Below are 130,398 nucleotides of genomic sequence, written 5' to 3'. Positions count from 1 at the left end.
CTGACCTTGATATACATTAAAGCCACCTGGGGGCACTCAAAACATGTTTATGCCTGGCTCTTACCCTCACAGGTGCTGATGCAATTGGCCTAGGTTGGGGTCTAGGGCTTGATAATTTTTTAAAACCTCCTTGGGCAATTTTAGTATGAGAACCATTGGTCTAAAAGCACCAGAGGACACAAGAGATGTATTTCAGGACTCTTTTTCCTTCTCAGTGCAGTCCTGCCTCCTCTCCCCCACCCCACCTCATGTTCTTAGCAGCTCCCAAATATAGGGTGACCGTACATCCTGATTTAGCTGGGACAGCCCCAATTTATCACTATTGCCATGGCATAATTATCAATAGCAAACCTCTTTATTCTCAAAAGTGTCCCAATTTGGAGGATTGGTTGCCCTAACTAAAAGCCCTCACAGTGGTGCTGGTTTCATGAAGACTCTGCCCACCACCACCCCTTTATTTCAGATCGATGCGTGCCTAGTCCAGGGTTGGTAGGAGGCTCAGGTGTGAAGAGAACCTATTCAGCTTTCTAGAGTTTTTTGTTTTGTTTTGTTTTGTTTTGAGACGGAGTTTCATTCTTGTTGCCCAGGCTGGAGTGCAGTGGCACGGTCTCAGCTCACTGCAATCTCCGCCTCCCAGGTTCAAGCAATTCTCCTGCCTCAGCCTCCCAAGTAGCTGGGATTACAGGCACCCGCCACCAGGCCCAGCTAATTTTTGTGTTTTTAGTAGAGACGGGGTTTCACCATGTTGGCCAGGCTGGTCTCAGACTCCTGACCTCAGGTGATCCGCCCATCTCGGCCTCCTAAAGTGCTGGGGTTACAGGCATGAGCCACCGCATCCAGCCTAGAGTTTTTAATAAGTGTTTCAGTCCCCGCCTTAGAGATTTGAGAATTAGGGTAGAAGAGGGGTAAATTGGGAATTAGGAGAGAATCCCAGATGTCTTATAGAAAGTTAAGTATTCCCTGAGCTATTTTTAGGTCCTAAATTCTTTGTTACCACTCTGGTGTGCACACAGTCCTGCCTGAAGTCAGGGGAACATTTTAAATGTTTCCCCCAGGTTCTCCCCATCCCCAGGATTCTCTGATAATGCACATCCTGCTGCAGCTTTTCAGAATTGGAAGAGGAAATTGCACCGTGGGAGCTGCTGAAGCAGAAGAGAGCTCTTGATTTAAGATGCTGGAGTGATACTCAAAGCAGATAGTCGAAGCATCCAGCAGAAGAAATTGAGAGGCCTGGAAAGCAAAAACCAAGAGAGAGATATTGAGTTGCTTTACAATGAGCTAATGAAGGTTTAGGAAGTTTGCTTGGGGTTAATAAGGCACTCTGGATATCATGCAAGTTGCTAACATATGGACATCAGAGGAAGCCAGCTTTGTCTACCAGGGCAGAGCAAGCAGAGTCTTACCTGAGAATCAGAGATCTGATGAATCTTTTGGGGGAAAGAAGACCTCCAGGAAGCTGTGATGAAGACTCCTAAACAAGAAGGGACCATCGAGGCCTCCCTCTTTCACTTTCTTGGGCAGTGCCTTAGGTGTTTGGAGAGGTTACTCTGTGGGAAGGCAAAGTCGAAGGCCCTAAGAACTCTCTAGAAACCCTGGTCAGTTGTTGAAAAATGGAAATTCTATAGAACAAAACATTTAAAAGTTGGAGAACTCAGGAGTTCTTTTATCCAACTCAGAAGAGATTAGAAACTGAAGAGCGTTTCCTGCTCTTGCCCTAGAGGCAAGAGAGCTCTCCCCTCCCTCTAGAAGAAAAGCAGGGTTAACTGCGGGAACTGTTTCAGTTATGTATTACTGTGTCACAAACTACTCCAAAACTTAATGGCTTAAAAAAAAACCACCATTTATTTGATCGCAGTTTTGCTGTTAGGTCAGGGTTAGCCTGGGACAATTCAGGTTTCTCCATGTAGCATCTCCTGGGACAACTTGACTTTCAAGTTGGCCTGCTCACATGGCTGGCCAGTTGGGGCTGGCTGTTAGCTGGGGTTGGTAGACCCAGGCCTTGACTCTCTTCCATGTTGGCCTCTCCAAGTGGCTGTTTGGTCTCGCTCATAGCATGGAAGCTGGATTCCAAGAGGGAAAAATAGGAAGCTGCTGGTCCCACTTAATGGCAAGGCTCAGAACCAGCATAGCATCACTTCCACTGTATTCTACTGACCAAAGCCCAGATCATAAGCAGAGGGGTGGAGAAAGAGACTCCATCTGTCAGTGACAAAAGTGACAAAGAATTTGCTGCCATCTCTAATACTCTACATGGGCAATGAAAAAAGTTAACCATTGAATGTCACGATAAATGGCTATGGAAGTATAACTTCAAGATTGTCAGTGAGACAATGTCTGGCTCTCCAAATGGGAGGGAAAGAGAAATTTGGAGGGTTCAGTGTTTCTGGCGATTCATTAGTAAGACAGCAGAAACAAAGGCCATTTTCATTATCACTGCTACCATAACTCATACTCCTGGTCTTACTATTAAATTTGTGTAGGGAGGGGAACACAAAATACATATCTATACCCCAAAACTTTAACATTTAAAAGATTGACATGACTTGAATTATTTCATTTGAAAGCATTAAGTTAAAATATTTACTATGTGCAAGATCATATAATAGGTCCTAAATCAAATATAAAGTGGCTCGAAATGTGGTTTCTGTCCTCTGGGAGCTTTTCCATTGACTTAGCAAGTAAGAGCCAACCATGTGCCAAACACTGTACTAGGTATTAATAGCAGGGGGAGGCAAAGCTGGAAACACCAGTGCCTCCACCTCTTTCTAGAGAAAAATATGAACATAAAGATTACAAGGCCATCAGGCCGGGCACAGTGGCTCACTCACACCTGTAATCCCAGCAATTTGGGAGGCCGAGGTGGGCAGATCACGAGGTCAAGAGATCAAGACCATCCTGGCCAACATGGTGAAACCCTGTCTCTACTAAAAATACAAAAATTAGCTGGGTATGGTGGCACGTGCCTGTAGTCCCAGCTACTTGAGAGGCTGAGGCAGGAGACTCATTTGAACCCTGGAGGTGGAGGTTGCAGTGAGCCAAGATCATGCCACTGCACTCCAGCCTGGCAACAGAGTTAGACTCTGTCTCAAAAAAAAAAAAAAAAAAAAAAAGATTATAAGGCCATGTAACAAGTATGACCCAAGCTCCGTACATGATAAGTTATGTATGTGTATAGTAGAAGAAAGAGTAAAGATAAACAACTCAAATCTTAATGATGGGATTATGAGTGGTCTTTTGCTTTCTTCTTTACACTTAGTACTTGACTATTTTCAAAAATGAACATTACTTTCAAGATAGAGCACATGTTTTAAAATGCAATATAATGTTTTAATAGAGAAATGGCCAGAATGCTCTGGGATCCCAAAGAGAGTCCCTGGCTCCTCCTGGAAGGAGAGGAGAGAAGTTCACATCAGCCTCTTACAGTGACATGAAAGTGACATCAAAGTCATGGCTTGAAGGGTGAATAGAAGTTGCAGTTGATATCTGTCTTTTTGGATAAACCTTTTGTTTGCAGGAACATTCTTCATTGTGCGTGGTACTGTTGACCCCCTCAAGGAAAGTCAGAGGCTAAGAGGCTCCATTTCCTTCCCTCTTTCTTAGAAGCCAGGGCATGTACAGAAAAACTAAATTCAGCCTGCCAGACCCCCTGCCCAGGATGTTGAATCTGGTGTGAAAGGCACAAAGAAGGGATGGGTAGAATTTATGTACAATAAAAGGGGGGCCAACAGCAACACTGCTGAGCAGAAGCAGTGGTGAAATCCTACTAAAAAATAGCTGTGGCCAGGCTATTTTAAAATTATATATATATAATTTATAAAACATTATAAGTATATGCTGTTTATTAGCAAAGATGCAGTAGAAAAAAGTGGCATCAGCTAGAGAGTTGGAGAAGAGAAAAGAATAGTTATTCTAGACAGAAGGAAAGGTCTGTGTGGGTTGAAGAGATCTGTGTGCATTTAGGAAGCTGGTGGTAAAGTATAGTTCAATGCAGCTGAACCATGGATGAGTAGCAAAGGAACTTGCAAGGTTGTTGGGCACTAAATTCTAACGATGCTGAAGCTAGGACGTAGAACTTGGACTTTATTTGGTAGTTAACAGGGGAACACAGAGGGTTGGTGAGCTGCGAGTGTCATCATGCAAATGACGCTTAACGATGTGAAGTCTGGTGGCCATGGACAGAATGGTCAGTTAGGAGCTACTGCAACAATGTAGGATGAGATGGTAACACCTTGAATTAGGCTGGTGGCCATGGGAATGGAAAGAACTAATGTGCAAAAAGCTTTATAAATAAGGATTTGTAAACTGGCACCTCCTCTGCTAAGAAACAAAACAAAACAAAATGATTTTAGCCCAGGTGCAGTGGCTCACACCTGTAATCACAGCACTTTGGGAGGCTGAGGTGGGTGGATCACCTGAGGTCAGGAGTTTGAGACTAGCCTGACCAATATGGTGAAACCTCATTTCTACCAAAAAATACAAAAATTACCAGGCGTGGTGGTGTGTGCTTGCGGTCCCGGCTACTCAGGAGGCTAAGACAGGAGAATCGCTTGAACCCAGGAGGCAGAGATTGCAGTGAGCCAAGATCACACCACTTCACTTCAGCCTGAGCAACAGAGTGGGACCCTGTCTCAAAACAAACAAAAAACCAAAAAACCCAAAATGATTTTAGACATATATGTGTATACAATCACTGTTTATAAATGAACTATGTTTTCTTTTATACACAGACTATAACATACCACATAAGCCAGTTATAATTATCTTCAAGTAATAGAGTGGTGAATTTATTCCATACATTATGCAAAATACACAGGATATATAGAGCCAGGCAGAAATACAATGCATCATTCCATGAAAGTGCTTGTTGTGTGTGCATGTGTGTGCGTGTGTGTGTGAACTTGGAATGTGCTATGCAGCAGAAAACTTAAACTGTAGATGGATGTCTCGAATTCCTCTGAGGAATCAGACTGTTTCTTGTAAGTCTGCTCTTACTGCAGTTGGAATTGCTAATGAATACAAGGGACCATTGCTGAGTAAGTGGGAGTTCATCGCGTTTGACTATGGAAAAAACTCTGATGGGTCCAAGGACAGTGACATTTAAACAGCTCCTTAGCAAACAGGATGAGCCAAGGCAATTATGTGATACATTGAAATTCCGTTTACAACCCTCCTTCTATCATGTAATCAAGTCTATTGATTCTACTTCCTAATTATATTTGAAATTCGCACCCTATTCTAGTCTAACCCCTCACTGTCACCTCAAAACTCAACTCAAAACCACCTTCTTAACTGCAACATCCCTAGTCAAAGTCAAGTCCCTTGCTCTCCCGTGAAGGAGACTGTCTGCTTTTGTGTTGCCCCTTCTCAGCAAGTCTGTGCTCATGGGCCTTGCTAAACAGGCAGCAGGCTTCATGACTCCTGCCCCCAACCACATTTGGGCCTGACTCAGGACTGACCTATCAGATTATCTTTGTCGGTAATTTGGAATTGGGACCCAGCAAGTCTAATTAGCTGTAAGTGGTGGATCTGAGCATAATGTAGAGGCTGGAGCTTGATGCCCTTTTGGGGGAAGCCAAGGTGAGCCTCATAAAAACAGAGCAATGGGACTAATCTGGAAAGAGAGAGAGGAATAGAGCTGCCAAAGGAAATGGATACAAAAGACTCCATTACCCCCAGAAGGAATGAGAAAGATGGCGAGATAGAGACAGACTACTAGCTACTCTGGTTTCTGATATTTCAGGTTCCAGCTCCTGGGTCTTGTGAGGCCAGAATGCACTTCCTGCCTTGAATTCCACGACATTTTCCTACATCCTTATGATAAGCCCTCCTTGATTCCAGCCAGTTTGAAGTAATTCTTATTCTTTGCACCAAACATGCCCTAATTAACATCCCACAGCACCTGCTCCATGCTCTGTCTTAGCACTGACCATATTACACTGTAGCTGATTATTTGCTGTCTCCTTTCCTTGTTGGGCTTTGAACTTCCTCGAGGGCAAGAACTTTGTACTACTCGTCTTTTGTATCCTTAGCCTTTAGAAGAGTGACTGGCATATAGCAGATATTCAGTAAATGTTTAGAAAGTACTTTTAGAGTTAGGGGTCAACACTTTCACAACTTATATTGATTCTGCTTTAGTGTGGCTCTTATTTTTCCATTGGGTTTTGACAGCATAGACGTTAAGCATAAGCAATTGCTTCTGCGCTGCTCTGGGAGTCTCAGAGCCCTGTACTAGAAGCTGGTAAATGCCAGACGCCTGGGCTGGAAGGGATCTTGGGAGGCCATTGCTCTGTAAAAACTAGACATAGCCCTGCAGTGAAAGATTGGCCACTCTCTTTTATTTAAAAATGTTACTTAACTTCCCCCACACAAATATAATAGCAACACTAATGGAAAGCTAAATTTAAAAAAAATTTATCCACAGTGTTATCACTGCAATAAAATAACCTATTTTCAAAGTCCACATCCCCTGCTTGTCTCTGCTTATATACATTCATGTAACTTTTACAGGGTTGTAGTCATTATTCAAATAAAAATCTTTCTCTCATTTTTCTTTAAGAATTTGTTGTAATTATTTCCCCCATGTTGCTACAGAAACTTTCTTAGTTTTAATGGCTCTGTAAAATCATCATTGATTAGATATGTATTAAATTACTTAAATTCTCCTGCTATGGGCATCTTTCTTAATTTGGTCTTTCTTTTACTCTTTTCTCTCTTTCTTTCTTTCTCTCTCCTTCCTTCCTTCCTTCTTTCCTTCCTTCCTTCTTTCCTTCCTTCCTTTCTTTCTCTCTTTCTTTTTATTTCTTCTTCTCTCCCTTTCTTTCTTCTATTACAAATATGGTTGCATTAGGCATGTTTGCATAAATTCTTCTTTTCTTTTAGCTTGGTTCTTTTAGAATAATTCTGTCCAAGCGCTGATACTGGCTTAAGGCTCCACTTTTATTCAACAACAATAACTGAGCATCTACTGCTTCAGCTGCTAAGTGCTGGAGATACAATGACAAAAATAGTGTCCTGGCCCTCAAAAAGCTCTCTTCTTGGTGAGGGAGAGAGATATAGTGACAAATAAATTAGAATATGCCATGGTAAACTATAAAATAGGTAAGAGAAAATTGCTATAAAGCCCAGACTAACTTGTCTGGGAGGGTGTTTGGTTTGCTATATTTCTTTTTAAAAGATGTGTATGTTCCCTGCCCCAGCAACATATGGGTATACCAGCTTCCTTGCAATCTCTCTGGCCCCAGTGTCATTACTAGAGACATGCAAAGAAGGAAATTTGAAGTTCCCCTAATTGTAATAATGATCACTTATTGAATTCTTATCATGTTCTAAGAGTTTATGTATCTAATACAATTCTCTTGATAACAATGTGAAGTACTTATTATTGTCTTGTTTTATAGAGTAAGAAATAGAAGCTCAAAGATGTAAAATAATGTACCAGAGTCACACAGCTCAAAAGTCATGCAACTGAGCTATAAATTCACCCAATTCAGCTACAGAACCAGACTCTCTTCTGTGGCTAATACGCCACAATTAAGAGACTCCTTTACAAACTGAAATCCCTTTCTCATGGAGGATGGGCACAGCTGGGCTCTGTCCTCTGTAAATGTAATGCCTTCTTTCTGGCAAGGGGCTTATTGGAAAGCATTGTCTTGTTCTTGAAGCCTTGAAGACCCGGTTTTAAGTTTATTAAAACGTATTCTTTCTTTTCTCTTCCCATGTAACAGGCCCCCTTCCTAACCCTCATCCCCACCTTCAAGGGTTAAAGCAGTGTTTGCTCAGCAGCCAGTATTTGGATAGCACCTGGAAGCCCATTGTGATATGGCTGTACTACTAGAGTACTCCAGTGGACACAGGGACGAGCACATTCTCCAGATCCTTATTATGGCTCAGTGTGATCTTCATAGACATCATATTTGTCCCTCCTTTGACATTTCTATTTCCAGTCACTACAGTAACTGTATACAAAAAAATAAGTATATATGAGCTTACATATATAAAAACACATAAACCTCACAAATGCTTCCAAGGTATGGAATAATAATAAGAATAGTTAGCAACCAATCTGCATCTAAATAGGAAAAAAAAATTGTCTTTGTTTGGGCTCCCAAGAAACAGTCCCTGAGACAGGGGCTCATGGGCAAGTGACTTACTAAGAAAATACGCCCAAGAGAAACCAGTAAGAAAGTGTGGGAAGCAGGACAGGGAAATGGGAAAAGCTGAGCATGGGTGTGATTTCAGGTGAAGCTTCTGCTTCAGCCTGATCCCCCCAGGGAAGCTCTGGAATGGTAATTATACCTCAGAGTTTGTCTCAGTCTAGGCGAGGGAGCTGAACTTCGGTACTCCTGTGCCAGCCAGTCACTGGCTTTGGAGAGAGATGTACACTCAGGGTACATTTGGCTCTCCAGACTTGGGCAAAGCAAATTCAGTAGCCCCTGGGGACTCCTCTGAAAAAGATCACAGCTCCTAGAAGAAAAGCATGGAGAAGTGGGCAGTGGGTGTGCAGAACCTTTAAAAGGCATCCTGCTCAGGACAGTGTCCACTCTGAAGCCCTACTGCCTGCTGGTCAAGAACACAGCTCTGGAAGGGAGTCTAAATTTGCATTCTAACTTCACTTTATGAGAGATACTAACTACTAACCTGTCCCCCTCAGACTTGCTTTCCTCCTTTGTAAAATGGGAATAATATCTTCTGGTGGGGAGGCGGTGGTGCAAACATTTGAGATCTTTTTTTGGAAGGATTATTTTGATGACTATCATAAGCAGGTGCTCAACAAATGGTAGCTATTAGTTCTGATTTGATGTAAGGATAATTTTTTAAATGTAGCCAGCCCAGCTGATCATATATATGAAGAAAACCCTTTCTATATCGTGAAATGCGCATAAACTATAGAGAGAGATGCTATATTCTTCCTATTGCTTTGCCTATGTGGAGAACTCCTTACCTTAGAAAGAGCCATCAGTCCGGAAGTGAAAAATAAGCTTCTTTTAAGCATTCAAGCAGGAAGGAATTTTAGTCTTGCTCTCCAGTGCTTTTTATTTTTAACTTTTTATAATGAAAATCTTTGAACATACACAAAAAGAGAGAAGAGAGCATAATGAGCCCCTGGAGAGGATAATGAGCCTGGTTTTAACAATTACCAACTCATGGCCAATCTGGTTTCGTCTGTACCCAACACTTTCCTTTCCCATATTATTTTGAAGCAAATGCTAGATACTGTATCATTTCATCCATGAATATTTCAATATGTATCTCTAAAAGATAAGGGCATTTTTTTATTTTAGTTAGTTAAATTAACATGCCATAAAACTGCCTTTTTGGTGTGTACACATGAATTTTAACACGTGTATAGGTTTGTGTACCATCATTATGATGAAGGTACAGATCAGTTCTATTACCCCAGAGGACTCTATTTTATCTGCAGCCACAAAACCATTATTACACTATTTAAAAATTGACAGCAACAAATAGAATTTTAAGAGTAAACATGATCCTATTTCTCTGCAATCATGGGCAGTCCCCCAACACACTCCAATTCACAGTATCCCTTTTACAAACGATGTGTTCATGTCTATGTGTAAATATATATATACATAGAACAAGTTCTAAACATGTTCTATGTGTACATTGTTCTAACATGTTCTAAGCATTCTTCACCCTTGCTTCTGACAAGAGGTCCAAATAAACATGACCCTTTTGCAACAATTTATTCATTTCTTCTGCATATAATAATCTTCCTGACCAATACAGATCTCTGTATTTAACAGACATTTCATAACACCCTCAGTTATCCTATTTAGTAGAATTGTACACCTTAAAAAATGACTCAGTGTTTATATTTTTAGAAGCATGGAGTGGTCTTAAGTTTTTGCTGAATGATACAGTGTTTTATCTGAAATAACTCAAATACTGCTTTTATTTCTTTAAAAACAGCTTAGAATCCAAGAGATGGAAGGGAGCTTAAAAATTATTTATTAGGATCTTTTCATTTCATGGATGAGGAAAATCAACTAAGAGAAGTTAAAAAATTTACAAAGGGCAAACAGGGGCCAGACGTGGTTGCTCACGCCTGTAATTTGAATGCTTGGGAGGCTGAGGCAGGTGGATTGCTTGAGCTCAGGAGTTGGAGACCAGCCTGGGCAACATGGTGAGACTCCATCTCTACACAACACACGCGCACACACACACACACACACACACACACACACAATTAGCCAAGCATAGTGTCACATGCCTGTAGTCCCAGCTACTCTGGAGGCCGAGGTGGGAGGATTGCTTAAGCTCAGGAGTTCAAGGCTACAGTGAACCATGTTCATACCACTGCACTCCAGCCTGGGCAACAGAGCAAGTCCCCGTCTCTAAAAAAAACAAAAGGTAAACAGCTGGTTAGGACAATAGTTGAGACCAAAACTGGTTCTCCCGGACTGGAGGCTCTTTCCACTATAACATATTGTTGGCCATGATTTTTTCCTCACTCTTGCTGTTGCCTGAATGTGGATTCCATCAGCAGTTACATATCCATATGCCATGAATAACAGTTAGGAATACTTAAAGCTACCAAAAAAAAAAAAAAAAGATGCTTTATGAAATGTCCAGAAAAGGCAAATCTATAGAGACAGAAAGCAGACTAGTGTTGCCTGAGGCTGTGAGTGAGAACAGGGACTTGCAGCAAACCAGCATGAGAGATCTCTTTGGGGTGATAGAAAACGTTCTAAAACTGGATTGTTGTGATGGTTGCACAAGTCAGTGAATCTACTAAAACTGTACACTTAACAAGTGAATTTTATGGTGCCTAAGTATAATTATACCTCAGTAAAGCTCTTTATAAAAAACAGTTGCAGAGATATTTCATGATTTCTTATAATGAGATGTCTAAAAGTAGCAATTCCCAGACTCACATTCCTCCTGTTTCTGGTCTGCTATCCCAAGTGTGTTGGCCTGTTCTCCTCACACACCTCCTCTCATGGTCCCAAGATGGCTGTTACAGCCCCAGGATCACGTCCACATACCTGCCTAGAGGAAATACGGTATCAATGAGTTCTTAGCTCCTGCTGTCTTTGTAAGTCTCCCAGCTCACTTCTTCTGACCTTTTATTGGGTAGAACCAGGGCACATGGCACCCACCCCTAAATGCAAGAAAGCCCGAGAAAGTGCGTAAATAGCAAATGAGAGCGGAGTTACCAAGATTGTTTTAATGCTGGAGCTGGTCACGTTGCCTCTCTGAACTAAAGTGAGGCTCTGTTGGCAAGAAAAAACATGGAGGAGCTGAGATGGTTATTGAATGGGCAGCTAAAAGTGGCTGCCACACTGGGAAACTCATAATGTGCTAAATATGTTCTGATTTGTTCAGAGTTTTTATAGCATAATGGTTAAATGCACAAACTCTGGAGAGAGGCTACCAAGGATTCAATCCCAGTCCCACTATTATGGGCTGAATTGTGTCCTCACCAAATTCATATGCTGAAGCTGTAACCCCCAGTATCTCAGACTCTGTTTGGAGATAAGGCCTTTAAGCAGGTGATTAAGTGAAAATAAGCCATTAGACTGGGTCCTAATCTAATCTGACTGGTGTCCTTATAAGAAGAGGAAATAGGACACACAGAGACACCAGGGGTGTGCATGCTCAGAGGGATGGCCATGAGGAAAGGCAGCAAGAGGGCGGCCATCTGCATGAGTGAGCATGCACGGAGGGATGCCATGAGGAGAGGCAGCAAGAGGGCGGCCATCTGCATGACAAGGAGAGGCCTCAGAGGAAACCATTCCTGTTGGCACCTTGATCTTGGACATTCAGCCTCCAGAACTGTGAGAAAACAAATTTCTGTTTAAGCTGCCACTTAAAATAAATTTCTGTTTAAGCCATCTATGGTATCATGTTATGGAAGGCCTGGCAAACAAATACATCCACCCAGCTCACAGTCTGACCTTAGATGAGTTAATTAACCACTCTGTGCCTCTGCCTCTTTCCCTGTAAAGTGGGGATGATTAGTACCCTGCTTCATAGAGTCGTGTGAGAACTAAATGAGTTAACCTGTAGAAAGTACTTGGAACAGCGGCAGGCACACAGTAAGCATGACAGGAATGATGGTATGATGTACACATGTGACTACATTTAAATGTATTATCTTGGCACATCTTTTATTCATCATCATTCTTTTATTGAACACATATTTATTGAATATTGAATATGTGCCAGGCTTGAGCTAGACACTTGGAGACAACTATCAGCAAGGTAGACTGCGTCCTGATATTGCTGAGCTTGTACTCTGATGGGAGAAACCATAATAAATAAGTCAACAAATATATAGACAGTGTAATGACAGATTATAAGAAATGCTGTGAAGAAAATAAACATAGTGATGAGACAGAAAAGAGAAGGAGCAACTGTCTTAGGTTGTGCAGGCAGGAACAATTAACCTGAGATCTGACTGGTGAAAGGCAGTCTGCCATATAAACAGCCGAGGGAAGAACTTCCCAGTCAGTGAGGGCAGTTTGGGCAAAGACCTTAAGGAAGAGAGTTTGGCCTGTTCTAGACTGGTCTAGAAGGCTCACATTGCTGCAACATGGTGAGCCAGGGTAGTAGGGCCCCAACCAGGCTGAAGAGGTGTTCAGGCCCCAGAGCACTCAGCACCCTGTAGGTGGTGCGAAGGCACTTGGGCTGTATTCTTATGCAATAGAGCCCACTAAAGAGAGACATGGTCTGCATAATGCACTTATTTTTAATCAGGGAGACCAGCTGTAAATACTAATAGGTTGAAAAAGAGGTGGTGGCAAGGAAAACGGAGAGGAGTCCAGGCAGCCATTTGCATGTGTGTTTGTGTATTTAATAAGGACCACGTGTTCCACCATTACGCTGGCTTAGTGGAGGATTTCAGACTGTTCTATGTCTCCTCACTTGGGGCTTGGGCTGCCCTTTCATTCCACCGCCATTCCTAGAGGTGTCAAGATACCTGCCTTCACCTTTATGTGGTGCTTCTAGATAGTCTACAAGGTCCATGGCTGTTTACAGGGAGTCGTCCACATGAAGAGGTCAGAGGAAAGGCAAGCTCAGGTGACTGAAGGATGCCGGCACTGTCTGTTGATAGACTTCAATGAAGAAATAGGAATATGAGTAGAGCTGTTTTTATAGAACCAAAAATTGGTTTCATTATTTCAGTATGCAAACTTCAGGGTTGCAGAGAAAGCAGGAGTGTCCCTACAGTCCTGTGAAGATGGTTTGATTAGAGCTCCACAGGAAGGCAATGGTCAGGAAAAGGGCCACTGAGTGGTTCCATAAACTGCCGCTAAAGGAGACCTGAGCCAGCTTCACCCCTCTGCCAACAAGAATGGAGGCTGGTTGCCTGGCAACCATGATGCCCCCCCCCCCCCGTTTAGTATTAGAAGTTTTAATTAGTCAAGCAAGGCTGCTCTTGATGTTATTCTCATCTGGTTTCATCTGTCCAAACTTATTAATGCAGAAGGACAGGGGCTCCCACAGTGGCTCGCCTCAGTCCCGTACTGCGTGGGTGACCCTATCTCTAAAATCATAGTCTGTGAGCACTGTTAGAGTATCTAAGGTCTGCGGCTTTAATTTTACAGCTGAGACCCAGAGAATTTAGCTGGCTCAAGGTGACACAATCAGTTAACAGCACAAGAACCCTCTTGGAACTAACGCAGTTCCCTGACAGGAGGTTGCTGGTTGGAATTTAACTGAACTGGCTTGACTTGACTTCCCACAGGGACCTTCTTCTTGCTAGGTACTTGAAGGCCTGTCATGCCTGTTTGCAATGCAAAATGGCCCCTTGCAAAGTTGTGCTTGTGGAATTAGTCTCACTAACTCACAATTAGGGGGAGAACAGATGGAACCAGTGGAAAGACTTTAGAACAAGGGCAGTTCTGTTACGTTCGAGTACTGTAACTATAGCGAAAAAAACTTTTAATAAAGGGCAGCCAAGGAAAGGTCCAGCCAGAACTCTCAGGGAAAAGTTGGAGTCAGCTTGCCTTTCCAAGGCTCAGGGCTCTGTGGGCTTGAAAGGGCTGTCTGAGCGGGGATTGGAGGGCTGGCACCCTGGAGTTTGAATCTGTGGAGATCAGGGACCGGGACTGCAGAAGGTAGTACTGGATGCCTACCTTTCAATTAGTGCATTCAAAAGGGCAAAAGGTGAGGGAGGCAATTTGGTATGGATATGCAGTTCTGAGTGACATAGAAAAATCTGACAGGTCCACATAGTCATGGCTATGATCTGAGACTGCAGGGCCTGGTTCTCAGGGACCTGTTTTTCAGAAATGAACAGCCTAAGGTTTATTCATTTTGTCCTAGGAGACAGGCCCCAGGTTTGGAATTTAGCATGCATCAGACCCCGTGCTTATCTGCCCTGCCTAATTTCTTTTACAGGTTACCAAGTTTCAAATGAAGGCACAGGCAGCCTTGAAGAAGAAAGGGGCAGGAATAGGAAGCAAATAGTTTAGGCAGTTGGGGAGATAAGATAGGGCTTTGTTAACCAGGAGGCTGACCCAGCTTTCTGAAGCGGGAAGAGGGGAGTACTTTGCAACTCAGTAATCACTGAGTGCCAACCTTAAGTGTCAGGAAGGGCACGAACATAACAGGCTACTAAGAGGGGCAGAGCAGAGGCCCTCCTCTTCACAGCCCACATTCTTCACTCAGTGTAACTCTGAGGACCACTTTCTTCTTAGCACCAATTGGTTCTACTCATCTCACTTCAATCTTCAGCAGCCTGGGGCCTGTGGCAGTCCCAAAGTGAGTGAGTGTGTGTGTGTGTGTGTGTGTGTGTGTGTGTGTGTGGTGTTGGCAGAGGTGGTGGAGGGGAGGGGGTTGTGCTGGCAAATTATGGAGTATTATAAAGTTGTTAAAAATGACTTAGTTCAATTCCTTTTTCAAGACCAGTATTACCCATGATACCAAAACCAAACAAAGACATCACAAGAAAAGAGCTATAAATCACTCTATTCTATTTTAAAAGGTCTTGTTTATTTCATGTTTGTAACCGTAATAAGTTCTCTGCCTGATGCACACAGCAAGTCAATAGGCTGAGACACTGGGTTGCAGCAGAGAATGAAGTTTAATTGTAGGGCAGCCAAACAAGGAGACAGAAGGAAACCTCAAATCTGTCTCCCTGTGGAGTTTGAGGGTAGACTGTTTAAGGGTTTTGGGATGACCATAGTGTGGAGATTATTGATTGGTCAAAGAGTGCAGAGTGAAGTCAGGGGGCAGGAAGATACAGAAACTGTATTCTCATGCTGATTCCAGTCCTCTGTGGGGGTCTTCAAACTTGTTGGCATCAGCTGTTTCACTGCAATTTGGGAGCTGAGAATCATCTTAAGCAATTCTTAAACAAAGGTCTTATGAGTCTAGTGTCAGAGAGCCTGTCTATTTTAAACAAAAGCCTTAAGTAATTCTAATGTCGGAAATCCCATCTGTAGGAACAACAGGGATACAAATGGTATCTGGTGCTACACGACTTTTGTTTACAAAGAAATGGGCCAAAGTGCAACCTGATTAATGCTTAATTATGACTCTATTTTTGTCCAGAATTCCTGTTAACCCTGTACAGATGGCTTCGTGTTTACTTAATTCTTTCTCTTTGTAGTTTATCTTTGTATAACTTTAAAGATCTAGAATTCATGTTTATGTTAACATGACCTTAAATCCCATTTTGTTTAACAAATACTCATTCATTGTTTACTATATGCAAGGCATTGTGCATGTCTCAGTGCATTAATCACCTCACACTGGAATGATACGATTGTGCATCTGACTCCTCTACTTAAAGGTAGTTCCTTTAAGGCAGTGTTCATCCCTCACTCATGTTTGCATCCCCACCACCTTTCATAGGCCATTCCCATAATAGTAGGTATTTAACATATGTTTGAGGAATTTAGATCCAAATGTGTGTACAACTTTAATATAAGGCTGAACTTTTCAAGAGAGAAAATAGAGGAGAGGAAACTGGGAGATGATTTTGAGGTGAATTTAGGTATGTGTGTATGTGGGAGGAACAATATTAATGAGGAAGGAGGCTAGGAAGTGGAATAGAATCAGGCCATGTCAAAGAGCTGGAGTAGCATTTTATTGCTAATGAGGAGAATGAAGAGTTTGAGGACAATGAGAGATCATTTCATATTAGTTTTTAGAAAGAAAATTTTTGTACAACCCAATAAGTATCAGTTACACATACGGCTTTCATTGTGAATAACAGATAACCTGGCTGCCTAGATTAAAACAAAGAAGGAAATGTACTGGTTTGTAAAACTAAAAAGTCCAGAAGTAGGGTGGACTTCAGGCACAATTTGATCAAGATCCCATCTTCAGTTTTTTGTGATTAGCTTGGCTTTTCGCTCCTCCACGTGTAGACATCATCTCTAGACTAGTTTCTCTCATGGTTACAAGATTGCTACCAGCAGAAACCAGAGCTATTTGATTCTTCCCCCACAAATCATTAATGAAAAGTCCTAAGTTTCACTCTGATCAGACCAATTTAGGTCTCACCCCCCATGAACAAATTAATGTAGGCAGAAAATTTGGATTAAACTGATTGGCTTTGGCTGATTGAGGCCACCTCCACAGCCAAGATCAATCTGCCCAAATGACATGACTACTGCACAGTAGAAGAAAGCCCAAGAGGCAGATGAGAATGTTTACTACGATGTGGCAGAATAAATGTCTTAGGATATGGAATAAATTCATGAAAAAGAAGAACAGCAAAGGAGAATTTATCTTACTTTATTAAAATTATCAAATAAAATGGTATTGGCATAGAGAACCCAGACATAGATATGTTGATATTAAAATTAATTCATGACAAAGGTGGCAATTTGATAGTAAAGCACTTTTAATTAAAAGTGCTGGCATAATAATTAATCAAACTGGATAAAAACTAAGTTAGTTAGATCCCTACCTTGTAACAGAAATTTAAAAATTCTAAATAAGGCCGGGTGTGGTGGCTTACGCCTGTAATCCTAGCGCTTTGGGAGGCCAAGGCGGGTGGGTCACCTGAGGTCAGGAGTTTGAGACCAGCCTGGCCAACATGGTGAAAACCCATCTCTACTAAAAATACGAAAGTTAGCCAGGCGTGGTGGCAGCTACTTGGTAGGCTGAGGCAGGCAAATTGCTTGAACCCAGGAGGTGGAGGTTGCAGTGAGCCGAGATTGCGCTGTTGTACTCCAGCCTCATCAACAAGAGCAAAACTCCGTCTCAAAAATAAATAAATAAATAATAAAATAAAATAAAATAATAAAAGAAATTCTGAATGTATCAGAGAATTAAAAGAAATAAAACAAAACCACACACACACACACACACTAAAAACATTAGAAGAAAATTGAAAGTATTTGAATAATATTGGGTTGGAAGAGACCTTTCCAAGTAAGCCTGGAAACCCAGAAGCTGAGAGAGAGAGAGAGAGAGACAGAGAGAGAGAGAGAGAGAGAGAGAGAAATATTTGACCTTAAAAAATTAAAAATGCTTTTATGTCAAAAACATCAAAACCAAAGTCAAAAGGAAAGTAATAAACTGAAAAAAATTTTGCAAAATACATAGCAGAAAAGAGATTCTTGTCCCTAATATATAAAGACCTAAAATGTTTCCAATAGAAAAATAGTAGTCAGGGAAATGAAAAGAAAATATCAACTGGGCAATGTAAAAACCTTTAAAAATAATGATAACAGTCTTGGTGGGGTGTAGAGAAACTAATAATTTCATATATTGCTGATAGTGGTATAAATTGTTACCACCTTTTAAGAAAGATATCTGAAAATACATGTGAACACTAAAAATATCTACTTTTGGCTGGGCGTGGTGGCTCACGCCTGTAACTCCAGCACTTTGGGAGGCCAAGGCAGGCAGATCACTTGAGGTCAGGAGTTCGAGACCAGCCTGGCCAACATGGTGAAACCCCATCTCTACTAAAAATACAAAAATTAGCTGGGTGTGGTGGCTATAATCCCAGCACGTGTAACCCCAGCTACTCGGGAGGCTGAGGCATGGCACGAGAATCGCTTGAGCCTGGGAGGTAAAGATTGCAGTGAGCCGAGATTACGCCACTGCACTCCAGCCTGGGCGACAGAGCAAGACTCCGTCCCCCTAAAAAGGAAAAATATCTACTTTTGAATCAGAAGTCTCACATTTAGGAATTTTTTCAGAAATAAATGATTTCTGAATAAATGATTCGTTGTCAGGAATTGAAATACAACGTTGGTGGAGGAGAACGGTTTGATTCTTTGACGGATCTTGTGGAGCATTAGAAGAAGAATCTAATGGTGGAAACACTGGGTACAGTACTACAACTCAAGCAGCCCCTTAACATGACTCGTATAAATGCTGCTGAAATAGAAAGCAGAGTTCAAGAACTAAGCAAATTAGCTGAGACCACAGATAAAGTCAAACAAGGCTTTTGGAAAGAATTTGAGACACTGCAACAAGAGTGCAAACTTCTCTACAGCTGAAAAGAGGGTCAAAGGCAAGAAAATAAAAACAAAAATAGATATTAAAAACATCCTGCCCTTTGATCATACCAAGGTTGTTCTACATGACGGGATCCCAATGAGCCTGTTTCAGATTACATCAATGCAAATATCATCATGCCTGAATTTGAAACCAAGTGCAACAATTCAAAGCCCAAAAAGAGTTACATTGCCACACAAGGCTGCCTACAAAACACAGTGAACGACTTTTGGCGGATGGTGTTCCAAGAAAACTCCAGACTGATTGTCATGACAATGAAAGAAGTGGAGAGAAGAAAGAGTAAATGTGTCAAATACTGGCCTGATGAGTATGCTCTAAAAGAATATGGCGTCATGCGTGTTAGGAATGTGAAAGAAAGCACCGCTCATGACTATACGCTAAGAAAACTTAAACTTTCAAAGGTTAGAGAAGGGAATACGGAGAGAACAGTCTGGCAATACCACTTTCGGACCTGGCCGGACCACGGAGTGCTCAGCAACCCCGGGGGTGTGCTGGACCTCCTGGAGAAGGTGCACCATAAGCAGGAGAGCATCATGGATGCAGGGCCGGTCGTGGTGCACTGCAGTGCTGGAATTGGTCGGATAGGGACGTTCATCGTTATTGATATTCTTATTGACATCATCAGAGAGAAGGTGTTGACTGCGACATTGATGTTCCCCAAACCATCCAGATGGTGTGGTCTACGAGGTCAGGGATGGCCCAGACAGAAGCACGGTACAGATTTATCTATATGGCAGTCCAGCATTATATTGAAACACTACAGCACAGGATTGAACAAAAGCAGAAAAGCAAGAGGAAAGGGCACGAATATATAAATATTAAGTATCCTCTAGCGGACCAGACGAGTGGAAATCAGAGCCCCCTCCCGCCTTGTACTCTAAAGCCACCCTGTGCAGAAATGAGAGAAGACAGTGCTAGAGTCTATGAAAACGTGGGCCTGATGCAACAGCAGAAAACTTTCAGATGAGAAAACCTGCCAAAACTTCAGCACAGAAATAGATGTGGACTTTCACCCTCTCCCTAAAAAGATCAAGAACAGACGCAAGAAAGTTTATGTGAAGACAGAATTTGGATTTGGAAGGCTTACATTGTGGTTGACTACTTTTTGATAAGCAAAATTTGAAACCATTTAAAGACCACTGTATTTTAACTCAACAATACCTGCTTCCCAATTACTCATTGCCTCAGATAAGAAGAAATCATCTCCACAATGTAGACATTATATTTTATAGAATTTTGTTTTAAATTAAGGAAACAGTTAAATTGTGTGCTATAGTTTGCAGATTATGGGGATTCAGATTCTAGTTATAGGCTTTTTTTTTTCTTTTTACAACCTTAACCAGTTTAATTTTTTTTTTCCTCATTGTGGGGGATGATAAGAAGAAATGATTTGGGAAAATTAAGTAAGAACATCCTAGAAAAGTGAGAACAATCTCATTTACCATCATGTATCCAATAGTGAATAATTCATTTTGATGGCTTCTATTTTTGGCCAAATGAGAATTAGGCCAGTGCCTGAGACTGTCAGAAGCTGACTGGTCTACGTTTGCATTGGCATTAAAGAGTCATAGAAAAAGAATCATGGATATTTATGAATTAAGATAAGAGATGTGCCTTTTTTTTTTTTCCCAGTCCATGACCAATTATAGTTTGGCTGCTGACTGAGAAGATTGTGGTGGGAAAACGTTTGCCATATTTTCTTTGCATTTGTGTAATTGTCTTGTACTTAGAAAAAAAGCATCTATGAATGACCAGTGTTTTTGGTTGTCAAATGTTGCTGACAAACTTACCCCAAAACTTCAGTGGCTTAAAAAATCCCCCACCCCCAACTGTTCTTCAATCTGAGCTGAGCTCAGCTGGGCTGTTCTTCTGCTAGCCTGCAGGTGGCCACTCATGTGGTCAGTAGGTTGGTGGAGAGACTGGGGTGGCTGGGCTTCTCTCTCTGCCTGCAGTCCTGAGTCTCTCCTTCTCCATGTAATCTCTTTAAGTGGCTTTGCTGGCAGCGTAGCTAGACCTCTCACATGAAGCTCAGAGCTCCCAAGAGCTTGAAAGAAGTGGCCAGGCCTTCTGAAGGCTTAAGTCCAGAGTTGTCGCAGTGTCCCTTCTACTGCCCTCTATTGATGATGATGATTATTATTATTTTTTCTAATCAGAAGACAGCTGGAGTATTACCTCTACTTACTAAACAAGTCACAAGCCCAGTCCAGGTTCAAGAAAAGGGTGTGAAGTGGAGGTGCAGTTAATCGGGGGGCCACTAGTCTAACAGACAGTCACAACCAGTGCCATGGAAAACCAAAGATATTAGCAAAAGTAGAAGTTGCTTGTGACCTTGGGAAGCCGAAGCTGCTTAGAGTAGCTGGGACAAGCTGAAAGTCAGACTGAGAAATAAAGAGAGGGCCTTCAAGAAGCTTCCTGAATGATTTCTGCCAGCCCTGAGCCTATTTTTGGAACCAGCATTTGGGGAAACCGATCTTGTCAGGATGGATATGTTTACGGACACAGGGCTTTTGAGAGCAGCACCACCCCACTGGGGCAACCCCAGACTTGGAAAATGTGACTCTTTTAATGCCACTGGCTTTTAGTCAGGCCACAGTGAGAAGGAACAGCCCTAACAGGCCTCCAGTCAGGTTGAATGAGCTCATTTTTGTTTTAGCCAACCAGTAAGATTTGCTAATGTTCTACCTTAAGTGCCTTCTCCAAAGACATCCCTGTTTGCCTCATATGTTGAAACATCATTCAGTGCGGATATTTCAATGAAAATATCATTGGTTGACTTTTGTAACAGTAATACAATGCTATGGCATCTTTGCCATGAAGTTAGGGTATCCTTGGATTCTTCTGACTTTGGCTCCTGAAAGGAAGGCCTAGATCCAGCCCTGGTAGTAGTTCCTTTCTGAGGTCTCTCAGTCCCTTGAGACCCTGAGGTAGTTTGGCTGCCATTCTCACAGAAAAAAATGTATATTAGACCCCACTCCTGCCTCCCAATATTCATTGAACTTTGAATTGCTTCAGAACACAGGTTGGCCTGAAGGTATTCCCTTATTAGGGAAATGTCATGACTGCTGTCTTCTAGTCAAACTTGTAAAGAAAAAGATTCCAGTTCAGTATTTGCAGGAAGAAGCTTGAATCCTGTTCTTTTTATTGCATTGTTACATTGACTCATTCTCCATTTTGCTTTGGTTTTGTCTTGACTTGACTTTGGGGGTAAAGTCTTTCACCAGCACACAAGAGTTTGATTGTACAAATATATCTCCTGCATTAACATCTCTGCATGTTGCTTAAGATCAGTTGTTTTTGTACTCAGAATGGAAATACCTGATCTTGGCTTGCTTTGTTTGTTATGTTTATTTCATTTAGATTTCCCTCCATGAGGTCAGCAAACTGTCATGTTCTTATGTAAACTTAAGCCAAGGCCAGAGTTATCATAGTCCCTAGGTTGCTAAGGCTTATCATGTGTTTGGTAAAAGGTGATTGCAGGTTCTCAGATGAGGTTACTTTACATGGGATAGAATCAGGCAGAATGGCTGGATGATGGAGAAAGCTTGGGGTGCAGGTTTAAAAAAAAGTTGTAGAAATGAAAAGTTCCAAAGAGGTGGTTTCTGAGGAAGTCAGAGAGCCCAGGGCCAAAGCAGTCCTTACTGGGTGAATCAGGTTATTTGGAAAGTCAGTGTGACAGACACATGGATGCCATCTACTTCTAGGTTGCTGGTAGGAGGTACTAAATATGCACAATATTCCACAGCTTACTGAGGATTTTAAAATTATAAGCATGGGATTTTATATTTTGGGGTGAAAGAATTATCTAGAATATGGTATTGGGGTTTTTGAAAAAGCCAAATTTCACAGTCTTAGTAACTTTAAAAAGAAAAACTAAAAGGCACTTCATGTCTAGTGTGTGGCCCTTCTGAAGCTGATGGTCATCTCTCCCACTGAAATCAAGGTCTTTTCAAATGTGGCTAAATGGGGATGAGAAAACACGGGTAGGACTTTCTTGGTGTGTGGTATGTGTGCATTCTTTGAAGAGCCCAGTTGTTTTGGGGAAACAGCCAAGAAAATGGTCAAGATTATGTTTAGAGTTTATTTTATTGGGGATTTTAAGAACTAATAACATCTTGAGTTATTTGTAGTTCAGGGGGATGTGGAAAGGCTTGCAATTATGAAATGTTTTGTTGTAGCCTAATATCCATAAGGGAAACTTAGACTGTAGACATAACTACAAAGCCAGTGCAGTTTTTGTTTTCTGTGTGTTGTTGGGGGAATCAAGTTTTTACATACAGCAAGCACATGGCCTCCCTGATGGCAGGATGCTTTGGTTAGGTCTGTATTTGCCCTCAATTTTGTTGAAATCTTTTTTCCCTCTTCCTCTTGAAAAGTTCCAAAATATAGTTTATTGGATCATTCATCACTAAAAATTTGTTCCTTTTTCACTACAGGCAGTTCACACAAGGCAAAAACTATTAAACAGTTGGTTTTAGTATGTCGTATAACTTTGCTGTATATCAAACTAATTTTGACAGGTTTTCATCTTAAGCCTCAAATCATGTAATTAATACTTTGCTGTTTATTTATGACCTAATTGTGATTCTTTTATTAATAAAAGCTAATGGGAAAAGGATCCCTGATTAATAAATAAATAGATAAATCACACATACATAAGTATATATATATGTGTATATATATATTATATATATATACACACTACACATTGTTACATTGTTAATAGTGGCAAAAAATGGAAACAGATATTTATCAGTAGGGCTATGGCTAAATTGTGACACAACCAAATTATGGAATATTATTCAGCAGTTAGAAATGACTGCTCAGCTCATTTTTTGAGGCCCTGATACCAAAACCAGACAAAAACATCAGAAGAAAAGAAAACTACAGACTGGTATGTCTTAGGAATATAGATAAAAAAACTTCGACAACATGTTAGCAATCCAAATTCAGCAGTGTGTTGAAAAGATTATACATCATGACCAACTGGAATTTATTCCAGGAATGCAAAATTGATTTAACATCTGAAAATCAATCCATGTAACACATGAAATTAACCCATTTATGCCTGAAGTTGCAATTTTTTAATTTTTGCAATCAGACCTTGGCAATGACCTTAAGCAGCAGGATATAAATAACTCCCACATACTTAGGGTTCCAATAACGGAACACTAGGCTTCAATAGGCTAATAGAATTAAGGACAAAAGTATGATCATCTCAATAAACACCGAAGAAAGAATTGACAAAATCCATCAGCCCTTCATGACAAAAGCACTCAACAACTAGACTAGAAGAGTATTTGTGAAACTTGATGAAGGCCACCTACAAAACACCCCACAGCTAACATCATATTCAATGATGAAAGGCTGAATGCTTTCCCCTAAGATCAGAAACAAAATAAAGATGTCCATTCTTGTCACTTCTATTTAACATTGTGCTAGAGGTTCTAGCCAGGGCAATTAGGCAAGAAAAAGAAGTAACAGCATCCAAATTGAAAAAGGAAGATGTAAAACCGTCTCTATTTGCAGATGACATAATCCTGAATATAGAAAATCTTGGGGAATGCACGTGCACACACACAATACCAGAACTAACGAATAAGTTTAGCAAAATTGCAGGTTACAAGATTAACATACAAAATCAGTTGTGTTTCTGGCCAGGCGCAGTGGCTCACGCCTGCAATCCCAGTACTTCGGAAGGCTGAGGCAGGCGGATCACTTGAGGTCAGGAGCTCGAGACCAGCCTGGCCAACATGGCGGAGCCCTGTCTCTACTAAAAATACAAAAATTAGCCAGGCATGGTGGTGCACACCTGTAGTCCTAGCTACTTGGGAGGCTGAGGCAGGAGAATCTCTTGAACCTGAGAGGTGGAGGTTGCAATGAGCCGAGATTGTGCCACTGCACTCTACCTTGGGCAATGGAGTGAATGAGACTCTGTCTCAAAAAAAAAAAAAAAATTGAATTGTGTTTCTATACACTAGCAACAAACAATCTGAAAACAAAATTATAAAAAACGATGTATTTATAATAGCATCAAAAAGAATAAAATACTTAGGAATAAATTTAACAAAACAAATGCAAAACTTATATCTGAAAACTTCAAAACATTGTTGAAAGAAATTAAAGAAAATTTAGATAAACGGACAAAAATTCCATGTTCATGAATTGGAAGACCAATATTGTTAAGATGGCAATATTCTCCCAACTGATCTACAAGTTCAATACAATTCCTAGCAAAGCAACAGCTAGCTTCTTTGCCAAAATTGACAAGTTGGTTTAAGAATTCATATGTAAATGGGAGGGACACAGAATAACCAAAATAATTTTGAAAGAGAATAAAGTCAGAGAATGTCTTAGTCTGTTTTGTGCTGCTATAACAGAATAGCACAGAGTGGGTATCCTGTGAACAGAAATTTATTGGCTCACTGTTCTGGAGGCTAGGAAGTCTAAGATCAAGGAGCCAGTATCTGACAAGGGCCTTCTTGTTGCATCATCCCATGGCAGAAGGGCAAAGAGAGGGCAAGAGGGGCAAAAAGATGGGAGACAAAAAGAGTGCAAAAGAAAGCAAGAGAGAAAAAGTGCATGTGGGCAGGAGAGCAAGAGGGGCAGAGCCCTTATAGCCTAATCACCTCCCATTAGGCCCCACCTCCAACATTGTTGGGTTGGGGAATTAGGTTTCTAATACAAGCTCTTTCAGAGACACATTCAAACCATAGTGAAGGACTCAGACCTCCTAATTTTAAAACTTACTACATTAATCAAGGCAGTGTGGTGCTGGCATAAGGTAGACAGATAAATCACAGAATAGAATTGAGAGTCCAGAAACAAACCTTCACATTTATGGTCAATTGATTTTCAACAAGGGTGCCAAGACAGTCCAATGGGGAAACGAAAATCTTTTCAACAAATGGTGCTAAGCCAACTGGATAAGTCCATGCAAAAGAATAAAGTTGGACCCTTTCCTCATGTCCTACACAGAAAATAACTCAAAATGGATCAAAGGCCTAAATGTAAGAGTTAAAACTGTAAAACTCTTGGAAGAAAGTATAGGAGTAAATCTGGCAGCCTTGGGTTAGGCAAAGTCTTCTTAGACATGACACCAAAGACATAAGCAACAGAAGAAAAAATGTAGCTAATTTGGACTTCATCAAAATAAAAAACTTTTGTGCTTCAAAGGATATCATTATAAAAGTGAAAAGACAACCAGAATAATAGGTTGTCACATATATATATATATATATATATATATATATATATATATATATATATATATTTTTTTTTTTTTTTTGAGTCAGCGTCTCGCTCTGTTGCCCAGGCTGGAGTGCGGTGGTGCGAGCTTCGCTCACTGCAACCTCTGCTTCCCGGGTTCAAGCAATTCTCCTGCCTCAGCCTCCCCAGTAGCTGGGACTATAGGCGACTGCCACATGCCCAGCTAATTTTTTGTATTTTTAGTAGAGACGGGGTTTCACCGTGTTAGCCAGGATGGTCTCGATCTCCTGACCTCATGATCCGCCTGCCTCTGCCTCCTAAAGTGCTGGGATTACAGGCATGGGCCACCTTGCCCGGCCAGGTTGTCATATATTTGATAAGAGACTTGTATGAAGAACCGTCACAACTCAATAGTCAAAAGATAACTAAATTAAAAATGGGCAAAAGATCTGAGTAAACATTTCTTCAAAGAAGACATATGAATGGCCAGTAAGCACATGAAAAGGTGTTCAATATCATAGCCCTCAGGAAAGTGGAAATCAAAACCACAATGAGATACCACTTCACTCATTAGGATGGCTATAATTTTAAAAAGACTTAATGGACAATAACAATTGTTGGCAACTATATGGAGAAATAGAAATTCTCATACACTGCTGATGTTAATGTAAAATGGAGCCTCCAGGACAGTGAGCCAATAAATTTCTGTTCACAGAATACCCAGTCTGTGCTGTTCTGTTATAGCAGCACAAAACGGACTAAGATATTCTCTGACTTTGTTCTTTGGCAGTTCTTCAAAAGGTTAAATATAGGGTTATTGAATGACCCAAAAATTTCACTACCATATATAACCAAAAGAAATGAAAACGTATATCCACATGAAAACATGTACATGAATGTTCACAGCAGCATTATTTCTAATAGTCAAATGATGGAAACAACCCACATGTCTACCAACAGATGAATGGATAAAAAAAATGTAGTACATTCTTTCAATAGACTCTACTATTTGGCAAAAAAGCAATTAAGTACTGATGCATGCTACAATGTGGATGAATAAGTTAAAGAATCCAGAAACAAAAGATCATATATCATACAATTCTATTTATATGAAATATTAAGGATGGGAAAATCCATGGAGACAAAAATTAGTTTAGTGGATGTCCCTTGCAACCATTAATCTACTTTGGAGGGAAGTGGGAAATAATAGGTATAGAATAATAGGACTGATAATAGGTATAGAATTTCTTTTTGAGGCAATGAAAATGTTCTAAAATTGATTGGGGTCATAACTGCCCAACTGTGCACATCTACTAAAAATCATTGAATACACCATTAAATGGATATATTGTATGGTATATGAATTATATCTTAATAAAGCTGTGATTTAAAAAAAAATGAGCTAAATTTCTATGTATTGACTTGGAGGGATGTCCATGGTATACTTTTAAGTCAGAAAAGAGAGTTCTATAGTAATATACATATCAAAATCCCACTTTTTGTTTTAAAATGTGAATATATGTACGTACATGAACAAATTTTCAAAGGATGCATACCAGACTGTTCATACTGGAGGTAGGAAAGAAGAGGCTGGAGACAAGGGGGAGATTATTAACTTTTTATTACACATATTTGAATTTTTTTCACTTTTTTTTTGAGACGGAGTCTGTCACCCAGGGCATCTCCGCTTCCTGCAAACTCCGCTTCCTGGGTGAAGTGATTCTCATGCCTCAGCCTCCTGAGTAGCTGGGATTACAGGCACGTGCCACCATGCCCGGCTTATTTTTGTAGTTTTTAGTAGAGACGGGGTTTCACCATGTTGGCCAGGCTGGTCTCGAACTCCTGATCTCAAGTGATCTACCTGCCTCGGCCTTCCAAAGTGCTGGGATTACAGGTGTTAAGCCACCACGCCTGGCCTTTTCACTTTTTTTAGAAGAAAACTTTAGGGAGTTGATTAATTTATAAAAGTTTTGGTATACTTGTTGAAAATAAATTCCTTTGACCAAAGATATTAAAAACCCAGGAAAGGATCCACCAGCATCCATATAAGATTGCAGCAACTGGATTTCTCCCTGTGAATGACATTCATACAAGCCAACTCTGTTGCTTCCTACAGTTGCAAACACTAATGGATCTCCTTTTTTACTGTGCCAGTTAAACTGAACTCCAAACAATGGTTGGTTATGATCTTCCTCGAGACTGTTTATACATTTGAAAGAATATTTGCACTTCTTTGACTTCCATTTTCCCTTTCCTCAACTTTTCCTTTCAGGTGTCTTTGGCGTGTTTGTAGGTATATCAGAGCATTCAGTGTTTGTAACACTTTCTTTTTTTTTTTTTGAGACGGAGTCTCGCTCTGTCCCCCAGGCTGGAGTGCAGTGGCGCGATCTTGGCTCACTACAAGCTCCGCCTCCCGGGTTCACGCCATTCTCCTGCCTCTGCCTCCCGAGTAGCTGGGACTACAGGCGCCCGCCACCACGCCTGGCTAATTTTTTGTATTTTTAGTAGAGACGGGGTTTCACCGTGTTAGCCAGGATGGTCTCGATCTCCTGACCTCGTGATCTGCCCGTCTCGGCCTCCCAAAGTGCTGGGATTACAGGCGTGAGCCACCGCGCCCGGCCTCAGTGTTTGTAACACTTTCTATACTGACAGCATCATCATTCTCAACTCCAGAGAGGTCTGGGTTGCTGTTCTCGTCACTGCTTAGCTTCTCAGTTTCACTTTTTAATTGGGCATGTAGGACATATATTTTTTAAAGGTGAAATAAAGAAAGAAAATCAAATCATTGAAAAAGAGAGTGGGGACAGTAAGAAAGGGAGACTGGAGCAGGGGAGAGAGTGGAGGCTGAGGGAAGAAGTAGGGCAATCAAGCATAATAAAGGTGACCAGGACTTGCCCTAAAAGAGTAGAAATAAAAAGAAGACAGATTCCCAAGATGTTGTAAAAGTAGAATTAAGAAATAGGACTTAATTCCTGAATGAAGATGAGATCTTTGGAAGAGAAAAAGAGTTCTTGCTAACTCCCAGATTTCAGGCTGATCTATGAATAAGGAGGCTTCCTAGAGTGTGGTTTTGAACTGGAGGTACTGGCTGGCTGATCACATGAAGACACAGGATGGGTGAGTGGTTTGCAAAGAGATACCATTAGACAGAGGGACAGACCACTGTTAGAAGAGATAGGACCAGGCGTAGAATGTTGAGGACCACGTCTGCACAAGAGGAGCTTCCTGTGAAGGAATATGTGAGGAGCAGTCAGAGAGGAAGAAGGAAATCCAGGAGATTGCAATGACATCCCAGGAACAAAAGGATGGGTGAGTTTTGAGGAGGACAACCAGGAGTCTCTGCAGCAGCTAGCGGAACTCAGTGACCAAAGAGTCATTCACTGTAAAGCTACAAGGAGCATTTTTGACAGAGGAGGTGTGGAATTGAAAGATTAGTGGGGGCTGAAAGTAAAGCAAGGACTGGAAGTAAAGGGGAGGTGACAACTTTTGAGAATTTTCTCATTGAAGGGAAGGGAAGTGGTGAAATTGGAGCTTGACTAAGAAGGCAGGATCTATGGAAGGTGTTTTTAGGATGGAGGAAATACGCATATGTTTGTAGGCTAAGAGGAATGACCACTTGAGAGGGAGGGATCAGGTACCAAAAGAGAGAGTATTAGGAGAGGACAGAATAAAGATAACAGCTGATAGAGTTTGGCTTGGAAACAAAGTTGGAGACCTTTAACTTCTAAGAGGGTGGAGAGAGAAAGAGAGATGATAAAAAGATACTTTTTGGAGAGAAGTTGAGAATATTTTCCAAGAGACCCCAATCAGGGATGACATTTAAAATATGTAACAATCAGTGCAGAAAGGACACCAGCCTGTCAGACACTGGCTACCCACCTCAGTAGATCTAGGAGGCCTCCTTCTCTGTTTACTGTTAACTCTTTAGTTGCTGGATCATAGCAAGGTCTCAGGGTAAAGACTGGGCAGTTGGGTGGCAGACAGCAGAGTGGGACAATAAAACAATCAGGCTGAAGAAACATCACTTGGTTAGAACTTTAAAAAACTGAATAAGAATTACTAAAAGTCCTCAAAAACAGCCGTTTGTGGCGAAAAGGATATGATACCATAAAATGATTAGTCATTAGCTCTCTAATTTAGAAGGTTTTTTTAAATCAATAGAGAATGGATGACTTCCATAAGCTTAATGCGTGTTGGCAAAAAGTCCAAAGAGGGGACTGATTAAAATCAAAATTGCCCACTCTTTTGGCTTATTCTCTTGTAGCAGACAAGAATCTCCTAGTTAAAATAGGGAAAATGGAGTAAAATAGGGAAAATTTCAGTGAATTTCAGAACATAGGATCTGGTTTTCATTTGTGGCTCTCCCTCTGAACACCAGTCGCAGATGGCTTTGCAACTCTGTTTCTCACTGGAGGAGGATGGCAGGAGTGATACAGGACTCCAGAGAATACAGGAAAATGCTCGGGAATTCCCAGATCACAATTCCCAAGTGCATAATATGGAAACTGTCACCAAGGTAACATGTCACCTTTAAAGGAAGGCACCACTGTGCTTGTCAGTACCTCATTTTGGAAATAGTTCTTCCTTATCACCCCAAACCATTGCAGCGATCTCATGCCAGATATGCTGGTCTGACGGCTGCTCACCTGTGGAGCAGTCTGAAAACTTGGTCCTTGATCTGTGGTGTACTGTAGCCTTTCCAAATAGAATTTTCTTGCTGAAAGAGGCCTTGGCAATCATCTTATGCAGGCCCTTTAAGAGGAGGAAACTACAGCTTATTTACAGTTATTTACAGAGAGTTATTTACAGACACTTATTTAATAGAAGGCTAAGCAACATTTAGATTCCTAGCTCTTTTAATCCAGTATCCTTATTTCTAACTTACTTGTTGGGAAGCTTAAACTATAATTTATATACATACAAAGGGAATTTCTTGACACATATGACATGCTAATAATTCAGGTAAGATGTCAGAATGAGACATCCTCAGAGATTTTAAGATATAATATGGAATGCATTGTATTTGAATGGATAGCTGATATGCTGACCCAGCTGGGCTCATGGGTACATTCAGAATGCAGCTTTATTTTCTTCCATTAAATCTGCTCTGTGGGGCCAGTTTTCCTGCCCCTCAGATGACTGAATACACAGGCCCTATGACATTTTAGGTTACTCTCAAATAATTAAAAGGCCTCTGATTACTTTTAGCCAAAAATACACTGTCATTTCAGTAATTAATATGCGTCATACAGGTCGGGCGTGGTGGCTCATGCCTGTAATCCCAACATTTTGGGAGGTCAAAGTGTGTGGATCACTTGAAGTCAGGAGTTTGAGACCAGCCTGGCCAACATGGTGAAACCCCGTCTCTACCAAAAATATTAAAAATTAACTGGGCATGGTGTCGCACACCTGTGATCCCAGCTATTTGGGGGGCTGAGGTGGGAGGATCACTTGAACTGGGAGGCAGAGGTTGCGGTGAACCGAGATTGCACCACTGCACTCCAGCCTGGGTGATAGAGCGAGACTCCGTCTCAAAAAAAAAAAAAAAAAAAAGTTGTTAGAAGAGATAAGATACAGGCATACCTTGGAGACATTATAGGTTCGATTCCAAACTACTATAATAAGGAGAATATTTCAATAAAGCAAGTCTCTCTCTCTCTCTCTCAAACACACCACACACACACACACACACAAATATATATACATAGTACAGTTTGACCCAGAAATCCATTTTTAGGTATATACCCAAAGGAATATAAATCATTCTACCATAAAAACACATGGACCTGTATGTTCGTTGCAGCACTATTCACAATAGCAAAGTCAGGGAATCAACCTAAATGCCCATCAACAGTAGACTGGAATGGGCGCGGTGGCTCATGCCTGTAATCCCAGCACTTTGGGAGGCTGAGGTGAGCAGATCACTTGAGCTCAGGAGTTCGAGACCAGCCTGACCAATGTGGCGAAACCCTGTCTCTACTAACAGCACAAAAAATTAGCTGGGTGTAGTGGCGAGCGCCTGTAATCCCAGCAACTCAGGAGGCTGAGGCAGGGGAATTGCTTGAACCCAGGAGGCGGAGGTAGTGGAGTGAGCTGCACTCCAGCCTGGGCGACAGAGTGAAACTATGTTTCAAAAAAAAAAATAGACTGGATAAAGAAAATACGGTACATATACACCATGGAATATTATGCAGCCATAAAAAAGAATGAGATCATATCCTTTGCAGCAACATAGCTGGAGCTGGAGGCCACAATCCTAAACAAATTAATGCAAGAACAGAAAACCAGACACCGCATATTCTCGCTTAGAAGTGTGAGCTAAACATTGAGTACACATAGACAGAAAGAAGTGAACAACAGACATGGAGCCTACTTGAGGCTGGCAGGTGGGAGGAGGGACAGGATTGAAAAAATCCCTATTGAATACTATGCATTTACCTGGGTGACAAAATAATCTGTACACCAAACCCCTGTGACATGCTGTTTACCTATATAACAAACCTGCACATGTACTCCTGAACCTAAAAGTTTTTTAAAAAATATGTGGTACAGTAAAATAATCTTAAAAATTCCACACTTCAGCAGGAAAATGTGGGTAATGGTAGGCTTCCTGTGTTTTCCTTCCAGCCTAGTGCTTCCACCTCTTTCTACTCTCACTGGCTACCCGGTTCCTCCAAGATGGAAAAGGGGAAGAGAGAGCTGAGGAGCCCGAAAGGTGTTGGATGGCTCTCACTACCATGGCTACCTCTGGCCATGGCAGATGTTTCCAGCTGATGCTTTCTCTTATGATCCCTGTGATGGGTTTGTTGGACATCGCTTACCACAGCCACCCTGCTGGGGAGCTTCTCACCACCCAATCATCCCCTTGGCATGAGCAGGTTCATTTTGCCTCTGCCTCATCGCTTTAGAGTCTTGCCCTGGACCCTGCACATTTGGAGGCAAACCTCTGGCCTCTTTCTGCAGAGACCCCTGCCTTTGCAAGCAATCCTCTTGGGTACAATCAAGGTCAATCCTGCTGTATGTCACTCTCTTAGACTTGTCTTCCGTGAGAGTAAATTACTTCCCCAGCCACAGTCCCTACCTGATATTCAGGCCACTTTTGCTAACTCTGGTCCTTTAGGTTTCTCAGGCATGAGCCAGGCACCAGTCCATGGTATTCCCTAAACTGCAGGGGACATCCACGGAGCTCTCCAAGAGGTCTTCCTGAAGTCTTTCTCACTAGACTTAAGGTGAGAGAAAAGCCCCTTCCCCTCCCTGTTAAGTGCAGAGAAAGGGCCTCTTAGAATACCTATGACATGACAGCGTAAACGAGAAATTCAGGAACACTCCTTTGCAAATTCTGCATAGTAGTACAGAACTTTGTTTGGCTTGTGAGTGTGGTTGACAACTATTATCTGAGGCCTCTCTAAAAATGGGAATAAAATAAAGGCTTCCATTTAACATCCTGTGACCAGATGTACTCTCACTATCGTTCCAATTGCCCTAACAAGGTTTTCTTTAATAGGCAGTTTTGATAACAATAAAATGCCATTCCAATGACTTTCTTTGATTTTTTTTTTTTTTTAGATGGAGTCTCTCTCTGTCCCCAGGCTGGAGTACAGTGGTGAGATCTCGGCTCACTGCAACCTCTGACTCCCTGGTTCAAGAATTCTCCTGCCTCAGCCTCCTGAGTAGCTGGGATTACAGGCATGCACCATCACACCCAGCTAATTTTTTGTATTTTTAGTAGAGACAGGGTTTCACCATGTTGGCCAGGATGGTCTCCATCTCCTGATCTCATGATCCGCCCGCCTCGGCCTCCCAAAGCGCTGGGATTACAGGTGTGAGCCACTGCGCCCAGCTGATTTTGTTGTTTATCAGAGACTACTTGGATTACCAGTTGTTGGATAAGGTTTGGCAATAACTTCGTTATACAGAGATGTTTATTATAATGAAAGTCATTGCAATTGGACCAGCAGCAGGGATTTCCAGAATCCCTGAGAGCGTTATTTATGAGCTGTGCTTCTCAATTCTGTTTCTTCAAATGAATTAGGGAAGTGATTTGAATCATAAAATAACAAAAACAAATTGACTGCCCAAGAGAAAGAAAATGAGCAAGAATATAAAATTTCTTTGTAATTCTAAATGTTCTGTAGTGGTTTCAGTTAGATAATAAATTCATTTATATCAGGAAACCGCCCCCCGCCCCCAACTCAGATAGATGGATGTTTGTGCTGTGCACGAGAGTTAGGACATCAGCCTTGTAGAACAACATGGTGTTGAAATTAGGATGCCTCGTTGTGGTTCTGTAGAATGTTGATGTCTCTGAGTATGGATCTCCATTTGACACAAAATTTTACAAAGTTTGTGGCTGGCATCTCTTTCTGGGCCTTACGCTCTATTTCTTCCATGCCCCAGTCTCTAACTCTGTGCTTGGTCTTTCCTCACAGACTGAATCATTTTGGAACATATCAACAGGTCATTTAAAGGTACAAAATGAATATTTGTACGCAATTTTTAAAAAGACAGCCAGTTGTGATCAAACTCCTTACCATCGGTAGGACACACATGAGAGTTCTGAGAATAAGAGGAAGAGAGTTCACATATGAGAGGGCAGAACCAAGCTCAGTGGTGTAGGAGTTCTTGGGAACAGGGGGAGTGCTGCAGATGTTAGACAGAGAACCTAAATCCTTCACTGCCAATGGCCATTCCAGAGATGGCCTTTGAATTGGAGGCAGAGGTGGGACAGAACCTTTATTCAATGTCACATTTTATAATGGACCAATGTGACAACCTCCCAAGTGATGCCAAGGCATAGCACATACTCCGAGAGCTAGCTTCCTATAAAAAGGAGTAAGAGGCTGGGTGCGGTGGCTCACGCCTGTAATTCCAGCACTTCGGGAGGCCAAGGCAGGCAGATCACGAGGTCAGGAGATCGAGACCATCCTGACTAACACAGTGAAACCCCGTCTCTACTAAAAATACAAAAAAAATTAGCCAGGCGTGGTGGCGGGCACCTGTAGTCCCAGTTACTCGGGAGGCTGAGGCAGGAGAATGGCATGGACCCGGGAGGCGGAGTTGGCAGTGAGCCGAAATCGCGCCACTGCACTGCAGCCTGGGCGACAGAGTGAGACTCCACCTCAAAAAAAAAAAAAAAAAGGAATAAGAAGAGGATGTAGGAAGATCCTCACAAATATGTGCTTGCCTCATCAACACAACAATTCCTCACTCTCACTCCCCAAATACTCAGGACCAAGCTGCCTTGAGGCCTTTACTGGTCTTTGTGAGGTAGAAGCAAGTGCTGGCTGGAAGCCTTCAGAGATTCATTTAAAATTCATCCCCCAAAAAATACTCAAAAGAAAAAAGGACAACCAGTTCTGGAAAAGTATTTCAGTCTTACACCCATATATGATTTAAAATATCTAAGGGCATATTGAGTACATGGTGGACAACAAATTTTAACAGATGGGATACCAAGAAAAAGGCACAGAGAAGCCCATGTTTTGCTTGTACTCTCAAAGCTTCACTCGAACTCTCATGACATTAACAGAATCTGCTTATAGCAACCAACTCTCCTTCATGGCCAGCATTTTAACACACAATTTCAGCTGGTAATACCACTGTCAGGAATGTAATTCATTTTGCTTTTTGGGTTTATTTGGAGGGACATTTTGGAGATGAAGGCGGCGGTGATTTAGTGGTGCTGAGGAATGGCACTGAGCCTGCGATCCTCACAAACTCAAGTTGGTTTTTTTTAGGAAACACAGCCCTGGCTCTAAATGAAAATGAAAATGTTGAAATAAATTAAACCTGGTGCATGGATTCTCAATCCTTCCACAAAAAAATGGGGGAGGGGAAAGTAAGGGCATTTTACAAATTGGGAGCCCTATTCCCAAGAAAGGGAGTGATATGGCATGGCCATGTCGGAATCACCTGCGGTTCTTTGTCAAAATACCTATGTTCTGGTTTCCCCCGCCACCTCCAATCAGGTTTTGACTCTGGGTCTGAGGTGAACCCAGGCATCATTTTCTAAAGCCCCCACTGGTGATTCTGATGTGAAAACAGAGTACCACTTCTGTGTTTGAGGGACAGCTAATTCTTTGGCTGGATCTACTTCTGAAACTGAATTGGAAGATCTAGCTAGAGGACTCTTTCCGTTATTGCAGAGAGAAATGAATGGCATGGGGACAGGGAGTAGAGGTATCATCAGAGGAGGGGTTCATGGATGGGCCTCAAGCAATCTTAACTTTGGGGGAGTCAGACCACTTTGAGGGTCTGATTAATGTGTAGTTACTCTCCTCAGAAAAATACACATAAGCTAATTCCCACAAAATTGAGCATATACTTTCAAGGGAGTCTAGACTAAGATTCGGTTTTTGCTTTTGCTATTTTAATTGAATGGATAACAGTCCCACTCATTAAAATAAGGAAAACAAGAGAAGGCAAGATCCCTGGTCTCAGGAAGCTTATAGTCTAGTAGCCAGGAGAAAACAGTAACAAGAAATCAACATACAGAAAAAAAAAAAGAATCAATATACACACAGTAGACAATAATCACAAGAATTGTGGGGAAGGGAGAGTTCTGGAACCGAACATTAATTGCAGAATTTGAATATGCCGAATTGGAGAAGATTCTTAGAAACACCTGGTTGGGCCGGGCGCGGTAGTTCACGCCTGTAATCCCAGCAGTTTGGAAGGCTGAGCCGGCGGGCGGATCACTTGAGGCCAGGAGTTTTGAGACCAGCCTGGCCAACGTGGTGAAACCCCGCCTCTACTGAAAATACAAAAATTAATCGGGCATGGTGGCGTGCGCCTGTAATCCCAGCTACTCAGGAGGCTGAGGCGAGAGAATCGCTTGAACCCGAGAGGCAGAGGTTACAGTGAGCCGACATTGCGCCACTGCACTCCAGCCTGAGCGACAGAGCAAGACTCCATCTCAAAAAAAAAAAAAAAAAAAAGAAAAGAAAAAGAAAAAAAGGGAATGCCTGCTTGTGTAGAGACAGCAGTTTAAAGGAGACAGGTGTGGTACGGAAGCCCCCAAAAGAATAGAGGGCGGACTGACAAAGGCCGGTTGATAAAGGAGAGCGGCCTGTGGGAGGCCAGAGAGGTTGTGTTTGGAACCCAGGCTCATGATGAGCCTAAGATAAAAATGGCATTGATCCATGCTGCTGCTAGAGGTCACTGACATGGTGCCATGGGGTCCCATGGTAGATTGGGGGTCCGGGGTGGGGGAAGCTGTCAAAACGCTGATGAACACAGTTTATGACAGACTCAGACGAGACCCAGGGAGGAAAGCTGCAAGCTGGCGCTGGGAGGTCGGCCTTGGTGTCTGCTGTTCATTGCCAGGGTCCGAAGTTGGCTCTGTGTTTGTTCAACAGGATGGAAAAAAAAACCAAAAACCGCGGGACAGCGCTGAGTGGAGGAGATGCATTCAGTCAATGGGCATGAAAATGAATTTTAGCTGCTTTGTGCAAAAACCCTAGGTGTGCGGACGAAAGAGAGCCAGGCAGAAGGTTACAACAGGTCAGGAATAAATAACCACCAGGCGGAGGATCCAAGATTCTGTCCTTCCTTTTGTTGGATGAGGAGCGCCAGGCAAACGCGTCCACAAAGGCTTCGGAAGGAAGCGGCTCGCCCGTCCACACCCGGCTCCTGCCCCGGGTGACTATTAGGGGCCCCGGGGGGGTGGCAGAAGCCCGAGACCCAGGGGATCAACTCTCCCCGAAGGCCTAGCAGCGGGGACCCCAGAATAAGTCGGGGGCGGGCCCCGGCGCGGCAGGAGGGGGCCGGGCGGGCGGGTGAGCAGATCCCACCCCTTCCTGAAGGAAGCGCCCTACCCGCCGCGACTGCTGCCGCCGCCGCCACCGCAGCAGGTCACAGCCCCTCGAGGCGACAGCGGCCCCGCCGCACCAGAGCAGGTAGGCGCGGCGCCCCCTCCCCTGCCTGGGCCCGTCGCGCAGCCAGGGGGCGTCCGGCCCGGCCCCGCGCGCAGCCCGCAGGCGGAGACCGGGGACCGCGGGGGCTGCAGCGCGGCTGGGGCGGCTGGGGCGGCTGGGTCCGCCCGGCTGCGGGGCCCTGCTCGGCTGCGGCCCCCTCCCATAGCGTCCGGCGCGGGGCCGCCCGCCGGAGCCCTCCGCGGGCGCACGCTCCCCGGCAAGTCCAGGAGTCGCTGCCGGCTCTGCCCCGCGAGCTGCGAACGCCCGAGCCGGCGCGCCTCGGTCCCCGCCGCCGCAGTGCCGCCAGCCAGCCAGCCCGCCCGCTGCGGCCCCGGCCCCGTCCTTTGACAGGTGTCCCCACCCGCCGCCCCATCATCTCGTTATCGGGTGGACTCGGGTGAGAAGCGACCCCAAGTTTGACCTCCCGGTCCCTGGGCCATTCTCCCTGCACTTTGCCGTTAGCCAGGTCAGGCTGGCTGGGGAAGCAGGGGATCTGGGAAGGAGGCACTAACTTGCTTTGCCCTGTGTACCACCCTCCACTCTAAATGCACAGTCTTCCTTCCTTTCCTGGGCGCACATTTGGGAAGAAATGGGATTTTTGGTTTTTCGGCGGGAGGCCGTGGTAAGTGGGTTACCTAGGCTCTTTGGTAATCTGCTGCAATAAAAAAGTGATTAGCTTTGGGTTCTGGAGAGAGTCCTTGAGTGGTTTTCCCCTCCTTAAATGAATCAAATGGAGAATGAAAGGGTTTTCCGATTTTAAAGTCATACTCCTTTTCTCTCTACTCAGTCCTTTCCTCCACCCCTACCCCCACAGCACTTTATGATGTCCCAAACATTTCACTGATCTTTTTGGTCAGGTTTATTCCGGCCAGACCGCCTTTCACGGTTGAGCCAGGATTCTGACTGCATGTGGGAACATAGCTCAGGTAGAATGGAAGTCCATCTTCCCGAGTGAACCCACTCCGATGTCCTACATGCGAGGTCCTATTGGGGAACCAGATATACTAATGCCATGTTGAAAAACAAAACCAAACAGTTATTGGATCTAAAACAATAACAAAGCCTAAATGGCAGGATCAGTTTCTGCATCTTTCTCTGCTTGAACCAAAGACATTTTAATAGTGCAGGGCTATAACTCCATTCTGGGCAGCAGTTCATCGAAAGGATAGTTGAGTGTGGATTTATAAACTCCATGGTAGCAGTCATTAAACTGACCTACTTAAAGTTTCCTATTTCAAGGAAAAATTGTTAGGCCCGTATATGTGACCGATCAAAGAATTTTAGTCTCAGCTCTCATGTATCAAATCCCAAACTTTTTCTTGTACGTGTTCTAGAGACTCCATGTTTCCAGGATTAACTATAGCTGTCATCTATTAATGAGCTAGAAATGTGAGTTTAATCTTCAAGGTATAAGCATAGGAATTTTAATGGTGTGTCCTTTATACATTATTTAATAAATGTTTTGCAAGTCCCCCAAGTTGGAAGCTCACAAACTGGACATGGTAAATAAAAGGGTAAAGAAGTTTTGCTAACAATAATGACTAGTTGATAGATGTTATGACATTCACAAATATATTAAAGTATTTGAAAAACACTTTAATGCATGTTTATTATAATCTGCCATTAGCTGAATGCAATCTGTTTGGATTATTTAAATTGGCATTTAAGTCTTCAGAGCAATTGCTTAGTTCATGCATTTCTACAAATACCTTTTCCATGTTGCTTTGTGGGGGGATAATTTGCTCTATGGAGTAATTTTTTTTTTTGCATGAACACAATAATGCGTTATATTTAGCCTTTGTTGTAGAACTACCACAATCATGTTCACAATGATCTTGCAGGGGTTTTTGGGCTCACTTTATCTGCTTTGCAGTTGTCAAGAGAGAAGGCCCTTTGCTTTACACTCTTGTCTGTCTTCCTGCTTTGTCTCCCCTGTGACCCACACCTCTTTAGTACAGTGGGTCAGATTAGCAGGGCAGCCTGGAGTCATGAGAGAGGAAAAGCTAGCTGGACCCCGCAATCTCAGCCATTTGGTTTCACTGTAATCTGGCCATTTGGGATCAGTTCAGTAACCAATGAAGCAAGACAAGCACTGACAAGATGATGTATTACTTCTCAGTCATCCGCTTTCACAGAAGAATCTGTAACACTTAGAATCAGCACTACGGTGTGATTAGGTTCTGGTAAGGGTCCAATGAGATGTGTGCTGAAGTTCCCAAAACATTATAGGGTCCAAGTGTTATTGAATCCAGGTCTAAGTTCATGAAAAGCGTAGGACTAGACACAGGTGTGTAATAAGTGTGTCCCTACTTTTTTTGTTTGTTTGTTTTTGAGGCGGAGTCTCACTCTCTCGCCCAGGCTGGAGTGCAGTGGCACAATCTCAGCTCACTGCAACCTCCGCCTCTTGGGTTCAAGCGATTCTCCTGCCTCAGTCTCCCAAGTAGCTGGGATTACAGGCGTCCACCAGCATGCCTGGCTAATTTTTTTTTTTTTTTTTTTTTGTATTTTTAGTAGAGACGGGGTTTTACCATGTTGATCAGGCTGGTCTTGAATTCTTGACCTCAATTGAGCCACCCGCCTCGGCCTCCCAAAGTGCTGGGAATACAGCCAGGAGCCACCGTGCCCAGCCCCTGTCACATGGGTCCGTGTGAAGAGAGTCCACCAACAGGCTTTGTGTGAGCAACAAGGCTGTTTATTTCACCTGGGTGCATGTGGGCTGAGTCCGAAAAAGGAGTCAGTAAAGGGTGGTGGGATTATCATTCGTTTTTGTAGGTTTTGGGATAGGCGGTGGAGTTATAAGTAATGTTTTGCGGGCAGGGGGTGGATCTCACAAAGTACATTCTCAAGGGTGGGGAGAATTAACAAAGAACCTTTTTAGGGGTGGGGAAATTACAAAGAACCTTCTTAAGTGTGGGGGAGATTACAAAGTACATTGATCAGTTAGGGTGGGGAAGAAACAAATCACAATGGTGGAATGTCATCAGTTAAGGCTATTTTCACTTCTTTTGTGGATCTTCAGTTGCTTCAGGCCATCTGGATGTATACGTGCAGGTCACAGGGGATATGATGGCTTAGCTTGGGCTCAGAAGCCTGACAGCCCCTACTTATGTTAACTATAAATTTTTACTCCTGGAGCTGATGGTGCCATGTATCTTTTTATTTTTTCATAGTTGTTCTAAGTATTTTAAAACTTGTTCATAAATTATTGGAACTTTAAGTTATTGTTATCACCAAATATCATTTCCTGGTATGTTTAGATTTTTTTTTTTTCTGGTATGTTTAGATTTTGAAAGATGACTTGTGGCAATGGAAAATCAATCATCATGCAAAGAGATTTTAGATCAGCCATTTAGAATATTTTGAGATAATCGTGAAATCTTTGGCAGTAGCCTTCAAATTCGGCCCCAAACTATTCTGAGTCAAACCAGCTTTGGTAGGTAGGGCTTGAAGCTCTTTTACTAAGTGAGAAATTGATATTTTCCTTTTTGGCATCTATAAACAGCCTTTTCTAGATCAGTGCTGTCCAAAAGAACTTTCTGCATTGATGGACATGTTCTGTAATCTGTCCAGTACGATAGCCATGAGCCACATGTGGCTATTGAACACTTGAAATGTGGGCTAGTGTAATTGAGGAACTGAATTGTAAATTTTATTTAGCCTTAATTAATTTAAATAGCCACATGAGGCTAGTGGCTACCATATTGGACAGTATAGTTCTGAATTTTCTCCCCATATTTCCTAGAGAGATAGCATTTAAAGGCAATTATCCTTTAATTAGAAAAAAAAAAAGTGGCAATTGGCATTGATAATACCAGAATTGAGATTTGACTTCATAATCCTATTGCTATGAAAAACCACTTGTGAGGCCACATGCAGTGTCTCACGCTTGTAATCCCAGCACTTCGGGAGGCTGAGGCGGGTGGATCATGAAGTCAGGAGTTTGAGACCAGCCCGGCCAATACAGTGAAACCCTGTCTCTACTAAAAATACAAAAAAAAATTAGCTGCGCATGGTGGCAGGTACCTGTAATCCCAGGGAGGGTGAGACAGGAGAATCGCTTGGTCCCGGGGGAGGCAGAGGTTGCAGTGAGCCAAGATCGTGCCACTGCACTCCAGCCTGGGCAACAGAGCTAGACTCCATATCAAAAAAAAGAAAAGAAAAGAAAAACCACTTGTACTTGCTCTGAAGAAGATATTTTGTGCTGAAGTTCAACCTTACTCTAAAAATTGTTTCTCTTTTTAATTTCTATGTGTCTGCTAGCTCAATAATAAGCATCACCCAGAGTTGTTTAGATGCCTGGCCCCTCGTGTCAGTGTTCATGAACTTGGGCTTATTTGCTCTTTTGCACATTATAGATCATGTATTCTTAGAGTCAGTTTCTGTACGTTTCAATTTTTCAAGGGAGAGGAGGTTCAGAGCAAGGTAGGAAGTAGGTAGTGATGCACAACTCTCACACTCTTCCCTTGATTCCAATCACAGAGACCCTGTGAAAAGTCTGACAAATGGGTACCCCTGGCTCCAGGAGCAGCTGAAGCCTCTGCCTCTGTTGGTTTCTGCCCTTCTTGTCTGGTTTCTTTCCCTTAGGTTTCAAACCCAGATCCTCTTGCTCAAGTCTAGCCTGTGGAGATTACCAAATCCACTTAAGGTGTAACCTACCATTATTTTTAGTAAAGCCATTAAAATGGGATTTGATTTAGCATCAAGCATGTTGTTTCCATTTTTAAACTAATTTGCTTTGATTAAAGCCATTATTTTGATCATGGAGAGGGACATGTCGTTAATTAGACTGTTTTACAAGACACTGCCTCTCATGTTTCTTGGGTGAGTGATGCTCCCGCACCCAGCATAGGTATCTAGGGTACTTCTCTCCAGGCCAGAGCTCAGGGTCCTGGGGGTTCCCCTCCTCTGGAAGGGACTCTTCCTCAATCAATTATTTAAAAATTTATTGACTATATTTGTGCCTACTAATTATAGGTTGAAATAACTCCCAAATTATCTCTGTGTTGAAGATATTAACACCCCCTGATAACATTTCCCAAATTAGTGTCCATCTCATAGGGTGATGGGGATGCTTGAATAAATGCTCCATATAATCTTTTTCATTATTTTTTTTGGAGATTTATAATGCACAATAGCATGGTAAAGCCTCTAAGATGAGATACATATACTTATTTAACTTTTTATTGTTATTGTTTTCTGTTCTTTTCTTTTCTCTTTTAATAGAGACAGAGTCTCACTCACTCTGTCACCAGAATGCTCAGTGCATTCTTGAACTCCTGGCCTCAAGGGATCCGCCCACCTCAGCCCCCCAAGTAGCTGGAACTACAGGCGTGTGCCACCATGCCTGGCTGTTAGTGTTTTCAAAACAATTTTTCTTACAACGCTTACTGTAGTATTTTTCAAATTACATGTCTTGGGTCATAAAATCAATTCAGCAGGTTAGGATCAGCATTTTTCTTGATGAAATAAAATGTGTAATAGAAGTGGTCACTGTGCATCCTTTTTATTGAGGGTTACTAGTGTTTGATGAAACTTTGGCTCCTCCATGTATAACAAGTACCAGGCCACAAGGCAGTGGAGAGTAGTGGTTCAGAGCATTAGAGAGTCTGGGCACGTTGGCTCACGCCTGTAATCCCAACACGTTGGGAGGCCAAGGCGGGTGGATCACTTGAGGTCAGGAGTTCAAGACCAGCCTGGCCAACATAGCAAAACCCCGTCTCTACTAAAAATACAAAATTAGCCGGGTGTGGTGATGTGTGCCTGTAATCCGCACCCCCCAAGAAAAAAAAAACACTAGAAAAACAGGACCCTGGACCCCTAGGTTCAAATCCTAACTCTGCACCACTCAGTCCATATGTAATAAGCAGCATATATGCATATTTATTATTTGCATTATTATTACATAAGTGCATATGTGTATACTGGTTCATGATGTAAAATATTGCCTATGAAACTAGGCTTGGGATCCACTTGAGGAAACACTGTCCTAAGACAAAAATAATAGCTAACAGTGAGTAACATTATTGAGTGCTTACCAAGTCCTCCAGGCTGAATGCTTTGCATCTTATCTTGTCTCACAACAGTCCTTTGGTGTAGGTATTGCCATTATCCCGCAGTACCTACATCCCAGTAAGTAGTGAAGGCAGAATAGGAACCCATGCAATCTGGTGACAGCCCAAGCGTTCAACCACCTCACCTCCCATCTTACAATGTGATAGCGATACATAGATGTACATCTACAAAACTGTGAGGCTCAAAAATTGTAGAGCATTGTACAAGTGCGGAAATAAGCTGATGCCAGTTATTTTCTGTGTAAGAGGAGGCCTGATGGGTGATAGGGGAATCATTGCACATTTAGGCAGGAAGAGACCTCACTGCTGCCAGCCTATGGTCTCTGAAGGTTAATGCCCTTGAAAAAACAGCTATATGCCCAAAGAAATATGCTTGTCCCAGAGACTGACTACAGATTTTGTCTCCAGAGCTGTCTTCCTTCCCTCCTAACCACTTCCTAACTTCTGCACACATTTGTTTGTAGCAGATAGTGACAAATGGTCTCAGTGGATACGTCCGTCTTATAAATCTACCACTATTTACTACATCCTAAGTTATTTGTCTTTTCAAAATCACCTCCTGCCCACAAGTGCCTCGTGACATAGTTTTAATAAAATAAATAGAAAACAATGTTGTTTTAAGAATTTCATATGAGAAAAGAAGTCTTGAAAGTGAGGCTGGAAATATTTTTTCTCCAGTGCAATCTAGAAAGTAAAACTAATTTCATTTTGGAAGTAGATTTCAGTTTTCCTTAAAGGTCAAACTTAATGTAATCGGATCACTTAAAGTCCATAGACTTTTTCAGGTAGACTAGAAGAGGCAACAGCTTGCCATCATGCTTACTTTCCTTTAAAAAGTACAGAAGCTGTGTCTAACATGTGAAAAATTCTAAAGCTATTCAGATTTTGTTCAAGGCTGTAGAATCTTCCATCTCTGAGGACAGAGATCCAGACTCTATCTGTGGAATACAAAGGGGCAAGATGAACTGCCTTTGAGAAAACATTGAAAGTGGGGTAATACTTTTAGACAAGTGTAGACAAAGCTTAAGAAGTAACTATGCTTAACTATGGTGGTATAGGAAATTAGCCCATACTTTAAATGATATTATTTAACTTTGAAGCAATTATAATGAATTATAATGACAATCAACTGAATATAAACATAAATGTCTCCAAAAATAGCATAGCTTTACTATTCATCAAACATTTCATTTATTAACAAAGTAGATTTCTTACTCTTTTTTTACACTTATGATGACTTGACTGCCAAAGAAATATTTAAATGGCAATAATTAGAAGTTTTACAGCATAAATTAAAACTGTATGTAGCTAAAATTAACATTATATATTTTTTAAACTGTGCTGGTTGATAAAATAGTATTTCAAGTTATTTTCATTCTGTTGATTCATGAGTGAATAGTGTTAATTAAGAAATGTTGATACCATTGTAATGCAATCCCAATAGAAATAGTATTTTTTTACTGAACTTGGAGTGTTTGCAAATTAAAATTAGAATTCTGTAATATAATCATCCTGGAATTTCTAATGGAAATATATCTCCTGGAATTTCTAAATTCTAGTTTGCACTGAAACTTAAAGTATATATAGAAACACTGATAACTAAAATATACCTACATGTAGTATCAGGAATATTAACTTGTGGGTGACATTTTTTCTGCCTTTGTGGTATTATGTTCCCACATACCATAGACTTCAAAAGTATGGCATTTTGAAACATTTTCCAGTCTTGTCATTGACAGCACAGTATTCACAAAAACCATATTTATCTCCTGTAATTTTAGCAGCTAATAGAATTGTTCTTGAGAAAGCTGATTATCTTTTCTGTGACATTTTGATTGGTGTTTCCCCATTTTAATTTCAGCTTACATGTGGCATAAAATTGATTTATATGAAAAGGAGTGGCTTGCCATTTTATAACAAAATTTTGATTGTATATGTATGCACATAAAAATAAAGATGAAAATTCTCCATTAACTGATTTGCAGAACGATACAGTTACGGTCAAATAGTGGCACATCGTGATCTTTTAAGATCAAGCCACTGACCCAAATCAGTGTTCACTTACAGCATCATAAATGTAGCAATTCAGAAATGTTGCTTTTTATTAGCTATTGGACAATATTTGTGAAGTCCCTAGCACAGTCCTTGGCTCAGAGTGGCTTTTTTTTCACTCTTCTTTCTTGTTCATAACACAAGTTCTAACTTATTTTATTGAAATGGGAAATTAAAGAGGATTTTCTGGATGATAACTGCTCCCCTGTTCGGTGTCTCAGAGCCAGAAAATGCCTTTGGAAGGCACGCAATTTATTTCTTAGAGTCTTGGCTTGACCATAGCCATCACAGAAGGATGAGACTCCATTCCGCTTTGGCCTATGAATATTTTATATTAGTTCTCAACATATTGTTTGTCCAAGCCAACTTAACATGACTCTGATGTTGTACCTTAAGGCTTACTTCGGTTTCATCCGGCTTCTAGTTTGTTTGCTTGTTGCATATTTACCTTGCCTTTCCAAATAAATCATTATCTCTTTGTGTTTAGAAATTATATTAAGTAAATGTTTTTGTCTTAGGGCATTTGATGTTTTTTCGATAGGAGTAAGCTATTTTGTAAATAAAGTCCAATTGGAACACAGCCATACCCATTGTTTACATGTTACCTGTGACTGCCTCTACATGAACACTGGAGTTGAGTAACTGGAACAGAGACCAGGTGGCCCATAAAGGTGACAATGCACTGGCTAGCCTGTTATTGACTGAATTTTTAATTTTGATTAATTCAAATTTTAATAGCCTCTGTGGCTACTGGACAGCAGTTTCAGATGGAACACAAAGGTGTTCTTTCCTCCAGACCAGTTAACTAATGTCATCTGGCTTCTTGTGCTGCCCTAAGATGCAGCACCCTTCCACTGGGTTCTTCAGACAGACCATTGACCTTTGCCCATGGCTGGCCTGGGCAGACCCTGGACTGAAGAAGTTCTTAATGAGTTGCTACTTTGGACAGCACCACAAGCCCAGAAGAGATGGCAAGCGAGGCAGGGGGCAGAGGTTCTCAACCATGGCTGCACAAAAAATCATCTGACGAACTCTACAATTCCAGCGGCACCCCAAATCTATTAAATCAGAATCTCTGGGTGGGTCGGGGAGCTCAGACACCAAACTTTTTTTTTAAAAGCTTCCCAGATGATTTCATTGTGCTCTACTGGCTAGGCAACATCACAGGTGAGCTAGGTAGCCTGTGTACTTCAGAATTCCACCAGGTCATCACAGGCATGCTTATGGGCCGATGGGCAGGGAAATGGACACATGAAGGCCAGTGGACACCTAGCTTAGCTTAACAGGAAGGCTCTGGTGGGGACTGAGCTGTTTTCCCACCTGGTTTCTCTAGCACCAGGGCCCATTTGCTCAGTAGGGCCAAAGTGTAGATTTGTGTGTGACAGAGGTGAGCTTCAAAGAAGGAAAAATGCAGGATCTTCCAACTCACACATCCAGTGCTTTCTACTTATATATTCAAAAACATTTATAGAGCACGTTTTAATACATTTTTGTGTTGCTATAAAGGAATACCCGAGGGTGGTGGGTAATTTATAAAGAAAAGAGGTTTATTTGGCTCCTAGTTTTGCAGGCTGTACGAGAAGCATGGTGCCAACATCTGGTTCTGGTGCGGGCTTCAGGCTGTTTCCACTCATGGTGGAAGGTGTGGGGGAGCCAGTGCGTGCAGAAATCACATGCCGAGAGAGGAGGCAACCAGAGAGAAGAGAGGGAGGGGACACCCTCTTTTTAACAACCAGCTTTCTTGGGAACTCATAGAGTGAAAACTTACTACTGTGAGGTTGCTACCAAGACATTTATGAAGGATCAGCCCCATTACCTAAACCCCTCCCATTAGTCCCCACCGCTAACATTGGGTATCAAATTTCAACATAAGGTTTGGAGGGATCAAATATCCAAACTATACCAGAGTGCCTACTGCATGTTTAAGATATGCCACACTTATTCAGTCTAGTGGGGTGACCACCATGTAAACAGTTACCATACAGTGGGGTAAGCATGCTAATTGAGAGGCATCCTAGGGTACCATGAGAACGTGAGGGGCAGCCGCCCTGGATAGATAAGGGGAGAGACATCAGGTGGTGCTTTCCAGAGATGGTGACACCCAAGCTGAGTCTTATAGGATCAAAAAGAGTAGTCACGTGAAAAGGGGAAAATGAAAAAAAGCAGATACACACTGGGATGAGGCCCTGGCTGACTTTTCTGTCCCTAAGTCTGAACACTATAAGATAGCTCCTTCCTGAGGAAGACTCTCCCTGCTATTTTAGCAAACCTCATGGAATGTCCTTATTTTAACTGGCCTTTACCATTTACTCATTCACTCATTCATTCAAATATGATTTATTGAAGCATTGCTATGTGTAGCCATAATCTAGGTATTGGTGATAGAGCACTGAACAAAATGGACATTTCTGTCCTCAGGGAGCTTTACATTATAGTGGGGAAGATAGACCGTAGATAAATAAATAGTATAGTATATGCTGTATGTGCTATGGAGAAAAAAAATCATGGTAAAGAATTTGGGGGTGCTGGAGAATGTTTTCTAAGAACTACAAGTCTCATTGCTGAATGAGGCAACCCCCTTCCACCCTTTGTCATCCCAACTCTTCATTCAACTCCCAGTCACTCCTGTTTATTTCTTAAAGAACTGACAGTCTGGCTCCATGTCTTCCTGTACCTCCCTTTCTCCCCCAACTCTTGCAGTAACTTATGGCAATGACATCATCCTAGAGGGTCTGACCGATGAATTCAGCCTCAAACTCCATGGGACCTTCTTAGCATCTTCACCTCCACTAAACCATACCTACTCACTCTCAAGCCTTCACCCAAACTCTTGTCTGGCTGCTATTTTTTAACCTCAGAAATCTTAACCCCACTATCCCATTCTCTGAACATAACTGTGCATCCTTTGAACATAACCGTGCATCCTGCCAGCTCTTCCTTCCTTTCTTTTTTTTTTTTTTTTTTGCAACGGAGTCTCGCTCTGTCGCCCAGGCTGGAGTGCAGTGGTGTGATCTCGGCTCACTGCAAGCTCCGCCTCCCGGGTTCATGCCATTCTCCTGGCTTAGCCTCTCTGAGTTGCTGGGACTACTGGCGCCCGCCACCACGCCTGGCTAATTTTTTGTACTTTTAGTAGAAACAGGGTTTCACCGTGGTCTTGATCTCCTGACCTCGTGATCCGCCCACCTCGGCCTCCCAAAGTGCTGGGATTACAAGCATGAGCCACCGTGCCTGGCTGCTTCCAGCTCTTTCATACCCTACTCCTCAATCTATTTTTTCATTGAGACCTCTAGTCTCTTGACTTCCCACAGCTGCCCAAACTCTTTCTGATATATCCATCTGTATCTCTGTTTTCACAGTGCTATAAAGAACGGCCCAAGAGTGGGTAATTTATCAAGGAAAGTTCTGCATGGCTAGGGAGGCCTCAGTAAACTTAAAATCATGGCAGAAGGGGAAGCAGGCACGTCTTACATGGCTGCAGGTGAGAGAGAGAGTTCATGAGAGTTCATGAGAGAGAGCATGTGAAGGTGGAACTGTTAAACACTTATAAAACCATCAGATCTTGTGAGAACTCACTCACTACCATGAGAACAGCATGGGGAAACTGCCCTCTTGATCTAGTCACCTCCCACCAGGCCCCTCCCTCAACACATGGGGATTATGGGGATTACAGTTCTAGGTGAGATTTGGGTGGGGACACAGAGCCAAACCATATCAACCTCCTTTCCTCAGAGGATATGATGTCCATTTTTCTTTGTGTTTAAGACCAGCATATCACCTGAACCCCTAATGCCATCTCCTCTCACCTCCTTTGGGTCCGGGGTTTTTGCTCTATTATTATATTCCTCTCTTCTGTGGTCCTGTACCTCTCTCTGCTCTTTGCTAGCTCCTTCCCATCAGACAAGCATTTGCAAATTTCTTCCATTCTAAAAAATAATTCTCCTGGGTTAAATAAATTAAGGTAGATGTCTACAATAGAATACTATACAGTCCTCTGAAATGTTGACGGAGTTGTATATATCTCCAATAAAGAGATGATTACAAAAAGAAGTGAAAAAGTTTAAAGAGCTTTGTTAAGTGATTTCCTTTTCAAATTTTAATTACTTACATGTTTAATCCTTACTTGTGGTAAAATCCACATAACAGAATTGACCACCTTCACTATTTTTAAGTGTACAGTTCCGTAGTCCCAAGTATATTAACGTTGCTGTACATCCAATCTCCAAAACTTCTTTCGTCTTACAGAACTGAAACTCTATACCCATTAAACAACTCCCCATATCCTCCTACCCCTAGCCCCTGGCAACCATTATTCTACTTTTCTCTATGAATTTAATTTCTCTAGATACCTCATATAAGTGGAATCATATGGTATAGTATTTGTCTTTTTGTGGCTGGCTTATTTCACCCAGCGTAATGTCCTCATGATTCATCCATGTTGTAGTATGTGTCATCATTTCCTTCCTTTTTAAGGCTGAATAATATTCCATAGTATATATACCACATTTCAAATCATTTTATTTTTGAAGAAAAATATTTTTGTTAGTATATGTAAGTGTATATATTCATATGAATATATTACATGCAAACATGCACACATATATATATTTGTGCAAAAGATTGCACATCAAATGTAACAGTGGTTATCTCTGAATTGGGGATTTTTTTTTAGTACTTCTCATCTTCTTCTTTATCACCATCTCTGCCTTCTGAAGTATTTCCAATGAACACATTTCCCTATAGCGAAAGCCAAATCATTGGCTGCAATGCCGTTACCCCCAGGATGGGGCACTTGCCCACCTCTCTGGCTCACCTATCACCACTCCCTGACTTACTCATGATTCCCTAAGCATCACAAACTCTGTTTCCTGCACACACAAGTGGTTGGGAGCCTTGCAGCCCTGCCCATGCCCTGGCATCTGCATGCAGTGCCTCCTCACCAGCTTAAAGCCTTCACATCCCTGAAGACCCAGCCCAGGGCCATTACCTCCTCGCTTGCCCACCACCTGCCCAGTGCTGGGTTAGTTTCCTCTCTTTGGAGCTCCCTGGTTTCCTGTACCAATTTCCAGCTGCTGCACTTATTTCCTAATTAATTATCTATGAGTTGCATGGGAGTGGGACTGTGTCTTCGTATTCACTTCATCTAGCACAGAGCCCAGCCAGCAAGCTCAGCAATTTAGGGAGCCACTTTTGGTTCAGAGGGACTGGACTGCAGCATGCTCAGAAAGGCAGTGGGAAAGGAGATGGTAGACTTGCCCTGGGGCCCTTCATTCCACAACACCCTGCTGCCCCTTGCATGAACAATGTAAAGATTTTTAAATCTATTACATTTTATTAAAAATAAATGAGGTGTTATTGAAAATAAATTTGATATTTAAGTGATTGAAAAACTATGTTTTAATTTTTTAAGTAATTTCAGCTGTTTAGGAGGTACATGTCCAAGTTTGTTACCTAAATATATTGCATGATACTGAAGTTTGGGATACAATTGTTCTCATCACCCAGGTACTGAGCATAGTACCCAATAGTTAGTTTTTCAGTCCTTGCTGTCCTCCCTCCCCTCTCTGGTAGTCCTCATCTTTATGTCCATGAGTACCCATTGTTTAGCTCCCACTTATGAGAACATACGGTATTTGTTTTTCTGTTTCTGCATTAATTCACTGAGGATAATGGCCTCCAGCTGCATCCATGTTGTTGCAAAGGACATGATTTCATTCTTTTTTATGGCTGTATAGTATTCCGTGGTGTATATGTACCACATTTTCTTTGACCAGTTCCCCATTGATGGGTACCTAGGTTGATTCCATGTCTTTGCTATTGTGAATAGAGCTGTGATAAACATATGAGTGCATGTGTCTTTTTGGTAGAATGATATATTTTCTTTTGGCTATATATCCAGTAAGAGGACTGCTGGGTTGAATGGTAGTTCTGTTTCAAGTTCTTTGAACTGCTCCAAACTGCTTTCCACTGTGACTGGACTAATTTATATTCCCACCAGCAGTTCGTAAGCATTCCCTTTTCTCTGCAGCCTTGCCAACATCTGTTGTTTTTTGACATTTTAATAATAGCCATTCTGACTGGTGGGAGATGGTATCACATTGTGGTTTTGATTTGCATTTCTCTGATGATTAAACCTTTTTTTTTATTTTTATTTTTTATTTTTGAGACAGTCTTGCTGCGATGCCCAGGTTGGAGTGCAATGGTGCAATCTCAGCTCCCTGCAACCTCCGCCTCCTGGGTTCAAGCTATTCTCCTGCCCCAGTCTCCCAAGTAGCTGGGACTACAGGCGTGTGCCACCATGCCCGGCTGTTTTTTGTATTTTTAGTAGAGATGGGGTTTCACCATATTGGCCAGACTGGTCTCGAACTCCTGACCTCAAATGATCCGCCCACCTTGTCCTCCCAAAGTGCTGGTATTACAGGCGTGAGCCACTGCGCCCAGCTGATTAAACCTTTTTTTTTTCTCATGTTTGTTGGCTGCTTGTATGTCTTTTTTTGAGACGTGTGTGTTCATGTCTTTTGCTCATTTTTTATTTGGGTTATTTGTTTTTTGCTTGTTTAATTGTTTCTTATAAATTCTGGATATTAGACCTTAGTTACGTGCATAGTTTACCAACATTTTCTTCTCCCGTTCTGTAGGTTGTCTGTTTACTCTGTTGATAGTTCCTTTTGCTGTGCAGAAACTCTTTAGCTTAATTAGGTCCCACTTCTCAATTTTTATTTTTGTTGCAATTGCTTTTGAGAACTAAGTCATAAATTCTTTTCCCAAGGTTGATGTCCTGAATGGTTTTCCTAGGTTTTCTTCTAGGATTCTTATAGTTTGAAACCTTACATTTAAATATTTAGTCCATCTTGAGTTAATTTTTGTATATGGTGAAAGGTAGAAGTCCAGTTTTATTTTATTTATTTTATTTTATTTATTTATTTTTGAGACAGAGTCTCACTCTGTTGCCCAGGCTAGAGTGCAGTGGCGCGATCTTGGCTCACTGCAACCTCCACCTCCCGGGTCACACCATTCTCCTGCCTCAGCCTCCCAAGTAGCTGGGACTACAGGCACTCACCACCATGCCTGGCTAATTTTTTGTATTTTTAGTAGAGACGGGGTTTCACTGTGTTAGCCAAGATGGTCTCGATCTCCTGGCCTTGTAATCTGCCCGCCTCGGCCTCCCAAAGTGCTGGGATTACAGACGTGAGTCACCGCGCCCGGCCCCACTTTTATTTTTCTGCATAAGGCTAGCCAGCTATCCCAGCAGCATTTACTGAGTAGGGAGTCCTTTCCCCATTGCCTATTTTTTGTCAATTTTGTCAAAGATCAGGTGGCTGCAGGTGTGTGGCATTAATTCTGTGTTTATTCTGTTCCACTAGTCTGTCTGTTTTTGTACCAGTACTATGCTGTTTTGGTTACTGTAACCTTATAATATAGTCTGAAGTTGGGTAATGTGATACCTCTGGTTTTGTTCTTTATGCTTAGGATGCTTTGGTTATTCCAGCTCTTGTTTGGTTCCATGTGAATTTTAGAATAGGTTTTTTCTAGCTCTGTGGGAAATGACATTGGTAGTTTGATAGGAATAGTGTTGAATTTGTAGATTGTTTTAGGAAGAACAGCCATTTTAATAATATTGATTCTTCCAATCTGTGAGCATAGAATGTTTTCCATTCGGTTGTGTCATCTGTAATTTCTTTCAGCAGTATTTTGCAGTTCTCCTTATAGAGATCGTTCACCTCCTTGGTTAGATATATTCCTAGATTTTTTGTTTTATTTTGTTTTTTTGCAGCTATTGTAAATGGGATTGTGTTCTTGATTTGGCTCTTGGCTTTTTTTTTGTTTTTTTGAGACAGAGTCTCCCTCTGTCATCCAGGCTGGAGTGCAATGCTGCAATCTCAGCTTACTGCAACCTCCGCCTCCTGGGTTCCAGCAATTATCATGCCTCAACCTCCCGAGTAGTTGGGAGGTGTGCACCACCATGTCCAGCTAATTTTTGTATTTTTAGTAGAGACAGGGTTTTGCCATGTTGGCCAGGCCGTTCTCAAACTCCTGGCCTTAAGTGATCTGCCAGCCTCAGCCTCCCAAAGTGCTGGGATTACAGGTGTCAGCCACTGTAACTGGCCAAGTTTATAGGATTTTCTAAGTGTAGATTCATACCACCCACAAAGAGAGATAGTTTGACTTTTTCTTTTCCTATTTATTATTTTCTTTCTCTTGCCTGATTACTGTGGCAAGGATTTCCAGTACTATGTCAAATAGGAGTGGTGAGAGTGGGCATCCTTGTCTTGCTCCAGTTCTCAAGGGGAACGCTTCCAGGTTTTGCCCATTCAGTATAATGTTGGCTGTGGGTTTGTCCTAGATGGCTCTTATTATTTTGAGGTATGTTCCTTCAATGCCTAGCTTCTTTATTTTTATCATGAAAGAATGTTGGATTGTATTGAAAGCTTTTTCCACGTCTATTGAGATGATCATATGGTTTTTGTTTTTAATTCTGTTTATGTTATGAATCACATTTACTGGTTTGCATATGTTGAACCAGCCTTGCATCCCAGAAGTGAAGCCTATGCAATCATGGGGAATTAACTTTTTGATGTGCTGCTGGATTCGATTTGCTAGTAGTTTGTTGAGGACTTTTGTGTCTATGTTCATCAGGGATATTGGCCTGTAGTTTTCTTTTTTTGTTACATCTTTACCAGATTTTGTTATCAAGGTGATGCTGGCTTCATAAAATGAGTTAGGGAGGAGTCCCTCCTCCTTGATTTTTTGACTAGTTCCAGTAGAATTGGTACCAGCTCTTCCTGTACATCTGGTAGAATTTGGCTGTGAATACATCTGGTCTGGGGCTTTTTTCATTGGTAGATTTTTTTAAATTACTGCTTAAATTTCAGAACTTGATATTGGTCTGTCCAGAGTTTCATTTTCTGATTCAATCTTGGAAGACTGAAAAACAAATGCTACATTTCAGTTTTTTTTTTGTTTTTTTTGTTTTTTTTTGTTTTTTGGCATAGTCTTACTCTGTCACCCAGGCTGGAATATAATGGTGCAAACATGGCTCACTGCAGCCTCGACCTGCCTGGCTCAAGCCATCCTCCTACCTCAGTCTCCCAAGTAGCTGGGACCACAGGTGTGCACCTCCACACTTGGCTAATTTTTGTATTTTTTGTGCAGACGAGGTTTTGCCATGTTGCCCAGGCTGGTCTCGAACCCCTGGGCTCAAGGAATCCACCTGCCTGGGCCTCCCAAAGTGCTGGGATTACAGGCATGAGCCACTGTGCTCGGCCATACATTTTGATCTTAATAATACTGGTCAACTCTGGCGCCTGTGCTGGGTCAGGTGGGCAGGGCCTTCTGTTGTGTTGGGCACATCAGGCACGTTCAATAAATACCTGTTAACTTCCTTAATAACCCTGCTAGTTCCCTGTTATCAAACTTCTCTTCCTTAAATTCATCCACTTTGACAGTCTGGGACAAGAGTTCTTTAACAGCAAAGGAGGCCTCTATTATCACCCTCCAAGTCATGCGATAGTGACTAGCTGCTCACACTACATGAATGATTGACCTTGAACAGGACCCTTATGGGAAATAAAAACAAATCAAAAGATCTGCTACCGACATGGCACCCTAGGGTGTTTAAGCACCTTAGTAGGTGAAAACTTAATGAATATTTACTGCACTTGATGTTGCCAGCTACACCTGGACGGTGAGGGGCAGTTAATATCCGATCGTTCGTAATAGTGGTTCACACTGACAAGCTCAGAAAGGCCATCAAAATTTGGTAAAACAAATCTTGCAAAATGATGTAGTTAGGTAGTTTGGGGAAATTTTCTTATGTATCAAAGGAGGATCTGTAGGCCTCCCTTAGGGGACATTGAAGGGACAGAAGGAAAAATGAAAGACAGTTTTAATTACTGTGGAAATGAACTGATTGGAGGTGGTCTTCAGCTTCTCAGCCCACAAGGGTTTCTCTTGATTTTTCCTTGAGAGAATTGGCCCTATGTGAATGGTTTACCCAGAGCATCTGAAATAATTTTAGGAAAAATATTGATTGATGACAGGACATTTCATGTTTGAAATGATACTAGCTCTTGAATGAGTATGTTGTATATTGGCATAGGTAACCTGTACTATTTGCATCAGAGTCACAGCCTCTTCATTCAATGTTGTCTTCATCCAAGATCAGGCCCTTTTGTAGAAATCTGGCTAGACTAGTTAGTTCTGGTTTTTATATTGTTGTTTTCTTTCATTTTTTTCTAGTAGGCTAGAAAAAGTAGTAACAGCGTTACTTGGAATAAGCATTAGACTTGTAGATGTAATATCAGCATTCAAGTCCTGGCCTAATCACCTGCTATATTGGCTGTGTGCTTGGACAAGTTATTTATTTTAGCTTAGGTTTCCATTTTTCAGCAGTAAAATGTGGATATACTTGTCTGTCTGGATTTCTAAACTGTATGTGGTTGAAAGTAGGGGTCATGGCTCATCCACCACTGGAAACTCAATATATGGGATAGATCCTTGCAAGTAAGAACTCTGTAAATATTTGTTGAACAAGTAAGATTGATCTTAAAGAGGAAGTAGAATGAGAAGCAGCAGCGTGTAGTGTTAAGAGCACAGGTCCTGGAGTTGGACCCCCTGGGCCCAATCCTGGTTCCAGTATTCCCAGCAATGTGATGTTCGACAGGTTATTACTTTTGTGCATCTGTAAAAGTGGATGCTAGTACCTACCTCCTAGGGTTGTTGTATTAGTTGTGCCAGGCACATAGTAAGTGCTATATACATAACAGTCATTAATACAGTGCATGAAACATTTTGCAAAGTGCTATTCACATAAAGGTAATATGTATTCCATGAGGTCTTGCTCATGGAAGGTCTTCACACCGTGAAGTACTTTCAGTACTGTGTCTTTCCCGGTCTTAACTAGTGGTAATTCCTTTCAGTTTCACATTTTCTTTGGTCCAGCTAGTGTGTCTTTCACCTGGATCCATTTAATGACACTGGTGATCACCTTGATGCAAATATAAGGTTCCAAGAAGGACTGAGCTTGAACTGACCTGCCTGGAACGCTTCTACCTACTCTCTTCTTCCACCACTTGCTATTTAGAAATAAGTCTGAGAACTCCCATGCATTACAAATTTTTAAGACAATGTTAAATAACCATGGTTTTATGTGTGAAAACCCTGTACTTGTTTCCACACTGGTTTCCCTACCTCCTGCCTTTTGGCCACCGGAGTCTCATGCGTAGGTCCTGCTTACCTCATCTTCCCTGAACTTCACTTTCACAAGGTCTCCCTGCATCCCAGAGCCCTCTTGAGTGACTACTTATTTATAGGACCAAATCCAAGCTACAGGGATTGGCATTCAAGGCCACATATAATCTGAACCCATTTTATTTTTCTTCCACTTCCTCGCTTATGTAGACTTTTACTGCCCACTGATCTGAACCCTGTCCTGTCTTCTTCTGTTTTCATGGTTCCCACATTGAAATGCCCTCCCTGGCCCATTCTATTTATTTACATTTGTCCACAGCTCTAAGACCCACTTATTCCATAAACCTTACCTTTTCCTAAATATTGACTGGCTTCCTCCTATATTTTGGCATTTGGTTATATTTAATTAACAGCTTTATTAGATGCCATTTTTATTAGTATCTTCTCATTAAAGACTCAGACCAAGTTGATAATATTAAAATTATTATAAGCTTTGCAGTTGGGCATTTAGGAAAACTGTCCTTGTTTTGTACGTGTAAGTAAAAAAATAAATCAATAACATTTTTCTCTTGGCAGCTGTATTTCTACATTACTGCGCATTAAGTATAGCCCTAGAGTCCAGACCATATGCAGTAAAACAAAATAATATTATAGAGCAAGGCAGGGCTGTTACTATTATGGGAACCATAAGTATATATTTCTTGACTTTTTATGAGAACCGTAAGTACGTATTTCTTGACTTTTTAGAATACATGAGACTTGGGCTGTTTTAGTATATCAACATTTCGTCACTATTTAACCATGGATAGACTATTGAATTAAGAGCTGGAACCCCACCGTCATTTAAGTACATAGTGGGAATTCAGTATTTAAGTACATAGTGGGAATTCAATAAATGTGTACAGATTGATTTGTGGCTTATTTTGGGCTCCTCACTGATTTAGTCTGATTTGTACATTTCAAGTCATCTCTTTGTACTAATTTAGAATATCATCTAATACTGAAGTTTTATTAAATTTAAGAAATAATGAAATAAAATGTTGTTGCTAGAGTACAGACATAGTACATCCATCATTATAATCAACATCCTTTTCCTTTTCTTTTCCCCTCTCTGTTACTTCTTTTTCTTCTGTTTTTTCACATCGATGGTTATCTGAAATGAGGAGAGCAATGAGCTAGGAGCTGTATAGATGTGTAGATGAATGAAACATTGCCTCCTGTCTCTAAGAAATTACAGCTGAGCATAGCAGACATACATGTGAACAACTATGATCTACCCATATTATGAGATTGAATCAAATCAGGGTTAAATATTTACATAAGAAAACTTTGGGGAAATACAGAGAAAGGAATAGAAGGTTAGAAAGTATATAACTTATCCTTACTAAGGATTTCCTTGCTAAGGAAAGTGTATAAATCATCCTTACTAAGCTTCTAGTATGTGCCAAACCCTGCACTAGATAATAATTATGTGACTGCATCCCCATAACAAATATTTGAGGTAGGTACATTAATCTGCTTTTCAAAAATAAATAAATTGGAGTGCACTGTGATTAAATAAATTGCTTAAATTCAAACAGCTAGTAGAGACAGAGCTGGGATTCAAATCAACCTGCCTTAGAAGAATAAGTTCACAAGATCTATTGTACATCATGGTGACTAGAGCTAATGACAATACATCGTATACTTGAAAATTGCTAAGAGAGTAGATTTTAAGTGTTCTCACCACAGAAAAATAAGTATGTGGGATAATGCACATATTAATTTGTTTGATTTATCCATTCCACAGTACATACATATATCAAAACATCATGTTGTACACCATAAATATATACAACTTTTATTTGTCAATTAAAAAATAGCACACAACAATAAATCAACCTGTCTTTGTGTCAGGATAAAAATATAGTAATTATGTAAATAAAAACGTTTCAATGGGTGCTTCTTTTAAATAACCACAGAGCTTTGCAAGGGTTTGCATTTCCCTAGAAGAACTTAGCCAGGATAAAAAGCAATAAGATGCAAAATATTAATATTAATAATAATAATGCTTAGATGGAAAAAAGCAAAACCTTTTTAAGAAAACACCCTTCAGTTTTGAAGCTTCCCAGGTAGTGAAACACTAATGAAAAGAATAGGTAATAGCCAGGCGCGGTTGCTCACACTGTGTTCCCCGCACTTTAGGAGGCTGAGGTGTGGGGAGGATTGCTTGAACTCAGGAGTTTGAGACCAGCCTGGGCCACATAGTGAGACCCCATCTCAACAAAAACATCAATAAATTAGCCGGGCGTGGTGGCATGCGCCTGTAGTCCCAGCTACTCAGGAGGCTGAAATGGGAGGATCACTTGAGCCCAGAAGGTTAAGGCTGCAGTGAGCCATGACAACAGAGCAAGACCTTGTCTCAAAAAAAAAAAAAAAAAAAAGAATAGGTAGAAACATTGAATGACTATGACTTATTTGGGCTTAGACACCAATTTTATGTGCAGGTGTTTGCCTCAACAGTTCCTTCTTCCAGATGAACATTAGAAACACTGTCAAATTCCAAACTAATCTCCTTAAGTTTTTCTGTTGAATTCTTTGGTATCTCTAAATTTGGCAAGAGTGGTTTTCTTCACAGTATTCTGTTAATAATTTACCTTCCAGGAACATTTATTCAAGTTTTTGTGTCTGTTAGTAGTTTTGTGGGATTTGTTCATGTACATTTCTTATAGGTAGTCCTCAATATTTTATGGGTTTTGTTGCTATTGTAGATGTTTCCATTTTTATTCTGTATATTTAAAAGTTGTGGCCAGGCACGGTGGCTCACACCTGTAATCCCAGCACTTTGGGAGGCAGAAGCGGGCGGATCACAAGGTCAGGAGATCGAGACCATACCGGCTAACACGGTGAAACACCATCTCTACTAAAAATACAAAAAATTAGCCGGGCGTGGTGGCGGGCGCCTGTAGTCCCAGCTACTCGGGAGTCGGAGGCAGGAGAATGGCGTGAACCCGGAAGGCAGAGCTTGCAGTGAGCCGAGATCGTGCCACTGCACTCCAGCCTGGGCGACAGAGCGAGACTCTGTCTCAAAAAAAAAAAAAAAAAAAAGTTGTTTGGATTTTTATCGTTTATCCAATTCATTATATGAACACTCATTAATTCCAATAATATTTTAATCAATTCTCTGGTCTTGCTGTTGCAGATAATAATTCGATGTTATTGTAATTAGACCCCTTATTTTTGCTTCTCATCTTACTGAATTGGTAAAAACGGCCAGAACAGCATTAATGATCATGATAATAGTATTCATTCATCCTAATTTTGTTTAATAGGAAAGCTCCCCTTTCATCCCAAAGAATGATGCTGGATGGTACTTTGAAAAAGAGTTTGAAAAAGAGAGATACTCATTATAAAATCTTTTTATTCCTGGTTTTCTTAGCTATTTTGTAAGGAATGATCACTGAATTTTATCAAATATCTTTTGTGTTTGTTTGTTTGAGACAGGGTCTAGGTCTGTTCCCCAGGCTGGAGTGCAGTGGCGTGATCTCAGCTCACTGCAGCTTTGACCTCCCAGGCTCAAGTGATCCTCCCACCTTAGCCTCCTGAGTAGCTAGGACTTACAGGTGTGCGACACCACACCTGGCTAATTTTTGTATAATATTTTTGGTATAGTTAAGGTTTCGCCATGTTGCCCAGGCTGGTCTCAAACTCCTGAGCTCAAGCAATCTGCCCACCTCAGCCTCCCAAAGTGCTGGGATTGCAGGCATGAGCCACTGCACCTGGTCCCTCAAATGTCTTTTTAACATCTTTTGAGTTCATTCTAAGGCTTTGACTCATTAATATATTACATGTTGATAATAACAACTGTAAATTTTCTGGGATAAACTCTCCGGGGTCATGGTTTATTTTTCTTCTAGTATATTGTTGACATATGCTATTTTCTATTTCAGACTTTTTTTACCCATCTTATTTATCAGGGCAATAAGTATATATCATATGTAATTACATTTGGGGATTACACCGTACATACACTTATATCCTGAATTTTCTGCATATATAAGCATTTTCCTATGGCATTAGAAATTCTTCAAAAACATATCTGAATGACTGCGAATTAATTATAGGTACACTATAACTTACTCCTTCCTCTGTTTTTCATTGCTTCAGGTTTTTTTCTAACTTTCTGCTGTTATAAAATAATGCATAGGCTGGGTGCGGCGGCTCATGCCTGTAATCCCAGCACTTTGGGAGACTGAGATGGGTGGATCATTTGAGGTCAGGAGTTCGAGATCAGCCTAGCCAATGTGGTGAAACCCTGCCTCTACTAAAAACACAAAAATTAGCCAGGCATGGTGGTGGGTACCTGTAGTGCCAGCTACTCAGGAGGCTGAAGCAGGAGAATCGCTTGAACCTGGAAGGCAGAGGTTTCAGTGAGCCAAGATCGCGCTACTGCACACCAACCTGGGTGACAGAGCGAGACTCTGTCTCAAAATAAAATAAAATGAAAATAATGCAGAGATGAACATCTTTATTTATAAACTTTTGTTCGTATCTTGGATTGTTTCCTTAGTGTATTAGTTTCCAAGGGTTGCCACAACAAATTACCACAGACTTTGTGGCTTAAAACAGGAGAAACTTATTCTTTCACAGTCCTGGAGGCCGGAAATCCAAAACCAAGTTGTCAGCAGCGCCCTGCTCCTATTGAAGGCTCTAGGGGAGAATCCTTCCTCACCTCTTCCAGCTTCTGGTGGCTCCTGGCCTTCTCTGGCAGCATTATTCCAATCTCTGCCTCTGTCTTCATGTGTGCTTCTTCCCTATGTGTGTCTATTTCCTCTCCTCTTTTCTATAAGGACATCAGTCATTGGATTTAGGTCCCACCCTAAATCCAGGAAGATCACTTCTCAAGATCCTTAACTAATTGCATCTGCAAAACCTCTATTTCCAAAGAAGATGACACTCACAGGTAATGGAGATTAGGTCTTGGACACATCCTCTGGAGGGACACAATTCAGTCCAGTACGCTTAGTGTGAATTTGTGTGAGCAGAAATATGAAGTCAAGGATAGGAGCATTTTTAAGCCTCCTGATACCTATCACCCAGTTGTTTTCCGAAGGGTGTAAAAGGACCTGCTCATTTATCATCAATGGTATGGAGAATACCCATTTGTCTACCTCTTTGCCTGCATTAAGTATTACCATTTTAAAAAATATATTTTCTTCTTGGATACAGTAAAATTGGAAATTCATTATTTTAAAATTTCTTTAATAGTTGGTGAAGTTGGGCCGGACGCGGTGGCTCACGCCTGTAATCCCAGCACTTTGGGAGGCTGAGGCGGGCAGATCACAAGGTCAGGAGATCGAGACCATCCTGGCTAACACAGTGAAACCCCATCTCTACTAAAAAAATACAAAAAAAATTAGCCAGGTGTGGTGGCTGGCGCCTGTAGTCTCAGCTGCTCGGGAGGCTGAGGCAGGAGAATGGTGTGAACCTGGGAGGTGGAGCTTGTAGTGAGCCTAGATCAAGCCACTGCACCCCAGCCTGGGCGACAGAGTGGGATCCAGTCTCAAAAAATAAGAATAATAATAATTGTTGAAGTTGAACAAAATTTTTGTGCACTTACTATGAATATTTGTATTTCTTCTAATGTAAAATCTTTGTTTACATCTCTTGCCCATTTTTCTTTTGATGCATTAGTGCTCTTCTTATAGATACTAACATTATATATGAAGAATATTAGCCAGTTCTTTGACCTATTGCTTATAAGTATTTTTCTAGTTTGTCATTTACCTTTTAATTTTGCAGAATTTTAGGCTTCTGTGGTCAAACATATCAATATTTCATTTTTTTTTTTTTTTGTTTTTAATGGGGTCTTGCTATATTGCTCAGGCTGGTCTCCAACTCCTGGGCTTAAGCGATCCTCCCACCTCTGCCTCCTGAGGAGCTGGGACTACAGGCATGCACCATCATGCTCAGCTGTTCATTCTTTGTTTTTTAACCTAGAAAATGCTTCCCTATCCAGACATTAGCTAAATATTTGCGTAAGTTTTCTAGCCGTGTTATAGTTTTCAAGTTTTACATTTTTACTCTTTATTTCACCTATAGCATATGTGTGTGATATGAGTATCTAAATAGGTGGGCCATTTTTTCCCTATTTAAAAATTGATGTTCCCAGCACGTTTATTAAATAATTCTTTTTTTTTTTTTTTTTTTTTTTTGAGATGGAGTCTCACTCTGTTGCCAGGCTGGAGTGCAGTGGCGCTATCTCAGCTCACGGCAACCTCCGCCTCCCGGGTTCAAGCGATTCTCCTGCCTCAGCCTGCTGAGTAGCTGGGACTACAGGTGCACGCCACCAGGCCCAGCTAATTTTTGTGTTTTTAGTAGAGATGGGGTATCACCATGTTGGCCAGATGGTCTCGATCTCTTGACTTCGTGATCCACCTGCCTTGGCCTCCCAAAGTGCTAGGATTACAGGTATGAGCCACCACGCCCATCCTAAATAATTGTTATATTCCTCACTGATTCCTTTAAAGCAGTTGTTTTCAACCAGAGGTGATTTTTGCCCCTCCCCACAACATTCCCAACCCGGCCTGGGACATTTGACAATGTCAGGAGATATTTTTGGTTGTTGCAGCAGGGAGGGGGTTGCTATATACATCTAATGGGTAGAGGCAGGTATGGTGCTAAACACCTTAGGATGCACAAGTCAGCCCCCACAACAAGGGATTATTCAGCTAAAATGTTAATAGTGCCTCCGCTGAGAAACCCTATTTTAAAAATTAACTTAAACACTAGCAACCTTCCCCATATTAGATATTCTTTAATGCATAAACTACTGGTGCTACCCAGTCTAGAACCTACTACAAAGAGTTGCTCATATGAGAAACAACTCAATCCCAGGTCAATGGCTACATTTCCTTGGGTGTTCCCTTTTTTCTTCCAACTTGAAGGCCCTTTTAGATGTTTTATTACATATTTATACATATGGGCCACACATCCTGACTGGGAATTGCATGGTTTCTCCTTGTCACTGTACCTCTGAGGTGTACCTGTGGCTTCCCCACCTGAATTGCTTCTATACCATTGCTACAGTTTGAATCTCCCCTCCAAATCTCATGCCAAAACTTAATTGCCATTGTGATTGTATTGAAAGGTAGGACCTTTAAGAATGATCAGGTCTTGACAGCTTCACCCTAATAAATGGATTAATGCTGCTGTTGAGAGAGTGGGTTAGTTGTCACGGAAGTTCAGCCCTGTTTTTCTCCATCTTGTGCTTGCCCTTCCCCACCATTTGACACCTTCTGCCATATTCTTTCCCTGCAAGAAAGCCCTCACAAGATGCAACCCCTTGATCATGGACTTCCCAGCCTCCAGGACTATGAGCCAAATCAACTCCTATTCTTTATAAATTACCCAGTTTGTGGTATGCTGTTATAGCAACAGAAAATGGACTAAGACAACCATGTAGCATCAGATTCATCCAAACAAACCCTCCAAACTGGGTGAAAAAGATGCAGCAGTTCTCTGGTGTATGCAAGAATTGACACAGCAACAATTTTACTTCTGTTGTAACTTAATGTAGGAGTCTTGACTTGGTGCTGTTTATTCAGTTCTGTTGATTTGTTTGCTGGGTTTTTTACAAAACCACATTATTTTTATTACTAAAGTTTATGATATACTTTCTTTAAATACTTTGTGTTTCAGTGTATTATACACTTTAACATATGTTAGGCCAGCCCCCTTCATGGCTCTCATTCTAGGTGAAGTTGGGATGTTCGTGGAATTTTATGAAACCTACATAAAGCTGTGGTTTCTAAATTTTAATGTGTATTACAATCACTTGGGGAGCATGTTAAGAAGACAAATTTCTTGAAAACTTACCCTCCCTCTGCTCCGATTCTATAAGATGGGCATCTGTAAACCAGGAATCTGCATTCTAATCAGCATCTGAGGTGATGTTTGAGGCAGTAATCCTTGGACCCCATTTAGAGATACGCTGCTGTAAAGTAATCTGCACAGAATTGATAACTTTTTACTGTCTCTCCATTTATTTAGGATGTCTTTTTATCTTTTAGCAAAGTTTTCCCTTTATATGTTACATCTTGCACATTGTAAATGGCTTCTTTTTTCTATTATATCTTCTAATTATTTTTGCAAGTACACAGAAAAGCTGTTGATTTTTAGATATTTATGTTGTATTCAGCCACTTTGCTAAGCTCTATTGTTAAATGTAATAGTTTTTCAGTTAAATATTTTGCAGGGGTGAGGTGAGGGGCTTGGTTGGTAAATAAGCCTGTCACCTGGAAACAAATTATTTTTGCCTCCTCCTTTACAGAATTATACTTGTTATTTCTAGCTGTTCACATTGTCCGAAGCTTCCAGAACATTGCAAAATAAACATTGCAAAATAAACACTAATAGAACCCACCCTTAATTTGTTCCCATAACAACCCTGTAAGTTGTGGTGGCCTACTCTCTCTTTATATTCTAAATTTTATTTTCTAGAATAGCAATTTCTTACCAACTGTGAGAGACTTTGTTCGCAAATGTAGCTTGTCTGGCAGAACTCCAGTTACCAAAACCAAGATTTCAAAGGGGATTAGGGATAAAGCACCAAGTATGGTTTTGGATCTGTAACTAAATTCAGTAATTTGAAAGTTCTAGATGGTAACCTCTTCTAAAACAAACCAGATTTGTTAGTATTGAAACCTGGACTGATAGGTAACTTTTTTCCTGATTTACATTCTTTCATTGTGCGGATAACATTTCTGCGGCTTTATATTTTATTGAGCGGCTGATGCTTTGGACTTGGTCTTCCTTATTTGTTTCTACAAATCTAGCTTAACTACTCCTTAAACTATGGTCATTGAAAAAATTATCAAAGTACTTACTGGCATGTTTGGGAAAGCTGCCTGACAATCCATATATTGCAAAGATGGAGTTAAAAGAGATCTTTCTGCAGTACCAATTGATAAAACTGGTTACGAGATCTAAGGACAGTAATAATTGATGTCTTTTTTGTTTGTCTGTTTAAGACATAAACGGTGGATATGTAAAAAAATTGATAAATAACTGTAAAACTGCATCAGCTCAAAACTGTGAGAGTTGATATATTTTGTTCAGAAATAAAATTGGCTTGTAGTTTTCTTTTTTTGGAGATATGCTTATCAGTTTTTGGCATCAGAAATAGCCTATAAAAAAGTTTGAGTAGCTTTCCATAATTTTCCATATTTGAGCATAACTGATTTAGCATTAAAATTAGCTTTTCTCTAAAAGTTTGCAACTGTTAAAGGATAGTTGTCAGAAAAAGATAAATTCATGGCTCTCATACAAATATATAAATGAATGTGTTACTTTATGGTACATGTTAATTAGTGAGGGAATCAGGCAGATGTTATAACCAGTTAAAAAGAGAATTCAAAAAGTGGACACATCTATGGACCAACAACATTGATTCATAAACAAATATTGAAATAAATGTGCAAATGGAAGCAAAAGTCATTGTTTTGTGGGAGTGTGGGAGAAAGAAGAGTCAATTAAACGTTTACTTGAGGCCGGGCGCGGTGGCTCACACCTGTAATCCCAGCACTTTGGGAGGCCAAGGCAGGCGGATCACGAGGTCAGGAGATCGAGACCATCCTGGCTAACACAGTGAAACCCCGTCTGTACTAAAAATACAAAAAATTAGCCGGGCGTGGTGGTAGGCACCTGTAGTCCTAGGTACTCGGGAGGCTGAGACAGGAGAATGGCGTGAACCCAGGAGGTGGAGCTTGCAGTGAGTGGAGATCGTGCCACTGCACTCCAGCCTGGGCAACAGAGTGAGACTGTGTCTCAAAAAAAAAAAAGTTTACTTGACAGAACAGAATTTGCATGTCTATAGACAAGAATTATTTTGCCTTGCTGTAACCTATAACTTAAAGTTCTATGTATATACAATTATAGATGTATGTATATACATACATATATACACACACATACCCCCATCAGTACAAATATATATTATAGATATTTTATAACACTACTTTGCATATCTTTCTTAAGACACTTGATATTTTAATTTTCTAGAAGCAGCTCTAGGATTTCTTCATGTTAATTTTGCTGTCTTAAAAAGCTCATTGATTGTTGCTTTTACTTTGTTATTGTCACCCTCATGGTTTCCTTATATGTTTCTTTCTTAATTCATGAAGAGGGTACATCTTTTTCTCTTCCTTCCCTCCTTTCTGTCTCTACTATAATGAAAATATCTAAGACCACCAATTTATCCCTGAATATAGCCTGGGCTGCATCTTCCTACATATTTGACAAATCCAGAAATATTTGCATTTCAATTTGCATTCTCACCAGCATTGTCATTTTGATTAAAAGTTTGCTAACTTGATAAGCAAACATGTTATCTTGTCTTATTCATACTCTCTTTTCACCTCTCCACTGGCTTCTTATTATCAGCCTGTACAAATGCTCAGTACTAATGTGCTGTTTTACTGTAGCTCTCTCAAAAAAACAAAATCTTTCTTTGATCCTGACTGTTCTTTGAACTATTGCTCCATCTGTTTGTTTACAGCCAAAGTTCCTCCCATCCCTTTCTCAACTTAATTATAACCTGGTTTCTGACCCAGTGCCCTACTAAAACCTTTCATGCCAATGTCACCAGTGAGCTCTGAATTGCTAAATCCAGCAGACTCCTCTCAGTGCTAGTCCTGGTTGAACTCTAAGGACATTTGACATTGTTGACCACCTCTTTGTCTTGCACCTTTCTTTCCTTGGCTTTCATGACAACATTCTTTCCTCATTTTCCTCTATTTCCATGACCTTTTTTTTTTTTTTTTTGAGACAGAGTCTTGCTCTGTTGCCCAGGCTGGAGTGCAATGGTGCAATCTCGGCTCACTACAACCTCCACCTCCCGGGTTCAAGCACTTCTCCTGCCTCAGCCTCCCACGTACCTGGGATTACAGGTGCGTGCCACTACACCCAGCTAATTTTTTGTATTTTTATATAGATGAGGTTTTGCCATGTTGGCCAGGCTGGTCTTGAACTCCTCACCTCAGGTGATCCACCCACCTTGGCCTCCCAAAGTGTTGGGATTACAGGTGTGAGCCACCATGCCTGGCCCTTCCATGACCATTTTTTCAGCCTCCATTCCTCCATTGCCCCCTAAACATGAGTGTTCTCCTTGGCTCCATCCTTTCTTCCCATTCTACATAGTCCACCTGGGTTATTGCAACAGTGACCTTGACTTGAATCAGCACCTCTATGCAGCTGACTTCCAAACCTGTCTTTAACCTCTTCTGAACTACAGGTTATATTTCTATCCTCGTACTTCTCTCCTAAATGTCTCCAAGGCATCTCAGTGCAGCTCATCCAGACGGGTTTCCTCAGGCACCTTATTTTTCTTCTTGCTATTCCTGTCTTAGTTACTAGATCTTTACTCCTTACTAAGTCTCCATCTTTGCTGCTTTTTATTTTGCTGTATCTGCCCTGCCTTGGCTCCATTTGCCATTGATATGGTTTGGATCTGTGTCCCCACCCAAATCTCATGTCAAAATGTAATCCCCAGTGTTGGAGGTGAGGCCTGGTGGGAGGTGATTGGATGATGGGGGTTGTTTCTAATGGTTTAGCACCATCTCCCTAGTGCTGTCTCATGATAGACTTATCATGAGATCTGGTTATTTAAAAGTGTGTGTTACCTCCCCATTCACTCTCTCTTGCTCCGGCCATGTAAGACGTGCTTGCTTCCCCTTCGCCTTCCACCATGATTGTAAGTTTCCTGAGGCCTCTCCAGAAGCTACTATGCTTCCTGTACAGCCTGCAGAACTGTGAGCCAATAAAACCTCTTTTCTTTATAAATTACCCAGCCTCTGGTATTTTTTTATAGCAGTGTGAGAATGGATTCATAACAGCTATCTACCTTTTATGCCATTGTATATTGGCTGCTGATCACTCTGTGGAGACAAACTTAGGAATTCCAGGCCAATTTAGGCCTTCAGTGTGGAACAGGATGTGTTTTTTTTGTTTGTTTGTTTTGTTTTGTTTTGAGACAGAGTCTCGCTTTGTCATCCAGGCTGGAGTGCGGTGGCGCGATCTTGGCTCACTGCAAGCTCCACCTCCTGGGTTCACACCATTCTCCTGCCTCAGCCTCCCGAGTAACTGGGACTACAGGCACCCGCCACCACGCCCGGCTAATTTTTTGTATTTTTAGTAGAGACGGGGTTTCACCGTGTTAGCCAGGATGGTCTCGATCTCCTAACCTCGTGGTTAGATCCTAACCCGCCTCTGCCTCCCAAAGTGCTGGGATTACAGGTTTGAGCCACCGTGCCTGGCCCCTGAACAGGTTGGTTTTTATAAGTCTGTTCACCCTCCTCACACCTCAGGGATTACTCCAAACTCATATCTCTTCACTCCCCTGTATCTCCCACTACCTTCTCTCTCTCTTGCTTCTTCCATCCCTCCTTTGCCCTCCCTCTGACTCCATCTCTCTCACTCTCTCTCTAGAGAGAGTGAGAGAGATCGAAAGAGAGCAAAAGACATGATCCAAGCCTTTCACTTTCCTGTGTCTCAGCCCTCCCCTCCTGGGCTGAGGGCCCGTCCTCTGAATTCTCCTGCAGCACATGGAGCCCTACACATTCCCTCCCTCTCTCCATACTTTCAGCCTCTACTTCTTTCCTATTGACCATAAAATATGCTCAATTCTCTATTTTTTGAAAAGCAGATTTCTCTCTTAATTTTTAGGTAGGTTTCCCTTTACTCATGCCTGCACATCTTTCCTTTCTTTCACAGCCAAGCTCCTCTTGAAAGTAGCCCACGTTTACTTTCTCTACTTCCCCACCTCCCTTTCATCTTACATCATTGCAGTGGGAAGTCTGTCTCCACAGTCCTGCTGAAACTGCTCTGATAAAGGCCGTCACTGATCGACTCACTAGCCAATCCCTTGACCTCTCTCCAGCCCTCACCTGTGGCATTTGAGACAGTTGACCACTCCTTGACCTTCATAACAAAACTCTTACAGGTGGGCATAGTGGCTCATACCTGTAATCCCAGCACTTGGGGAGGCCAAGGCAGGAGAATTGCTTGAGCCCAGGAATTTGAGTCAGCCTGGGCAACATAGTGAGATCCCATCTCCAGAAAATGTCAAAAAAATTAGTCAAGCATGGTACATGTGCCTTTGGTCCCAGCTACTTGGGAGGCTGAGATGGGAGGATCGCTTGAGCCCAGGAAGTCGAGGCTGGAGTGAGCTGTGATTGTGCTACTGCACTCCAGCCTGGGCAACAGAGCAAGACTCTGTCTCAAAAAAAAGAAAAAGGAAGGAAGGAAGGAAGGGAGGGAGGGAGGGAGAGAGGGAGGGATGGAGGGAAAGAAACAAAAAACAACTCTGTTGTGCTTCTGCTGTTTCTCTGATCGTTCCCATTCCCCTTCCTTGGCGCATCCCCTTTGTCCTCCCACTGCTGGTGCTTCTCTGTCTTTGGCTCTCCTGTGCTCTGTGCTCTCCTCCCCTGCCTTCCCGCTGGCTCCTCTCTCCCTTCACACACTCTCTGTGTGTGCTGACTGCCCCCTGCTTTCATGTTCCCTCTATTACCACTCTGTGTAGACTCCCAAATCAACATGTCCAGCCTGACCACTTACCTGAACTTGAGACCCTGGTTGTCTCCTGCCTTCTGTACATCTCCACTTTTGTGCCTCAAAGACACCATAAAACTTGATCCATCCAAGACAGTAGGTAAAGAGGACAAGGATACTTTGGGAGGCCGAGGCGGGCAGATCACGAGGTCAGGAGTTCAAGACCAGCCTGGCCAATATGGTGAAACCCCGTCTCTACTAAAAATACAAAAATTGGCTAGGTTTGGTGGTGCACACCTGTAGTCCCAGCTACCCAGGAGGCTTAGGTAGGAGAATCACTTGAACCCAGGAGGCAGAGGTTGCAGTGAGCCAAGATTGCACCACTGCACTCCAGCCTCGGCGACAGAGACTCCACCAAAAAAAAAAAAAAAAAAAAAAGAGACGAGGAAAAGTAACTAGAAATAGTAAGAGAGAGAGGAGAATGAGAGAGGGGGCTGTAGGCAGGGGAAATTAATTTCCAATGAATTTTTATGCGTATCTCCATTTGCCTCTTCTCTGTTTGGAACACGTGCCATCTTCCTCCCCACCTTTTTTCACTAGAGCTGTGGTTCTCAAAGTGTGGTCCCCAGGCCAGGAGCACATCAGCATCACCTGGGAACTTGTAGAAATACAAATTCTCAGGTTTCACCTGGGGCCTACTGAGCCAGAACTTCAGAGGTGGGGCCCAGCAATTTCTGTTGCAACAGCCCGTGCAGGTGATTTTGATGCCTGCTGAAGTTCGAGAGCCCCTGCACTGGTGAATGACTCATTCTTCATGGCCCAGCATCAGTGCTGCTTCACCTGCAGAGCCTTCCCTGGTCCTGTCAGTTAGAACTAATGACTTTCTCCTCCATGTTCCTGTAGTACTTTATTCATGCCAATTATATAGCATTTATTCTATCATAGTTAGCTCTTTAAGAGTCCTCCTCCCCCATAGATTATGAGGTCTAAGGTTAATATTAATCTTTGTATTTCTAGCACTGGCCTAGTGCCTGTGCAAAGTGGACATATATTACATTATCACAAATTACTTTTATTTTTCCTGCTCCTATGACCCCTTTTCACTCTCTCCTTGCCTTTTCTTCTTCCTTTCTTCTTTGCTTGAACCTGACTTCGGGATATGAATAAATTACCAGAATGAGACCTTACCAATCAAAGGTAATGTTTTCATTGGATTCAAGCTTTCAACCCGTTTATATTTATCTATCTGTGTCAGGGTTGAAAGAGAAGCAAAACCATGATGTATACACACACAGTTTACAGGGATTTGAGCTTACTTAATTGTAGAGCTGGTTAAACTGTGTGAAGCTGTTTTCTTCACTTCTGATGCTGGAGTTAGAAGTCCACTGGGCAGAGAGTTAGGAAGGGACAGATCCATGGGAAGGAGGCGTGGAGGGAGAGCACAGGGAAGCAACCCACCACAAGCTCAACTAGAACTCATGAGCATCAACCCGGACCCACAAGGACTCTGGAACCCGGTCAGCCCTCGTCAGCCTTGATGGTGTGAGTGTCCTGCAGAAAGAGGGTACCTTTCGTCATGGAGCTAAACACACTCCTGACCCGCAGTCAGAGAAGCCCAAGAAGCATCTAGAGGAAGGGGGAGCAGTGGCAGGCCCAGCAGATGCCCCACACCAAGTAGGGGAGCCACAGAAAAACAAGTACGTGTGCGAGCCACGAAAGCACCTGCCCTGATCCTCGGAGCATAAGAACAGAGTGGCTCTGAACATCTAAAATTATTCCAAAATAAAATGGGAGCATTTTTGTAAATGGCTGCTGCTTCACTTTCACCTCCAAATTATCTGTGAAAATGTCTCTTGTGTCCATTCTCACCGGAAACACACAGGTAAGGAAACTCTGGGAAACACAGATCAGGTGAGCCAAGGTGACACAGTACAAAGCCACCACAATATCTACATGACTGAAGCTGAAATACCTGAGGTTTACTCTGTGAAGTAAAATAGGAGATATAGGCAATTATTTGCAAAAAAAAAAAAAAAAAAAAAAAGACCCAGTATGATCTGGGTGGTGAGGGAAACCTTTCCTAGATTGGCTGACAGTGGAATCGGTTCTGGAAAGATGGGTAAGAATTACATGGGGAAGACATGCCAGGGGAGACGAAATCATGATTCTTAACCGAAGACCCTCGGTCGCCAGTGAAAGGCATAATTACGCTCAGTATGTAGTCTTTACTGAGGTAGGATAGACTTTAGAAAGACTATCAGTAAAGATGGAAAGCAAGGCCATCTAGTTTTAATTAATTAGAAGACCATCTAAGCATTATAATTAATTGAGAGGTTTTTGTAAGTGGTGAGTGTCATAAAGCATAATAAAGTTTAGTTGTAGTGATAATAGCCCAGGAGTTTGGATTCAACCACTTACTAGCTGTGTGACCCTGAGCAAGATATTAAACCTCTGTAGGCCTTTATATTTTCATTTGTAAGTTGGCAGTAAAAATAGTCTCCACCTTACAGAGCTGCTGTAAGGGATTAATAAGAGAATCCATGTAAAGTACTAGGCAGAATGTTAGGCACAGGGCATATTAACTGCTGCCAATATCCTGTCATCATCATTGTCATCATCATTATTATTGTCGTTGTTATTATTTCCCAAGGAAATACTTTTTTAGGCAGGGTGATTCCAAAGGCCAAATGATATGTTTGACCATTCAAAGTACCCGGCCAATTGAACAGATAGGATCTAGCACTGACTGCCAGAAGAAATGTGTTCTACTTGTTCTTATTGCTTCCTTGGATTCAAATATAGTTGTCCTCATCTCCTCATCCACAACCCCAAAATGTTTTTCTGTACTTTCCTATCAAAGTTTTTTATCTTGGGTGAGAGCAGTGGCTCACACCTATGATCCCAGCACCTTGGGAGGCCAAGGTGGGAGGATTGCTTGAGCCTAGGAGTTCGAGACCAGCCTGGGCTAAATGGTAAAACCCTGTCTCTACTAAAAATACAAAAATTAGCCAGGTGTGGTGGAGTACACCTGTAGTCCCAGCTATTATGGAGGCTGAGGTGGGAGGATCACATGAGCCCAGGAGGTGGAGGCTGCTGTGAGCCATGATCATGCCACTGCAGTCCAGCCTGAGTGACAGAGCAAAACACTGCCTGAAAAGCAAAAACCAAAACAAAAGAAAAATTTTTTTTTCTTTTGCCTAAGAAATGGGCTTTGCAGCGTTTCTCCACTACCTGCTTTTATCAGGCCTTGGGCAAGGATGGTTTTACAACCCAGGGAGCAAACCACAGCCACCCTGCCCACTCATGAGGCTGTGTGCCTGTGATCATATGGCCTCCCTGTGGCAGAATTTAGGGACTTGTCTTGTGGGGGCTCGGAAAAACAGACTAATGTCCATCCACAGCCGTGGGTGTCATTTCGTAACCATATTCAAAGCTGTTAAGCATTTTTCTGCCAGAGAGAAAGGGCTGGATATCTTTTCATCTTTGTTAAACAATGAAAAACAAAGAATGGAATGTTATGTTTTAATTAAAGAGCTATTCTACCCCCCTTTCTTTATCCTGAGTATTGAGTTTTCATAAATCTTTATCTCCTGTAAATCTTCAGTCTCATCCCTCCCACCTCCCATCGTTAATTAGATTTTCTGGTTTGTAGCCACTTGAAGTGGAGAAAAATCACTGAACTAGACTTTGGAAACAATACAGTTCTGGTTTTATTACTCAATTTCAGCATGGATCAGATTCTCAGAATGTACTTTCATTTACATATCTGTCTTTTATAACAAAATCTACAGATCCTATCAATGCAACAATTTTTTTCTCCTTTACCAAGCCCCAACTGACTTTATTCCAAACACGCAAATTCACTAGCAGAGTACATTTTAAAGTTTCTATTCATTGAAAGGTGTGTACTGCCGGCCCTGTCTCAGCTGCGTTTGCAAGAATGAAATGCCTCAAGCATTCTTTGTATTGTCACCTCCTACCTCCAAAATATTTCTTGAATTCATTGATTTCACAATGCTTGATTCAGTATACCTGTGTCTGTCTGAGAACATTGCAATAGGTTCCTGCTCCCCCAGTACTATAGCCATGCTGTAATCTTCCTCATCGGTAAAAATCCTTCTCATTTAGTTTGTAATCACACCATGTTTCTGTGGCTTTGTTTGAGCAGTCCCTTACCCAGGATGCCTGTCTAGCTTTATCTACTTGGTGAATTCCTTCCAGACCATCTTAATGTCACCTCTATTCATCAGTCCCAGCTTCCTCAGGTGGGATTATGTTTGCCTTACTCTGGGCTTTGTAGGACTTGTTTGCATTATCAAAGTTGCTACATTTGCATTCGTGATTACGTAATTGTGTCTGTCTCCTCCTCTAGATGCCTTCAGGTTAGAGTCTGCCTTTCTCATAATTGTACCTTCATACTACCCAACAGAATACCTGACCCAGGGAAGGCACTGGGTAAATACTTGTCAAGTGAATGAAAATCTCCTTTTTCAGTGGTTATATAAATAAGAAGGAAAGACATAATAAAGACAATTACTTGAGTAATTTTCTGCAGAGACTAAAGAAAGCTGCAAGTAATTTGTTTGCGATTTAAAAGAAGTGGGTAGATTAAAAGAAATTCACAGCTAAATAATGAAACGTGGGGGTCCCAAGACACATGTCTCTCTTTTTAGAAATGTCTACCTAAATGTACAATGAATGTTTTCGGAAAAAGAAAAAACAGATTTTTTTTTCAACACGAAAATCAAAAAATAAAATACTTATGAAATAAACTTAGATTCTGTAACCTAATTTTGAATTATGGTCATGTTTTAGTTGTTGTGTTGTTTTTGTTTTGTTTTTTGCGTGATCTCGGCTCACTGCAAGCCCCGCCCCCCGGGTTCACGCCATTCTCCTGCCTCAGCCTTCCGAGTAGCTGGGACCACGGGCACCCACCACCACGCCTTGCTAACCTTTTTTTTTTTCTTGCATTTTTAGTGGAGACGGGGTTTCACCATGTTAGCCAGGATGGTCTCAATCTCCTGACCTCGTGATCTGCCCTTCTTGGCCTCCCAAAGTTGTTGTGTTTTAATAAAGTAGGTTATTTGAGGCCAGGTGTAGTGGCTCACACCTGTAATCCCAACACTTTGGGAGATGGAGGTGGGCGGATCACCTGAGGTCAGGAGTTCAAGACCAGCCTGGCCAACATGGTGAAACCCCCCATCTCCACCAAAAATACAAAAATTAGCCAGGTGTGGCGGCAGGTGCCTATAATCCCAACTACTCAGGAGACTCAGGCAGGAGAATCACTTGAACCCAGGAGGTGAAGGTTGCAGTGAGCTGAGATCACGTCACTGTACTCCAGCCTGAGTTATTTAAAAAAAAAAAAAAGTTATTTGTGTTGTAGGAGTTATTAAGAAATTATTTTAGGCAAATAGAGAGGAAAAGTGGTCTTTGGGAAGTTTTCATTTTTTAAAGCATTTCCGGAAAGTTTCTTGTAAGGCCCCACCAGGCCGGCAAACTTTGATATACAAATGCAGGCCATTAGAAACTGGGTCCACCCAAAATGGCAATTCCTGCAGCCTTCTCGCCCTTGCCTCACATGTTCCTGGCAACATGGCCACCCCCACATATCCCCACGTGTGTAGAACATCATGGCAATGCATTTGCATATTAAAAGGCTGGGATGAGAGGGCCAGCTTTTTCGCAGGGCTACGTAAATGACATGCCTAGTCAAACCAATCCTCTGAGCCCTATGCAAATCAAACGCCGCCTCCTCCAACCTCTGTATATATACCTGACTGGTATCCATGACAGGTAGGGACCTCCTCTTTTGGTTTTGGAGCACCCCCCCGCCCCCATCCCTCTGGCTGTGTACGGGGGAGCCTCTTCCTTCTGCCTTTCTCTTTTCTTTCTTGCCCATTAAACTCCTTAAAACCACTCCTCATGTGTCCGTGTCATTTTATCTAAACTGGCATGAGGACCAAGAACCCTGGTGTTCCTCCACTCATCAAAGCTGTATCATTTGGACCCTACCCTCTGACAAAGATTCTTCATGTGACTAAACTTTAGTCAGGGCTCCTGAACCTTATACTGGGCCCACCTGTGAATGCCTTGTAAAATCCCGTTTTAGCAAAAAAACCCCAGCCTTCAATACCTGATCATTCTCCATGTCGGGTTTCTATTCTCCACCATCCCCCAGGTGACATCTGATCACCCTGGTGTCTTCGGCAAGAATCCCGTTAGGTTGGTTTAGCCAGAATCCCCTCTTACCCCTTATATTTCCTCTTAGTAATTTTCTGTCCACAGCCCCCCACCCAGCTCCTTGGCTATAGATTCCCACTTGCTCATGCTGTATTTGGAATTGAGCTCAATCTCTCTTCCTAACTGCAAATCACATTGCAGATGTCCCCGTACCTGTCTCCATGGTCCTGAAGAAAGTCAGCCTTACTGTGCTTTAACAAGTGTCATTAAATAGTTTTTTCTGTAACATCTCTCTTTCCTTTCATTCCTTTATCATTATGCAGAACCTGAAGACCATACACCATGCTATCTGATGCCTCTCAGGGAAGTACAAATTTTGATTTCATGCATTAAGATGCTGAACTTCCTTTGTACCCAAATAAACCTGCAAGCATCTCTTTTCCTTTGTAATTTTATCATTTAACTCAGCAGGAAATAAAATTGCCAGGGCTACTGCCTGCTAACTGATTGCCAGAATGTGTTCTGCGGCGTGTTATTGGAGCTTACTCCCATCTTGTCAAAGCCATTTCAAAAGTATCCGGTGTTTTCGTCTCTCTACATTGTTTCACTTTGGTCGCTTGTGGATTTTGGTGAGATAACCAGGACTGGTCACACTCAATCTTACCATTTCAGACCAGAGGACTCCCAAGGCAGGGAGCTGTGGTTAGAATATGGGGGTGGTAGTTCTTCCTGTAGCCTCCTAACCTGTTTCTACCTCCCATGTTTTTATGGTTTTGGAGAATACCATAAACAAAGAGTAAATTTTTTTTTTGAATAAAGTTCTCGCTCTGTTGTCCAGGCTGGAGTACAGTGCTGCAATAATGGCTCACTGCAGCCTCGACCTCCCAGGTTCAAGCAATCCTCCCACCTCAACCTCCCAAAATGCTGGTATTACAGGTGTGAGCCACTGCATCCAGCCCAAAGAGCAAATTTAATCCTCTAAGCACCACCTTCACTTTATCACTAATAAGTCAGTGCTGCCCATTGCCCAAGCATGGCCCCCTTCAGTCCCCCTCCTGAGCGTTCTGTCCTGGCCCCACACAGTCTGACTGTGGATGCCTCTCCAACCTCACCTCCCATGTCACATGTCAGTCAGTTACCCTGTGTGTCATCCCCTCTGCATCACCGAGTCTTCTCCACAAACATTTTGCATTTCCTTTTCACCAAGATACTCTTGCTGATAGCCTTCCATTCCCTTTCAGCATCTTACAATTCTGTTTACTACCCCAGGCCCAGCTTGAATGCTACCTTCTCCATGGACCCTGTTCTAATCCCCATGGTCAGAATTAATCACTCGTACTGTGTGGATGTAAGAATTCATCTTCTATGTGTGTATGGCAATTTTCAGGCTGTTCCGCATGCTGTAGTTATTTGTTTACATTTCTGTTCCCTTAGCCAAGGCTTCTGCTTTTGTTTTGCTTTTTTCAATCTTATATTTCCCATTTGGTAGCACAGTGCCTTTCATTTATTCTTCACCAGATACGTATTGAACACTGCTATGGGTGAGGTCTTGTTTTAGAGACTGGGGAAAAACAAGGAGCAAAAGGTAAAAATCCCTACCCTCGTGGAGCTTGCAATTAGTGAAAGAAGAAAGTCTGGGATTAAAATAGATAAAATGTAATATTAGGTGCTATGGAGAAAAATATAGCAGGGTGACACAGGAAATTCTAGGGGTTAGGGGATTTTCAATGGGATGCTCAGGGAAGGCCTCACCAAGAAGGTACCATTTTTGCCAAGACTTGTGGTGAAGGAGTAGCCATGTGCCTTTCTGGCGGGACAGGGGACAGTACACCATATGTGTGGCCTGTGCAGGGAGGTGTCTGATGTGTTCAAGTAATGCAAGGAGACTGGAATGGCTGGAGCCAGGGGTGAGTAGTGCGTAAAGTCAGAGAGGAAGGGACAGTTGCTCTGAGGTAGGGGCTTAGCCAGTTTTTGTGTGTGTTTTGTTTGTTTATTTTTAGAGACAGGGTCTCACTTTGTCACCCAGGCTGGAATGCAGTGGTATGACCATAGTGCTTATTGTATCCTCAGTTTCTTGGGCTCAAGGCTCTGCCTTCTGAGTAACTAGGACTACAGGCACCTGCCACTACAACTGGCTAATTTTTTAATTTTTTTTGTACAAATGGAGTCTCACTATGTTGCCTAGGTTGGTGTTGAACTCTTGCCTCAAACAATGCACCCACCTCCATGCTGGTATAACAAGCGTGAACCACCGTGCCCAGCCTTAGCAGGGTATTGAGCTAAAGGATGACATGATCTGATCAGTGCTGTCATAGTATTTCCCTGGCTGCTGTAGCAAGGAGTGGTTCAGTTTGAACTCTTATTTTGGCTCAGGATTTTGGGCACATTGAATGTGGGGTGTGGGAGAAATTGAGGTGTCTAAGACGATCTCAAGGCTTTTGGCCTGAGAAAGAGGAAGGATGGAGCCACCATTCATGGAGCAAGGCAGACTGCAGACAAAGCAAGTTTGGGGAGCAAGACTGGGAGGACACTGTGGGTGCTGACATAGAAAGGTGTCCACACTGAGATGTCCGCATCACATGGTTAAGTAAAAAATTTCACACTTACACATATGTGGGGGAGAACCTGGGAGGATGTATATTGAACCATTAACAGTTAACTGTTTCAGGCATGGCACTACTGGGCGTTTTTACTTTCCAATTATGAATTGCATGTCTATATAATTCACAAGTCCAGATAATATAAAGGTAACAAAAATGCCTAAGACCAGTCTGCCCAGGTCCACTGTCTAAGCCCTCAGTGTGACAGGTTTCTTTCATCATTCACCAGATGGTGCACAAACTGCAGAACACCTCACAATGACAAATTTATAAGACTGTTTTCTAAACCAGAATGGAAATGTACAGTAGACTCCTTTATCAGCAGTTTCACTTTCCACAGTTTCAGTTACTCATAGTCAACTGAGGTCCAAAAATGTTAAGATATTTTGAAATAGATGGGGAGGAGCACATTCACATAGCTTTTATTACAGCATATTATTATAGTTGTTCTATTTTATTATTTTATTATTAGTTGTTACTCTCTTACTCTGCCTAATTTATAAATTAAACTTTATCTTATGCATGTACATATAGAAAAAACATCGTGGCCAGGCTCGGTGGCTCATGCCTGTAATCCCAGCACTTTGGGAGGCCGAGGCGGGTGGATCACTTGAGGTTAGGAGTTCGAGACCAGCCTGGCCAACATGGTAAAACCCCATCTCTACTAAAATTACAAAAATTAGCTGGGCGTGGTCACACATGCCTGTGATCCCAGCTACTTGGGGAGGCTGAGGCAGGAGAATCACTTGATCCTGGGAGGCAGGAGTTGCAGTGAGCCGAGATCTTGGCCACTGCACTCTATCCTGGGCAACAGAGTGAGACTCCATCTAAAAAAAAAAAAGGAAAGAAAGAAAGAAAGAGACAGAGAGAGAAAGAAAGAAAGAAAAGAAAGAAAGAAAGAAAGAAAGAGAAAGAAAGAAAGAAAGAAAGAAAGGGAAAGAACATCGTATATATAGAGTTTGTTACTATCCGAGATTTCAGGCATCTCTTGGGGGTCATGGAATGTGTGTGTCCTTTGTGGATAAGGGGGTACTACAGCATTCACCATGGGGCTAAAGCAACAATAGTTGTTTGCTTAGGACAATCCTTTCTGGTGAGTAACTCTGTTCAGAAAACCATGTTGTAGGCCAAAAGGTGACATGATAAATATAGATTTACAACAAAAGAAGTGAGGATATTTCTGTCGAGCAGGTTTGGCAGATTGGTGTTCTTTACTGTCAGGTTGTCTCTTTCCAGAAGACTAACACTCGTCCTCCGAATCAAAGCAGTTTTCTCCCCCATACGACACTGTTCAGACACACTCAGAATGCTAATGGTTCAACTTCTTCAGTCAATGAATATGCCCTTAATTCACCCCAGGCGAGGAACAAGTCAAGATATTGGGCGGAGTATAACTGATTTGAGAATCCAAATAGTATGCTATAAATAGTTATCTAAGGAAGAGAACAGGCTATCTAATAACTGATGAGCCACTTCTAAAAGAAGAATATTCTCTCAGTCCATTTTTTTGTACTCTACCAAGTACCGAAGAGCTGCTTTAAAGGTGAATTAGTCAGGTTCCAATCCTGGGAAGGAAGTTGTGCAGGCAGGTGGCAAGTCCTGAAAGGTACAACAGTGCCCATTGTCTAGAAACTGGGCAGCCAAACCCCAGTAGGGAGGAGCCTGCTGGTCTAGGAATGGTAAAGGGAACAAAAAGAGAAACCCCTTGTATGTCTCAAAGGATGATCCCCCCAAACTCCGCCCTGCCCTACCCTCCCACCTAGGAGAGGAAAATGGTGTCAACGTATGATCCACTTCATAGGGAAGTAGAGGCGGCTAAAGAAGGCAGCTGGCATAAAAAGCTGTAAAGAGACAGCCAGGAGAGGACTGTCCTGTAGAGGTAGCCCAGGACAAAGCCCAGTGCATCCCGGGTCTGGTAAGCAACACTGGAGCCTTTGGAGAGACGCTGAGGGGCACACTGGCCAGAAGCCAGGGCATGGAGCAGCTCATACCGGTCACTACTTTCTCTCTCTCTTTTTTTTTTTTTTTGATATGGGGTCTCGCTCTGTCGTCCAGGCTGGACTGGAGTTGCTTGATCTCGGCTCACTGCAAGCTCCACCTCCCAGGTTCAAGCAATTCTCCTGCCTCAGTCTCCCCAGTAGCTGGGATTACAGGTGCCTACCAATATGCCTGCCTAAGTTTTGTAGTTTTAGTAGATGGAGTTTCACCATGTTGGCCAGGCTGGTCTTGAACTCCTGACATCAGATGATCTGCCCGCCTCAGCCTCCCAAAGTGCTGGGATTACAGACATGAGCTACCATGCCCAGCCTGGTCACTACTTTCTGAGAATATTTGCTAGTCTCTGTAAGGAGAGGTAGGAAACATGTCAGTCCTCTTAGCAGTGCGCTTGCAAGTTATTGTTAGAATATGTTATTGCTCTACGTGCTTCATTTTCTTGGTTAACTATGGAGCCACTTTTTCTGATGACTGTATAGTCAGAGTTTTCCAGAGAAACAAAACCAATAGGATATATAGAGATATATAAGGGGAGATTTATTATGAGAATTGGCTTAGGCAATTATGGAGGCCAGAAGTCCCATGATCTGCCATCTGCAAGATGGAGACCCCGTAAAGCTGGTGTTACAATCCAGTCCAAATCTGGAGGCCTGAGAGCAAGGGGAGCTGATGGTGTAACTCTCAGTCCGAGGCTGAAGGCCTCAGAGCCTGGGAGGGGTGCAGGTATGTGTCTGGAATCCCAAGGCTGAGACTGGAGTTCTGATGTCCAAGAGCAGTAGAAGATGGGTGTTCCAGCACAAGAAAAGACAGAATTCATTCCTCCTCTGCCTTTTTGTTCTATCAGGGCCCTCAATGGATTGGGTGATGCCTTCCCACATTGGTAAGGGTGAGTTTTCTTTACTTAGTCTACTGATTCAAATGCTGATTTCTTCCAGAAACATCCTGACAAGCACACTCAGGAATAATGTTTTACCAGATACCTGGGCATTCTTTAGCCTAATCAAGTTGACACCTAAAATTAACCATCACAGTGATCTTCCTGATTTTGCTCCTATTTCTGAGGACACACTCTTATTCATATCCTGTAACCTTATAAGTGCTTAAAATAAACATGAAATGACATCATTGGTGGGAAATGAGAGAGGATTTAAGGAAGATAGGGAAGGCTGATAATTTACAAGGTCTGTTCCAGGTCGGTTTTTGTACAGGGTACTGTATGAAGTGAGAAACTACATTGGGTCACCTTTCACGAGGTGTGTGGAGCACCAACAGGCTTTGGAAGGACAGGCATCAGGCAGTTAACTGCATTTTACAAGTCCCTGGTCTCACTGTTTTTCATTCTGTTCATGTAGTGGTCCTAAGCGTTCTGGGGAGTTCGGGTTCTGAGTTGTTGATTAGTTCTTCTGGCCATAGGAAGGATGCAGGATGATGTACAACCTTCCCCACATCAGTCTGAACTCCAACAAGAAACCTATGATCTGGTATATTTCACATGTGTTTTGTCCTTCCAAAGAAGTCATCAGCGTAAAGTAATTTCTAAGAGACTATTTGAAGGATTTGTTCCTTTTGCTTCACCAAGACGACATTAAAAGCATATTCTACATTCTCTGTCAGGTTTCTGACTGAGTTCCTAAGCAGTCATCTTTCAGCTGGAACAGATCTGCAGTTTTACCTTCTTTTCCTGGACCACAAATGGGATGGGCATCAGTGGTACTGAGACAACCATTTATAACAATAATAGCTTCCAATTATTGAATGCTTGCCATGTGCTTATCAAATAGTCTTATGTATGTTAACTCCCTTAATCTTCACCACAGCCCTAGGAAATAGGTACTATTATGATCCCCATTTTATAGATGAGAAAATTGAGGCTTAAAGAAGTTTAAGCAGTGTGTACAGTATCACCCAGCTACTAAGTGGCAGAGCCTGGATTTGAAACCAGAGAATCTGGATCCAGGCTATGTGCTCATGGTTCCTGCTCTGTTCTGAGTTCCCATTAGAATGGAGCATGGAAGAATTATCATTTTGACTATCACCCTGGTATAACACATCCACTGAGCAGCTGCCAGCTTGTTTGAGGAGGAGGTTCGAGTTTAGTGTTTGGGGCTTGATGGTCAAATGCATCTGCCTGTCATTTCTTAGTCTTCGTGTTCTACCATTAGCCACATAAGATTCAACCTGAATTTGCTTCTCGGGTCCCCATCTCCTGAACTTTCTGGGCCTGTCTGTCCTCTGGGGATCTGAGTGGTGCATTGCTTGTTGTGCTCTGGTTTGCTTCATGTTTGGTTGTTTCTCTTCACTGAACCAGGCCTGAGGTGTTGATGTCAGAGCCTAGCAAGGAGAGCCAGCATTGTGAAGGCTCACTGTTTGTTTTGGCACTTGGAGCTGTGACTATGGGCCAGAAAGAGGGTTGCTGTGATGCTATTTCAAAGCTGTAGACCAGGGGCTTCCAGGCACAAGGATCTCATTTTCAGTTAGCTTGTGGTCAGGCTGCCGTACAGATTTGGTTTTTTGGTTTGTTTGTTTTTGCCTTAGGGATAGGAAAGCACGTGAAATCACTGCCTATGGCTGAAGGACTAGAAGAGATACTTTTTTTTTTTTTTTGAGATAGAGTCTCACTCTGTCGCCCAGGCAGAAATGCAGTGGCACGATCTCAGCTCGCTGCAACCTCTGCCTCCTGGGTTCAAGCGATTCTCCTGCCTCAGCCTCCCAAGTAGCTGGGATTATAGGCGCGTGCCACCACGCTCGGCTAATTTTTTTAATTTTTAGTAGAGACAGGGTTTCACCATGTTAGCCAGGCTGGTCTCCATCTCCTGACCTCGTAATCTGCCCACCTCAGCCTCCCAAAGTGCTGGGATTACAAGCGTGAGCCACCGCGCCTGGCCAACAGATTTCTTTAGAACTGCTGAGTCAGTCATGTTGGGAGTAATCACCTCACTGTCATCTATAAAATGAAATTAGTCATGTTACCCAGCCATTCCTATACTTCTCAGGGTGCTGTGCTGAATAAAATACAGTGAAATCTTTAAGGAAAACGTATGTGTGCATATTTATAAAACCTTTCCAAAAATTGTATATGTCAAAGGTGGGCCACTGCTAAGTGAGGAACCCATTCCCTGGCCTTAATTCCTCCCTGCGCTGAGGGGAACCACCTAGTCACTTGGAACTCTTGGGTATCAGTGGATTCACCAGGGTAAGGTTCTGTTAAGTTAGTGTCACCTCAGAATCGTTCTGTTAAGTTAGTGTCACCTCAGAATCAATGTACCTCTCTAGTAGCTAATGGACAGAGTGATTTTGTCATTTTTATAGAGAATAGGGTGAAACATCAGGTGAGGTGTTTGGGCTTCAATTAACAGAGTATCTGAATGTATTAGCTAGAGTGAAAGGTTCAGCTGCTATAACAACAATAAGGCAACAATAATGTGGCTTAAAAATGAATTTTTTTTTCACGTAACAGTCCATGGTGGCTATTTCATATCAGTGAGGGGAGAAGGGGCTCATGATAACCAGGCCATCTGCAGCATAGCTCCTGTCTTCCGGTCATCATGTCCCAGTTCACAGGAAATGAGTATGTGCCAGGCAGGCTTACATTCCATTGGCAAGAATTAATTCATGTGGCTACTTCACAGTGCAGAGGAAGATGGGGAGAGTCATGTAGCTGGGCAGTCATGTGCCTAGCTATTCTTCTGACACAGTGGAAGAAGAGAAGAATGGATGTTCATAGTCAGCTGGCTGTCTTTGCTGGAGTCAGTGCCTCTGACCACCAAGAATCAGTGAACGCCCCAATTTCTACACACAGAACACACTTGCTTCATCCCAAGGGAGACAAACCAAAGCCCCATCCAGTAGATGCACTGCCTGAAAATCCATGGTCGCTGGGTAACATATGAATTATTTCCATTACATTCCAACATGGTTCCTGATGGTCTTGCAACCTGTGAACTAAAAGGCAAGTTATCTCCCAACTTCTGCACTCATACTCACACTCAATATACCATGGGAGAACAGGGAGCAGAAAAACACAATTAAAACTCCTATTGGAAAAAGAGGAGGAGGAAATGCACACAGCAGCCCCTGGTCCACAGCAAGGCTGGGATCCTGCAGCAGGCAATGGGAAGGCCCCTTGCCCCGGCAGAAGAGGAGCTTGCCTGACTAGACTCTGGTTCTGCTCTTCAGGAGAGCCCTTGCTCATGCTCTTGGTGTCCCTTGGCCTTGCCCTTGGGGAAGGGGCTTCTCTGTGTTCAGTTTCCTCCTTCGCCAAATCTGAAGTGGGTGCTGGGGTTATCCCCCGCCTTGGTGGCTGTTCAGCTTTTGCAGCCCACTGCCTGCTGGTGCAAATTTGGAAGTTTGAGAGTGCAACAGTCATATTACTGGCTTGGTTATGGTCCCTTTGCTAATGCAGTTCAGGTACTCAGAACTTCCAGCCAGTTCACATGCCAGCCTTCTCTCCCAACCTTCTTTCCAAGACTTGGGCTATCTGCCTACTTTATTTCTTTGCTTCCTTGCCCTCCATGTTTTCCTCTCTCAATGTAGTGGCAGCTATACGGAGCCCTCTGAGACAGGGAGGGAAGGCAAAACCCTTATTTTCGTCTCCAGTCTCTTGCTGTTTGAGGTTTAGAAGTCACTGGCTTTTCCAACCCTTCAAGACACCAAATTTCTAAACTCTTCCTCTTCTTTTGTATCTCTCTTTGCAAATCAGTCCGGGTAGAGGCTCAATAGAAATGTGGTCTGCTTTTCAAGTTAGGTCAGGTGACAGGTTTTTTTTTTTAAGGTCAACAGACTTTGTTGGCACACACCAGATTTTAGTCACACATTTTCCTTATGACTGTCTTTTTTTTTAATTGTGGTAAAATATCATGACATTAAATTTATGATTTTTTAAGTGTGCAGTTCATTGGCAAAACTGAAACTCAATACCCATTAAACAATAACTCCTCATTCCCGCTATTCCTTTTTGTTTGTTAGTTTTCCTTCTAACAGTCAGGCCCCTCTGCTGCAGGTCTGCTGGAGTTTGCTGGAGGTTCACTTCAGACCCTGTTTGCCTGGGTATCACCAGTGGAGGCTGAAGACCAGCAAAGATTGCTGTTTGTTCCTTCCTCTGGAAGCTTTTTCCCAGAGGGGCACCTGCCAGATGCCAGCCAGAGCTCTCCTGTATGACGTGTCTGTCGACCCCTGCTGGGAAGTGTCTCCCCATCAGGAGGCACGGGGGTCAAGGACCCACTTAAGGAAGCAGTCTGTCCCTTAGCAGAGCTTGAGCGCTGTGCTAGGAGATCTGCTGCTCTCTTCAAAGCCGGCAGGCAGGAACATTTAAGTCTGCTGAAGCTGCACCCACAGCTGCCCCTTCCCCAAGTTGCCCTTCCCAGGGAGATGGGAGTTTTATCCATAAGCCCCTGACTGGGGCTGCTGCCTTTCTTTCAGAGATGCCCTGCCCAGAGGCCACTTTTTGTTTTTTGATAATAGCTATCCTAATGGGTGAGGTGGTACTTCATCTTTTTTGAAGTGGCTTTTTAAACTTCTAAAAATTTTGGTGAAATATATATAACAAAAACTGCCATTGTGACCATTGCTAAGTGTATGATTCAGTGGCATTAATTATATTCACATTGTTGTATGACCATCACCACTCTGTCTCTGAAACTTTTTCATCACCCCATTGATGAAAATTTTAAGTGAATTTTAGACATTGTGACAATTGGCTGCTAAATAGTATACTCCTCTAGAAAATGGACATTTTCCTGTATAATGCAATCCTGTTATCATATGAGCCTTCATTCATTTTCCATTGGAGAGAACTTACTCACAGGGCCACACTTATTACAAAGGAGGCTGCGAAGTATCCACTTACCAAATTATAATGGAAGGAGACAGAGTGGATTTTGGTGCTCTACCACCCTACAGTAATAAAGCAATAATGACTTTTAATTTATTCACATTACAAGTTTGGAGGTAGGTGATATTGAGCATTTGGTAGTGTCTTAATGATGTTATCAAGGATTCAGTTCTTCCCACCATCTAATCTGCCATTCTCAGTATGTTGACTTTGGGTCCTCATGTTTTTTTGTCTCTTGGTTACATTATGGCTGCCATAGCACTAGGTACCATATTTTCACTATAGCATCCCAAGTGGGAGAGAAGTAGGGTGGGCAGAAAAGAAACAATCCACTATCAAGGATGCAAATGCTTCCCATTTGCTGCTCAGTAGACTTCCCCTTGCATCTCATGGGCCAGGTTCAAAGGAGTCTAGAAAGGTACTTGTTAAAGGAAAATGAGATCACTATGATTGGCTTAACAACTCATGACCTATAGCCTTGGGCTGAGCCCATTGCTGTCCCTAATAAAATTAGACTTCTATTAGCTAAGAAAAAGAGGAGAAATGACTGTTGGGTTGGCAGTTACATCTGCCACATGTGGGCAATATTTTTATTATTATTAAAGATATAAACGGACTCTGAAGAGGATCTTGGCATAGAAACTCTAAGACAGTATTATTGAATTGAAGTGCTGGTAGAAGGGAATTCCTTCTGGGATTATTCTGTCAATAGTGTAGGGACAGGCCAGGCGCAGTGGCTCACGCCTATAATCCTAACACTTTGAGAGTCCGAAGCAGGTGGATTGCTTGAGCCCAGAAATTCAAGACCAGCCTGGGCAATATGATGAGACCCTGTCTCTACAAAAATTAGCTGGGCATAGTGGCACACGCGTGTAGTCCCAGCTACTTAGGAAGCTGAAGTGGGAGGATCACCTGAACCTGGGGAGATTGAGTCTGCAGTGAGCCATGATCATGCCACTGCACTCCAGCCTGAGTGACAGAGTGAAACCCTATCTCAAAAAAAAAAAAAAAAAAAAAAATAGTGTTGGGACAATGTGCTCCATTGATTTCTGAGAAAAAGAATCCTTAGGTCACTGGCATGAAAGGATCCCTATAGTCCTATAGTCATCTATCAGTTGAATGAAGGTGATTGCCTTTAGAAATCAAGACAGCATTGGAGAAAAACTAGTTGCCATTGGTTCTTCTTAGGAATCATCATATTCTTTTGGGAATGGTAATGTTTAATAGAAATCCTTTACTACATATTCTTTCTTGCCAGCACTTATGAAAAATGTTGTAGGAACAGGGGGATTGGCCTCATTAATTGAATAATATTGTTTATATCTGTGGATGGAGGGAAGTCATATACTCTTAAAGTGACACCAGGTCACCTGACTATTATGCCTTCCCAAACTTAGGATTCAGTGAAAACGAAATTTTCTTTGTTAGCAGAACAAGTGTGGCATTTGTTGGTTGTGTTTCATATCTCCCCAGGCTGATTTATATCCGAGAGCCTGCAAACATTTTAGGGGAAAAACAAAATAAACAGTCCTCATCATTACCCCTTATAATTATAAATGAATGATAAGATAATAAAAGCCCTTCACACTTGCCCATGACACAAAAGAAAAATAAGATGCATAGGTGGTTAAAAAACAAACCAAGGATGCTCTTGGTTCATGGGCACTGTGACAGTCGTGGTCATGAGTGGGCGACTCGTTCATCATTTCTGCTTCATTCCAGTTGGCCCTGAGAGCAGAATGAAAAACTACTGTAGCAGGAAGCTCATTTCCTGATAAATTACAAGACAAAAAAGATAACCAAAGACCCCCAACAGCACTTTCAGCATAATACAGTTAACATTTATTGAAATGCCTGCTGTATGCCAGCCACTGTTCTGTGTGCTTTAAACATATTTTCAATCCTCAGTAAAACCCTGTAAGGTAGATACCATTATTATTTCCACTTTGCTGATGAAGAAACTGAGGCACAGAGAAGACTTAACCAAGGACACACAACTAATAAGAGGCAGAGCTGGATTCCAAGCCCTGGTAGCCTGGCTCCAGAGTCTGTGAACTATAGCTACCTCTCTCCATTGCCCCAGGGAGGACCAAGTCCTTCTGTTTATAATAAGCAAGTCCTTTCCAGCCCTTGGAAATATTAACTACAATGACACTTCACAGTCATTGTTGTAAGTGGTTCTCACTAATCAAGATTTTTTTTGTTTTATGTTTTTGAGATAGAGTCTTGCTCTGTCGCCTAGACTGAAGTGCAGTGGTGCGATCACAGCTCACTGCAACCTCCGCCTCCCGGGTTCAAGCGATTCTCCTGCCTCAGCCTCCCAAGTAGCTGGGACTACAGGCGCGTGCCACCACACCCTGCTAATTTTTGTATTTTTACTAGAGATGGGTTTCACCATGTTGGCCAGGTTGGTCTCGAACTCCTGACCTCAGATGATCCGCCCACCTCAGCCTCCCAAAGTGCTGGGATTTCAGGCTTGAGCCACCCCACCCAGCCATGAATTTTGACTTTATAAAGACCCCCTTTTCAAACCAACTAAAGGAGTTAAGAGTCTTAAATAATAAATTAATATGGGCTTATAGTAACACTCTGTTCACTTCCACAAAATCGTACATTTTCAAGTGGCCAGGTGTTCTCTTGGCTATCTGCAGCTTGAAGACTTCCAGAGCAACAAAAATGTCAATAGTGGGAGCCTCTGCAGACCTCATGCTACAGGTCATTTTCTCTGAGAGGAACAAAGAGAACTGCAGGGATGCCAGGTCACAAAGCGAGCGGTAGAAGGTGGGGATTTTCATCATATGACTCAAAGTGTTGAAGAGCCCCACTGTGCAGTCTCACTCACACCACAGATTGAGTAAAAGAAAGTGAAGATAACTCAGACTTAGGGAATGACATTTATTGGAAGAAAAGAACATGCGACAGAAATATACAGAGAGTTTGCAGTATTGGCTCTCTAGGAAGACTTGACCATCTGGATAACAGCTTTGCAAATCATTTGGATAAATGATACCATTTGGAGGAGAGTCTTCCAAAGCAAATCTAAATGCCAGAACCCTTTCAAGAAGGTTTATGCAGTTCTGGCTTTTTTCCTCCATTTGTTAGAAGCTCATGAGGTGACGTTGTCCTAGATATAATTAACCATTTAGGACATGGGAAGAATTATCTTTAATTTTTTTACTGCGAAGTATTATTGGAAGATTAATATCAATAGAGTAAATATTATGTAGAATAAAGAAGAAGTACGGGCCAGGTGCAGTGGCTCACACCTATAATCCCAGCACTTTGGGAGGCCAAGGCAGGTTGATCACCTGAGGTCAGGAATTCGAGACTAGCCTGGCCAACATGGTGAAACCCCATGTCTACTAAAAATACAAAAATTAGCTGGGTGTGCTGGCAGGTGCCTGTAATCCCAGCTACTCAGGAGGCTGAGGTGGGAGAACCACTTGAACCCAGGAGGCGGAGGTTGCAGTGAGCAGAGATTGCACCCCTACATTCCAGCCTGGGCGACAGAGTGAGACCCCATCTCAAAAAAAAAAAAAAAGCACAATTCAGAATGTAAAGATACAACAAGCCAGGTGTGGCGGTGCATGCCTATAGTCCCAGCTACTAGGGAGGTTGAAGTGGGAGGATCTCTTGAGCCCAAGAGTTTGAGTTCAGCCTGGACAACATAGTGAGATGCCATCTCTTTAAAGAAAAAATGCAAAGACAAAACTATTTTAGGAGTATGGAATATTCCATTCTTCTCCCCCTCTTTCCTTAAAGAGGGAAATGTACTCTTCTAGCTGGGAGGAAACTTGTGATTTAGCTCAGGGAAAGAGTGGAACTTATTCTTGCTAGGAAATATAAGTAAAGTTTGGGTGACACTTTCTAATGTGACTAGAAGCAATGGGCCAGTTTATTTTCATGGTGTCTGGAAGGATGCAAGAAAAAGATCCATCTCCTACTTTTAACTTTAATTCTCAGGCAGCAGTAAGGCAAAGTTAACAAAGTTAATTTGCCCATGGCAGTGGCTCATGTGGGTGGATCATTTGAGCTCAGGAGTTCTAGACTAGCTTGGGCAACGTAGTGAAACCTTGTCTCTACAAAAAATACAAAAAATTAGCCAGGTGTGGTGGTGTGCAGCTGTAGTCCCAGCTACTTGGGGGCTGAGGTGGGAGGATCGCTTGAGCCCAGGAGGTTGAGGCAGCAGTGAGCCATAATCGCGTCACTGCACCCCATCCAGCCTGGGTGACAAAGCGAGATTGTGTCTCAAAAAAAAAAAAAAAAAAGAGAGAGAGAGAGAGTTAATTTAATATATTGTTTATCCTTTGCTAAAAGGTACTTTCAGTCAGGTATCTGAACTTGTCAAGCCAAGGCAGCTCAGAGAGTCCTGTGAAACTAAACCAAATTAAACATTCATCTCCAGGAACCTCCTGGAATCCTTCCCCAGTACCTGGAGCAGCGAGCACATCAGAGTCGTTTCTCTATTGCGAATTCTTTAGTCACAATATAAGCTGACAAGCGCAGGTAAATGAGAATCAGTGGCTAAATGGGACATCCCAGTACCTTGGGCCAGGAAATTAGTATATAAAGCTATTGTAGCTTGATGCCATAGTCTTAGAATTATCTTGTTAACCCTCTTCACTCTACCTCCCTGCTTGAAAATTTCGATTTCCCATATAGACATTCCTAAAAGGGGAGCCAGCATGAGTATTTGTCCATTTGACAATTGTGCCTCCCATTGTACATTAACAAGTTGTCGTTCTGATTTATTCATCAATCTGTTGTAACAATAGTTAACATTTTCTCTGGGGCTGATAATTCTGAGTACTTTGGATCATTCTGTTTTTGCAAAGGTATAAAATACCAGACTTGGCTTAACCTCCAAGGTACTGCCACTCTGTCCTTGACATCCTTCTCCCTTTCTTTGCATTCAATAGTGTTCATTTAGTTGAATCTCACAATCTAGGTTTCAGCACCTAGATTCTGTAACACCATAAGAAAATGGTGTCACAGATTTAAGTAACGACCCAGACCGAATTAGTCAGTTATTGGGAAAACCGAGGTTGGGAACCAGATCTCCTAAGCATCTTGGCTGTACTCATCCTATTCGAGGACCCTGTTTCATTGGCAGACCTAGAATAATTGGTTTACTTACTCAATCATCACTCCTATTTTCTGTGCTCCCTCTACATTTGGCTACTTACGGAATTATTTTTGTTGGCATAATGGATAGCTTTATTATGAGCCCACAACTTTTTGGACATAAATAAATGAATAGAGACTAACTAGCAATACTATGTATGCTTAAAATGTTCACTGTTCTTCCGTATTATATAAACTAGAAAGCCATGAACCACTAGTTCATACAATAGCTTTTATATCTTGCGTAGAATGTTACGTATAAATAGTCGTATTCGTTAGACCTTGCCTCAGTATTTCCGCCACCTGGTATAGTACCTGGCACAGGTAGGGTGTCCATAATTTTGAGTTAGATTGTATTGGATTAGATTAGTTGCAAATTAAATTATTGAAAGTGGCTCTAATGTCTTTCAACTCTATTCTGTAATTTAGATCTGTAAACTAGATTCTGTAATTTATTTAACACCACTGCCCAGATATGTGTTTAGACAAAGGCACAACTGTTGAAAGAGACTTTATTAGGCCCAGTGTCTATCTCTTAGTCTGAAAGATCTACGTAATCAGGTAGACCAGTTCTGGGAACTAAGACCTCCTGAGATGTTGCAGATGGGATTGGTTCGCCAGCCTGCAGCGAGGAGCATCATGTTTCCTCTCTTGTCTCAACACTTGGAAGGTCCAGAGAGTCCCAGCATATGAAAGCAGATGTCTTGGAGGTATTCACCAATGGGGCAGTGCTGGTTCAAACCAGTAAACAAACTTTCTTTAATTGTAAAAAATTGTAAAAAAAAAACAACAACTTGTTTTAATTGTAAAACTCAAAATAAAGAGCATTGATATCTCCCTAGAGATGCCATTTAATCACATTGTTCTTCTGATTCTCAGGTCCCCAGTGGAGGTTACTAGGGCACTTAATTTCCTTAGAACAGGTGTTTTTGCCATAAGGATTATGTTGGCATCCAGTGTCTCTGATAGATTTTGTCTGGCAGTTAAGACATAAAATGATAGTTATTTCTTTATGTTTAATACTGATAATTTTTCATAGATACTTCTGGAGCTTCTAGTTTTCACTTCATTTGTGCGAGGGGGGATTTTTTATTTCTATATTTTTGTAACCTCCAAAACGCCAGACATATGTATTTTTTTCAGTCTATTTATTAGCACTAATTTAAAGTTATACACAATGCATTGTTTTACAGAACATTCATCTTTAGTCTCCTGCGATTGCTGCTCAACAACATGTCATGAGAAAAGTTCAGATTTGCAAAGCATTTGTCATTTCCTCCTGATAATTGCTAATTTATTTAGTAACCATTTGTTTTTAATACCTTTGTCTGCCAACCTATAGATTTATGTACAGATCAGCTCCATACATACATAAATGTTCATATTAGTACTGAAAGTAGGTTGAAGTATACCTTTGGTACTTAGCTCTTTTAGCGAAAGTCCTAACCTAACCCAAACTCTTTTGTCTTTTCTTAAATGTATCAATACTTATACAAGGATAAATGTTTTTATGAAAAATTTTCTGGCCAGGCACTGTGGCTCATGCCTGTAATCTCAACACTTTGGAAGGTCAAGGTAGGAGGATCACTTTGGGCCAGGAGTTCAAGACCAGCTTGGGCAACATAGCTAGACCCCATCTCTACAAAAAAAATTTAAAAATAAAATTTCTATTAATTCTTAACTAAAACTCTGGAACATTTAAGCTAGATAACAATCATCCATGTTAACTGTTTCAGGGATTTCCCACATGAGTAGGTGAGAATAATGATACCAATTTGAATCATGGTTTCATAAAATACACTTTTTTTTTCAGTTAGACTAAACTTTCTTTTTTGTTTGTTTTGAGACAGTCTCGCTCTGACGCCCAGGCTGGAGTACAGTGGCGCGATCTCGGCTCGTTGCAAGCTCCGCCTCCTAGGTTCACGCCATTCTCCTGCCTCAGCCTCCCAAGTAGCTGGGACTACAGGCGCCTGCCACCACGCCCGGCTATAGTTTTGTACTTTCAGTAGAGACGGGGTTTCACTGTGTTAGCCAGGATGGTCTCGATCTCCTGACCTCGTGATCCGCCCACCTCGGCCTCCCAAAGTGCTGGGATTACAGGTGTAAGCCACCGTGCTTGGCCCAGTTAGACTAAACTTTTTATCTTGAAAGAGTGAAGTAAATGTTTTGCCTTAATTATTAATACGTGTTTATTTTATTTCAGTGGTACAGGCATGGATGGGAAGAAATGCAGTGTATGGATGTTCCTACCTCTTGTATTTACTTTGTTTACTTCAGCTGGATTGTGGATAGTGTGAGTATTTGCTCATTTAATTATTTAAGGATTCAGGTGCAATGTAGATACAAATGTAAACCTTAATAGTATATGGCAGCTGGGCACGGTGGCTCATGCCTGTAATCTCAGCACTTTGGGAGGCCGAGGCAGGCAGATCACTTGAGGTCAGGAGTTTGAGACCCTTGCCAACATGGGGAAACCCTGTCTCTACTAAAAATACAGAAGTTAGCCGGGCGTGATGGCACACGCCTGTAATCCCAGCTACTCGGGGGGCTGAGGCACAAGAATCGCTTGAACCCTGGAGGCAGAGGTTGCATTGAGCTGAGATCGCGCCACTGCACTCCAGACTGGGCAACAGAGCAAGACTGTCCCCACCCCCCAAAAAAATAGTAGATGGCATATCTTTATGACTATATTTATAAATACTTGAAAATAATATATTTTACTAATTCAACCTTGCTAAAGTCCTCATTTCTTTTCCCATTTTCTATTAACCAAAGTAAGTAACAAGAGTGAGTAATAATTATGCAAAGCCGGTGGTGAAGAATACTAGTTTATTTTGTGTTCATGTGTTCTTGTTGTAATGAACATTTTGTAAACAGGTTATATGAATTAATTATTTGCAAGATTTTTGAATTTGACACTAACATGCCATGGATTCCGTCTGCAGTCCAGTTCATAGTCCAGTTATTCATGATTGGGTCTGATGTGTTTTTGTTTTTTGTTTTTTGTTTTTTTTTGAGACGGAGTCTCGCTCTGTTGCCAGGCTGAAGTGCAGTGGCATGATCTTGGCTCACTGCAAGCTCTGCCTCCTGGGTTCACGTCATTCTCCTGCCTCAGCCTCCCAAGTAGCTGGGACTACAGGCGCCCACCACCACACCCAGCTAATTTTTTGTATTTTTAGTAGAGTCGGGGTTTCACCGTGTTAGCCAGGATGGTCTCGATCTCCTGACCTCGTGATCTGCCCTCCTCGGCCTCCCAAAGTGCTGGGATTACAGGCGTGAGCCACTGCGCCTGGCCCGATATGTTTATAAAATGAATATCATTACATTGGAAGTCCTGGCTTACCACAGAACGTTCCCACACTTGCTTATTTTAGGTAATATTCACTTTAAGAAAATTATTTTAGTTCCTCAAAGTTTGTTAGGAAAGGTAGGACACATATTCCCGAGAAGTTAGAAACTGAACCCTAATTTTAGTTTGCTCAAAGTTGTAAGTTCTATTTCCTTGTTTTCTAGTTTCCAGTTTATAAGCATGGCCATTACTTTGGGGATGTTTTGAAAATTAAGGAAATATTACTAATAATGACATTTGAGCTTCAAAGAACTAGATGATCTATGGGTAAAGAATTGTAAAAGAGCATTTCTCAGTTAGAAAAAGTGAATATGAATTAGTGCAGTTAGTTTAATAAAACTGGGAAACAAATGATTCTTTTTATCAATTTCTTTGTTCTATAAACTTATTCTTTTTTGATAGATACTTCATAGCTGTGGAAGATGACAAAATTTTACCATTAAATTCAGCTGAAAGGTAAAGTTTATCTGTGGGTAATTCGTTGTTCATCAAGAGATTTAGCAAAAACTTTCCCACTGGGAAGGTTAAACTGCACAAATGACAGTGCTTTAACCTGAGCTTCTGTGGTTTTTTTTTTTATCCAGGAAACCTGGTGTGAAGCATGCACCATATATAAGGTAACCCAGCAATTCTCTTCTGTCCTGTGGGACCACAGGAAAAGTTAGGAGGATTATAGATTTTGATATAGTAACTATAAAACATTTCATCTTTTTCAAGCATTGCAGGTGATGATCCTCCTGCAAGCTGTGTGTTTAGTCAAGTTATGAACATGGCAGCCTTCCTAGGTAAGAAGAGGGTAAAGAACGCTTTATGTGCTTTGGTACATTTCTTTTGTATTTTAAATTCTCCCAAACCCTTATCAAAACAATGGGGGGCTTATTTGATCATTTAGTATCATACGATGTCAATATGCTGAAGCCAGCTCTTTGTCTTAAAGGTCTTTTTCTCTCGTACATCCATTTACGTTCACCCTGCTGTCCTTACATTTTCTCTTCCCTTTACCATCTTTGTCATTTCAGATACTCTTGACTTGATCTATTTTGCTGCATAAAATAATATATTTCATGATATAAAATCCTGTATGAGAATGTAATATTGTATAATACATTTGCTTTGAAAAGAATGCTTTATTTATTCCTTCACTAGCAAAGATGAAAAAAATGCATGGGCTTTGTGATATTTGTTGATGTGTGTAGATACTGTCTTTAAACCTAAAGGTCAACATCAGCGTTAGGATTACACTCTCTCCTGTGCCTGTAGACATAGTAAGCTGGCAAATGGAGAAGTAAGCTTAAAAAGAAGAAGAAACCTTTAGTACTCATATCTAGCCCCAGTTCCTCACTTTTTCTTTGGGGCCCAAGACCCTCCTGTAATGTTCTGTCCCTCTGTGAGTGCGTCCATGAGCCTGCGTAGTCCTCCAGAGATGGTGGGAACCAGCCATGCACTCTATCCTTTTTTGAATCTACCTTGTATACCATCTCCTCAGTGCCAGGCTTTCCCAGTGTCTCTCCAAGAGTCAACTAGCTGTCACTGTCAGGATGCTGTTAGGAAGGACCAAAGACAGCCCACCCTTCCCACAATGGTGTTCTGGAAGTGGTTCTTTTGATGGTGAGACTTTCACTCCAAGTAAGAGGTAGTATCATTACTGAGGGAATATTCAATCTTTGTGGGACGTGTCTCCCAAAGAAGTAACCTGTTATTTCACCTCCACCCCCCAAAATTCCTACTCGCTCTTAATGTATTCTTTTTTAATATTTGCTATAAGAATGGGAAGACCTTTAGAAGTCAGTGGAAAATCAAGGGAGACAGGTGGTCCAACATGCAACACAGGCAGAAACTTAGCTGGTTCAGAAAGCCCAGAACATGAGAAACATGGAGAATGTTTCCCGTCAGGCCCATCAGGCCTCTCTTGAACCTGAAGCTTCAAAAAGAAGTACGCTGGGGAGCTTCTGTGCAGTTAGCAAGATTCTTCCCTGGAGCTAACCACCTTTCCGTCAAAGCCCTCCCCAGCCATCCCCAAAGCGTATCCCATTCGCCAAAGCAGGAGGTGTCCGGAAGGCCTGGGCTGCTACACTACCACTAAGGAGAAAGTTGAATATACCCTGATGCTGGGGTTGCAGAGTCTTTTAAAAAGCTCTCCTCTTTATGCCCCTGGCAGTCAGGACTTGCATATCCTAGATATTCACAAGTATCAAGAAGGATGGCACCTGCAGTATCTGGTGCACCTGTGGGCACCAGGGCCAGTCCTGGGCAGTCAGGTTTTGTTGTCACTGCTTTCAGCCTCAGAGCTGCCAGGAGCTTTATACGTGCTCCTTTTTTCTACTCTTGACACCATTCTTCTGAAAAGACCTAATAAACTGATTCATCCCAAGACATAAATAGCTGCTAAGGAACATTTGCATTTGCATTTGCATTTACATTTAACAGAGCACAAAGCCCCAAGAGTGAACCTTGAATGGTAGGGTCAGGGACCTTTCCTGGCCCCTCTGCCATTATAGCACGTAGGCCTGCAGGCTGCCATCTATTCGTATGATCTTCCCACAGGGGGCAACAACAATGATTAATAGCCATCATTTCTATTCCAGGAACAATGCTAAGTGCTTTGCAAATACTACCTCATTTAAGCGGGATACTCAAGCCTGAAATATAAAAAAGCTGTCACCAGCTGTCTGTCCTCCACTGGGCTTTAAACAAACCAGTGAGCACATTGGAAGCCACATATTGTTTCCTTTGTATGCTTAAGACAAATTGATATTTCCCAATGGTCTTTAAGTGTATACTTTTTTAAAACCCAGTTTGTATAGCTCACAAGTTTATCCAGTTATAAGGCTTATGATTGACTAATTACAAAAGCATTTCCAAAAGCAAAGCAATGAAAGCAAGATCCCCTCTTCCAGATGACATTTGTCATCATCTTATTCTCCAGTCCTTCCTGCTCCACCAAGAAGCAATTAAGCTTTTGCTAGCTCTTGCTCGAAGGTATTACAACATCCAGTGTTTATTCTGTATTATCTTTCATCATTTTGAGTGCCATCTGGTAGACATAAAATTGATTAAGATTAGTGTTCAATGGGAGCAAACCAACAAGTATTTATTTATCAACTCTGAGAGTGAAAAAGAATCAGTTTACTAATGATTCCTCCTTTAACTGTGGATACCTTCATCTCCCGAGGCCTGCCCTTGTTAGACTTCAGACTATTATTTTAGTCTACATAACTGACTTTAAGAAATAACCCACACCGCCTATTAGTCACTGCTTTTCAGCAGCCGTATAGATTATAATTTACAATCTAAAAATGAGTCAGTGTAGCATGTATTAAAATTAGCAAAGATATTTTATCTTTTTTGACAGACTAATCAAAGATTGAATGCTCAATTATTTTCTTTAGAGAATTAGTTGTGCTTTTTGTCCTGAAACTGCATTTCTTTCCACGGGGTGGGAGAGAAAAAGACCTAAGACAAATTTCTTCAAAGGAATATAATTTTCTGCCCTGGGGAGGTTGTGAGGATAAAGCTAATAGCTGAATGATGTCAGTCACCGAATAGCAGCCACTCTCCCTCCTTCAGGCAAAACATATTGACAGTTGTGTTCTACCGCAGTCATAAATAGGAATCATTGATGCATAAAGAGTCAAACAAAACAAAACAAAAATTTGGCCAGGTACCAGTTTAGAACTGCAAGGAAGGGACGTTATTTGAGTTTCGAACTTTAAAAACCCAGTCAGACTCAGAATTTAAAATGTAATTAGAAAAATCAGCCATTATTCTATTTGTGCTCTTTTTTTTTTTTTTTTTTGGAGACGGAGTCTCTGTCACCCAGGCTGGAGTGCAATGGCGCAATCTCGGCCCACCACAACTTCCGCTTCCCAGGTTCAAGCGATTCTCCTGCCTCAGCCTCCCGAGCAGCTGGGATTACAGGCATGTGCCACCACGCCTGGCTAATTTTTTGTATTTCTAGTAGAGACGGGGTTTCTCCATGTTGGTCAGGCTGGTCACGAACTCTTGACCTCAGGTGATCCACCAGCCTCGGCCTCCCAAAGTGCTGGGATTATAGGCCTGAGCTACCGCGCCCGGCCTCTATTTGTGCTCTTTTGAAAATAGACGGGAAAATTAAGTAGGGGACACCTGTATGGCAAAGGACTGTTTCAAATACCAAAACCACAGAAGGATGAGTTTTTAAAATCTTTTCTGAAACTGTTAGTGAAATCTAAAAATTTTAATGAAACAAAAAAATATATCTATTGATCAGAACGTGAATGTGGTAAAAGTTAGCATATATAAAGATGGCTTTGAAATGGCCCGTAAGTCTTTTTCGGGAAGGTATAATTAAATCACTACTTGGTTGAAAATGGACTTCATAACAGTCCAAATCTGCCTCCATTCATACCTAAGTGTTAGTAAAACTGTTATAGGGGCAGAATCTTTATTAGATCCATCATTCTAAAAATTCAGCTAGAATCTATTTTAAAAGGAAAGTATGCCTCCCCTGATCTGATTAATAATGGAGTTAAGTGGTAAAAAAGGGCAAAGTGTGGTGTTTAGAATGCAATTCTGGAAGCTAGGAGTGTTGGGTTAAATCCCTGTCTTCAAATAGGTTTCTGTTTCCTGCTGAATTTCATAATTTGTTCATGATAAGATGACTTACCATTCATATTACAAATAGGACAGCTAGCAACGCAGGGACCAGGAGATGTTGCATGTCCTGTGTTTACTGGACAGAAATAGATAATGAAGAGAGCAGCCAACAGCTCTGTTCACCTGGGCATAAAGGAACAAACTCTTTGACTGGGTGGATCAACATGAAGAGCCATTTCAGGAACTGGGTTTAGGGCTTAGGTCAAGTTCCAGCACCATCCTATCCCACAAAATGACCAGCAGAGAGTTCTCAGAGTAATACTTTTCAGTGGTCATTTAAAAAAAAATTAGCCGGCCAGGCGTGGTGGCTCACACCTGTAATCCCAGCACTTTGGGAGGCCAAGGCAGGCAGATCACAAGGTCAGTAGATAGAGACCATCCTGGCCAACATGGCGAAACTCCATCTCTACTAAAAATAAAAAACATTAGCTGGGCTTGGTGGCATGCACCTGTAGTCCCAGCTGCTCAGGAGGCTGAGGCAGGAGAATCGCTTAAACCCAGGAGGCGGAGGTTGCAGTGAGCCAAGTTTGCGCCACTGCACTCCAGCCTGGCGACAGAGAGAGACTCCGTCTATATTATAGGCTCATGCCTATAATCCCAGCACTTTGGGAGGCTGAGGTGGGCAGATCACCTGAGGTCAGGAGTTCAAGACCAGCCTGACCAATATGGTGAAACCCTGTCTCTACTAAAAATACAAAAATTAGCTGGGTGTGGTGGCATGGGCCTGTAGTCTCAGCTACTTGGGAGGCTGAGGCAGGAGAATCGCTTGAACCCAGGAGGTGGAGGTTTCAGGGAGCTGAGATTATGTCACTGCACTCCAGCCTGAGCAACAGAGTAAGACTCTGTTTAAAAAAAAAAAAAAAAATTAAGTGTGCTGTCTTAGTGTCTTGTTATTATGTCCTAACAGCCATACACAACTTACTAGAAGGATGTCCCGTGGTGCCTGTGTTGAGTCTCTAGGCTTAATCTAATGGCTTCTTTAGCCGATGATCACTTTGTGAAGGAGTGCTGTGTGTTGAATTACTCCTCTCCCCTACTTCCTCCTCCTATTCCTATCCTAAAATTGATAAGACATTGTGCCTATTTTTCATCCTCTAGGATTGTTATTGTCATTGTTAAAGACTTCCGATATAACTCCTACCTAGGTCCCTCAAACCAATAGTTTGAGAAACTACTGTCAACTCAGGTATAATGTATTAATTTTCCAATCAACAGTCGGTACTAGCTGAAGCATATACTGAAAGATATATCAGGGCTGAACAATTTGAGATTTTTATAAATCATGATTTATCTCTATTTTGTTTCTAAAATCCAAATATTAATCAAGTTTTATACCACTCTTTGATCAGAAGTACTTAGAACTAAAAGTCAACTTATCAAGCTTAAAGCCGTAGGGTTACACTATGAAATTTAACATACTCGAGAAATGCAAATTTATGGATAGATTTTCTTTATTAATGGCCTGTAATCAAAGTAAAACCTTTAGCAAATAATTACCAACTTAATTGCTGTATAAATAGGGTAATTCTTGAATTTCTAATTGTCTTTCCTGCTGAACCTTAACGTCAAAATAAATTATCTTAGTAGTAAGTTTTGTTTCCTTACATGTAGATATAATTTACATTAATCAAAAGTGATTTTTCATCATTTATAGACTAACCTCTCCCAACTCTTCGTATAAATATGAAAATACCTCTGCACTAGGCAAAAAAAAGTTCATCCTTAGATTAGGGCCTTGAGTATGGACTATCCCAAGGTTACTATCAGAAGTCAGATTTGAAATCTAAGTAACTTCCCTCATTCTCTCTTCAAATTCTCAGATACCAATTTGCTTCAAAAGATAGAGTGGACATTTAAAATGAGTAATTAATATTATTTTCAGGAATTGAGTTTTCTTGATATACTAGGTACGATTTTTAGTACATACCAAATCCCTCAATCTGCTATGTCAAAATACAAATTTCATAAGTATGAATATTGTCACTTCTCTAATTTGGATTAACTATCTTTGTTGTTTGACAGTGAACACCTCCAAGTAGAATCGAAGGGAAGTGAGAGTAAAACCAGTAATAAAGGAACTTGTACATTTTCCACTATCTTTCTTCCCAGGAATGGTTTATGGCGCTGGCACCAGCAATTTTGTCTAGATGTGGTAACCTTGTCTTCTTCCCATTATGTTCCTGCCCTATCATTATTTTCCACACTGTTCTAAGCTAAAGGATGCCTGAGTCGGTCTGTCTTTATCCCATCTTATTTGTTGTGTGCCAAGCCTCTGCAGTGCTCTCCTAAGCCAGTCTGTCCTGTGCTGACCTTGTTTTTGAAAACTCTGAGAACAACACTATTCACAGTCCTATCATCCTTGCCTCACCCAAGTAACATATGGCCCTGTTGCCTCGAGTCCTCTCTGCCTCTCTGCTTTCCCCAGATTGAGTATAATAAAACATCTAAATAATCATAAGCATTGCATGGAAAGTTTCTTTGAAAAATTGTGGGTCATTCCAGAGATGTAAAATGTGCTGTGGTGAAAAGTTTAATTTTGCACATTGCGGCTTTAGAATTCTGCCTCTTACCTAAGAAAATAGTGCAGCATAAAATAATAATAATAATAATAGAATTCTGCCTCACAGTCTAGGTGTGTGATTTAATTTCTTCCATTTTAAGACTTTGCTTTATTCCTAGCCCTTGTGGTAGCTGTTCTGCGCTTCATACAACTGAAACCGAAGGTTTTAAACCCGTGGCTGAATATTAGTGGATTGGTGGCTCTGTGTCTGGCTTCCTTCGGAATGACCTTACTTGGTAATTTTCAGGTACTTGATTTGGCCTTTTTCACCTCCCTCTGACACTGGTAAGAACTTCACTTCTGAGACTATCAAAGCTATTGAGGTATAATCACCATATGGCCCATATAATTCTGCACAAACCTTTTTTTAAAAACTAGGACTCTTTTCCATGGCAACTCGGAGCTGTTCAGCTGCTTCAAGATGAAGCTGAACATCTCCTTCCTAGCCATTGGCTGCCAGAAACTCATTAAAGTGGAAGATGAACGCAAACTTCGTACTTTTTATGAGAAGCATATGGCCACAGAAGTTGCTGCTTATGCTCTGGGTGAAGAATGGAAGGGTTATGTGGTCCGAATCAGTGGTGGGAACAACAAACAAGGTTTCTTGTTTGTTGGTGGGAACAACAAGCAGGGTATCTTGACCCATGGCCATGCCCGCCTCCCTGTTACATTCCTGTTACAGACCAAGGAAAGCTGGAGAAAGAAAGAGAAAATTAGTTCATGGTTGCACTGTGGATGCCAATCTGAGCATTCTCAACTTTGTTATTGTGAAAAAAAGAGAGAAGGCTATACCTGGACTGACTGATACTAGGGTGCCTCGTCACCTGGGGCCTAAAAGAGCTAGCAGAATCCGCAAACTTTTCTTTTCTTTTTTGAGACGGAGTCTTGCTCTGTCGCCCAGGTTTTAGCGCAGTGGTGAGATCTCAGCTTACTGCAACCTCCGCCTCCCGGGTTCAAGTAATTCTCCCGCCTCAGCCTCCTGAGTAGCTGGGACCATGGGGCATGCCACCACACCCAGCTAAATTTTTGTATTTTTAGTAGAGACGGAGTTTCACCTTGTTAGCCAGGATGGTCTTGATCTGCTGACCTCGCGATCTGCCCGCCTCAGCCTCCCAGGTTGCTGGGATTACAGGCCTGAGCCACCGCGCCTGGTCAAACTTTTCAGTGTCTCTAAAGAAGATCATGTCTGCCAGTATGTTGTAAGAAAGCCCTTAAACAAAGAAGGTAAGAAACCTAGGACCAAAGCACCCAAGATTCAGCGTCTTGTTACTCCACGTGTCCTGCAGCACAAACAGCAGCCTATTGCTCTGAAGAAGCAGTGTACTAAGAAAAACAGGGAAGAGGCTGCAGAATATGCTAAACTTTCGGCCAAGAGAATGAAGGAGGCTAAAGAGAAGCGCAAGGAACAAGTTGTGAAGAGACGCAGACTTTCCTCTCTGCGATCTTCTGCTTCTAAGTCTGAATCTAGTCAGGAAAAAGATTTTTTGAGTAACAAATAAGATCAGACTCACACACACACACAAAAAATTAGGAACATTGGTTCCTAACATGCACGGGTTCTCCAGAGTTCAGCCTTTCTAGTCTCTCAGCCTGGTCTTCCTGAGTTCTCTTAAACGTGCGAGGGTGTTAAATATGACTATGAAATACAGTGTGGCTACTGAGAAAAGCAGCTACTAGAACAGCTGTATATTTTCTACAGAGGATTTCCAAGTGGTTTATACTTTTTTTTTCGCAACAAATTGGATCCTAATGTACCTTTCTAGCAAACCAGTAGGATCATTACCTTTCTATAACTAAACACCAAACATCCTTACTGGATAAAAGGATGCTTTTCAGATTAGCAAGTTTATGTGGAAGTCAAGTTTGAAAGCCCAGAATTTCTCCAGAACACTTATGACTTGTATAAAGATATGCTACTCCTAACTCTTCTTCCTAGAAATTCAGAAGCCCAAGGTCACAACCTTTAAGCATAATTTTCCTTGCCAATACCATTACCCAACTCTTGACAAGAATGACTTTATTTGTAAAATAGACAAGGAAACCTCTGTACTATGACAGTGGTTGACTGATTTCCCTCCCTCCCCACCAACCTCCAACCTATGCTATTTATATTACAGCTAGAAACTTCCTCCTTGAGGGCAAACACTGATCCTGACACTTCCCCCTGTCTGTTGAATGACACCCCAAATGGCACAGGCATTCAAGACCTCAGCATTCTATCGTTCATTTAGTAACGTTCCTAATGAAAATAGTAGTGGATTTTCTAAGGCCATTTCTTGTCCTACCCTCAGCACTGCTGATTCATTAAACCAGGATCACTCATTCCCAAAGACTTCCCCTGGCACATAGTAGCAACCCAGTAAATATTTTTTGCTTGGTGAGTTATAAATGGGCAATCCCACCAATTCCTCTAACTATTCTATCTCCCATCTATATCCAGCTAGGCAACCAGAAAGCTGCATTCTTAGAATGTATTGGCTGAGGCAGTGATTACCAGGAGAATATTTGAGAGTTTATCCTGTTAAGATCCAAAATGTAAGGCATGGGGCATTTTAACTGAAATTTTGTTGGGAGTCTTTCCCCTACTCGCTGGCCTGTGCTGAGGGTACAGGCATGTTGTAAAGTGCTCAGTCACTATTGTTTCTCTCAACCAGGGCTTTGATGAGTTACTAAGAAGAAAACATTTTGTTCTTTACGAAAGTCCTAGAAAAATCCCCAAGATTGGGTGGCTTTGGTGAACCACAAATACTCAAGACCATGAATGTTGACACTACTTATGAAGAACGTTTGCCGGAATATAACAGAATACATGAGAAATGACAAATTAGTTTCCCATGGAGAAACCAGGTGGCTAGTATATGGGATGGGAGACAGACTTTTCAATCTATCCCTCATTATAATTTTTTTAAGTTTAACTATGTAACTATATTATCTTTTTTAAAGATTAATAATAAATTAATAGATTTATATAGCATGGAAAACCAATTTTCTAGAAGCAAAATTTGATTTCAGATATCATTATTTTAAATAATTTTGAAAATATGTCTTTTGAACTGTGAGAGAAAACATGGCTTCTTCCAAAAAAGAGGCAAAAATCCTACAGCCAAAAACAATAGAAAAAATTGTAAAAGGAAAATAACATTGATTTGATGCAACCCTTATGAACAACAATGTCAAACAACAAAACATCTGAAGGCAATAGCAATTCAAAAAAATAATACTTTCACAATGGGTTTAAAAGCCATGTCTTTAACAATAGATTTTACTTTCTTATATGTGCAATTAAAAAATATATGTTGAAGAAAAGGAAAAGGAAGAAAATTTTTTAAAAATATGTAAATACATAGTGAACTTTTATCACACCACCGTACTCTAGCCTGGGCAACAGAGCAAGACCCCATCTCAAATACATATATATATATATATATATATAAACATATACGCTAGGTTTGATGAAGATGTGGATAGACTTTGTTTTTTTTTTTTTTTTGGAGAAGAGGATAGTCTTGGTGAAGTATGACTGACTGGAAAAATTATGATCTAATGGTGATAATCTGAAAAATATATATATTTACATATGTATAGATGTATATATACACATGAAAATACAAAAAGAGTTTTAAGTGATGGATATATATTTTAAATATCAGTTGGTAATGATATGGGGAGTTTACATCTATAACCGCCAATGGCAATAACCTAAATGGGAGTCCTCTATAAAAGCCTTGAGTATGAATCTTCAAATACTGTTGTCCTACTGTGGGTCTCTATATGTGGCAAAAGCTCATAGGTGACAGTTTTTCTTATTACTATGGGAAAATAAAACTAAAAAAAAATTCTCATTAACAATGAATTAGGGCCGGGTGTGGTGGCTCATGCCTGTAATCCCAGCACTTTGGGAGGCTGAGGCGGGTGGATCATCTGAGGTTGGGAGTTTGAGATCAGCCTGGTCAACATGGTGAAACCCCACTTCTACTAAAATACAAAAATTAGCTGTGCATGGTGGCATATGCCTGTAATCCCAGCTACTTGGGAGGCTGAGACGTGAGAATCGCTTGAACTCAGGAGTCTGAGGTTGCAGTGAGTGGAGATCGCACTACTGCACTCCAGCCTGGGTGACAGAGTGAGACTCTGTCTCAAACAAACAAACAACAACAACAACAAAAAACAATTATTTAGGCCAGGCACCATGGTGGCTCACGCCTGTAATCCCAGCACTTTGGGAGGCTGAGGCAGGAGAATCGCTTGAACCCAGGAAACAGAGATTGCAGTGAACTGAGTGCCACTGCACTCCAGCCTGGGCGACAGAGCACTCCGTCTCAAAAAAAAAAAAAAAAAAAAAAAAACAAAAAAAAAAAACAATGAATTAGTCACATTACATAGACGGGCCAGTTTTGCAAGAGTGAAGAACAGAGCTTAAAGGGTTTTAGTTGTCTGCGCCAATTAAATATTGACTTGCCTAGAATTGGCTGTCCTCCATCAGTAAATATATATTGGCCAGGATTGATGGCTCACGCCTGTAATCTCAGCACTTTGGGAGGCCGAGGCGGGAGGATTACTTGAGCTCAGAAGTTCATGACCAGTCTGGGCAACATAGGGAGACACCATCTCTATAAAAATAAAAAAAATAAAAAATTAGTGCTCTCCTGCTGCTGCCAAAGGTGCTGAAAGGAAAGAAGGCCAAAGTGAAGAAGGTGGCTCCGGCCCCTGCTGTCGTGAAGAAGCAGGAGGCCAAGAAAGTGGTGAATCCCTGGTTTGAGAAAAGGCCTAAGAATTTTGGCATTGGACAGGACATCCAGCCCAAAAGTGACCTCACTCGCTTTGTGAAATTGCCCCGCTATATCAGGTTGCAGTGGCAGACAGCCATCCTCTATAAGTGGCTGCAATTAACCTCTGTAAGTGCTTTCTGCAATTAACCAGTTCACCCAGGCCCTGGACGCCAAGCAGTTACTCAGCTGCTTAAGCTAGCCCACAGGTACAGACCAGAGACAAAGCAAGAGAAGAAGCAGAAGCAGTTGGCCCAGGCTGAGAAGAAAGCTGCCTGCAAAGAGGACGTCCCCACTAAGAGACCACCTGCCCTTCGAGCAGGAGTTAACACTGTCACCACCTTGGTGGAAAACAAAAAGGCTCAGCTGGTGGTGATTGCACACGATGTGGATCCCATCGAGCTAGCTGTCTTCCTGCCTGCCCTGTGTCGTAAAATGAGGGTCTCTTGCTGCATTATCAAGAGGAAGGCAAGACTGGGACGTCTAATCCACAGGAAGACCTGCACCACTGTTGTCTTCACACAGGTTAACTTGGAAGACAAAGGAGCTTTGGCTAAGCGGGTGGAAGCTATCAGGACCAATTATAAAAACAGATCCGATGAGATCCGCCGTCACTGGGGAGGCAATGTCCTGGGTCCCAAGTCTGTGGCTCACATTGCTAAGCTCAAAAAGGCAAAGGCTAAAGAACTTGCCACCAAGCTGGGTTAAATGTACACTGTTGAGTTTTCTGTACTTAAAAAACAATTAAAGTAATACAAATTTTCCTTCAAAACAAAAAAATTAGCCAGGCATGGTGGCATGTACCTGTGGTCCCAGCTACTCCAGAGGCTGAGGTGGGAGGATTGCTTTGAGCCAGGGAGCCGTGATCACGCCACTGTATTTCAGCCTGGGAGACAGAGTAAAGACCCTGTCTCAAAACAAACAAACAAACCAAAACAAAAACAAACAAACAAAAAAAACCATGTCCAAATTCCTGGTCTAATTTTCTTATCCTGGAAAAGTTTGGGGTGTATGCTTGTAGAAACATTTCTTTTTTCTGTAACTCTCCTGCTGTTTTCTTTTACTTTTTCTACACAAATGTTTTTAAGGGTTGGGGGTATTATTTATTTCCTTCATCCCCTCAGAGTTCAAACCATTTGAGAATAGAACAAAGAGCTAATCTTTCTACAATCTATCATCCCATTATTGGGATATTTCTTTTCCTATCTTTTCCCCTCATATATTCCTTCAACTTGCCTGTCTTCTTTGCTGAATGGGCCTTCATGTGTCATTATCCATTCATCCCTAAGCTCACAAATGATGAAGAAATCCATAACGTCGGAACTTCCTTGACCTTTGGATTTGGCACATTGACCTGCTGGATCCAGGCTGCGCTGACACTCAAGGTCAACATCAAGAATGAAGGACGGAGAGTTGGAATTCCACGGGTTATTCTGTCGGCATCTATCACTCTCTGTGTGGTCCTCTGTATCCTTTGAATGTGAAAAGCTTCTTTTGCCAGTAAGATGAAAACAAGTAAGTTGTCTCTGTAGAAGAACCCAGTGGGTTAGGATATTCTGCCAGATCTTCTCAGAATCTTAAGGCAAAGGTAAACAGGTATAAAAACAAAAACCCTCAGACCAATTTTTCATGCCAAAGAGGAGATGGAGAAATAAAAATAAAGCAAGGTCTGCCCTCTCCAGATTGTTTCGATCTGCAGGAATGGTGTCATACATTCTCATTTCACTAACGATGTAAAAGTTCTTATTTGTGAAAATCAGAGAATGCACAGCTAAAAGAGAATTGCCATTTTTTTCCTCCAGCTTAAAAAAATGCATTTGTGACTTTATTAATGGCCCTGTTATTTCATTTCATTTATTAGCTCTGAAATGAATTTCAGAGGACCAATACATTTATATATTTCAGGAAAATAATGAAGCTTTTCTGGAAGACAAATTCAAGCACTAGATTAAGGCTGCATGTGTAGTTTTCCTCAAATATTTGAGGTTTTGGGGTGCTATTCATTTCCCTTCCTCCGCTCAGAGTTTGAACCAATTGAGAATAGATGCTAGGAGCCAGATGGGGATGAAGAAATCAGCCTTTATCCTAGTAAACCTGGAAAGGAAAATGCTGCAGGTCTCCTCTCTCACACCTTGGAATTCAACTTAACCACCCAGTAACAAGCAGAGAAACCAGGGAAAGGCAGAGGAGAGCACCTCACTCTGCTTAGCCCCACACAGATCCCAGAGAGAGTCTAGCTTAGGATGGAGTGCAGTGACCTCACCTACTGGTAGTGTGGCCCAATGGAAGCCTGCCAGTTCCCATCCCACCAATCAGATCAGTCACTCATTCCATGGAGTGGAGTAATCAGAAGCGTTCAACACTTGGGGAGGTGGAGGCAGGAGGATCACTTGAAGCCAGGAGCTCAAGATCCACCTGGACAACAAAGGGAGACCCTGTCTCTACAAAAAAAAAAAAAAAATCTAAAAATCAGCTGGGTGTTGTGGCGAGCACCTGTAATCCCAGCTACTGGGGAGGCTGAGGTGGGCTCGCTTGAGCCCAGGAGTTTAAGGCTGCAGCAAGCTAAGATCGACTCTGTCTCTAACAATAAATAAATAAATAATAAAGGTCTGGTGCCGTGGCTCATGCTGTAATCCTAGCACTTTGGGAGGCTGAGGCAGGAGGATTGCTTAAGCCCAGGAGTTCAAGACCAGCCTGGGCAAGATAGCAAAACCTGGTCTCCATAAAAATTTGTTTTAGAAAAATTAGCAGGGTGTGGTGGTGTGCACCTGTAGTCCAAGCTACTTGGGAGGCTTGCGGGGAAGATCACTTGATCCCAGGAATTTGAGGCTGCAGTGAGCTGTGATCATGCCGCTGCAATCCAGCCTGGGTGACACAGTGAGACCCTGACTCAAAAAATAAAATAAAATAAAAGAAGTGTTCACTCCAGTAAGGCCCTCCTCAGAAAACCAGAGAAAGGAATCAAGGTTCCTAAAGGGTAGATTGTACAGAAAATGCAATTACACATCTTCAGTCATAATAACCACCAATTTTTAGACAGTGTGCTAGGCATTATTCTAAGTAGTTTAAATGTATCAACTCTTTTTATCCTCACTTAACATGTAAGAACAGTGAATCACGGAGAAGTTTAATTTGTGCAAGATCACACAGATAATGTGTGGTGGATCAAGATTTAAACTCAGGCTCAGCTCTTGCACTCTTAACCACTTCAGGACCCCACCTTAGAGAAAGTAGCTTTAGAATGAAACAATGGCATTTGCAGCAACCTGGTTGGAATTGGAGACCATTATTCTAAGTGAAGTAACTCAGGAATGAAAAACCAAACATCCTATGTTCTCACTCATAAGTGGGAGCTAAGCTGTGAGGACACAAAGGCATAAGAATGACACAGTGGACTTTGGGGACTCAGGGGAAAGGATGGGAGGGGGATGAGGGATAAAAGACTACAAATTGGGTGCACTATACACTGCTTGGGTGGTGGGTGCACCAAAATCCCAGAAATCATCACTAAAGAACTTATTCATGCAACCAAACACCACCTGTTCCCCAAAATCCTATTGAAATATAAATAAATAAATAAATATAAAGTTCAAAAATAGCTAGAAAGAAATAAAGTATATCAATTCAAAGAAAGAGAGAGAAAGTAGCTTTAAAATATGAATAGAAGCAGACCCTAAGATGAGGGGGGGAAAGAATGAAATATGAAAACACACACAGTTCAGAGCCCATTCTCTAGTTAGTGGAGTATTTGGACTATTTATTTTTCTTCATTCACAAATTCCTGTTCCACCATTTTGCGATTTTCCAAAGTTCTACAGTCACATTAGATAGAGAACATTTAAGGACTTAAGTTCAAGCCAAAAAACTTGGTTCTTGCTAGCAACCTAATAAATACTTTATGAACAAAAAGATCAAAACTCTGCCAATATAAGATAAAAGGAGATATGCTTTCTCCATTAGTTTAAGCAATAAGTTAATATTGCTTTGGCAATATTTTGCATCCTTGTTCAAAAGAGTGTGCAGACTTTAAATCACTCCGAGATGTTTTTTGTGATTTAAGACAGGGTCTCATTCTGTTGCCTAGGCTGGAGTGCAGGGGCATGATATTGGCTCACTGCAACCTCCACCTCCTGGGTTCAAGCCATCCTCCCATCTCAGCCTTGAGAGTAGCTGGGATTACAGGCACACACCAAAACACCCGGCTAATTTTTGTAGTTTTAATAGAGATGAGGTTTCGCCATGTTGCCCAGGCTGGTCTCGAACTACTGGGCTCAAGTGATACACACTCCTCGGCCTCCCAAAGTGTTGGGATTACAGGCATGAGCCACCTTGCCCAGCCTATCCCAAATTTTGATCTTTCACCAAATGATTCTGATTCATGCTCTTTCTGAACATGTGGAATCTTTTTTTTTTTTCTTTGGTTCTCAGGTGAATGGATGAAGGCCTAGTTAGCAAAGTCTGGCTGAAGTAATTTCACATTCTTGCTCTCTGAAAATTTCCCGATTTCAGGTCTAATTTCAGAAGATAGAACTAACTCTAAGGAGACATTTCTGATCTTTCTAAGTAAATGCATCTAGTTCCTCAGACACTTGGCCTTTCACTAAAGCATGCTATGAACTTTTTACCCTCCTTCCCAGCTCCTCCCTCCATTTATTCTGTTGTGTATATACAGATACAGATACACACAACACACACACACACACTCCATATATATATCCAGGCATAACAGTCTCATTTGTTTTTCTTTTTCTAATGATGGGGCCTTGCCGTCACCCTAGCTAGAGAGCAGTGGTGCAATCGTAGCTCACTGCAGCCTCAAACTCCTGGGCTCCAGTGATCTTCCCACCTCAGCGTTCCAAAGCACTGGGATTACAGGCATGAGCTACCCCACCTGGCCTCATCTGTTTATCATACAAGTTTAGACGTGATATGAGGAATGAAACTAGTCTATACAGTATTGTCTGAAAGACAATAGTGAAAATTAGAAGAGACAGGCCAGCCACTTAGACACGGTTAGTAGCACTGCAGAGCCAAACACAACTTACATGTCGGCAGTTAGTAATTTGATATGTTCAAAATTATTTCTGCAGATATAACGATTACTATGAATTCATAGTCATTTGCAGTGCTTTCTTCTTTTTTTTTTTTTTTTTTTTTTTTAAGATGGAGTCTCGCTCTGTCCACCAGCCTGGAGTGCAGTGGCCGGTCTTGGCTCACCATTTGCAGTGATTTTTTTTAAAATAGCTTAATTTTTCTGGCCAACTAATTACTTTGGAAGTGTAATCCTTTTCCTAATCTCCCAGTTTTGTAAGCAGCTACAGAGTACGGCTATTGAATACATGGCGCAGGAGTTAGAGTGCTTGTTTGAGCCCAGCTCAGCCAATTAATACCTGTGTGACCTCAGGCAAGTTACTTACCCATTTGGTCTCAGTTTCCCTATTTTTAAACAAACTGACAATTATTTGGATAAGAGAGTATTTAAGGGCAAATAGAACATGTAAAAATGAGAAAAAACAATGATAATAGGATTGTTGTGAGGATTAAGTGATACTAACCATGAAAGCACCTAAAAGCATGTCTACCACCAAATATGAGCCCAATAATGTTAACTTATTATTCATATAGATTTTCGTGTTCAACAAGCTCTAGCAGGCTACCAGTTTTGCTAGTGATGAGGAAAGCCAGACTTTTCCTATAATCTGTCTCTGCCCTGAAAAGATTCCAGTTTTAATGTGGCTGATGAGGGTATTTTCCTTGACTGCTTCTCCCCAGACTTCATCCTTATGGCCCAAAGCATCCACATGTATGCAGCCAGGGTCCAGTGGGGCCTGGTCATGTGCTTCCTGTCTTATTTTGGCACCTTTGCCGTGGAGTTCCGGCATTACCGCTATGAGATTGTTTGCTCTGAGTACCAGGAGAATTTCCTAAGCTTCTCAGAAAGCCTGTCAGAAGCTTCTGAATATCAGACTGACCAGGTGTAAACTATCAGTTTTTCCTTGCTGGTGAGGTGGGTGTGACAGTGGGGGAGGGGCCAGTAGGACACACTCACAGGACTTGACATAGAACCTCATTTCACACATACACACACACACACACACACACACATACACACATTCATGGCCACATTTGCCAAATGAGCTTTTCAGGGCAAGTTATTTCTTTAATGAAAAAGCACAAGCCCTTATGTGTCGAAATACACGCTGTTACACTGAAAATATATGCACGACAGAGCAAGAAGCTTGTGCATGATCACTTCTTATCCGTCCCCTTCCCAGCACTCCCTCCTCTTCCCATTCTCTCCACATGTCTCAAGCACCCTACCGAGTAGGGCAGGCCAAATGTTCCTTGGGAGTAATGCCAACTCCCGACGTTGCCTTCAGGTCCAAAGGGCTTGGAACCAGCTCATGAGGAAGTTATGAATCTGGCGCTAATATTCTTGAGTGGATAATAGTGTATCATAGAATAGGACGGAAATCGTATTGAGATGTGACCCTGTGTCGCCTGTGGAAAGGCATAGTGAGAAGAACTTTCCCACGAAAGCCCCCTTCATCGTTGTTCAGTGGTCAGCTGTGTGGATCCCAGGAGAGATATATGCCACAGACTGTGAGAGCAAAGCCCGCCGCCGTGATCTGGACTTGATGCACTGTGACTGAGAATGATTCCGAAATGTGAATATGTGTAGGGACGTGGTCTACCAGGCCTGGAACAAGATGGGGGCAGTGAAGGTATGGTTTAGTGTTTGCTTTCATAGTATGCCATGTACAATGTTTTATATTTCATAGTTTCTTTTAAGTAACTACCATGAGTCTCTCTAAGCCTCATGGATAAAGATGTAGACCAAATGCAAGAGCTGAGCTTGCTTTGGGTTCAACCACGATCAAAGAAAAACTGAGGTCACCTGCAGGCTTACGTTGGAAGCTAAGAAAATATCACAGAAAAATGGAAAGAAATATGGATGTGCAGAGGTAGTAAAAAGAGCTGCTGCTGGACATTTATCAAAGATAGGCACCTTACAGTATCTTGTTGCAAGTCCAAATCAGGGGAGACTTTGTTAATATGTATCTTTTGCTCAAATTTAGTAGGGTTTTTTTTTTTGGATTAAGGGCTTTTCAAATTTGGAATTTGTAGAAGCCAATTAAAAGAATACCCTTCCTAAAAACCAAATTGACACAGCTGGCCCCCCTGTTAGCCAACCCGCAGTTCCCAGTTCCCACCTGCTGAGAGTTCAGAACTCAGACTGTAGGTGTGGGCTTTTGAGACTGTGCTTCATGAAGAAGAGCAGAATTCCAAATTCAAACTGTGTTGGAGTGAGCCAAGTGGACAGACCCTCCATGAGTGCACTTTCTTTCAAGAAATCCCCAGATTTACCCCATAGAGGTCTGGGATTACCTGGAATATAATATGAAAAACATTTTTTAGGCTGGGTGTGGGGCTCACGCCTGTAATCCCAGCACTTTGGGAGGCTGAGGCAGGCGGATCACCTGAGGTTGGGAGCTCGAGACCAGCCTGACCAATGTGAAGAAACCCTGTCTCTACTAAAAAAAATACAAAATTAGCCTGGCGTGGTGGCGCATGCCTGTAATCCTGGCTACTCAGGAGGCGGAGGCAGGAGAATCACTTGAAGCCGGGAGGCAGGTTGCGGTGAGACGAGATCACGCCATTGCACTCCAGCCTGGGCAACAAGAGCTAAACTCCATCTCAAAAAAAAAAAAAGAAAAACATTTTTTAATTCAACCCAAAGTCTGAATTTCTTGAGGAAAAGGTCCATGTCTTTTCATCTCTGTATTGTTCCCCACCTCTTAACACAGTGCCTGGCACATACTAGGTGCTCAATAAATGTCTGTTGAATAGAATTATTGATAATTTAAGAGTAGGAAAAAGGAGTGTCAGAGAGAGACTCAAAGATGAGTGAGAGAGCATGGAAGATGGCTGTTTCATGTGAGACAGGAATGGAAGAAGTTATGAATAGGGATCAGATGGGGGAGTGAGAATCCCTGTAAGTAAAATGTGAGGAAAAGAACAAGCTGAGAACAAGATTCTCCTGTCAAAAAGGCGTCTTACTGTAAATAGTCCAAGGTGACATTTGTTAGTTTTGAATACTGCTTTTGGGTTTCTTTTTTTCATTTTTATATTTTAAAATTTTTATCAAAGAACAAAGACTTATGTAGTTTTCTTTTATTCTACACAATCCAAATTAAACAGCTTTTGGTGATGCAATTGTACACTTTCTTAAGAATATATCTAATACCACATTTTAGCAGAACCAAGCAATGACTGACATTATTCATTGGGATCTGGCCACTAAATAAAATTCTTTTATGCATAATTGTTATTTCTTTGTCTCTTACACCACCATTTCTTCTCTAATATTAAAACATGTGAAAACCCAGTCAGATATTATGTTAAAAATGAACTTAAGTGTTATATTGGTAGGGTGTTTTCCAACACCATCAACCAATTCTCTGATTCTTCCGGACACCAGTTGAGTATCTACAATTCAATTCTGACACTAACTACCCGGAGTTAGTGTCAGATTCCACAGGTTTAAGGGCTGAGTCCCACAAGACTGCCTCACTTCCGCTGCCAGTCACAGATACTGGGTCCACCGGTGACCCTCACTTCTGTCCATATTGGCTACAAAGTCGAAGGGGCTCCCACACACTGCCCGCTTAAGGTTCAAATAATTTGCTAGAACAGCACACAGAAGTCAGGAAAATCCTTACATTTGCAGGTTTATGATGAAGGCTACAACTTAGGAAGAGCCAAATTGAAAAGAAGCATAGGGCAAGGCATGGGGAGGTGCCTGGAGCTCCACGCCCACCCAGAGCGCATCATCCTCCCAGCACCTCGCTGTGTTCATCTACCTGGGAGCTCTCCAAATCTTACCATTCAAGAGTTTATTTTATGGAGCTGGATCTCCAGACGCCCTCTCTCCCCAAAGCTCAAAGGTCAGGAGGTGTTTCTGCTGACCAGCCTGAGCCTGAGGTTATCCAGGGGCCCCACCCTAAGTAACCTCATTAGCATAAACTCAAGTGTGATCAAAAGGGGCTCATTATGTAGAACAAAAGACACCTCTCTCAGTAAACGTCAAAGGTTTTAGAAGTTCTGTGCAGGAACTGGGGACAAAGACCAAATATAGCCATGCACCCATAGCAATGTTTCAGTCAAAAAAAACACTGAATATAAGACAGTGGTCCCATAAGGTGGCTCACGCCTGCAATACCAGCACTTTGGGAGACCGAGGCGGGCAGAGCACCTGAGGTCACAAGTTCAAGACCAGCCTGGTCAACATGGTGAAACCCTGTCTCTACTAAAACATACAAAAATCAGCCAGGCGTGGTGGTACATGCCTGTGATCCCAGCTACTTGGGAGGCTGAAGCAGGAGAATTGCTTGAACCCAGGAGGCAGAGGTTGCGGTGAACTGGGATCACACTACTGCATCACTCCAGCCTGGGAGAAAGAGCGAGACTCCATTCCAAAAAAAAAAAAACACACACAAAAAAGCGAACTTACAATGAGGTCAAGTTTTATCATCTATGTTATTTGCTGGATTTCCTCTATCCCTGGTGTGGAAAAGTAAAATTTCCTATCCTGAAATGTATAATCTACTGGTTATCAGTGAAGACTGGATACCACTGTTTATATTATTTTTGTATTTAGGCATTGCATCCTCAGGATAGTTTAGGTTTTGCTGTCCCAACATAAAACTAATAAAACTAAAGTTTATTTCTCATACTGGATGTCTATCCAAGTTCAGCAGGGGATTCTGCTCATTGTAACAACTCCGACCATGGCTGATAGACGTTTCCTCTCGGCACATGCTCCCACAGTTGCTCACTGCCAAGGAAATGTGGCAGACTGCTCCCTGGCTCTCAGAGCTCCTGCCAGGAATGGCAAACTTTCCTTAGCTTACATTTCACTGGCTAAGGAAACCGAGTGGCCTTCTCTAAGCATGGCACTCCTACCATGTGCCCACAATGGGAGATGCGTTTGTGAACAGCCCAGTGACCACCACAGGATCCTCCACTTCTTTAGTCATTGTCATTCCTTTGAGGCGCAAGTTCCAAAGAATCATTAGAGAAGCCATCATAATTCAGAAAGAGAGGAAAGAGACCATCTGTGGGGTTGGCACTATTTGATTCTCAGTGCTTTTCTTACCGTACCTAGATCGATAAGCAACACTTCACAATTTGATCACCCCCCTCGCCACCTCTCTGCTTAAAACATTTTTACTTGGCTCTCAGAATATTGTGCCCTTTTAATTTGCCTCCTGCTTCTCTCTCCACCCAGCTTCCTCTGCTGGGCCACATTCTCCCTGCCATCCCAACACTGGAGTACCCCATGGCTCCGTCCTGGCAACTTGTCTTTCCTACCCACACTCACTCTCTGAGTGACCTTGTCCGGTATTCCAGTTTTAAATATTGCCATGGGCTGACGTTTCCCAGGTGCTCCAGGCCAGACCTCTATCCTCAATACCATAGACCTGTGTCTTCAACTACCCTTATAGCATCTTCACTTGAAAGGCTTCCCAAGTTTAACACATTCTGATCTAATCTCTTTGAACACATTCCTCCCACCCAAGTTAGAGAAAACCCGTCTTTCAGTTGCTCACACTGAAACTTTGGAGCAATCCTCATCTCTTCTCTCTCGCACACCCCAAATCCTGTCTGCTCTACCTTTAAAGTATACTAGAATTCATCCACTGCCACTATCTAGTCCAAACCACTACTATCTCTCCTAGATTTTTATAATAACGTATAAAAATTAGTCTCTCTTCTTCCATCATTTGCTAAGGTGTGTCCTCAATACAGAAGTCAAAATGATCTCTGTAAAAGCTAAATTAGGCCTGACGTGGCTCATGCCTGTAATCCCAGCACTTTGGGAGGCCCAGGAGGGAGGATCACTTGAGCCCAGAAGTTCAAGACCAGCCTGGGCAACATGGTGATACCCCGACTCTACAAAAAATTAGCCAGGCATGGTGGCACACACCTGTAGTCCCAGCTACCCAGGAGGCTGAGGAGGGAAGATCACCTGAGCCTGGGAGGTCAAGGCTGCAGGGGGCCCTGAGATTGTGCCACTGCACTGTAGCCTGGGCAACAGAGTGAGACCCTGTCTAAAAAAAAAAAAAAAAAAAAAAGCTTACATCGTCATCTCTCTTCTGCTTAAAACCCTTCAGCACTCATCACTCAGCACTCAGAACTCCTTGTACTCAGACTAAAAACCCCAATCATTAAAATGCTTTACAAGGCCTAACAAGGTCTGCCTTTACACCTTTCCTTCTCTCTGTTCATCCCTCTGCCTCCTTGTGTTCTTCCAACAGTCAGACATGCTGTGGCCACAGGCCTGATATGGTCTGGCTGTGTTTCCACCCAAATCTCATCTTGAACTGTAGTTCCCATAACTCCCATGTGTCATGGGAGGGACCCAGTGGGAGGTAATTGAATCATGGTGTTACTGGGGGGTCCTTGTTCTTAAAGCTCCCAAGATGGTGGCAGGCCACTTCCAAGATGGCAGCAAGCCTCTTGTTCTCTGACCTGGGGTTCTTGGCCTCATGGATTCCAAGGAATGGAATCTTGGGCCATGCAATGAGTGTTATAGCTCGCTTCAGTTTGATTAGGATGAACCCCAGGCACTTAGCTGACGCAGGAACAATGGCGAGCCTCTAGCCTGATTGGGAGCAGCGGTGGGCGCTGCCTCACTGGATCAGAAGTGCAGTGGACACCCTGCCGGATCCGGAGGGGTGGAAGTCAGCGGCGGCGTCTGCGATGACAGCAATCAGCAGTGGTGGATGGCGAGCGAAAGCTCAGTTCGAACCGGAACAAACACAGACCTGAGAGTGTACAGTTGCAAGATTTAATAGAGTGAAAACAGAGCTCCCATACAACGGGAGGGGACCCAAAGGGGGTTGCCTTTGCTGGCTCAAATGCCTGGGTTTATATCCCGATCATTGTCCCTCCCGCTGTGCTCTCAAGCGATAGATGATTGGCTATTTCTTTACCTCCTGTTTTAGCCTAGTTAGCAGTTTAGTGAGCTCTCTTTACTACCTGATTGGTCGGGTGTGAGCTAAGTTGCAAGCCCCGTGTTTAAAGGTGGATGCTGTCACCTTCCCAGCTAGGCTTAGGGATTCTTAGTCGGCCTAGGAAATCCAACTAGTCCCATCTCTCAGTTCCCCCTCTCATCAGGAAAACCTAAGTGCTGTTGGGGAGGTCTGTCGATGACCGCTCTAACTGCTTCCTGCTGAATTGGGGCACAGTAGGAGTTGTGCAGTTGAGATTTCCTCCGGAGGGGTACCTTGGATGTCATCAACATTGGAGCATGGGCTAGCAGACCGGTCTAAGGGTCCGCAGTAGATTTTAGTCATGGACTGCATCTGGGGCTCCATTTGAAGAACCATTTGTAGCTTTACAGCTTCAATTCTGGAAGAGACAAACTTAACAAGCAGGTTAAAGATGCAGGGTCCGAAAAGAAGTAACAATATTATAACTGCTAGAGGTCCTAAGAAAGGAAGAATCCAGGACACCCATTGGCTGAGGAGGTCCCAGGGTCTGGTGTTTTGAAGCTCCTCTGCTCTACGTTGTATTCGATCTCGAATTTCTTTAACTTTCTCGGTGACAATTCCGGATTGATTAACATAATAAGAGGATTCTTCCCCTAAAAATAAACAGGTTTCCCCTCTTTTGGCAGTTAGCAAGTCTAAAACTCTTTGATTTTGAAGGACTACTGCTGCTAGGAAGTTAAGTTGATCTTGCAAGGTGACCAGTGAGTTGGCGACCCATTCCATGTCACCATTTAGTTCTTGAGATAGTTTATAGTAGAACTGAGTAGAGGTTGTGATACCACCAATGCCAGTACCTAGTCCGCCTAGCACTCCTGCTCCGGTAACAAAAGGAAGAATGGGTACTCTTTTGGTGCAGGGCTTAGGTACAACATAATTGTATAAATCTTGTTCTGTGTAGATGGTCATGGGGGCACTAAGAATGAGAGGAAGCACATAGATTCTGAAGAGCCATTTAAACAATGATAGGCTGAGGTACTACAGACAAAAAATATTCCTGAGGGTAGGCAGACCATTTGTGTGGGAGGAGTTACCCACCTGATGCATTGGGAGTTGGTTGTGTCTATAGAATTGCTAACATTTACACAGGTGAGGTTTGAGGTATGGATTATCTCCAGATTGGAAACAAGAGGTCCTTAACAATCTTTTGGAGTCCTTGTTGGGCCTCGGGTCTAAGGGGGTACTGCCTTTGGTAGGGGAAGGAGGTGGAATCCTTTAGTTTAACTTGAACAGGATGGGCATTCTTTGCTCATCCACATTGTCCTTCTGTTGCCCAGACTTTAGGATTAATTCCTTCCTCAAGCAGGGGACAACAAACAGGTGTTCCTTCTCCTACGTTCAGGTGTATAATGGCCCCTGCTTTTGCTAGAATGTCTCTCCCTAACAAGGGAGTGGGGCTTTCAGGCATAATCAGAAAGGCATGTGAAAAGAGTAAAGGTCTTCAGTCACAACTTAGTGGCTGGGGGGAAGTATCTAGTGACTGGCTGTCCTAGGACCCCTCAGATAGTGACAGATCTGGAGGACAGTTGTCCGGGACAGGAGAGTAAAACTGAGAAGGCTGTGCCGGTGTCCAGGAGACAGTTAACTTCCTGGCCGTCAATGGTCAAGCATACCTGGGGCTCTAAGAGGGTGATGGCATGGGCTGGCACTTGCCCTGGACACCCTCAGTCCTGCTGCTGGATCATCTGGTTAGTGGCTTCTGACTCAGAGGAACTTCGTCCCCTGGGGCAGTGGGCCTTCCAGTGATTCCCCTGACATAAGGGGCATGGACGAGGGGGCGGCTTATTTCTATTTGGACAATCTCTTTTAAAGTGTCCTTGTAGACCGCACTGGAAGCAAGCCTTATTAGGCATTCGATTTGCCCAGCTTTTCCCTTTTCCAGAGGCTCCAAAGTCCGCTTGCCTGAGGGCCATGACTAAAGCGGTGGCCTTTTTTTAATCTCGTTTACCCCGTTCCACCTGCTCCTCCTGATTCTATTATAAAAAACCGAGGTTGCCAAGTTCAATAGGGTTTCTAAGTTTTGCTCTGGGCCTAAGGCGGACTTTTGAAGTTTTTTTCTAATGTCTGCAGCTGGCTGAGTGACAAACTTATCCTTTAAGATTAGTTGGCCTTCAATAGAGTCAGGTGACAGGGAGGTATGCTTCCTCAATGCCTCCCTTAGTCTCTCCAGAAAGGCAGTAGGATTTTCTTCCTTTCCCTGTGTTATAGTGGACATCATTGAATAATTCACAGGCTTCTTCCTAGTTTTCCTTAGTCCTTCTAGCACGCAAGTTAGTAAATGTCTGCGGCACCAATCTCCATGTTCTGATTCTGTGTCCCAATGAGGGTCTACACTGGGAACTGCCTGCTGGCCTGTGGGGAATCGTTCTCTTTCCTCTGTTGCTATCCTATCATTGACCTGACTGAGATACCAGAGATCACCAAACTCTCGGGCTGCAGTTAATGGCGGCACTCCTCTCATTTGGGGTTAGTGTCTGATTTAGCAGTAACATCATATCTCTCCATGTCAGATCAAAGGATTGTCCTAACCCTTGTAAAACATCAATATAGCCATCAGGGTTATCTGAGAATTTACCTAGGTCTATTTTAAAGTCTGAGAGAGAAAAAGGTACATGCACTCTGGCTGGGCCAAATTCTCCCCCTCCCACCGCTTGGAGGGGGCATAATCAGGGAATATTGGCACTCTTTGGTTCATTGTTTGCCCCTTTGTCTATCTCCTTTTGGATTGTTTGGGTTGAAGGGGGGGGTCCTTATTAGTTGAGGAAGGACTGGGGGGGCGGGGAGACGCCGGGGTACGGAGGTAGACTCTGAGGGCTTCCTGTAGGGCATAAATCACACTTTTTACATAATTGCAAGTTGTCTCTTAATGAAAAGAAAGTTTGTACATATGGCATTTCACTCCATTTGCCTTCTTTTCTACAAAAGAGATCTAGCTGTAAGATGGTGTTATAATTTATACTTCCCTGAGGAGGCCAGGTTTCTCTCCCTTGAAGATGATATCATGGCCAGGTGGTACTGCAGAAGAATATAAGTCGCTTCTTTCTTAGCATCTGAGGGTCAAATTGGTCCCAATTCTCCAGAATACATCTTAGGGGTGTTTTTGCCTTAGGGGGAACATTTCCCATCTGAAAAAATAACACAGGGATGCCAGCACCCCTAGTTATTTTCCGATGAGCATTAGTCCTAGAGTGTCCTCTATGGTCCTAATGCTTATTCCTTTCCAACAAATAAACTGGCAAAAACTGCCAGAATCAACTTTTTTAGAATTCTAGAACCTAAGCAAAAGCTTACAGCAACCAGGAGGACTTAATCAAGAAAGACTAACTACTTTTGCAAAAATTATGAGTGAGGGAAATATAACATAACTGACTCCATCTTCCTTCTAACCTCACAAGCTGTCTTTGCTCATTCCAGGCTAACTATAGGAGGAATTTTGTATTTACCTTTATTTTTATTTTTTGAGACAGGGTTTCACTCTGTCACCCAGGCTGGAGTGCAGTGACACACTCATGGCTCACTGCAGCTTCGACCTCCCAACCTCAAGCAATCCTACTGTCTCAGCCTCCTGAGTAGCTGGGACTACAGGCACATAACCACCATGCCTAGCTAATTTTTGTTTTGTTTTCTTTTGTTTTGATAGATGGGGTTTCATCATGTTGCCCAGGCTGGTCTTGAACTCCTGGTCTTGAGTGATCCTCCCACCTTGGCCTCCCGAAGTGCTGGGATTACAGGTGTGAGCCACCGTGCCTGGCCTACGAATTTATAGTTTAATTTTAAAACAAAGATGAAAATAGTTCCTTCTCATAACTAACCCCCTCCTTGCTCAGGACCAAAACTGCTTTTGTAAAACTAACCAAAGGCCTCAAGCTTAGAAATGTGATAGGGCCCTGAATTCCGCTAAGATGTAGGCACAAACTCTAATCAGCCATTGTTTCTTCTGCTAAGATGTAGGCAGAGTTAAACTCTAATCAGTCATTGTTTTATAACTTGACTGTTTAAAACTACTTGGCCCGGCGCGGTGGTTCATGCCTATAATCCCAGCACTTTGGAAAGCTGAGGTGGGTGGATCACGAGGTCAGGAGTTCAAAACCACCCTGGCCAAGATGGTGAAACCCCATCTCTACTAAAAATACAAAAAAATTAGCTGGGTGTGGTTGTGGGTGCCTGTAATCCCAGCTACTCGGGAGGCTGAGGCAGAGAACTGCTTGAACCTGGGAGGTGAAGGTTGCAGTGAGCCGAGATGGCACCACAGCACTCCAGCCTGGGCTATAGAATGAGACTCCATCTAAAAAAAAAAAAAAAAAAAAAAAAAAACAACTCTTTACTACTCAGAAGTCACATAGCCACTGGTCACAAGATTTGTAACTTCCCCAAGTGCCCCTGTGGATAACATCACTGTTATAAAACCTAAGACTGATGTTTGAGATATTTTTCAGATTTGAATTCCGTATGGACCAACTGGCACCACCCATTAAAAAAAGTTGCACCCAGATATCAACTCAGCAAAAGAATAGCAACCCCCTATGATTTCATCCTTGACCCAACCCATCAGCATTACTCATTCCCTAGCCTCCTGCCCACCAAACTATCCTTGAAAAACCCTAGTCCCCGAATTCTCAGGGAGGTGGATTTGAGAATTATTTCCCGTCCGTCTGCTTGGTAGGTCCTGTGATAATGAAATGATTTGCTGCAACACCCCTGCTGCTCTTAGTGCATTAGCTTTTCTGGGCAGTGGGCAAGAAGAACCCAGCTGGGCAATTACAAAACTACCTGAATCTCAGCAAAAGCTCAGGAAGCTCTATGGTGTTTTAAGTTACCCTCCTTCTAACTCCCCACTCCTGTGCTCAGTGATGATGGCCCTGAAGGTAAGAGCCCAGGTTTCTAGCACAGGTAAGAATGCCAGAGGGAGCAGAATAACGGATCTCATTCACAAAGAATTGTGGTCATTCGTTTTGAGCCGTGCGTTTGTCTGCTTGGGCTGCTGTAACAAAATGCTACAGACTGGGTGGCTTAAACGACAGAAATGTATTCTCTCACAGTTCTGGAAGCTCAAAGTCCAAGATCAATGTTCTGGCAGATTTGGCTTTTCGTGAAGGCTCCTCCTGGCTTGTGTAGATGCCACCTTCTCAGTGTGTCCTCACATGGTGGAGAGTTCTCTGGTGTCTCCTCCTCCTTTTATAAGGCCACCAATCCATTGGATTAGGGCCCACCCTTATTAACTCATTTAATCTTCATTGCCTCCCAAAGGCCTTATCTCCAAATATAGTCACACTGGGGCTTAGCTAGGGCCTCAATATATGAATTTGTGGGAACACGATTAAGTCCATAGCAACGTATCTGGTGGCTCCTTAGCTGAATGGGCTTACTATTATCTTGCCTAACTTGGAACTCTGCCAGTTCTGAGGCAGCCACCAGGGTCCTTTGATGAAAACAGTTAAAGGCAAATGTATTAATCACAACCCTGGAACAATGGAAAACAGCTGGAGCCAACAGCAGTCTAACCAAAACGCTTGACAGAAAAGGCTAGTGATGCTTTGGTGAACAAGGGCTTTGAAAAGCTCTGACATTCTTGGTGTTGTGGGTTGACATATGTATCCCCCCCACCCCAAAGATATGCTGCATCCTAATTCCCAGTACATCAGAGTGCAACCTTATTTGGAAATAGAATCACTGCAGATGTAGTTAGTTGAGATCATACTGGTTTAGGGTAGGCCCTTCCTCTAATATGACTGGTGTGCTCATAAGATAGCCTTGTGAAGACATAGACACACAGGAAAAAATGCCATGTGAAGACAGAAGTAGAAATTGGAGTCACGCATTTATGACCCAAGCAATGGCCTGGCTTGTCAGCTGTCACCAGAAGCTAGGTGGAATGGAACAGATTCTCGCTTAGTGCCTCCATAAGGCACCAACTCTGCCAACACCTTGATTTCAGACTTCTAGCATCTAGAACTTTGGGAGGCTAAGTTTCTGTTGCTTTAAGCCACTCAATTTGCAGTACTTTGCAGCCCTAGGAAACTAATACAATAGTTAAATATTAAAAGACAGTATAAATGTATTTGTTGTTTGCTACTCCTTTTCCTCCTATCTGATTTAAAATACAACTGCATAAAGCAATAGTAATAAATCTATGTTGATGGGTACACAATATATACAGATGTAATTTGTGACAATAACAACTTAAATGGTGGAGAATGGAGTTATGTGGAGCAAAGTTTTGTATACTATTCAAACTAAAGTGGTACTGGCCAGGCACAGTGGCTCCCGCCTGTAATCCCAGCTACTAGGGAGGCTGAGGCACAAGAACGGCCTGAACCCGGGAGGGGGAGGGTGCAGTGAGCTGAGATCACGCCACTGTGCTCCAGCCTGGGGGACAGAGTGAGACTCCATCTTAAAACAAACAAACAAACAAAAACTAAGGTGGTATTAATCAGAACTAGAATGTTATAAATATATGTTAATTGTACCCTCAGGGGAAATCACTAAAAAAAAATTCAAAAATATATATTAAAAGAGATGACAATGCTGGGCATGGTAGCTCACGCCTGTAATCCCAGCACTTCGGGAGGCCAAGGCAGGCAGATTACCTGAGGTCAGGAGTTCGAGACCAGCCTGGCCAACATGGCAAAACCCCATCTCCACTAAAATTACAAAAATTAGTCAGGTGTGGTGGTGCACACCTGTAGCCCTAGCTACTCGTGAGGTTGAAGCACGAGAATCGCCTGAACCTGGGAGGTGGAGGTTGCAGTGAGCTAAGATTGCACCACTGCGCTCCAGCCTGGGTGACAGAGCGAGACTCCGTCTCAAAAAAGAAATGACAAGGAAATTAAAGCAGTATGCTAGAAAATATCTAGTTAACACAGAGAATGGCAGCAATGAAAGAACTGAGGAACAAAAAAGATACACAAAATATAGAAATCAAATAGCAAAATGGCAGAATTAAGTGCTTGTCAGTAATTATACGTCAATGGCTTAAACTCTTCAATTAAAAGGCAGAGGCTGGCATAATGAATTGAAAACATAATCCATTACATACTACCTATAAAAGACACATTTTGGATTCAGGACAGAAATAAATAGAAAGAGGATGGTAAAAGAAATTCGGCCGGGCTGTAATCCTAACACTTTGGGAGACCAAGGCAGGCAGATAGCTTGAGCCCAGGAGTTTGAGACCAGCCTGGGCAATAGAGTGAGACCTCATCTCTACAAAAATACAAAAATTAGCTAGGTGTGAGGTCGCACACCTGTGTTCCCAGCTACTCAGGAGGCTAAGGTGGGAGGATCGCTTGAGCCTGGGAGATTGAGGCAGTAAGCTATGATCTTGCCACTGCACTCCAGCCTGGGGCCCCGGAGTGACACCCTGACTCAAAAAAAAAAAAAAAAAAAAAAGATATTCCATGTAAATAGAGGGTGAAGTGGCTACAGTAATACCAGACAAAATAGACTTTAAGACAAAAACTGTTACAAGAGACAAAGAAGGACATTATAATGTTAAAGAAGCTAGCAAGAAGCTATAACAATTATAAACATATACACACCTTACAACAGGGCAGCAAAATAGATGAAGCTAAAGAGAATTGAAGAAAAGAACAGACAATTTAACAATAAGAGAGGGAGCATTCAATACTTCACATTCAATAATAGAGCAACTGGACAGAATGTAAACAAGGAAACAGAAGATTCAAACAACACTACAAACCAACTAGACCTAATAGACATACACGTAGAACACTCCACCCAATAACAGCAGAATTTAAATTCTTCTCCAGTGCTCAAAGAATATTCTCCAGGATAGACTATATGTTAGGCCATGAAAAGTCTTGTTAAATTTTAAAAGATCAAAATCATACAAAGTATGTTCTCTAAGTATAGGGGAATGATATTAGAAATCAGTAACAGAAGGAAATTTGGAAAATTCACAAATATGTGGAAATTAAACACTTAAACAACCAATGGGTGAAGGAAGAAATCACAAAGGAAATTAGAAAATATATTGAGACACATGAAAACAAAAACACAACATACCTCAACCTATGGGATACAGTGAAAATAATGCTCGGAGGGAAACTCACAGCTGTAAATGCCTACATGAAAAAAAAAAAAAAAGAAAATGGCCGGGCACAGTCGCTCACGCCTGGAATCCCAGCACTTTGGGAGGCCGAGGCGAGCTGATCACCAGAGGTGAGGAGTTCAAGACCAGCCTGGCCAATATGGCAAAACCCTGTCTCTACTAAAAATACAAAAATTAGCCAGGCATGGTGGCAGGTGCCTGTAGTTCCAGCTACTTGGGAGGCTGAGGCAGGATAATCGCTTGAACCCAGGAGGCGGAGGTTGCAGTGAGCTGAGATTGCACTACTGCACTCCAGCCTGGGCAACAGAGCGAGACTCCATCTCAAAAAAAAGAAAAAAAAACTCGCAAAGCAATTACATAAGTTTCCACATTAAGGAACTAGAAAAAGAAATGCAAATTAAACCCAAAGCAAGCAGAAGGAAATACGATTAGAGTGGAAATAAACAAAATAGAGAATCAATAAAACCAAATGTTCTTCTTTAAAAAGATCAACAAAATGGATAAATCTTTAGCTAGACCTCATAGGCCCTCCTGACCTCCTCAACTTAATCTTCTGTTCCCACCACTCCACTTAGACTGCAGGGCCACTGCTATTCTCAACTGAATTCTTAGCAGCAATTGATAAATTTGAATAGTTCCTTCTTTAATGGGCTCCCCTGCCACTCTCCTGGTTTTCCTTCCTCAGTGCCCAATACTTTCCCATCTCCTTTGCTGGTTTCTTTGCTTGGCTTGACCTCTAGTGTTGGAGCCTACGGGCTGTTTAGGCTCTCTTCTCTATCAACAGACTCTTCCTAAGCAACCCCATCCCATGGCTTTTAATAGCATCTCTATGCCAGTGAACTCTCAAATCTGATCTCCAGCCAGGCCAGCATTCTGAACTCTAGACTTATATCCAACTGCTCTTCGGTCATGTTGACATCAGGCTCTACATCGGCTTTACATTATTATCAGCAGCACTGCTATTTTTCCAGTAGTATCATCTGTCCAGTTGCTTAAGCTAAAAATGTAAGAGTTACCCTTTTAAATCCAATCAATCAATAAGTGGTCACTGTCATGTCTAAAACCTATTCTGAATCTTTCCACTTCTATTTCTGCTTTTACCACCCTAAGGCAAGCCACCACCATCCCTTACCTTCATTACTACAACAGCCTTCTCAGACCCAGTAGATTGACTCTCTCAAGTGCCAATTTTACCCCCTAATTGGAGAAGAGATGGAAGTGTTCTGTTTGGAGAGGTTGCAGCAATGGGGCCTGGCATTCCAGAGTCTAGCCAGCGTCGTGGGCATGAGCTACAGTGGCAATGGTAGCAGGCTTCCTGAGCTAACCACTGTGAGGTGTCCTCTAACTCCACAGTCCAGTGGTAGTTGCCCTGACTCTTCTCCCAGTTCTTCCACTGATGTTGTATACACCTAACTCCTTGTGATTTTTGCCTGCAGCACTCAACCCTGATATACTTAACTCACCTTCCTGCATGCAGTCATGCTCACTTATAAACCATTCTCCATTCCATACAGAATTCCTTAAATATGTAAACCACTCAGGTTATCTTCTGCTCAAAATCCTCCAGGGGCTTTTTACCATACTTAGAATACAATTCAAACTTCTTACTGGAGTACAAAGCACTATAATCTGGCTTCAGCCCACTTCTCTGATGGTATCCAGCCACTGGGCTCTCAATTCCTGAAAAAGGCCAAGCTTTGCCCTAGATCTGTGCTATGCTGTTCCATCTGCATGGAACACCAGTTCTCCTAGTTTCCTACATGTCTTCCATGTCATTTAGATTAGATGTCACCTTCTCATCACCCCTCCTGTAAAGTTATTCTACCCTATGTTCTCTGCAGAGCGCTTACTAGCATCTAAGTTTTTCTTGTCTTAGTCACCATTGTCTCTCTTCTCGAAAAACGTATGCACAATGGGAGTAGAGAGGAACTTTGTCCCCTCGTAGCAGATCTGGGATGCAAGGTAAATGCTTAATAAATATTTAAGGAATAAATTTGGGTTGAATTTGTAAGGTAGAAATTTTACTTCTGTCAGTTACTCCAAGTGTTTTAGTAAAAACTCCACGTTATTCTTAAGTATTAGGTTGAGGATAATATCACTTTGCCATCTGGGCACAGGTGGTAGGTTAACAAACTTTTGGAATATATTATACTCAACTTTGTACTCGTGGGAATAAAAAAAGCCCTGAAAACAATCCCTTTTTAACACTGCCGCTGGAAAAAGGGGCTAAAAATCACCAATTTTTTATTGAGGAAAAGGAATATTAGATAGTTGGATTTCATTCAGGATTACTGCCATTTTTTCCAAACTACTCCAACTCTTGCAACATCAAGCTTTTGGCTTGTAAGGATAAACAAAATATAGTTTTCTCTCTCTTAGCTCCATCTGCTGTATTTGGTGGGAGACGGGGCGGGGGTTGGGGGAGGGGGGGAGGAGGGGTGGAGCCTCACACTTGATATCAAGTCTGGAGAAACAGCACCATCTGCTGGGGAAAGGCTGCCGTGCATCTGCCCTGGCAATAAGCCAGTAGCTTTCAACCTTTCCTTGTGCAACTACACATTTGACATTCTGCGTAGCAACTAAAACCCGCTTTCCAGACCAAAAGGAAGTCCTGCTACTCCAGAAATGTTGATAAGATTAGAGAATCTTCTGTCAAGGGCTTTTCTTCTAAAAAACCAACCTGGGCTTTGACCCTAGATTAGAAATCAGCGCCACTGTAGGAAAGAGAACAACAGAGGTACATCTGGATTAATAAACAGGAATAAAGAGCCACAACTTTAAGACGCTTTTGTCCTCCATATTCTCTGCAAACAAGAGG

At 42.2% G+C, this 130,398-nt stretch overlaps 2 protein-coding genes and 3 pseudogenes across 3 annotated transcripts; 4 read left to right on the top strand and 1 right to left on the bottom strand.

Moving 5' to 3' along the window:
• The first annotated feature begins 18,505 nt into the window (after positions 1-18,505).
• Positions 18,506-19,633, top strand: LOC101144670 (tyrosine-protein phosphatase non-receptor type 11-like; annotated as a pseudogene).
• Positions 19,634-36,716: 17,083 nt separating this feature from the next.
• TMEM150C (transmembrane protein 150C) lies at positions 36,717-115,779 on the top strand. Of its 2 annotated transcripts, none has more exons than XM_004038895.5 (8): positions 36,717-37,299; positions 94,347-94,436; positions 95,895-95,948; positions 96,077-96,109; positions 96,210-96,277; positions 102,807-102,934; positions 108,743-108,920; positions 113,226-115,779. In XM_004038895.5, the coding sequence occupies exons 1-8, from the start codon at positions 37,220-37,222 to the stop codon at positions 113,432-113,434; spliced, it is 840 nt and encodes a 279-aa protein (XP_004038943.1). In that variant the 5' UTR covers positions 36,717-37,219; the 3' UTR covers positions 113,435-115,779. The 2 variants fall into 2 exon arrangements, with proteins under 2 accessions (XP_004038943.1, XP_030866115.1); XM_031010255.3 differs by lacking the exon at positions 36,717-37,299 and adding an exon at positions 37,448-37,556.
• On the top strand, positions 102,944-105,080 carry LOC101143332 (small ribosomal subunit protein eS6-like; annotated as a pseudogene).
• Positions 106,391-108,725, top strand: LOC109026451 (large ribosomal subunit protein eL8-like; annotated as a pseudogene).
• A 3,582-nt stretch (positions 115,780-119,361) lies between the features above and the next one.
• Positions 119,362-120,476, bottom strand: LOC129533119 (syncytin-1-like). The gene has a single exon (XM_055384948.2). The coding sequence runs from the start codon at positions 120,416-120,418 to the stop codon at positions 119,678-119,680; it is 741 nt and encodes a 246-aa protein (XP_055240923.2). The 5' UTR covers positions 120,419-120,476; the 3' UTR covers positions 119,362-119,677.
• Between the last annotated feature and the right edge of the window lie 9,922 nt (positions 120,477-130,398).

The sequence above is a fragment of the Gorilla gorilla genome, chromosome 3, assembly GCF_029281585.2.
Source record: "Gorilla gorilla gorilla isolate KB3781 chromosome 3, NHGRI_mGorGor1-v2.1_pri, whole genome shotgun sequence".
NCBI lineage: Eukaryota > Metazoa > Chordata > Mammalia > Primates > Hominidae > Gorilla > Gorilla gorilla.
Note: the sequence above shows the minus strand (reverse complement) of the source record. Positions and strands in the feature narration are given on the sequence as shown.

What these genes read in the sequence shown, in the direction of transcription:
- TMEM150C (XM_004038895.5), top strand. Translation starts at nt 37,220, where the DNA reads ATGAGGAGCGCCAGGCAAACGCGTCCACAAAGGCTTCGGAAGGAAGCG. An exon ending in TCAGCTGGATTGTGGATAGT is followed by an intron (nt 94,437 to 95,894) that starts GTGAGTATTTGC and finishes CTTTTTTGATAG; the next exon opens with ATACTTCATAGCTGTGGAAG. An exon ending in CCATTAAATTCAGCTGAAAG is followed by an intron (nt 95,949 to 96,076) that starts GTAAAGTTTATC and finishes TTTTTTATCCAG; the next exon opens with GAAACCTGGTGTGAAGCATG.
- LOC129533119 (XM_055384948.2), bottom strand. Translation starts at nt 120,418, where the DNA reads ATGACCATCTACACAGAACAAGATTTATACAATTATGTTGTACCTAAG.